Source organism: Lissotriton vulgaris, chromosome 12, assembly GCF_964263255.1.
Source record: "Lissotriton vulgaris chromosome 12, aLisVul1.2, whole genome shotgun sequence".
NCBI classification, from domain to species: Eukaryota; Metazoa; Chordata; class Amphibia; order Caudata; family Salamandridae; genus Lissotriton; species Lissotriton vulgaris.
In genome coordinates, this window is record NC_141700.1 from 743,166,655 (window position 1) to 743,310,833 (window position 144,179).

Here is a 144,179-nt window from a genome sequence, read left to right on the forward strand (position 1 = left end):
GGAATTAAACATTTATGGACCCAAAGAGCTAACTGATGCAAAACAAATAAAAGGATTAATAAAAACACTAAAGGCGGAAGGAACAGCCAGGCCGAATGGTTTCTCTAACGCTTTATTTTAACAAGCACCAAGCTAATGGGCTGAGTATGTTATGCCTCTCTTCAATCATATATATAGCAAGAACAGGATACCAAACTCTTGGAAAGGGAACATATTCCACCCAATATATGAAAACAGAAGCCACACACTGCCAGAAAATTATAGAATGATATCTCTGAGCGACGTAGACACAAAATTACACGCATTCTGCATTTTAGGTCATATCTATTCATGGTTTGAGGAGAAACACGTGATTCTAAAATTCCAAACAGTATTCAGGCCTGGTATGGGCACAGCAACCAACTTGACAGTAAAAACAAGGAGAAGAAAATCCAGGTTGTTCACATGTTTTATAGATTGAAAACTGCGTTTGATAGAGTTCCGCGAGATAGGCTCTGGGCAAAATTGAAAGTATGGGGACTACCACAAAATGTACTGGATGCCATAATAGCACTATATAGTGACACGTGGGCCCAGGTGAAACTCTGAGACGACAGCAGAGTGTCAGCCAAGACAAGCATTAGACATGGACTGAAACAAGGCTGCGTGTTGGCACCAAGTTTATTTAATTTGTATCTTGGATACATAAAGAACTACTTCACAAAGAGCAAGAGCAATCCGCCAAAACTGGCAAACAAGCCAATGTCATGCTTCAATATGCAGATGACATTGTGGTTTTGAGCCAAACTCTGATCGGCTTGCAAAGAGTCATGAATAACCTGACAAATGATATAGAATGGGAAGGGTCGGATTGGAATAGAAAGAAAACAAAAGTGGTACATCTAGTGGACTGGACGTCCAGCAACTACAAATGGTATGTTAAAGGGGAACAACTAGAATCTACAGGCTCTTATAAGTACTTGGGAATAATGTTGGGGCGACATATGTCATTAACTGACCAAAGCGCATCACTAACCTTCACACACACCATTCTATAAAAGAAACTGAGCTGCCCTTCTTACAGTCACGTGCTGAAAGTGATGGCAGCTCAGATATTACCTTCTGTGACATACAGCTTGGAGATATGGTGTGGGGAGGAAATATAAATAGTGAATGAGCTCCAGACCAAGGTGTATAAGGCTGCTTTTGGACTTCTTAGTCCAGCATCTCCAGCCCAGGTCTGTTTGGAATTTGTTCTTCAGAATCAGTAATATCAAAGTATGAACTCCTTTGTAAAATTATGGTGGAATTTTCGAGCCTCAGAAAACGGATCATTAAACAACTTATGTTGGGCAGAAATTACGGCACGGATGGAGCAAAAGCAATCTAATTCATGGGGCGCCCATCTGGAAAAACCTATGGGGAACTAAGCGTCCATGATTCATGGACCGGAAAGGCAGTCAAAGCTGCATCTATAAGGATATGGAATGCTACAGCAAAGAAACTGTCCTGTCTGGAAGACAAAAACATCCCGGCCAAGCGGCGACACGCATGGACAGTGATAAACTCCTATACTTACTTGAAGCCGCAAAGCTATTTATCAGCGCATTTCCATCTAGCAATAAAAAAGAGTTTTGTACACTACCACTTATGAGCCCGTGATTCAAAGGACTTGCTGCCAACATGGAAAGGCGCACAGCACAACACAAACTACTGTCTATGTGGTTACAGAACAGAGTCCATTAGTCACTTGATGTGTGTATGCCCCACAGTCAAGAACTTAGAAAAGACATTTCTTAACCCAATTTCTATCTAATTAAACATTCGCACCTGTAGGCAAGCCATTATCCTCTGGATAGAGGGCTCATCCAACATTTCGATCTGTCGTTGGTAAAATTCCTCACACGAATAAGCAATCTCCTCCAAAAGGCATACTCACAACAGTAAAGGGTTATACAAAGGGAAAGCTTTTATGAACTATAAAGGAAAGAGTCAATTAGAAACAAGCACTGTGTGATTTTATATTAAGGAAAAGCAGATGGAGGCAAATGTAAAATATTTTAGGGTTTTGGTAAACATTTTAACTTTGGTAAGCAGCATATTTTATAAAATGACTAAGATTTATTTTTTATGTACAGTACTTTATAGTTAAAGAAAAACCAAATAAAGGATGTATTCACTCACATAGGGGTACCACTTCATCCCTGCAAATAATTTTTTAACAACTTAGCAAGATGTGGAATCAAGAAAAGTGTAAAGGTTTTATAAAATCTGCCAGTAAACCAGTCATGGGCAGGAGCTTTATTGATTTCAAATTACTTTATTGGTATGTTTACCTCGTCCTCAATAATTGGAGAGTCAATAGACTCTCACTGCTCCTGTCAGAGCTTTGGTAGGTGGTCTTCCTTTATATATTACTGCTGTGGCCCCTATGATAAAGCATCTAAGGTGTAGAGTTTGGCATAAAAAAAATCCCATTACCTTTCAGACTATCTGGTGGCAGTGACCTAGAAACCAAAAGGACCACTTTGACATAACCTCTCTCCTGTTTATGCCTGAGATTTTTCACTAAGTATGCACCACTTCTATTCGCCTACACATAGTATGTGTTGTGTAACTGAAGGAAGGATGTATCTAGGTCTCTCAATTGTCCCCTGAGCACTGAAACAAACCGGAGAAGACGCATCGTATCTTGTTTTCCATCTAGGTATCTCATGTTTTTACCCTGTCGGGTATCCTAATATGTCGTCCCGGAGGCCCTAATGGCCAATTCTGTCAGTCCATGCCAGAGATTGTAGCCAACTTTGCAAATGCCCTGTCCAATTTTACTGTATTGGGAGACTTTAATATGCATTTTGATAATGCTCAACTCCCCTAAATATCAGACCTTGTTGAAGGATTAGCGGCCTTCCAGCTTAATCAAAAAGTTCTAGGCCCAACATACAAAAAAATCCACTTACTGGGCCCTATTTTTTCAAACATTCAAACTTTGGTTACCTCCCAACCTACTCCACTGCCATGGTCTGACCATTTCCTGCTCCCATTTACTTGGGTTATGGGGGAAATAAGTCCACCTGCGATGAAAACTAAAAAGCTCATCCGTACCTGGTCTAAACGTCCGTGGGACTCATGGGAGACAAATTTGGAAACCACACGGCCAAAACTCTACCCAAATCCCATTATCGCAAAGGATATATTTAGTGGTTGATTAGAGTCCGAGCTTAACACAATCCTTCCCAAAAAAGAGATACATATAAAAATTGGAACTAACAGAAACCCTTGGTACTCCCCCGGACTCTGGAAACTTAAACAAAAGTGCAAAATATCAGAAAGAAAGTGGAGAAAAAACGTCTCACTCGGCAATAAAGTTAAATATAGAGAAGCTATAAAACACTATAAGTCAGAAATAAAATCTGCGCAAAGCTGCTATTATCAAGACAGAATTACATCTGCTGTAAACTCCCCGCGCAACATTGTCCTTATTGCAAAATCACTCTTGACCCCGCTGGCCCCTTTACAGACTGCAGATAATCCTCAACTCCGATGTAACCGGTTAGCAGAATTTTTCTCTGCTAATATACAAACCATCGATACGTCCTTCCCTTTGGAAAGATATCTGCAGTTGGTACCTTCAACTGATTCAATAAAGGAACAGGAGCTAATGGAGGAATTTCCCCCTTTGGACCAAACCTCCTTAAAAAAGATCTTGAATCATCTAGCTCACCAATAGATCCAGCTCTGCCCACCATTCTTCGTAAGATTAGTAAGACCATCTCTCCAATCATATAAGATCTGATTAATGCCTCCCTTCTCACAGGAATTGTGCCTCCACTGTCGAAAAAGGCGATGGTCAAGTCTCTGTTAAAAAAAACGAATCTGGACCCGGAAGACTGAACAAACTACTGACCTATATCTTTACTGCCAGGTATAAGTAAAATTGCTGAGAAGCATGTGAACTCATCCCTTTCGGGTTTCCTGGAAAATAACAACCTGCTTTATCCCTCACAGACAGGTTTCATATCACAGCAGGGTACCAAGACCACTCTCCTGTCGGTAGTGGAGGAAACCAGAAAAATCCTTGATAGCGGAGGCTGTGCGGTAATTATTTAAGTAGACCTGAGCACAGCCTTCAACACAGTCAACCACTCGCTCCGAATTAGCAGACTCAAAGATGTAGGAGTGACAGGAATGGCACTTAAATGGTTGCAGTCCTTTTTAGAAAACAGAGTCTTCTCTGTCTTTGAGGATGAAACCATGTCCAAACAAGTGCCTCTCATATGTGGAGTTCGTCAGGGATCTTCATTAAGTCCCACCTTATTTGACGTTTACTTGAGCTCCCTGGCGCATATAGTCATTCCGTTTGTGGTGCAGATCCGTATGTATGCGGACGACACTCAGTTAGTCGTCTCCCTGAATAAAAATGACAACTCTGGACCGGCCCTAACCTCCTGCCTAGAAAAAGTGGCCAGATGGATGAACACCTCATATTTGAAGCTTAATGGGACAGAAACTGAGATTATGCTTCTTGGCAAGGCTGCTCCCCTCAATATAGATACCTGTCTAGGCCCTCCTGCCCCAAAAAAGCACATAAAAAGCGTAGGAGTCATGCTTGACTCTAACCTGGATTTTAAGGAACAAGCTCGGAAAGTAGCAGCCACCTGTTATGGCCTTTTGAGGATCCTCAGGAAAATCCTTCCCTTATTACCTTTCTTGGCCAGAAGGCTGGTCGTACAAGCACTGATTGTGACAAAACTTGATTATGATAACGCCCTTTACCTAGGAGCCCCACTTCTCAAAACCAAAATACTACAGACAGTTCAAAATTGTGCAGCCCGGTTGCTCCTAAATATCCTGAAACAGCTCTCAGCCATACCTGCTCTGACCTCTCTGCATTGGCTTCCAATCCAGTAGAGGATCCAGTTTAAGGCTATGTGCATTGCACATAAAGCACTTTCTGGAAAAGGATCCCCTATGATTAAGGCGATGATTCATCCCTACCAGCCCTAAAGAGCTTTAAGATCAGAAAGTAAACATCTGATGACAGTTCCAAAAATTAAACAAATGAAAAGTGGCGGTAGCCTGTATAACGTTGCCAAAACTTTGAATCACATTCCCCTCCACATCCATTCTTAATTAAACCACATGAACTTCTGTAAACAGCTAAAAACCTTCCTCCTCCCCTGATATGTCTTGAATCGGGTATTTGCGTAACTTTCAGCGCTGGGATGCCTTCGGGTAACCAGGCGCTCTACAAGTGCTACCTCATTCATTCATTCAAGAGGATGTTGCTCTTTATTCCATTTGATCTTTGTGCTGGCTTCTACATTTTTAGACCTCTGCTGTTAACCCAATACAACTCCCTCTAAGGGAAGTCTTGAGTGCATCCCACAGGTTACACTGAGTAACCTCCTCATTTAAAAAAATGTAAGTACGCTAAAGTGATTTGAGTAGACAGCTCCCCTCTCATACCTGGGTCTCTGTGGTTATGCTTGTGATGTTTCTCTATTTCAATGTTAACTGAGGCATTGTCAGATAAGTGAATTAAGCAAACACAAGGAGATGATGGATGGAGTGCTGAAACTTTTCAGACACTCACCCCCAGTCAAAGATCTGGGTTGAATCCATCATCGTTCTTTAGCTCACTTTGCTACCCTGGCTCAGACACAGCTATATGGAAATCAGTCTTGACCCTGTGCCTCATGGGAACAGTCCTGCCCAAACTGTCGGGCCATGTCTTCCCTGGACCGGAAACAAGCATCCTGGGACCGGTTTCAGGCTAACAGCCCTCATCAGCCAGGCTAGCTTAAATCCAGTGGGAAAGTGAGCAAGGGACCCACGTCTGGGCATACCCTACAAAGTAGGCCTGCAACACATGCCAGCGTTATCCCGCCCTACCCTAAGATGATATCTCTCTGTTTTTCGAAATCATCAGAAGATGCCTATATAGAAAATGACAAATGGTGGACAGGCCGTGTATAACTGGTTTTGTTGCTATTTATAACCAGTTACCTTTTGGAATAATTGCAATGCTTTGTATTTTGTATTACCTTCACTCTGATTCCTTCCTTCCCTTATTTCATCTGTTGCACACATGAGCACTACTTTTTGCACGCCCCTCCATTTGGAGCAATCCTCAAACTATTACTGAGAATGGTATTTACCAATTTTGGAATCTATTTGTGAATACAAATAAAAAACAGAAATGTTCTTCAAAAGCATTAGGTATCAATGCTGTTTTTTATGTCGGTGCACATCTGAGGACTCTGTCTGTATTGGATACCTTTTTGCTGGCTATATGCATGCAATAATTTGGATTCTAATTACGAATACTCTTATATTCTGTTGTTATATAAATAAGTCCAGGACCAACTTTTTTCGGTACCACAAGGATTTCAAGGCCACGCCTTTCAATCTTCCACTCCTAGGGTTTCCCCCAAGGCCCTGAAATTAGGGAACCCAGGTGAGGCCAGGGCATTGTGCACCATCACTGCCTGCCCCACAGTAAAGAGTGACCTCAAAGTTGTGGGCCAACAGCTGTGACCAGGGGCCCACAATCACTCTATCCAGTAATCTACATCTGCATTCCTAGAGCAGAAAGTAGGTCATTTGTTCCCAACACCATAGTTTTAATAGTTTATTGCACATTGAAAATAGGTATTTAACATTTGTGTGATTGCTTCTTCTGTCATCAAAGTTACTATTAATGCTCTCACAATAATATTCAGTGCAACAATTGACAAACAAGCAGCCATATTTCCTGTGTAATCTTCACGTCCCTATACAGCATATTGTATAATATTACTCACATTGTAAAGAGTAACTCTCCCTTTAGTCAACTCTTCCAAGGAAAAGAACACTTGATGAGAAAGTCCAGACTATTATTGGAAGATCTTAGAATTTTTTTTAATCAAATCTTTAGTAGTAAAATTGCCATCATATCTTGTTGAACCTATTACATGCACTACAGGAAGTGAAAACACATGACTGTTGAACATGATAATGATTTATCTTTATATCAATAAACAGAGATTCATAATATGCATAGACTGAGCAGCAAAAACAATCATTAGGGGAACCAAAACACCTACTGACTCAACATTGAAACTGGTTACATCACATATTTGCAAATCTAGTGACATTCATTGCAAGCAGCAAAACATGACTGTCTTTGTGATCCCACACAATCCTTAAATCAAACCTCTGAAAGATTTTCTCTCTTAAACTGGTGTTTTCAGAGTTCTGGGTAAAAACTTCCTGCATTATCTAAAGTTTGTTCTACATGAAACTGACATATGTATTTATATAATTTACATGTATATTGCATCCTTATCATGGGAATAGTGTACTACATTATATTAGTAACAAACAGAAATAACTATTTAAGAGATTAGGAGATATAGCATGTTGTTAAATTGTTACCTATTTTCTTTTTACTGCACAGCTTCTCAGACTCTCATTGTGAGTTGTCTCTTAATTCCGATGGGCCAGTAACAGCAGTTACTGGCCCCACTGGAATTGTGAGAAATGCAGTCACACCGTGGATATCTTAGCTTTCACCCTACCTCCGGGTGAAAGTAATGCCCAAAAAGAGGAGTTACTGAGGGGATTGGATCAAAAATCACTTGCTCCCCAGTAATTTCTTATTTTATAGTGACCTCTCACAGTGCAACTCGTAATGATCTGAATTTTTCCCACCCCAAGAGTTACTGGCTTCCCCAATATCAGTAATGATGGTGGGCAGTAATCAGGCCCATTTACAGGGCTACTCATAATGAGTGCCTGAGTGTGCTAACAGCTGTAATGTGTGATCAGTGTGTAAATGGTTCATCATTCAATTTCACTGAAAACAGAAAAAATAGCAATTTCACTAACCCTCTCTTCTTGAGATCTGTGCTTTCCTCTCTCACTGAGGGTAGAATCTAAGAGAGCAACAGTATTGGCTGCATTGCAACCAGGTCTGGTGGTTCAGTTGACTAATGCATCCGCTACAGGGGCCTTTTTCAACCTCATTGTTACAGGTTCAAATCCTGGCGGTTCCACTCAGCCTTTCATTAATCAGGTCAATAAAATGAGTACTATTGAGTTGGGTAACAATAAACATCTGTTATTCTGCGCCAAGATACCCTGTTAGGGGTGACCGTGCACTTTACAAATACACATGTTATTGTGTGCCTGGATCCAATATTTCTTGTTGGCAAAATAAAAGAAAGAGCATGTCACCATTGTAAAATTTCTTAAAAAGAAAGTTGCCTTAAAAATATGATCAAATAAGCAGTTACATGTATTAAGAGAAAGAAACACAAGTACATCATTCATGTAAAGTTATGATCTATGACAATATGAACCAACTTGACACTGTGGATATGGTTCTTCACCGGCCCCTTAAAAATTCTTTGGTATTCATCTCAGGCCTTAGAATTATGATATAACACTTTGGGAAAAATATGCAAAAGAGTAGTGCTGAGCTAGAAGATAATATTGCAAAGATCTCCATGGCCACCATATACTTCCCCTTGGTGCTCAGATAGGCTGGAATAAAAGAGAGCCATACACTTAGAAAAGCAAGCATACTAAATGTGATGAATTTGGCTTCATTGAAGCTGTCAGGTAGTTTTCTGGAAAGGAAGGCTACTATGAAACTGATGGAGGCCAATAACCCAAGATAGCCGAGCATGCACCAGAACGCAATAGTAGAACCCTCATTGCATTCAACAATTATCTGTCCAGGCTGAGTGTAGATATTAAATTGAGAATAAGGTGGCGAGATTACCAGCCAAACAATGCTTTGGAAAATCTGAATAAGTGTACAGATAATGACAACCACATAAGACAGCCAAGGTCCAACCCATCTCTTTCCCCTATTGTTGGGATTAATGGCCTTAAAGGCGATGACCACGATGATGGTTTTTGCAAGAACACATGAGACACAAAGAGAAAAGATGATTCCAAAAGCAGCTTGACGAACAAGGCACTTCTCATGACTGGGAAATCCCAAGAAAGCCAATGAAGAGAGAAAGCATAGGGAAAGTGCCAGGAGGAGAATGTAGCTGAGAAATCGGTTGTTGGCTTTGACAACTGGTGTGTCACGATATCTGTTGAACAGTGCCAAGACGGCAGAAGGAACAATGGAGAGGGTAATACTGAAGACTGTTAAGATGAGTCCCAAAGTGTCTTCATAGGATAAGAAATCAATGTTTTTAGGTATGCACTGATCTTGTCTTTCATTAGGCCACATGTCCCATGGACAGCTGGAGCACCCAACTGAATCTGAAACAAAACCAGCACCATGTTAAATATGATTAAAAACTATGATGCCATTGCTGCATCAAGCCATTCATAAGTAAGGACTGATATTCCACGTGCCATTTGTTGCCTCTACTTGAGGATAGCTAACAGCTTACAAGATCAACCCCAATAATAAGGCAGATGGGCAGGCCTTACTGATGTCACTCGAAAGCAGGTTATTGCAATCTGAGTCCCATACATAATGTAGTGCAAGAAATAACTTGTGGAAATCACAGGTTGGGTCTTATATGTCGGTGGACCTTATATACATAATCAATAGATGGTTTCCTGGCCACAGTTACTGTGGAACCTTTTGAGCAAGCATGTGGAAGAAGAAAGAAGTCCGCTAGAGGTACTAGAGGGGTTTATTTGATCACTGTGAATTCGGCTAGTGCCAATCCACTCACCTGTTTGGTTAGATGTTTCTCCAAACGGACATGGGACACATTGGAAGCAGCAGCTAGGCTCTCCTTCTTTAGCAGCTTTCCAAAATCCAGAGAGGCAACTGGGACTACAGACTGAGATAGGGATCTGAGTGTAAAAAAAAGGGTGATTGTTACTCACAAATGATCCCAAAAGATTTGCATACAAATCCAGTCCTTTTTAGAGAGTAGCACATGCTGTATCAAATGTATAAAGCTGAAATCTTTGGAAAATTGGGGAATTAGTTCACTCTTTCATATCTTACAAAAAATGCAATTGTAGACAAGATATAAGGAACTAGTGAGAAGGATTTTTATTTCAAAATGTACTCATGTGCAAGCCATCTCATTGATGAAAGGATGAGCCATCTGTAAGCGGGCAGGCTGATTAATTTAGAGAATTACTTTCAGATGTAGCTGCATCCCCCAAATGAACATACAGAAAAACCATGGGCACATCTACAACCACAGGCATGCTTCTTCTCTTAGACCCACCCCTTCAGGCAGAATCCCATAATAGGCATCATTCAAGGCCTTATCTACCGCAGATCTTGAGATATACTGATTTTCCTCAAATCCACATCTTAGGAAAATGATGTCTTACCCATGTTCTTCATCAAAGCCCTTTTAGTAGAAGCTCTATCACTCATATTGACCATTCCCTATGCTTTCTTCATGCAAGGCATCGTCCCAAAAGCCTAAAAACTGGCCAGTTTTTCCAATATTGATGAAACCTACACTAGACTCTGATGACCTTGCCAGATACTGGCCCATCACTCATTTACCATCATCTAAAAGATTGCTAAAAATAGATTACACAACTCCAAACTCACAACATCACCATCCAATTCTTCATGATACCAGTCAAGCATCTGATCAGACTGCAGCATGTGGACGGCTACCTTACACATCATAGATGATGCCCCTGCCTCCTTTTGCTGGACCTTTGAGCTAATTTTGAGAGTTGACCATCCCAGCTTCCTCCACACACTGTAGTCTTGATTGGAATTCACTGGAAACATTCCTCAGTGCTTCTCATCTTACCTATCCATTCCAGACCAGTTTACTTACATGGGCACCTTCAAGTCCCAGATTTCCATCAGGTTTTCATCATGCCAACCATTATTTTCAACATGCAGATAGAGCCCCTTGAAAATAGCATACATATTCATCAATATTTCAATGATAAATGGCTCTACTTTAAAGTTTCTTCCCCTTCAGCAATCCCACACCTCAAATACTGTCTGCACCCCACTGATCCCTGGATGTCGATCAACTATGTGAAGCTCACCCTCACTCAGACAAAAATTCCTCTTACATGCCAGGAACCACTTGGAGCCACTCTTGACACCATCTTTATCCTGAAGGAACAAAATGCCAAGAAAACAAACAAGGCCTGGTGCCAGTTCTTTCTACTAATGAATATGAATCTGTTCCTACAGGAAACCTACTTCACAACTGCTGTTCAAACCCTTATACCTCTCCCATCTGGATGGTGGCAACAACGTGTTCCAGTTATCCCATTCACTACATTGGCCTGATTTAAGTGTATACTACCCTTTGCAGCCAACATCATCCAGAGACAGAAGAGATACTATCATATAAACCCATTCCTGACCAGTAATCTTGGATATCTGTTTGAAAAGCTCATCACATCTAGTGGCTCTTGAAATACCTGCAGTTAGGACACCATCAGACTGGAGGCAGTGAAAAAAGGTAGCGAAAGGCAACAGGACTTTTCTTTATATACACTTACTTTTTTTTCTTGAATTCAATTCTTGCCTTTATCAGGACTGTTCCCACCATGCTCCAATTCAGAAAAAAGCTCAAGATGCACCTCTTTGGAGAACACCACATCACAATGCAGAAGCAGTCCAGCTCTGGTATCAGAGTCCAACTACCTCTCCAATCCCTTGTGGACATTATCTTTTTTCTTTCACACTGTACAGAGCTGTAATAAAAATGCAAATACAAACAAACATGCATACATACATACATACATACATACATACATAGTTTAACAGCAGCAACATCAACCAAAGGAGGCTTTAGTCAATCCGATGAAAGCAGGTGAGAGAAATTAAATACATGCTTTTGAAAAGTGGGAATAGACACCAGTGTGTCAGAATAGTTCTGATGACACCAACTCATACATGTATGGGTCAGATAGTGGGAGTAGTAAACAGGAAAGTACAGTCATGTCTTAATGCTCATTAATTTAATATGTAAAAGGTCCCAATACAAATAGAGATTGTTTGGATGTGTTAGCATAGGGTAGAGATATTACTTATGTAGAATATTGGGCCTATTAATTACCCAGACCTTAAGGTCAGCTAATACCACACCTGTAAAAATACCGGGGGGTATGTGTGAAATGTGGGTCCCTGTATTAGTAGTGGATCACAAGTTGATTCTCTTAGGGTTCCATGGACTGGAGAATTACAGATGGAAATGAGACAAACTGCACTGGCAATCCACTTCATTCCAACAGACACAAAGTTCCATAGGTACAACTGGAAGGATTGGTCACCAGTTGCAGACATAGTATTGCTGCATCCAGTAATAATGGCTGAAGTAATAATGCATGTCCTGTAATTTCTGGTAGGGTATGTAAAAGAAGAATATAGTAAATATGGCATATTTAATTTACATGTAAGTCCCTTGTACAGAGTATACCGTATACTCAGGGCCTATACATTAAATGCTACCATTGGACCTGCACCACTTATCCGAGACAACTATTTTAACATTAAAGTGACCCTTTTTAAAGTTCTTCTTTAATTATTCCATTGGCTATTTTCTCCCTTTTCTGAATTTAAGTTCCCCCCTTCCTTTTTGCACCATGGAGATGGAGCCATGCAACTTTGAAAATGTCAGCAGGGCTGACCTACTGAAACTCTGCAAAAGAAGGCACTGGAAGCAGACAAGAGGGTTACCAAGCTGGATCTCCAGGCAGCGCTCAGAGCCTAAGAGGAAGTGTAGAGGTGGCAGGCAATCTCAGAAAAGGATAAAGGGAATGACAATGAGGAGGAGAGAGCACAAACAGAAGATGAGGAGAGAGAGGATCCAGCCCATGTCATGTGTTTTCTATATAGCCCGTTGTTGTTTGCCCTATGTTAGCCTAACTATGCATGTTGTAGGCCGCTTTTGCATTGTACACATTACCAAATATCACTTTTTTTTGTGCCACATTGTTTTTTCTTGGATGTATGATGTTACAAAGCATGCTTTTACCACGCATGCCTTTACAACGCGGTTTTTACCTCGCAAACCTTTACAACGCATAGCGCTTTGGGGTGCTGGATAGTGAATAATTTAATTTACTATTCCAACTCCAGTCCCCGTGGACACTAGGGAAGGTGTTGGATAGTAATTTAAACGTATTCCCTATCCTAGAGCGCCCCCCAGCGCAATGCGTTGTAATGGTTTGCGTTGTAATGGTTGCGTCGTAATGGTAGTGCGTTGTAAAATTTTCGTTGTAAAGGTTGTTCACCTTTTTTCTTACATAGTCAGCACATGTTTTATATTTTGCTCTTTTCCTAGGATTTAGTCTGAACAGCTTAGGCAAGGTCGAACAATACTGCTCCTTGTTGGTCAGACACTAGCACCTACACATAATAAAGCAATGTTTTCTCATATAACCCGCGATGTGCTGTTCTGTTTTTTCACTAAGCAGAAAACTTGCACACAGAACAAAGGTCCTGAGATGAGATGGTGATAACGACTGAGATGTAGAATAACTATCTGTGTATGCTAAGGTATGGGGTCTGCCACTAAACCCAGAAATCTATAATCTATAATCACTTAGCTTGAGTAGGGAGGGTGTGTTTAGGCAAATCCGTCAGCTAATATGACAGAACTTTTTCTTGTATATGGTCTTTTAACCATGCTAATGACATTACTGACCTGATTATACTTTTTAATTGTGGTGCAGCTATTGCATATAGTTTAAATAAATATTGTAAGCTTCCTTCATGTCTCTTTTCTATTTATTTTGAACAAGTAAGAGTACAAGAAGGAGAGGGGCTGACCTGCTACTGCAATCCCTGAGATGGTCGGGAGTATTGTGTCTGGGTGTGCCAAATCACTTGTCTCTCTGGAATGGTTAGGAGGGTAAGTGGGGCGCTATAAGCTAGTCAGATTCGGGTCCATAGGTATTGATGGGGTAGTTACTGATTGGGTGTGGTGACTCAGTCCCTACATGCTGATTATTTATGGGTCCAAGCATAGTCCTGTTCCTGAGCAGTATCTCTGCAACATGGTGCTAACAATGCTTGTCTGGTACTTATTTGCAGGTTATACACCTTACCCTGATATGGCTAATCAAACTCTTGACCAAACACAAGATTTATATACTAGTCTGGTTGCCTTATACATACATCTGTAGTGCTGACCCCAAGTCCTGTAATTGTTCATTCAGTCATGGGCAAAAGACCTACTAATTGTGAGGAAATTCCATTTTGGGTCACCCAAACATTTGATCAACTCGAAGCTGTGTTTCCCCTTACTGTGTCACAAGATAAGCACAGGATTTTGACTTGTGCTTACCCAATGGGATGGTTACCACTACTGGAGAATTGGGACAATTTTGGTAGAGTCAAGACTATCTGCCACATCACTTCCTTGAAGTACTTTGAGAGATACCAAACGAACACGGAGCTGCTGCTGCCCTGGATTTGGGGATTTAACTAATAGGGAATTTTCTAATTGTGTCTGCAATTATTTTGTCTAATGTTAAAGGTGAAGCAATATCTCTGGTTATACGCCAGGGGCTCACATCATTTGCACCATCAGACCGAAAATACTAGTTGCCTATAATTAATGCTGATGTATATATATCCTTAGGATGCAATCATTTGGGAACCAGACCTGCCAAACCACCTCTTGGCAAACCTAGGGGGTCATTAGGATTGCGGTGAATCCGCATCCTCCGGGCCGGCGGAAGCCACCGCCGGCCCGGAGGATGCGGATTCACCGCTGCGGAGAGTGAAAAGACCCCCCTGCCAGATTAGGATGGCAGGGGGGTCGGGAAGACCGTCCGCAGCTTTTGCGCCGCGGTCCCACGGCGGAAAAGCTCTAATATGGTGGCGGTGTCTATCAGACACCACCAGCCATATTAGGATGCATGGGGAAACATGCTTAAAGCATGTGGTCTTTTGCGTATGGGGGCCCGTTGCGGGCCCCCAGGGTGTCGGGGGTGGGGGGTGCACATGGGGGGTACCTATAGTACCCCCCAGCATTTACATGCACAAAGCGGCAGGCACCGCGCGTTGCCTGCCGCTTTGTGCATGTAAATGTCAAACATGCATATTTAACCTTGCGGCGGGTGCTGCTTCAAGCAGCACCCGCCGCAAGGTTAAATATACAGGATGTGACCGCCACCCTGGCGGTCACATCCTAATTCGCACGGAGGGACCCCCGCTGCCCCTGCGGACGGTCCCTCCACCTCGGGGGTGGCGGACGGACGCTGGTCCGTCCGCCATCATAATGACCCCCTAAGTATGGACAAGGAAGCCAAGCCAGCCATTGAGTTTTTAAAGAAGTAGGCTGTACCTCCTCAATATAGGGACCTGTTTCAGAAAAAAAAGTTGCAACTGTAAGCACTAAATATGCCACAGACACAGAAAACCCTCTTCCTGAACAAGAGTTGGGTGGTGACTATCCTTGACATTGTGGTAGAAGTCTCCATAGTATGCCAGAATCTCCAGGAGTTTCTGGCAGTGCGAGAAACGGATACTTTTGTTACAGTTGAAAATGTGGATAGACATACAGCCCCTCCAGGCAGATTGCATAATTTATATATTCAAATAGAAGGTGACGTACAATGCACCATTAAAGTAATATTCTGGGAAAATGTGACTTTTTCCTATGACATCCTCTTGGAGGAGGTTGATTGGCCCCCACCATTTGTGTTCACATCTCTCCAAGGAGAGGATGTTATACTTCCTTCATTTTCTACTCTTTTCCCGTAACATGTCAAACAAGCTGATGTAGAAGAGAGAGCTCTTGCACTAACACCTGCACTCTATCGCAATCATGATGGCTGGGATAAAGATTCTCCGTATCATGTTATACCTTTAGGGTCCAGCCTGCAAGTGCAACTGCAATGTCACATAAAACAACATGCTAAGGCACCCGCTAAAGAAACACTTTCTCAATTAGACTTCCTGGGGGTATTTGGACCCTGTGTTTCTCAGATAAATAATCTTTTTCCTGTTGTAAAACCGGATCATTCATATTGCATTGTCTTTGACTACAGACATTTAAACACTCATACATGTAAATTTCCAGTACAAAACACACATAGTATGGCATTGAATAACAGTGTAGTCCATAATAAATAAAAAATAATTTGGACATTTCCAATGGTTGTTTCAGCCACAATCTAGCACCTGAAAGCTGAGATTGTGCTATTTTTAGCACACTTGGTTTTCAAATGCAATATGGACAACTCCTAATAGCCCAGGTCTATTTGCTGCACCCATTATGTCGATTCTTCAAGAAACTGACCCTGATACACTGTCCTACATAGATGATATCTACCAAACAGACTGCAAATTGAATCTTCACCTGGCCACATTAGATCCCATAATATTGGGATTTTCTGAACTTTGCTATAAGTTCAACTTCAAAAAATTTAATACAGCTTACCTGAGTGCCCTTTTCTAGGATATGAACTTACAAATGAGGAAAAGAGCATTTCCCCCCACTTTTTGGAGAAATGTACACAACGGCAACCTCCAAACATGCTGTAAAAACTTACAGTCCCTTTTAAAATTTCTTTGAGAGCATACATACCAGGTTAGGGAGAAGACATTAAACAACTTCATGATTTAATAAGCCCTGATTTTTCCACTACATGTTGGACATCGAAACACACAGATACACTCAGATCTTTGCAATCTGATTTGCTTGAAACATGTCATGTACACACGTGTCAATACCACAAACCCGATCATCCGTAGTTTGCAAGGTGCAACTAGATTTACATACTTCACTTTTAATGAAGGTTAATCAGTACCTATTGCTTATGAATCGCTTTTATATTCCAATGCAGAGATGCATTTTGCATTCACTTTAAAATTACTGACTGCAGTGCAGATGGCTATCCTTAAAGATCAGCTACTTACACAAGTGAAACACATCATTGTCATTACTCTTGTGCTGGCCTTAGAGGCTGTCACAAAGCCTAGCTTTCCAAATGCTAAAGCCCTCAATCCTAGATGGATACAGTTGTCAACATCCTGCAACAGCTGTTGATGTAAAATTCGTCTTCGACTCGTCTTAACAGACACAAGAATTTCTGCAGTACAAACATGTTTATCCCATGCCCTCTTCTGTTTTGCCTCTTGATCAGTATAAATATATTATTTACACTGATGGCTCAGCTCAACCTGCTATAGGCTCTAAGCAGCAATACTCAGTGGCATGCTATACTGTTATTGGTTAATGGTGAAAAGTAAATGACACCCTCAAATAACTCGTACAGAGGCATTGGGTGACTGCACTGCGCAGTTGGCTTAACTGAAATCTTTACTTCTTACACATGAACATGCGGATCCTGAATTCCTCACACTTATAGTGTGCGATTGGTATTACTGTGTACAGTCCTTTATTGACAATCTATATTATTGGCAGCAGAATGGATTTAAAGATTCTAAATGTAACACAATAACACATAAAATGCTTTGGATTAAGGTGGAAGATCTCGAAGACCGGTTTCCCAGGACTCAGGTAATACATACATTGAGTAATCTGCGTGTGGTAGCACACGCCATAGGAATCTTTAGCTGATGAAGCAGCCAAATCTGCAGTTGCCACAGGTACTGTTGCTGTAATTACTCATCCTAAAACAAAGATAGATGGTGATATCTTGGCTGCCTTTAATGCAATAAAAGATCGCTGCCCTTTACCTAAGGGTTGTCCTTTTAAATATTATTATCACTTGAATGAACAAAATACTGCTTTTTTGACAATTCCTGAGGGGGGTGATTGTTTGATTCCCAACCAAGAATGAAGATTTGCTTGGTGTGCTAGCCACTATTTTGCTGTTACAGCAATGTTATTGGTGGCAAGGCATAAATCAACAGGCAATGAAAATATGTCCTGTGTTGTGATACTTGTCAAGAGAATATTGCTTCCACAGTGGTTCGTCCATCACAGATACTCCTGTTGATCTCTATCCAGCCTTGTGGTCCACTGATTTCGGTCCCTGCATTAAAATTTATTTTAGTTGCAGTTGATCCTTGCTCTTGATTCTTATGGGTTTGCCCACATAATTCGGCTAATGCTTGAACTGTTATTAAAGACCTGCAAGTCTGTTTGTGCACACGCATGCCGAGCCTTCCACTCAGACCATAGCTCGCCTATTGTGTCAAAAGTGTACTGTGATTCTATGGAAAAAGAACAGTTGATGGATGGAATGTTGAAACAATGTCTAACATTCACCTCAGTTCAGAGATCTGGGCCTGAATCTATTGTTGTTTTACACACCATTCCATTCCAGTTTAGATCCAGCCATATGCAAATCAGTCTTGACCCTCCTCCTGATGGAAACAGTCCAGCCTGAACTGCCAGGCCAGGTCCTTCCTGGACCGTAAGCAAGCATATAGGGACTCAGGGTATCACCTTTCATCCTTCAGGCTAACTTGACTCCAGTGGCATGGTGAGCAAGGGACCCATGTCTGGGCATACCCTTCCCACTTAAGGTAACAAATGCTAAAGGAATAATTGATGGACGGAATGCTGAAACAATGTCAAACATTCAGTTCCAGTACAGACATCTGGGCCTAAATAAAAATGATTTGCCCACCATGTCATTCCAGTTTAGACCCAGCCGTTTGCAAATCAGTCTTGACCCTGCTCCGTATGGAAGCATTACAGCCTACACTGTCAGGTCAGGTTCTCCCTGGAAAGAAACAAGCATCTAGGGACAGGTTTCAAGGTATCACCCCACATCAGCCAAGCTATTTTGACTGCAGTGGTATGGGGAGCATGTATCCCTGGGTGTATGGGTAAATTAATATTTTCCGTATGTGCCCAATGGCAATTCTGTTGTGGAAAGAATTAACCGGGACTTAAAGCAGTCCTTAACAGCTACAGTATTAGGCACTGGGCATAGTTGAATTCATCATCTCTGTGGGGCTCAGAGGGCTCTAAATAACCTCCCTAAATGATCTATGGGTGGGAGGAACCCATGCGAAGTGCTTTTTGGTATTAAGAGGTTTGTTCCAGAACTTGACGGTCCAGAAATTATGTTGGCTGCCGCAACCGGTGATGCAGATAATCGTTGTTCTTTCTTACAGGATTACAGGATCTACAAAAGTTCTGTCATGCCAACTCCAGCAAACATATGAACTAGTCTTCTTCTTTGAGTACCAACGTGAAATCAGAACATTACAGTTGGATTCTGAAATTTGTGCACCTCAGGTGCCTTCTAAAATTAAATTTGGGCCATCATACCAAGCACCAGTACTTGTCCTTGTCGTCTACGGCACAATGACTTTGATCCTGCCACCGCTTCCTGGGTCTAAAGACAAATGCTTTGTCTCCATTAAACATGTCAAATTATACCATGTGGCTGATTCTAAATAGTAGGCTATGAGGTGTCTGTGCTACTACACAGGATATTCCTCTGCAGCTAGTGAGCACCACAAAAGCTGGTACTCCCTGGCTGTGGGAATGGGGAGAATGAGTCTGCAACAAGCAGTAATGTTCTTACTGCTGTGTCTTAAGCAGCTGACGTCATTTGTACTGATCCACCGTCAGGGGATCAACCTCTGTTGGACAGCGTAATTTAAAAGATAATCTTTTGTGTTGCAATTAAACATGCAGCAAGATGCTTGCATCTAAAAGAGTTATGTATGCTACATATAATGACATTTGTAAATTGTCACAAATGGAAGCTGCTGCATGTTTAAGACAAATTGATCAAGATCATTTGGACAAAGTGCTTGCTGTTGTTCATAATAGTATTAACACGCTGCCTTCTCACATTTATATTTTAAATAACAATGGGCTAGATGTAGGTAATTTCTATTTACCGATTCCTAAATACCGAATTTTACCGATTCGGTATTTAAGAATCGGTAAATAGAATGTAGGTAAAAAATCGGGAAATTTTACAGATTCGGTAATATTCCTTATTACTGATTCCGTATTTACCGAGTCGGTAATAAGGAATACCTTCCCATTCATTCCTATGGGCCTGGAGATGGGCCTGGAGGCCCATAGGAATGAATGGGAAGCCATTCACTATTACCGATTCGGTAAATACCGAATCGGTAATAGGGGGAGCATATTCAAGAGTGGTAGGGTGTCACATTGACACCCTGTTGCACCCCTGAATCGTGCATGTGTGCACATGTGGCGCACATAAGGGCATGTATGTCTGCCACATGGCACTTTTAAAAAAGCACAAAATTGCTTTTTTTAAGGTATTCGTTATTTACCACTAACTTGCAATTGGTGGTGAATAACGAATCCTTAAACCAAAAATGCACCCACTTGAGTGCTCCCTACATAGGATTTAAGGATTCAGTAATTTACTGTTTCCCTAAATTAAGGGATTGGTATTTTACCGATTACTTAAAATAACGAATCGGTAAATTACTGAATTCGCAAAGGGCTAAATACCGGTCGGTAACGGGAAATTTACCGATTTTCGGACGTTACCGACCGGTATTAGCCCACCTACATCTAGCCCATTGTGTCATCTGTTACTAATATTATGCAAAGTGACATGTCAACATTGTCTCATGGGCAGACTAAGCTTAGATCTATTATGCAGTTTAGCTGGGCACTTCAAACCCTTAAGAATGGGCGCATACCTTTGGGTTATCTGAGTTCCAGTAGCTTGTTTTTGACTTTCAGTTTAACACGCACTTAAGAATTGATGGCAATAAAAAATCAACCTATACAATGTTGCATTTGGAAAAGTTAAAACAACAACTATTTTCCATATCCGAAGCACCTTATGCTGTGTGGGTAATATGCATGGTAATATCTTTACCTATTTCAACATTTCACAATTCACATCCTGCATGAAACGTTTGCCAGTCTGTTGATATGAGCCCCTGGAAGGCAGCTTCATTCATGATTTATGGTCACTCTCCTTTTCCTGTTGTTGTGAACGCATGGCAAAGAGGTATTCTTTACTGGAAAAGAATGTGACTCTTCTGTCGGGCATTTACACGTGTGCAAGCACATTACTTTGCACAGCACATGTAATGCTTCAGTAGTGAATTTGGCTTGTTTTTTTTAAAGGGATACCAACTTCTGCAATATTTCCACTTATCCTTTAACATGGCAGTTATTTAATGCTTAGCGAGAAACATTGTTGTGGAATGTGTGTAGGAAGATCATGTTTTATTAGTCTTCAAACTTTTGCATGCTGTAATAACATCCTACACCCCCCCCGCAAGGACTTGTCGATAGCCTGTTGTGGCCTTCCATTCCAACTTTGAAGGCAGACTTTAATAAGCTAAGCAGATTCAAAGCACAATTGTTTCAAAAGGAAGTGGCTCTCATATCTGCCTGAGAGGATTTCAAATTACAGGCTACAAGAACATTCAGCAAGATACAGTGTGAGAGGCTGGCTCAGTATATGATGTACACCTGTGAAAGTGGACACGTTGCACTGATCCAGACAAACGTTATTGTGATTTTGGTGGTCTTAAAGAACCTTAGAAAGCTCTCTCAGTGGTAGCTGTGGACAGCAGCCTTCAGGCTTATTCCGGAAGGAGTATAGAGCAGCTTGTTTCACCAGCATATAATCTGATAGGTGTAGATTAAATAAAAAAGAACCACACAGTGACGTTACAAAAATATGTATTCATTAAAACACACTTAGATACCTCCTAGCTGGAGATATACACAATACACACAATACTTTGCAATAGAAACAGGTATGTAGCACAGGATACACAGTGGTCACCAGGAGGGGATCAGACCATATACTAAAAAAGTGGTATGTGAACCACGACTCGAGTCAAGACAGTACCCAGAGGACATAGAAATGCAGGCGCCCAAAAAACAACCCAAGGTGAGTATCTAGGAGCCCCAAGGAGGTTGTGTGCAGTGTGAGAACATGCTGCGTTCTCCGTACAAATCAGCGTGTAAGTCGCGGTTGCAATTTTAAAGAAGGACCTTTCCCAATGGATCCTGAAGAAACCCCATGGAAGACAGAGGGGTGGAGAGCCACCCCACCCATGGGTACCTTAGGAACCTGGATACCTGCCCCAGGGGAGCCAGATGAATAGCTGTGAAGTGGCATCAGAAACCGCTGTTGAACCTAATAGAGGATTTCAGGAAAGTGACACTGCTGGAGAAGGTGAAAGTGTCCAGTGGAACTCAAAGGTGGATTCAAGTTGAAAAGTACCTGAAAGCAGAAGGGAAGGAGTCTATGCCACTTTTACATGAACGGGAGGCACAGAAGATGAATACACAACGATGTTGGGTGCTGTAAAAGAGTTGACGGTGACCTTGGAACCGCAGCTGTGTGAACCAGACAACACTGTAAACTCTCCCACATGAGGAAAGCTCTTACCTTTGGAGTGTCTCAACGTGGTCTCCTCCAGTTACAACGAAACTCACAATCAGTCCCGAGTAAAAAAATTGCCTCGCAATCAACTATATGCCGGAGTTCATACCTCTCCCCTGTATCCTGGGCACATTTGCGGAATTGCAACAGACTTATAACTACATAACGTCTATGGCGGTGCACGCCCCCTTCTCCAAACTCAAGGGGATATCAACAAATATCGTACATAAACCTGTAAGTAATGGAAAATCCAAAAGGTTCATCTTATACCATGCAAATGTGCTCAACTTTATTGTTATGGGCAGTTTCCATGCTGTTTACTCAGTTCAGCAAATCCCTCTATAGGCAAAACATAACCCTACCCATGCCATATCTATTCCTGACAATAAATGAATGTATTATTAGGATGACAAAATAAAACCATATCTGCTATGGTGGTCAAGCAACATATAGAGATAGACAAACTTTGATTTTCGAGACAGCACTAAAGCCAGAATGCCAACACACTCAGTGTTTATGTCTCGTAGAGAAAATATTACAGAAGAACTGAAAAACATCAGTGGGCTGCAGCACTTATTGTGCCGCCCATTTAAATAGCATCCTAAAACATGTCCTTGGTCTGCTATTGCAGCCTGAATGCAGTTTTGAACTGCCATGTCGACTTGGCATTTAAACCCCCTTGCCAAGCCTTAAACTCCCCTTTTATGATACCTGAGTCATCCCTAAAGTAGGCCCCTGGTAACCCATTGGGCACTGTCCTGTACAATTAAATGGCTGGACACATATCTTTAAGTTTTACATGCCCTAGTACTAAAAGACACTTACATTCGATTTTCACTACTATGAGGCCTAGCCATCCCATTGGATAACATTGGGGATTCCTTATTAAATTTACTAAGCCTTAATTCCGAAATAAGAGCAGGTGGGTACACCACTTTTAGTATCTATGAAATTGTAACGCTGGACCTTATTTAACAGTAAAGCCGGATGTTTGATTGCAATTTTGAAAATGCCACTTTTAGAAAGTTGATCAAACGACACAGGGTCTTGACTCCTAACCCAGCAAGGCTAAGCCAAATATAAGTAATAAACAACACAACTGCCTGTACTGGACTGTAACATGTAGAATTTTCTGTTAACACATGTATGAATCAAGCATACCGGTCCATTTTTTATAACGTCACTAGTTTATTTGTAAATTTGTTTCACTAGTCTTCCATTTTTTTCTTTTTTTGTTTCTCAAGAACACTTTTTTTGTGCATATACAAAATGAACAGTAAAATGCAATTACAATGACATGTATTCTCTATACATATTTACAATTAAATTCAACTCATACACACTGTACTTTGACTAGTCCATTCATCAAACAATCACACACACTCATGCATACTACAAACAACAGTAAAGTGTGGCCCTTAGCCAAAAGAAACAATTCAAAATACAATTTATGTGTTTTAATACACGCTACTAAGTGCCTATATTATATGGAATTGTATAGTAGGAACCTAATTCCTTAATGTCCTAACTCAGTCCTTATAATTTTATTATTGGCAGAGGGCCAACACAGGGTCGACGCGTTTCAAACCCCCTGATTGCGGGGTTCTCCTCAGGACCGTGAAGTTCTACAAAAAACAAAACACAAGACAAATGCGCCAGATTAAGTCACCTAATATAGGCACTTAGTAGCGTGCATTAAAACACATAAATTGTATTTTGAATTGTTTCTTTTGGCTAAGGGCCACACTTTACTGTTGTTTGTAGTATGCATGAGTGTGTGTGATTGTATGATGAATGGACTAGTCAAAGTACGGTGTGTATGAGTTGAATTTAAATTTAAATAATAAATATGTATAGAGAATACATGTCATTGTAATTGCATTTTACTGTTCATTTTGTATATGCACAAAAAAGTGTTCTTGAGAAACAAAAAAAGAAAAAAATGGAAGACTAGTGAAACAAATTTACAAATAAACTAGTGACGTTATAAAAAATGGACCGGTATGCTTGATTCATACATGTGTTAACAGAAAATTCTACAAGTTACAGTCCAGTACTGGCAGTTGTGTTGTTTATTACTTTTAGAAAGTTGGCATTTTCCTGCCCGTAGTTGCATTCTGTCTTGAGTCACATGACTAGGTGTAACTGACAGGTATACTCTGTGAATTTCTCCCATATAGTCACACAATAGAGGGATTAGGTGTGTCTCAATGGGCCTTTGACCGGCAGTATGGGGGTGGAGCTTAAAACAGCCCCACTTACACCTGAATAGCCTGAGTTTACCTTCACACAAAGGGCCTAAAAACTCTGTCTGATCACTGCAGCCAACATGGAGCCAGTGCAGGGGAGTCATGAAATTCCATGCGCTTCAAACAACCTTTGCAGATGTTTCTCCCAACTTCTAGTAGAAGGACACCAGAGTATGACAATAGGACCTCTGAACTCTTCAAGTCACAACTGGACCTGCAGAGGGCTCCCAGAGGAGGGCCTCCTGATGTGACCTGCTGTGCACACTGATAGACCGCTGCTGTACCTGGAAGGACTGTGTTGCTGCCTGGAGCCTGCCATTAACCCTGTTCGGAGCCACAAGGGTATAAAAGACTACCACCATCTTGAACTTGCACCTGGACACAGTCTGAGTAAGTCCGGGCCCCCAAGAGGTGCTCCATCAGTTCTGGACCATTGGTGATGCTGCTAAAAGTGCCCAGATGGCCAATTTCCAAACTGAGGACTTGGACAATATTTGGCCAAAAAGTGCAGGAGAATGGAAACAACCTGTTCGCCTATCCCCCGAGGGGCATCGCTGGTGGGATTGACTTTGCTGCTTCTCCTGCATCATTCTTCTCCACAGCAACAAATCCTTTTCAGTAGTCCCTCTGGAGATTTTCGGCTTCCATTTCAGTGGCTAAGTTTGTAGAAATCTTCACTATGGCTTGGACCCAAGGCCATCCAATGATGAAGCTCCCTCCTCGGACACCTTCTGCAGCCTTGTCCCGCCAAACTTTACCTTCTCGGTCACCGAAGGTAAGGGCTGATTGGGCCCAATCCACTTTGTTTATCCAAACCGCGCTCCATCGCAGTTGGCCTTAACTTTTGACTTTGACCCAGTCTCATGCGACTAGATTTCTGAATTCAGTGCTTCTTGGGTTTTGTTTTCACTTTATTCCTGTTTGTGTGCTGCATACAATATTTACACATTACCTCTAAATTAAAACTGACTATGTTCAGTGTCATGCTACCCAGGGTTAAACATAGATTGATTTAGTGACATTTTGTGGTTCTCCCTGCAACAGATTGTGGCTGGTGCTTGACCCGGGCTCACACACCATTCAACAACAACCCTATTTCTCACAGTGGGAATCATATTGGTGCAATTGGCTCCTCTGTCCCATCAGCCCCAGTGCCACTCCACCTTCCATACTAATATTTCACAGGGTAAGATCAAAGGCTATAAATGATTCGGAGAAGGAAACTTTGACTGGCCCAAATACTCGCTGCCCCCAATCTCACAGAGATCATGGACCCTAACTTGAAATAAGATTGTCAGTTTTAAATAAACTCAAGCTTGTCTGAAAATGTGGATCACCTTGCTGATTTTTCAGTTTGTACACTACACACTGCAGATTTAGTGAGGTATTAAAACCATCGATGCAATAATGTATCCAAATGCAGACTTGTTATACACAAGGCTTGCTTAGGAATTTTGGAAAGTGGTATATACAGAGGTTTTTCTATGAACTACCACCCTGTGCAATTACAGGATTTACTGAGAGAAATATCCCACCAGGTATTAAAAGGTGACATATGATAGGGCCCATGATTTGTGTGTGAGTAGAGGCAGTGTTAATTTGGGCCAGTCAGGTTTAGGCACTAAAACATTTCAAGTCTTTGGTCTGCCCCAGTGAAACAATAGTGTTGAAGGTGAAGTGGCACCATTGCCTTTGGGACTGAGGAGCCCATTGCACCCATAATTCACCCAGTAAAAATTATTTTCCGGTGACATATTCCTGCTGCAAGAAGTAAGTATGATATGTGACCAGAAAATGGCCTGTTCATGGCAATCCCCTTTCTGTTCCAAAACTCTTAACTCCTTAGTAATCAGTTGGTAAGGCCTCCCTAAATTGTTAGCACTATATCCACTAGTAACAAGCCAGTTTATAACAGTCAACTCATAATGAGGCTGTCAGTGTTCTATTTAGAGAAGAGTTAATCAACCCATTTCATTTTCAACCACCGCACCAGTGTAGCAAGTGAATTTATCATTATTCATCAGAAGTGGAGTCAACCATAGTGCCTTTATTTAAAGGGGCCATCTGGTGAATGACGACACATAACATCTCAAAACCCCAGATGACATCATAAAACAACGCACGATTCTAGAATGCTAATTGAGGGTGATTGCCTTCTACTCATACAGAAAAGAGTCTCTGAATCAGATCACGGACGATACTTCACTTTAATCTCACTTTCACTATTCAATCAGCAAATTATATGCTCTAGAACCCAATCCTGCAAGTGGATCTTATCCAAATATTGGACAACCAAAGAATGCCTGCCTGTTTTAAAAGGATGATGTAGAAATTAAATTCGGGGCTTATCCTGTTATCTTCAAACCATAAAGTAATTTCCTGGACAACAGTGGGAAACAGAATTTATGTATATTATGTATAACCTGGACTAAAACACATGAACAGTTGTGAGGGGAGTGGCAAAGGCAGACATATTTACTGGCCTCTATAAGAAAGCATTAGCTATTTTTCCATATTTACAAAGCAATTGAAATGGTGAATTTGATCAGTTTATTGACAAAATTGAAGGTTTTGAGTGTGGAGATATTGGAAACCATATACCAGCCGAGCAAAGAGTCTGCACAGACCAGTGGTCATACCTGGTTGTTACCTGAGGCCCATATGATAGCACTTGTGTTGATAACAAGGTTCTGGGAGGCGCTGGAGTCGTAGACGCCCACCTTCACATGCCTCATTGAGTCATCCCGCCCCCACTGCCAGTTCACAACGTCGTACCATGCTGGGGCGTTTCCTTTGCTGTCAAAAAACACCTCAGTGCCATCAGCATTTCTAAAACGGACCCTCTGGATGTAGTGGAGAAGCTGGAGAAGAGAAGGAATGATGGAAGTGAGCACAAATCTACAAACAATCTAACAATATAAGAATGTGAAATAGAACTCCTCGATGCAAATATTGCCTCAAACAAGGTCACTGTCAGGACATGTACTCCAAAGAGTATGAACATTTTCTAGCTGAAGTCATTAGTATTTCCAACATTTTAATGTTAATGACATTGGCAAATTACTTACCATATTCTGCTCACAATACCTGAACACTCAAAACGTTGCCCAGATTAATGGACAGGGCTAGTTTCTGCTGCTTAGTTTGTTTGTACTAAAGTAGGGCAAGTTTGACGCATGCAGCACCACAGTGATTAAAATGTAATGGTTTAATGTTACTTTTGATTTTACACATCAAAAATTGAATTTGTTTGCCCTCACCTTTAACTAAGCTCTGACTCAGTGTGTTGGAAGTCTATTTTGGAGAAACATTTGGAAGCAGGGAAGCTGTGGCTGCAGATATACCATTTGCTTCAAGCCAACACATACACCAGGACAAAACCTGCTCAAGCGAAAACCTCTGACACTTTTGAAGCACAGATGGAGTAACACGTGCAATTTAGCCAATAATTCAATCCTCACAAAGGCTGGTGTTTAAGGGGTTCACCCTCATTGGATCAGCACTTTTTCACTGCATGAAATCATGTTCTTCCTGATTGGCATCATAAAAGTAAATATATTTTAAAACTGCTTTGTACTTTACACCTTCCAGACTGGTGTTCTTCCCTCTCCAATTCGCCCCGGTAAACTTACCCTGGTGACTCTCATGCACTTCTGCACAGATTATGTTCTCAATCTGGAGGGCTGCTTGAAGCTCGTCCTGCCCAAGTCGATAGAGGCTTATCAGTTCACTCCGTCCAGTCTTAGTGCAACCATGAAAACAACTTTCAAGGGTGTGTGTGGGGGGATCTTTGTTTGGTGGAGGTTACTTTCAGTTCAAGCTAGATAGATTTGAGTTCTCCAGCACTTTAGGCACAGACACTTGTGCTTCTGACTTTTTTTAAAATCATTTACTTAGATAAAACCCTTTACCCTCACCAGTAGCAAAGATAAAGAAAGGGCGTAAGTGACATGCATTAACATCTGACTGCTCTGTAATGAACTGATGCAAAGACAACATTCAAGTGTTAAAATTATGAGCCTGATTTACATGTTTGCAGAAAGGCTGCTCCATCTCAAAGGCGACAGAGTACCCTTCCCAACATCCTAATGGTTAGCCTGCCAGATTTAGAAGCAGGGGGACCTTTGGGGTAACAATGGTAGAAACCACTACGTCTCTGCCGTGGATAGACTCCTCACACACTTCACAGAAGAATGGCCATTGGAGGTTGACCTGTATATTGGCCCACCTAATTTAGATGGGTAGAGATGTAGGTTAGTTTTTATTGGCCATCACCAACAAGAAAACACTGCACTGAGGGTCAGTAAAAACTGCAAACTCCCAGCCTCGCCATAGGAGATAACTCTCATTGCAAGGAAGGCATTTTTTTTGTTTCATTTTCAAAAACAAATTCCTGCTTTGGGGCTTTGGTTATAAAAATATAAATATTGCACATTTGTCATTTGACTTTGTTACATTTGACGTAGCTGTAGGACAAAGTTACAATCCATTGACAGGAACCAAATGTCTACTGGCTCAAGGGTATTTATAAATTTGCCAGCCGGAACCTCCTCAACAGGGAAAGAGTAAAACACTCAATCATTCTTGCAGATGGTGGCCTGACTGCCAGTAAATAAATATGGCCCTATGTGTTTTTATCCTGTCTACTCAGAAGGACATTTTTAATTACTTCGTTTTTGTTTACTGCAGAATACTGGGCTCGATTATGAGCAGGAGGTATCCTTCGAAATCAGTAGTATGAGTCATGCAGTACTACCACAAGCAGCAATACAACATTGGCAGGGGCGGCTTTAGGCATGTGCAAGCTGTGCACCTGCACAGGGCCACCAAACCCCAGGAGCCACCACGCCAATATATATCCTTAATATAATATTCCTCCGAGGATGGATACATATTTGCGTGGCGGCCCCTGGCAGGGATTTGGTGGCCTCCGGCTCTGTTCCACTTCCAAAGCCCCTATCCCCTCCTCTTCACTGGCCTCTGCGCTCCACCCCGCCCGGATCCCGTCTTCCGGGGCCCCCTACCTACGCTCCCTGCCTAGGGCCACCATGAGCCTAGAGCCGCCCCTGACATTGGTATCTAGGGACACAAACTGCAGGGCACACCTGGAGGACTTTTTCTGAGGAACAGGGTGAACAATTATGGGGGAACATACCTATATCTGCAGATCCTACTGATTCATGCATTGTTTATCCCATTCCATAAGGGGCAATTACGAGATCATCTGTAATACTTCAGAAAAAGGTGGAGTGGGACTGCAGAAAAAAGTATCTAGCATCTCTCCATGTTTTTCAGTAGGGAGTGTGTTAGAATCCTCCATATATAAGTTCATATTTCCCAGATGTCCCTATTAAGAAGACAATCGTGATTTTCAGACCCATGGGCTTGATGTACAAGGATTACCACAAAAAGTGTTTTCAAAAAGTTGATGCACTATTATTTTTTGAACTGACATGTTTCAAATAGGTTGACTACCAAAATAGCAAATCATAATGATTACAGAATCACCTGCTAATCAATATTCATTATTCAGGTTGCAATTTGCAACTCCCTGCGATTGGCCCCAATGACTGATATGGTTGTCTGCAAGACTCAGTAAACCACCATTTCTTTGATCAGGTTTAAATTTAAAAAAATGACGTAGTTAATATTTCATAAAAATAAAACAGAAAGCATTTCTAAAAAATGTTTCACAGCATTACCAAGGGGCAAGGGATCCAAAGGGAACATTAACTGATCAAAGGTCTGCAATCAGAATTGCAGTTGCAATTTAATGATACATCATGGTATTATTTGCAATTTGGGAGGGACCCCCAGAGCATGCCCCTTTCAAATAGTGATTTGTAAGCCATTTCTGTAAATTTCTGTAAATGTGTTTGATAATGTAAAAATGCCTTTTAGCCGTCAAATTTATTGAATTGGAAAGTTTGCAACAATTAAAAAGTTTTGTACATGAGAAAGTACGACTCTCCAAGAAAAACGCCTTAACCGTGGCGGCAATTCCCCCGCGGTGCTGGCGTTCTATTGAGTGGGCGAGGCTGCGACAGCTGTTGGCCGTTCGCAGCACTGGGGAGGGAGTGCTCCCGTCGGCAGTTGGCCTACGGGAGCACGGAACTGGTTAAGTAATTATCTTTGTTGTTGAAGCATCAGTAGCACAAAGGAAACACCCTTACATGAGCTCCTCCAGGCAGCAACTGACTCTCAAAGCTCCAGAAAGGATTTTGGAACCTTAAGGAGCTGCAGCCCGTAGTGGAAGATGACATTCAAGAATAAACATAGCATGTAATAATAAGAACAAAACATATTTTCTCTTGAAAAACAAAACAAAAATAATTATGTACAATGAGCACTAACACAGGAACAATCTAAAAATGTATATGTGTACAATTGCAAAAACAATTAATACAGCAAACACTACTCACTGATGTTGCATACAAAATCTTCCATCCACTTGGGCATAAAGCTCACTCTTTTGCTGTTGACTTCTCCACTTACAACAGACTTGCCATTTCCACTCAGATCTTCCTGCACTTCTCTTGCCACAACAGACTTATCAACATCCAAGACTTCTTCTACCACCGTTCCCCTTCAATACTACTCATTTCAATAGGTCGCGCAACCTCTTCTGAAATGCCCAAATCATCCTGATCACTCAACCTGGAATTCCCATTACAGTCACCTTCCTCATCACCACAAACTCCACTCACGTCATCATTAACGGAAACAGGTACAAACAAAGACTCCTCATCTAACACTCTAGAGTCATTTTTTATCTAGTTCTTTTTCTACTTCTTTTATTATTAATATGGGTTTATCCCTTGCTTTGTGATATGGCCGAGATACCCGCCACCCCCTCGCAACACAATCCCCAAGGATGGGAAACCGGAAACAGTTCTGAACTTTTGGAAGACGGGAGGGAGTGACCCTCCCGGCCGTATTTATTAAAATATGAAACAAAATTAAAACATGAAAATAACAGTTTCATATTATGTACAATTTCATTTCCACATTAGCGATGTTTGGCTAACCTTAACATATGCTCTAATACAAAGGTTCTCCTAGCCGAACTAACATCCTACAAAATATTAACTTGTAATTTGAAATTGTACATCCTAACGTTTAAGGGCCAACGGCAAGGTCGTAACCGGTGTCAAGATCCCTAAACCAGAAATGACCCCCTCACTTGTGAGGGGCGACCGCACAGAGGCGTACCTCAAGTGCCACTACCAATTTCCCTTGACTTGACGGGGGCCCCATTAAACTCGACGCCACTTAAAGGTCGTTCGAGGACTCGTGTGAGGTATCTAGAAGGTAGCGTAGACCCCCCTCCCAAACCCCACACAACTTACCACATCTGCCGTCGCAGATGACCTGGCCCCGGGAAATTCTCTAGGAGGGGGCTGTAACCCCTCCTACCCAGGAAGGGGCCTTGACCGCCTTTCCTTTCCTTTCGGCGGCCCATCCTTAGAAGGAACCGCCTCCCCGTTGAGGGGCCAATGGCCACCTCCCTCGAGCGCTCCCATCCGTAATGGGTGACGCCCACTCATAGGGATCTACCAATTAGTGCTCACCGATCATGACCTTACCGCCCGACAATAAATACGACAAACTATCTAAAACTAAATTACTAAAGAATTATATATTATAAGCATGATTATTGATCAACACTAGTGCAAATACTTTATTTGAAAATATCCAATACATGACCATCTTTATTGCAGATTCAAAATATCACGACAATCGTCACAACCTGAAAGAAAATAGAGTCACCACATCAAAAACTTTATTCACAACAAGTAGCTGTCCTCAGGGGCTGGTGGGTGGGTCAAAATTGGCTCTTCGTTCCGTCTCGAGCTCACGTGCAGCGAGGAGGTGCAGCTTCAGAGCACAGGAACAAGAGGATGCTCTCTTGGCTTGTTGCTCCTTTTATCCGTCTTCAGGGCGGGCGTACACCCGCCCCTGCCTGCCCCAAAGGGCGTGGCCGGCCGCGTCAGTGTCTAGGCCAGCCCACTCCAGGGCGGGAAAAAGGCGCGCCCCGGCTACGCCGCTTCGGGCATACCAGCCGAGGCTCGCCTCCCGCCCAAGATGGCTTCCCGGGGGGATCGTGGTACTCCACCATACGTTCGGGGGGACCGAATGGTCGCCCCTTTCCATATGGCCGAGATACCCGCCACCCCCTCGCAACACAATCCCCAAGGATGGGAAACCGGAAACAGTTCTGAACTTTTGGAAGACGGGAGGGAGTGACCCTCCCGGCCGTATTTATTAAAATATGAAACAAAATTAAAACATGAAAATAACAGTTTCATATTATGTACAATTTCATTTCCACATTTGCGATGTTTGGCTAACCTTAACATATGCTCTAATACAAAGGTTCTCCTAGCCGAACTAACATCCTACAAAATATTAACTTGTAATTTGAAATTGTACATCCTAACGTTTAAGGGCCAACGGCAAGGTCGTAACCGGTGTCAAGATCCCTAAACCAGAAATGACCCCCTCACTTGTGAGGGGCGACCGCACAGAGGCGTACCTCAAGTGCCACTACCAATTTCCCTTGACTTGACGGGGGCCCCATTAAACTCGACGCCACTTAAAGGTCGTTCGAGGACTCGTGTGAGGTATCTAGAAGGTAGCGTAGACCCCCCTCCCAAACCCCACACAACTTACCACATCTGCCGTCGCAGATGACCTGGCCCCGGGAAATTCTCCAGGAGGGGGCTGTAACCCCTCCTACCCAGGAAGGGGCCTTGACCGCCTTTCCTTTCCTTTCGGCGGCCCATCCTTAGAAGGAACCGCCTCCCCGTTGAGGGGCCAATGGCCACCTCCCTCGAGCGCTCCCATCCGTAATGGGTGACGCCCACTCATAGGGATCTACCAATTAGTGCTCACCGATCATGACCTTACCGCCACAGGCCGGATAGTTGACCGGCTATCCGGACCCCCCACAACACTCCTACCTAAAGGTCATGTCTTAAGGTCTGTAGCCAAGCTATACAGTCCCCTATGAGTAACTCGTTCCCCACCCGGGACAAATGAACACCATCCCCCAGATACATACTGTCACCAGTAATACAACCATGCGAAATAGAATGCAGTGTATTGGAACGGAACAACCTACTCACTTTGTTATTAATTTTCCTTACTGAATGATTCAGAGCAGAAACAGAAATAGCCCCCCGCCATACTTTTCGTGGGATCATATGGGACCATGCAATCGTGCACCCTGGAACTCTCCTCGCCAACCAACTTACAGTGGAAAGCATCGCCTCAAGAAGAAGTCGTCTACCAGTGGTGACCAAATCATTGCCCCCAAGATGTACTATGACTATAGACGGCGGTGACCTCATCCGCCCTAGCAAACCCTCGAAAAATGATTGAAACTGGTCAATACAGAGTCCGCCCCTTCCGTAGAAGGACACCCTGTACCCGTATTCCCCAGCCACGTGAATCATGTCACCTGCTTTGAATACGTCCGCGGCACGCCTCACGTATGAGTGGCCCACGACCCACACCTCCTCTTTCACAGCCGGTGATGTCTGACCGCTGGCCCGGTGTTGGGTCGACTGCATAGTCCGCCCCGCCTCGTAGGCTTGCGCAACTGAAACCAAACAAAAACAAGAAGCGTGAGTACATCATTACAGCTTCACAACATGTGCAACCGCACATACCTTTTATAACAATTGGAGGACCAACGCCCCACACGTTTAACTTGTTCAACATCCAGACCCCTGGCTGTAGCCTCTGTAGCAGCCCCTATCCGAAAGGAATGGGTCCCAAACTCGCCCGGGTTCAAGCCCGCAGCAGTAATTGACATCGCAAGCACCCGCTGAAACTGAAACCTCGTCAGTGGGGTGGCGTCAGCGTGTCTCAACAAGGTCCCCCCCCATGATGCCACCCTTTGTGTTAAATATGTCTCTACACAACTCACCAGGCACATGGAGGACCCGGGAATCCTTTGTATGATTATGCAATCACCCATCGCACCCTGATCGGTCTTGGACCTGGAAAACGAGACAGTCATTGTCTCCCCTCTGATCTGAACGTGCTCTCGGCACAGTCCCCCCATCACATCCTGCTTGTTCCTCGCCACTAGTTCGCTCACCCGCATGGCCCCATGGAATGCCAGCGTAAAAGCGGCTCGGAATAACACTGTTTCAAACTGGGATGAACATGTTGCAGGGAGTCTGGATAATAACAGGGCCAACCTATCCAAACCTATCGGGCGCCTTTCATCTACTTTGCGACCCTCAAGGCGTTGCCACCCACGTAGCGCTTTTTGCACCACGAAAGACGCTGTCGGGTCCTGGATCCCATGAGCCCTAGCCACAAAGGAAATGGCGGCCCGATGCCTCTGGGCCGTAGCCACTGATTTGCCTGCCTGATGTAAAGACAGCAAAAAGTTTACTACAGACTCTTCCTGGCCCCAAAGCTCCCCCCTAGCAGCCCCCAAAAAGGCCCAATAGGATCGGAACGCCCCTTCATATGCCTTTTTCGTCCTGGGTGCTAAACTCTCTCCCATGAGGTTACGAAGTTCGGGGCACCGAGAGACCAGAGAGCTTCGGGAAAGGGTGCCACCACCGGGTCCGCTGTGGGCAGAAAACCCCAGAAGGCCTGCATATGAAAACGAGAAAGCGCATCAGCCGCTTTGTTCATTACCCCCGGGACATGTCTTGCCCTAAATAGTACGTTCAATTGCATACATAGTAATACGATTTCCTTGAGCAATCTCAGAATCCATTTGCATCGTGCTGCCTGGCTATTGATACACTCAACCACGGTCATGTTATCAGACCAGAATACCACAGAGTGATCCCTGAATCCCTCAGGCCAAGTTCTCAGGGCCACCAGAATGGGAAAAAGTTCTAGGAAAGCAATGTTACTTGTCAGTCCATTATCATGCCACCACGACGGCCATTTTTGTGCCGACCACTGCGTGCCGAATATGGCACCAAAACTAATGCTCCCAGCCGAATCTGTCCACAGCCCCAGCTCCTCAGAGGACACGGCTGGTTTGTTCCAGACAATGCGACCATTGAAATCCGCCAGAAATGCCAACCAAATGCGCATGTCCTGGCGAACCTCTGCCGAGAGCCTTGTGCGATGATGACCCTCCCTCAGGCCGACCATGGCTTGAGCGATCGAGCGAGAAAAGGGGCGGGCCATCGGTATAACTCTTAGGGCAAAGTTCAATTGTCCCACCAATTGCTGTAACTGATGTAGCTTAACCTTAGACTCACTTATACACATTTGCAGGGATGCCCTGAATCTTAACACCTTGTCTCCTGGTAAACGAAAACAACCTTCCTTGGAATCGAGCTCGATCCCCAGAAACTCGAGGCAAGTCGAGGGACCCATCGTCTTACCTGGCGCCAGTGGCACGCCAAACTGATTCATCAAGACACAAAATGCAGACAAAGCCTGCCCACATTCCGGATCCCCGGCTGCCCCCAGAAACAAAAAGTCATCGAGATAATGCATAACATGGTGAAACCCCGTCTTCTTTGTGAAGACCCATTGCAGGAAGCAACTGAACATTTCGAAATAGGCGCAAGATATAGAGCACCCCATCGGCATACACTTATCCATGTAATAATGACCCTGAAACATGAAACCAAGAAGACGCTGATCGTCTGGATGTACCGGGAGCAACCGGAACGCTGACTCGATATCAGATTTTGCCATCAGCGCCCCGGGCCCCAGGCAATTCAATATGGCTACGGCCTCATCGAAGGATGCGTACCGCACCGAACACACTTCCGGGTCTATCGCATCGTTTACGGAAAGACCACGTGGGGCTGATAAATTATGTATCAGCCGAAACTCACCCGGGTCCTTCTTGGGGACAACCCCTAAAGGGGAACAAACAAAGTTAGCCACTGGTGGTACATTAAATGGACCGGCGACTCGACCTCGAGCCACCTCTTTCCCGATCTTTTCTTGTACCACGGTCGTATGCTGCAGGACCGATATCTGGTTTTTACATTTTGCTATACCCTGAAAATCCCCCACTGGGATGCGGAAACCATATGAAAACCCGTTCCGCAACACCCGAGCGGAAGCGTGATCCGGGTATTCGTTGAGCCAAGGAATCATTGCCATGGTATCAATTGGAGTAGGTAAAGGCGCCCCACGGACTATGTCAGACCTGTTTGACGCCTCCTCTACCCCCGTTATCACCATTTTTGGCTCTGCACATGGACTCAGGATGGGATGATTGCCCACACCCACTACACTCGTGCCTAAATTTGCATGACCCCTGGGGCCTAGTACATTTTCCCCTGTTAAAGTTCCAACATACCCCCCTTTTACCTGTGTTTCCGATTGGCCTTGAGTGATTTTCGTTACCCGTACCTGATCGAAAGGGCGTCCCCGCATATTGGCGGGAGGATTCAACAACATCACTCCCTACTAATGGCACTTTCAACATACCAGAGTCCTCCATTTTGGACCAGGACACAGAATCATAACAATCCCAAGTTAAGTTTCTATCATGCTCTTTCGCTTTTCTGAAAATATTATCGTAACAGAACCAATGATTGCCCTCGTGTGATACAGAATACCCCATGATCCGTGACTGATAAATCGGCAATTCAGGCAGTAATTCGGGCCTCCGTTCACCCAAGATGGATGTAAAAACCCCCCATGCTTTGCCCCAATTGCCAATGTTTTCATTTACCTTGAAGGCGGCCATCTTTGCGCGCCAAACACTCGGATGCATGAGCTCCTTCTGGCTCTTAACATGCTCCATCTCATAATGATCGGTAAGCAACGAGAAGATGTTTATATACTCCTCTGCCCATATCTTCTCTTTGATAGCTAGAGGGACATGTTGACCCAACTTTTCCCTTCGAGAGGGTGCCGACTCATCCCTCGCAACCGGCAAAGGCCGCTTACCTGAACTGGAAGCTGTATCTGCGACTGCCGCAGCCGGCAATGGCGCCTTCGTCGCTTCCCTTGTTTCCCGCAGCTGCCTCATCAACACCCGTGCGTCGTCAGCCGTGGCGCCCTTGCTACCTTTACCCAACCACGCTGCTAATTGTGCTGCCAGTTCGGGCGGCATATCTTCTCCGGACACGGGGGTGACCACTACGGGAATCGGATTCCCTTCCTCCGGCACAGGAATGGGTGCCTCACGTGGGTTACAGGGAACTGGGACGTCTCCCCCCGTTGCTCCCCTTCTGGGCCTCTTGCCTTTTCCACCTGGAGCTGTTCCTGCCAAAGGCCGTTTCGGCCCCCCTTCCTCGTCTTTATCCGCCATTCGCTTTTTTAGGTCGGTCACCTCCTTCATGAGAACACGCAGCATCTGCTCGGTAGTCATTCTCTTTCCCGCCTTTTTAGGCATTCTCCAACAGAGTATCTGTAAAACAAACAAGAAAGATTACAACGCTCAAAATTGGCTCTTCGTTCCGTCTCGAGCTCACGTGCAGCGAGGAGGTGCAGCTTCAGAGCACAGGAACAAGAGGATGCTCTCTTGGCTTGTTGCTCCTTTTATCCGTCTTCAGGGCGGGCGTACACCCGCCCCTGCCTGCCCCAAAGGGCGTGGCCGGCCGCGTCAGTGTCTAGGCCAGCCCACTCCAGGGCGGGAAAAAGGCGCGCCCCGGCTACGCCGCTTCGGGCATACCAGCCGAGGCTCGCCTCCCGCCCAAGATGGCTTCCCGGGGGGATCGTGGTACTCCACCATACGTTCGGGGGGACCGAATGGTCGCCCCTTTCCAATTTTAGTGCACGCATCACTTCTCCCTACTACGCAGTGTTCAAAACCTTTCAAAAACACCAATCTTCCCCCAAACAACTTAAGCTAATTTATTAGGCATTAAATTCCCCACCGACTCTCCTTCATCTATGACCAAAACAGGATCATGACTATTAGGATTGAAAATTATGTTAAGTTCACCTTGATCTCTCCACCCTAAAACAGGCAGACCACTTTCGGATACATACAATTTTCCCACAGACTCTCTTTTTTAAATCTAAAGACCAAAGATCTAAATCCCACCATGTCTATTTTTTCTCCTGAAAATCCTTCTGGACTAATCTCAGGAGCCAGTAGCTTGGTCACTAATTTATTTTTGAACTTTGCATTTCATACATCTGCACACGCAATAGTATATGGGGAACCAGAATCCACATAAATCTGAACAGGGAAACCACCAATAATCATGTTATAAATGGTTTTCTTTTTGATTTCTCCTGTATTGCCCTTAATGTTCAACACAAACTGATTCTGAACCTTCACCCCATCTGTAGCTTCCTTCAATGAACAATGAATAATCTTCTTTACCACATTTTCCTCCTCACTTGAAGAACCTCCATCAATACATTTCACTTTTGACCCCTTTTTCTTTTTACATACTCTCGCATAATGACCAAACACCGCACAACTAGAACATTTTTGCTTGAGTGCAAGGCAAAATTTGCTACTGGCTAAATGTTATGTTATGTTAATATAACGTATTAAGAGCACGAATACCCGGAGGTGACTTGGCGCTACAATGTGATCCACTACCACATCTATAACACTTTAAACCTCTCCTAGTGAAATCATGAACTTTAGCCATTTCAGACGTTGTTTACTGTTTTTACCACCTTTAGCATTCGCAACCACCTCCTCTGTAATATCCTTATTCTGCCCTTCAAGAAATTTTGCACTACAACTAGAAAGCTCAGCCTTCCTAACTGTTGCTAGAATAACTTTTAATTCAGCATCCTGTTAATCCAAAGTCTATCTTGAATCGCAGGATCACGGGTATGCATAACTACTTGGTCCATAATAAATTACTCTTGGAGATGATCACACTTACAGTCCTCTGCAAATTTCATTGAAGCAGCTACATATACATCTACAATTTCTCCCACTTCCTGCTTTCTTTGAAAGTATTTGTACATTACAATACCTAAGCATTCTTTAGAAGCCAAATGGTTATCAAAGTCCTTCAAAACATCTAGAAATATATTTATGTCACCACCATCACTGTTTTTTGTAATTTCCTCATAGACGTTTAAACCACCCAGCCCAACAGAATGTAAAAACATTTTTTTTTTGTTCTGGTTTAATTTTTTCTTCCTCATCAATAGTTTTAACGAAGTTCAAAAAAGATAATTTCCACTCCACCCATTTCATGCACCGATCACTTCCTCCCGGCCAAACAGCTTGTGGTGGATGTATTGTAAACTTTTGTGTTGCCATGGTACAATATAAATTGCTTCTATCAGCGTCCTTTCTTCACCTAAAGGGACCAGTTCACTGAATTAAAGGTTAATAAATACTCTCAGCAAGTAAACACACCCAGAATACAAGCACTATAATGAAAAGACGACTGAAGATTGAATATGGATCAGAAAGAACTAAGACCCACTTTGTGTAAAACATGTAGTCACTCCTGACATGTGTAATAGTAAAGATGTGCACTGAAAATTGCCTGGAATCAAGTTGTAAAAGGATAACTAAAGATTTAATTTGTGCATTAAGAAAAAATAAAATAGGCTGGCACATGCAAAAGCTTACTTCCAAATGCGATTTCTTCTATGTTTCCGAAGATAAACCACCGGGTAAAATATTGTTGCACTCAAATCCAAAAAGTAGGAGCATAAAACAGCTTCCATCTATGTTTCCCAAATGAAGGATGTGAAAAGAAATAAACACTCGAGATGGACGCATGCAACGTATTACGCCTTACGATACATCAATTGTGGAACTACACAGAATCCTCTCCACTCAACCAAAACGTTGCAATACCGCTGCTCAGGGATTCTGGGACTCTGTAATGTTCACAAAGAATGCTACAGTGGCAGCGACTTTTAAAACATGCCATTGGTGATCTTTACCAACCAACCTTCCGACGTCAGGTATTTTCCATCCAGGTTTTAGCGGCGCTGAAATTCACAATTGTACAAATCAGCTTCACTTGACATGGTCATGTAGAATAGAATCTTACTTCTCGTAAAGGCTCAGGTGTTTAGTCAATTGTTTCCAACCATTTCAAGCTTGCTTCAAAATTCACTTCAATTCAATACAAGTGAGGTAACAGCGAAGGTTCTTCCTTCACAATGCTCCAACTAGGAAATCGTCGCCAAAATTGTAAAGTAGGGCTCTTGTTGAAGCATCAGTAGCAAAAAGGAAATGCACTTACAGGATCTCCTCCATGCAGCAAGTGACTCTCAAAGCTCCAGAAAGGATTCTGGAACCGTAAGGTTCACCAGCTCATGGAGGAAGATGACGTAATAAAGGCATAACACAAAAGCCTCTGATTTCTTGAATAGGAAAGTTTGCAACCATTAAAAAGCTTTGTACATGAGACCACACATTTGGCAAATGTGTGTTACTAGACTTATTTTCGTTCATACAACCCCTTTCTTGTGAATGGTGGAAGACACCATTTTAGTTTTGGAGAGTATAGTGCTTCAAAAGCTAATTAGCTACAGCTGGTTTTATTACTGTCATATTTCATGTTAGCTCATTTTGAATATGAAACCGACTGACACGTTCTAGTCCTGACTGACACATGTGCAAACAACTGTATTTCTCTCTACCTCAATTTGTAAATATGTTTAATATGAAATGATGTGTGTTATGAAAAAGGAAATAGTGCATTGTGGTGTATAGCTTTGTAGAGAACAGCTCTTTGTGATGGTCAATTGTCTGCTGATTTATAGACAAAGTCTCTGTAAACCTCTGGCATTCTATTGATATTGAAGGTTATATTACAAGTTATGTTGATGGCTACCTTCGCCAAAATTTGTCACTAATCTCACAGTCTTACTGGTAACATCTTTGTGGGGAAGACTCGGTTTAGGTCTCAGAATATCAGGTCTGTGTAGACTCCTAGCTCTTATCTTAGCTTCATTAATCTCCTTCTCAGAATAACCCCGGGCTTGAAACCTTTTAGTCATATCTACCAAGTTGTATTCAAAATCTGCGTCTTCTGAACAATTCCGACGTGCTCTTAACATTTCCCGATAGGGGATAGAGTTAATCTGACTCATTGGGTGGCAGCTTTTAGCAAACAGCAAAGAGTTACAACTGATGGCTTTACGGTACATCCTACTCAACGTCTAGAAAGACTCGTCTCTCCAAACTGTACTCAGTAGTGAATTTCATATGAACAGTAATCAAGTTCATATGAAATTCACTACTGAGTAGAGTCTGGAGAGACTAGTCTTTCTAGACGTTGAGTTATTCATTAAAGGGAACAAGCTCTGCAGTAGGATGTACCATAAAGCCACCAGTTGAATTGTTCAGAAGACGCAGATTTTGAATACAACTTGGTAGATATGACTAAAAGTTTTCAAGCCCGGGGTTATTCTGAGAAGGTGATTAATAAAGCTAAGATAAGAGCTAGCCCCCACATGCATCAAGCATTTTTGGAGTCGCAAACGGTTCGATTCCTTAAAATCGGCCGTTTGCGATTCCAAAAATGCTTTTTGGAATGCATCAAGCATTTTTAGAAATCGCAACATTTTTGAGATTTCTAAAAATGCGATTGCTTTTAAGAAATCTCAAATTTGCGATTTCTTAAAAGCAATGCATGATTACTTTTATAATTGCGAATTCGCAATTAAGGTGTCAAATTTACCGAGTGGTTGAACCACTCGGTAAATTTGCAAAAAGTGTTAAAAACGCTGCAAAAGCATTTTTTACACATTCATGTTATGGACACACATGTCCTTAGGACATGTGTGTGTGCAACATGATGCGAAAACAACATTTCATGGGTGCAGGGGGGGTCATTTGAACCCCCCTCTCCGCCCTTGAAATGCAATCAGGATTTGCGATTTTCTAAGTGCGAATTCGCAATTCCCATGCATTCCTATGGGCATTTTAGCCCATAGGAATGAATGGGAATTGCGAATTCGCACTTTGCTAATCGCATAATATTTGAGAATCGGTAAAAATTGCGATTTTTACCGATTCTCAAATATTTTGCGAAAATGTACATGCATCCCATTTTGCATTTCCTAATTTGCGATTCCCTAAAATTCGCAAATTAGGAAGTGCAAAATGAAACAATGATGTATGTGGGGGTAGGAGTCTACACAGACCTGATATTCTGAGACCTAAACCGAGTCTTCCCCACAAAGATGTTACCAGTAAGACTGTGAGATTAGTGACAAATTTTGGCGAAGGTAGCCATCAATTATTTGGGGTTCTTAACAAATACTGGCATTTATTGAAAAGTGATCTAGACATTACTCATATGCTAAATGATAAGCCTAGTATTACCTATAGAAAGGGTACAACTCTTTCCAATAAGCTGAGTCCTAGTTACTTTAAAGTCCCTGACAGAACAAATTGGCTCAGTCGTCAACGACATGGATTCTTTAGCTGTGGGAACTCTAGCTCCTGCAGATGGGCTATCAGGAAAATAAGAGAATTTGACTATAACAACATGGGCACTTTTACAATTAACTCATTTATTAATTGTGATACTATTTATGTAGTTTATGTAATTGTTTGTTCCTGTACTAAAATTTATGTTGGCAGCACTATTAGAAGATTACGTGACAGGATGACTGAACATTTTCGAGCACTCAAGAATGGTGACACTAGGTATCCGATAGCTGCTCATTACATTAGAACTCAAGATGACCCTCATAAACACCAATTTAGTTACCATGGGATAGATGTGGTAAAAGCTGACAAGAGGGGCGGAGACAGAACCCTACGACTGCGACGTAGGGAGTGTATGTGGATCATGAAATTGAGGGCTGTAGAAGATGGCCTGAATTTGGATTCTGAATTACAGTACTTTTTGGGGCATTAAACTGTATGTTCTCGCTATACAATTAATTGGGTATCGCTCTGCAATGTTCTTTTCCCTTTCTTTTTGACCCATGTTGCTTATACATTAGAAGATATTCCCCTGTGACCTGTTTCTGTTGGAACGCATACTATCACGCACTGTGAATTTGCAATATTTTTATTGAAAAAATAATGAGTTATATACCTGAAGGTGTTAAATTTGAAAGTATTTGTATTAATTAAGACGGATCGTACTTAGTACTAGTTGCTTTTTATGCTTGACTTTCCTTTTCTACTCTACTTTATCTTTATGGGTCTTACAATCTGTACTCCTATATATATATGTCTTGCTTGCACATCCTATCTTTTGAACCTCTCTTATTTTCCCTCTTAGTATGTGCCTGGGATTTTCCTTATAATGAGATGGCATCCAGTTAGGATGGAACTATATTGGATCTCTATCATTGATAGCTTTACAGTAGCTGACTGGTTTGACATACTCTATACCAGGGGTTCGATACTGTTGCCCACTGGTATTTTAGACCTTCTTCTTTTGTATATGGGTACTTCGTGAATATAGAGGTAAATGTTACTTCCTTGTATTAGTATTATTGGTAGCGTCATTGATGATGATTTGTTTAGTATAATCTACACCTATGGTTCGAGACTGCTACGTGCATATACTTTAGATTGTTTTTTGTTCCGGTTGGTTGTTTTGATATTACGGTATAATACTTGTGATAATAGAGGTGAATCTTATATTTACTTCTTTGGATTATATGTCGATATGGGCGCTTTACATTGCATTAGCTCGGAGTTTAGTAAAGCTGTATTACAAATACAGAATGAGGAGTGAGGAATGAGTCAATGAGATAGAGATAGGACCTGCGATTACGGATCGGAGGATTGCATTGGGGTGACTGTGATTTGTACATTTGGGGATATGAGTGATACTGTGAGAACTGTATACTTATGTAATGGTGGAGATTGTACGGTTTTGATTTGTATTTGAAGACACAAGCTTTACCACTACAAGATGGCGCTTTAACTATTTTCCTATAAATGGGAATACAAACATGGCGACGGTGCTGCACGCCGGTTCTATGGACACGAGGAGCCTTTTCGAGTGAGGTGAGCCAGTTTACGCGTTTTTGGGTGCACCACTGGCTCTTGCTTACTTTAAACATACATTGACATTGGGCTTTTCTGTATTTTATTTCAGCATATTTAGTGGGTTGGAATATATGATCCTTTACTTTAAGGTGAGCCTTTTGCGGGTTTCCTGACTGACTTGTGTGATCGGGGAACACCATGAACTGTATTAGTCTATCTGTGACGTATTTATCGTTTTCCCTTTTTTTAGATTTGACAGATATGAGGCTCTTCTTACAATTATGACTGTGGCTTATTTAGTGAAATGATTTTCTGATGATTGGAATATTATTGAGGTGAGATGGCTGTCCAGCCTACATTTAGTGTTAGCCTGCATTTAGTCACTTGAGTATTGCGAGTGTTTTATATGAACTTTTCTCTCATTATAGATATACATAGCGTATACATTTTCGCGTGCAGCCCGAACTACTTTATGAATTATATCTGTCTATTTTGGGCTACTACCTATAAGTGGTCAGTGTACATTTAAATTGGGCTAATGTAACTACAAAGCGTGTGACTTATGTTGAACTCGGCTAAGGATAGCCTTTGATATGTTATTGTAATCCATAGGCTTTGACACTATTACGGTAAATAACAGGTTGATTGAATATGTCATGATAGCAATTTTTAACATTGGGCACATTTCATCATGTTTATAGAAGGAAGGAGAGTGCCTGCTAAAAGTTGAAGAATTCATCTATCATTGACTTTGGAGGTGAATACTGTTTGTGATTGAACTTAATAACTTGGCAAAGAGGATGGGCACAATGGTGACCTCGCGATCTTGGTGGCGTTTTACTGTCATTTTGTTCATTTCTCTCTTTTATGAACTGGAGCACACTATGGAATCTAGTACTCTTTACCTGATACTAGTTACTTTTCCGTCTATTTTTTGGATAATGGGCTATTACTTTTTTATTTGAGATTATTAATGTCTGATATGTACAATTTTTGTGTTTGATTTGCAGCCCTGATGAAGTCTTTGGCACATGTGGATGCTTGACGAAACACGTGTTGGCTGCGTTGGCTGCGTTTGGATGTAATGAACTATCTGAAACATCACGCAAGAAAATAAAAGAAGATCTTTCTTCTGGATTTGGCAGCATCTGGATTACATTTTACAACTAGATAAGATATTGGGACATTGAATAGACCACACTTCTCTTTGATTAGAGAAATGGACCTTGATTGGTAGTGATCATTACTAGTGGTCACGTGACTGTGATTCTCCATTTTTTTTAACTAATAGGATACTGAAATTTTGGTTTTCAACCTGATGGTTATGTGGATTCTGAAATACCTAGAAACTTAGATAATTTTGGAGCTCAGGGAGGATCCCCCATTTTGTTCAATATTACTAAAAGTGTCTTGTCCAAAGTGTCTTGCCAAAATTCAGGTGGCACTAAAAACAGGTTCTCCAGAGGGAAATGATATCACTGATTTTGTAGTAGAGTTGGACATGCCAATCAGTGTATCTTGTCTCCAGGCATCTACCTCCATCGTCAATCCACAAGGACATTTTACACGGTTTACACTGTTTATGGTGGAGAATAAAAAACTTTTACAAGTTGTAGAGTTCAAACTGGCCAAGCCAAACTCCAGGAGATGACATGAACACCTACAGTTGCGGTTCACTGACAAAACAATAATGTAAAAAATATAGATGTATAAAATATCGACTTTTAAATAAATATAAACTAAAATAATATATATTAAATAAATTAAACATTAAATATAATATTAATAAAATAAAATACATTTAATATACATATTCATCAAATTAAGAAACTAACCTAATTAAAAAATAAACACACAAACATAATATTAAATACATATATATATTTACTTTGAAACAATTAATAAACTATCATTTTTAATTTATGTTAAAAGTTTAAAATAATATAAACAATAAATATATATATTAATAACATAAAATATAAAAAACAAATATATTTTATAAATTAAAACATTAAATTATTAGAAAAATATTTAAACTTACATTTCACAATACAATAAGTGCAAAAGTAGGGTAAGTGTTGGATAGCGTAGGAATTAAACTTACTAATCTAACTCCAGTGAGTGCAACAGCAGGGAAATTGATGGATACCGGAGGACTAAAAATTACTATTACCACTCCAGTAAGTGCAACAGTAAGGAAAGTGTTGGACAGCAAAGGGGTAAACATTACTATTCTCCCTCCACTGAGTGCAACAGTAGGATAAGTGTTAGATATGGAGAGGTAGAAATTACTATTCCCCCTCAAGTAAGTGCAACAGGAGGGAAAGTGCTGGATAGCGGAGGGGTAAACATTTCTATTCCAACTCCAGTGAGTACAACAGTAGGGAAAGTGTTGGATGAGGAGGGGTAAAATGTACTATTCCCACTCCATTGAGAGCAACAGTAGGGAAAGTGTTGGATAATGGAGGGGTAAAAATGTATAATCCCACGCCACTGAATGCAACAGTAGGGAAAGTGTTGCATAGCGGAAGGGTAGAAATTACTATTCTCACACCACTGAATGCAACAGTAGGATAAGTGTTGGATAGCGGGGGGATTAAACATTTTATTCCCACTCCAGTGAGTGCAACAGTAGGAAAAGTGTTGGATAGCGGAAGGGTAAAATTACTATTCCCACTCCATAGAGTGCAACGGTAGGGAAAGTGTTGGATAGAAGAGGGGTAAAAATTACTATTCCAACTCCAGTGAGTGCAACAGTAGGGAAAATGCTGGATAGCAGAGAGGTAAAAATTACTATTTATACTTGAGACAATTAAAAATGGCAAAATTCTTCAGCAAAGTTGAGCATACCAACATCCAGAAGAGGTCAGGACAATTAACAGAAACCAATCTCAATCAATGATTTACCGATCCTGAAGGTAACATATGACCTAATGCAAACATTGAGGAAGATGATATGACTGAATCACAAGTGTTAGAGGATCTCAACATTACAAGTGCCATCATCCAAAGAAGTGGCTTCAAACCCAAATGGAAATTTTGTCCCACGCTGAGCCCAAGTAACAGGATTGATGTATTTCATGACCTGGTAGTGAATGATCTTGAGTCAATGGAGAAAATGAACAACAACAACAAAGGAGAAAATCTAACAAAGATGGAAAGACAGGCACTGGAGGGTCTAATGAAAAATGAAGATCTAATAATAAAGCTTGCAGACAAGGGGGGAAATGTAGTTCTGTTAAAGAAAACTGATTACATTAGAGAAGCCATAAGACAACTAAATGATGAAAAAAACTATGTGAAATTAACAATCAACCCCATCAATGATCTCACTTTGGATATCGAATTCAAAATCAACAACTGGCACCGTGAAGGGCTACTTATAGATGAAGAAGCGTCTTTCCTTAAAAATGACAGTCCGGTAATGCCCACCATGTGTTTTCTACCGAAGGTCCATAAAACCTTAATAAATCCTCCAGGGAGACCCATCATTTCAAGCTGCATCTCATTATATTAACATCTATCACAGTATATAGATTTATTTCTGGGGCAATCGATAAGAATCTCAATTCCTATATAAAAGATACTGGGGACTTTTTGAAGATCTTAGCAAACACGGGACGGCAAGAAGGATTCCATCAATCCACAATTGACGTGGTATCATTATATACCTTGATAAGTCATGAAGTTGGACTTAAGGCCACAAGTTATTTTTTGAATCAAAGAAATGTTCAACAATTGAAACACCCGAGAATGCTATTGGAGATGATAGAATTATGTTTGAGGAACAACATCTTCCTCTTCAATCATCAGCTATACTCCCAAATCTGCGGGACCCCAAAGGGGGTTTCATTCTCTCCAAGCTATGCCAACCTTAGCATGAGTTGGTGGGAGAAAATCTTAGTTTGGAGAGATGGCAATGAAGAACATACAGCCAAAACAGCACTCTGGCTCCGCTTCATAGATGGCCGCTTCCTGATTTTAAGTGGCAATCAGGAAGAGTTCACGGAATACATGAACATTCTGAATAACAATGATGTGGTCCTACAATTTAAATCCAACATCAGTAAGAAGGAAATCCAATTCTTAGATGTATACATAGACAATAATTAAATCAAGACCAAAGTCTATAGAAAACCGACATTGACAAATAGTATACTGCATGGAACCAGTTTTCATCCCCAACAATTGAAAAGGAGCATGCCGTATGGGGAGTTCATACAGAGGAGACGGAATTGCTTCGACAATGTGGAAATGAAAAAACCTTCCAGAAAACAGAGATAGGATTCTTACAAAGAGGCTATAAACATCGGGATGTAAAACAAGGCCAGGAGCGGGCAAGATCATTGGTGCGCATCAATTCTCTTGTCAGGAAAGAAAGAAGAAAGAGGATAAGACAATAAGAGTTATACTCACATACAGCAAAGAGAATTATAAAATCGTAAATATTCTCAAAAAATAGTGGAATGTTCTAAAAAAAGATCCAGATATTGGTGAAAAAATCGGTAAAATACCTAGCACTACATATCGAAAAGCACTTCACTGAAGAACAAGCTGGTTAAAAGCCACTTGGTATCTAATTCAAAGAAAAATTGGCTCATGGAAAAACAAGAAGGGTTCATACATTGCACCAAATGTAAAGCATGTAAGATTGGTTAGAACATGAAAGAGGTAAAGGACTCACTGGGAAAAACCTTCTACATTAACGAAAGAATCACATGTAAATCTACATATGTAGTTTATGTGATTGCGTGTCATTGTAGACTCTGTTACATAGGGAGCACTATATGTCCCCTTAAGAAGAGAATTTTGGTACATCTCTGAGCCCTTCAAAATGGAGACATGAGCTATGCCATTGCGAAGCATATGAACACTCTTTCAAACAAAAATGGCAAGATATCAAGTACTTTGGCCTAGTAACTGTCCCCAAAAACGAAAGAGGAGGGAACATAACACTGAATTTATGAAGACTTGAGTCCAGAATGATAATCAGATTTAAAACAAAGACACCACATGGCATCATTGGAGATGGGGAATTGTACATTGATCTGTGAGAAATTATGCCAACTGACAGAGATGACACTTTGAGGAACATAGAAAGAAATTGTGAGCATTAAATAGCACATTGAAGCACTACAAAAATAGCCATGGATCGCTGGAAGGGTGGAAAACCTATTGTCCAAAAAGCCTCCCAATATGACAGCACTTAGCTCTTACAAGTGATAGTCACGTATTCGAAAAGGCACATGGATAAAAACATGGACAACACACATAAACAAGAACAGAAAATGGACCAACCAATACATTGCAGAAACTTTATTGAACAAATAAGTGCAAAATCAATGGCAGCTCCTAGAGCACTAAGCAGTAAGTAACTAGGGATGACCCGTAACAAAACTGTATAATGCAGGACAGTGTGAAGCAGTGTGGGGTCTGTGACACACTGCACACTGCAACAGGATGAATTTGTGACTAAAGGAGGAATTGATAATAAAGCACCATCAGAACTGAAATAAAAGAAAAAGGAAAAAAGGGAACACAAAAACTGCAACGAAACACGATGATTCCAAATAATGGTGTATCTGAAAAATCTCAATGGAACACAAATAGGGTACAATTGACAAACACAGAATAGCGATCCAGAACTATCCTCTGCCAAGATGAGTCATAAAAAGATTTGAGTATGTGATATGCAGGAAAAATTGGAACAATTGAAACTGTGGTAAAATGCACCATTGACAAAGAATTGGGTAACCGAGACGTCAGTAATTGTAATATGAAACACTACATGTCCCATAATGCCCCAAAATAGGCATGACTGGGTAAATACTATAAATAGTGAAACAGAGAATGGACTCACATTACCGTGAGCAAGACTCATGGGGGTTGAAACGCGTTGGTGGTAGTTAATGGTGAATAATTGCAAGTTTGCAATAAATACTTAAAGATCCTGATTGATTCTCTTGGAGTGAGTTGATTTCCAGTGTGGACCTCTTTACCTAATTTAAAGATTGAACCAGCACTCCGAAGGTTTTTCAGCTCGATTGTTTATTTACTCAGTGATGGCATCTACGTGTTTCACCTGCCACCCGCAGCCTTGGTCACGATACTGAACAACAGTATTTTCACATTTAAATACACACACCTTTTAAAAAAAAGTAGACAGACATAAACCCATTTCAAAGCAAGGCAGTTTCTTAGTTACTATAGGCGCTGTCTTAGAACACATAGTATTGACCGTAATGCTCTATTGCATACTCATTAAACTCCTTGAAAATCATTCTAAAGGAAAAGATTAATTTCAATTAAAAAAGTGGGTAATCCATTGAAGAAACAAAAACAAATAGGAAAAAAGAAGAAATAGAAAAGGGAATGTTCCCAATTCTATAAAGTGAATTTCTGCATCCTGTTTGGAACACATTATATTGCAAGTAAAATAAAACTTTCAGTTCAATGCATTATCACCTCATTTTAATACATTCAGTCTGGTCAATTCCAATTAATTTCAGGAGTAGAAAACGGGTATTATATTAAAAGAAAGTTCCTAATTCTATAAAGTGCATTAGTGCCTACTGTTCTCTAGCTGTCAATTTTCCACCCTATTCTCCTAAGTGAAACTCACATTTTCAGCCTCCCCTACCTAAAATTGTCAGTGCAAACTTTGTTTTTATATTTTACCATTTTTGTAAAAGAAGAAAATAATAATCTTCTACATATATTGTTTTGTATTGTTCTCATAAGTGCCAGTGCCTATTCCTTAAAATGCTCTACCTATAAAGTGCTAGTGCCTATGACTTCCTCCAAAATTCCAAACACTTAAATTCTAAACTGGCTCTCATGAATGTGCAGATTCTACAGTAAATTTAATATAGACATGTCGACAAATCCTCGTCCATGTTTAATCCATTTGGCTCTTGGTATCTAATTCCAGGATATAATAGCTTTTGAGTTACATAATTCCTTTTCTCTATTACCACCTCTCCTTATCCTAGGTGCCTCCACAATACAGCTATAGCGCATTAGTACTGGGTCACTTTGATGTTCTTCTTCGAAGTGCCTGGCAACAGGGTAGCTGCAATCCTTGTTAACTATTGCTCTCCTGTGCTACAGGATCCTTTTGTGTGCTGGTAGTGTGGTACTGCCTACATATGTTTTCTCACAGGAGCATTTTAAAATGTATACTACATAACTTGATTTACAAGATAAAAAATCCTCTTATTTTCACAGTTTTGTTAAAAACTGTTTTAACATTTGAGACATTCTCCCCATTGTGGAAGGCCTTACATTTTAAACATTTTCTAAATCTTTTGTCTGCTGTAACCATGTTTGATTTACAGTATTCTCATGGTATTCACTTTTCACAACATGATCTTTCAAAGATTTAAATTTCTTAAATGTTATTACCGGGTACTTCTTTATGTGAGGTCTTATTATAGGGTCACCTCTGATAAGGTGCCAGTGCTTTTTTAAAATAAGCCTCACTTCTTAGTGTTTAGGGTTGTAAATTATTATTAATCTATGTGTATTTACTTCTTGTCTATGTTTTTTCTTCTCAACTGTATTGGAGGGTTCAAATAATACTTTTTCTTTGCATTAACTTTTGCTTTCTTTGAGGCTGTTCCTAAAGATTTAATTGGATAGCCCCTCTGTGAAAACCGGCCCGTCAGCTCTTTTTCCATAATTTCATAATCCTCTAAGGTACTACATGTCCTTCTTGGCCTGTAAAACTTTCCAAAGGGATTGCTTTTCATGAGTGGTGTTGGGTAGGAGCTGGGCGCATGAAGTATTGTGGTTCCAGCTGTTGTTTTTCTAAAAAACGTGGTTTCCAACCAGTCTCCTCTCACTAGCACTCTTACTTCTATAGAGATGTTGCTATAGTGTCCCTCAAAATTCAAATTTAACACATTCCTATTTAGTTCATTGATAAACAGATCTATACCAGTTTCCCTACCATGCCACAGCACGAAAAAGTCATAAATAAACCTTAACCAGATTAAAATATTTTCTGTCCAATGCTCCAACTCTGGCCCTCTGAGCACCCGCTCCTCCCAACAGCCAAGATGTAAATTAGCGTACCTGGGGGCCAAGTAGGTGCCCATAGTTATTCCTTGCTCTTGTTAGAACATTTAATTGCCAAACATAAAAATATTTCTGGTAAGACACCATTTCATCATCTCGAGTAACATCATATTGTGTCTGGAAAATCTCATCGGATGTATTTAAAAAAAAAATTCTGTAGCCTTTAAACCAGCTACGCGTCTTATACTGGTATACAGGGCTGAAATGTCTGAAGTCACCAATACCATTGTATGATCCCATTTTACATCGCAGATGTGTTTGAGAAAATCTGCAGAATCTCTTATGTAAGAGGGGAGTGTTTTTACAATCGGATTTACAAAGAAACCAATATATTTGGAAACATTTTCAAACAAGCTGTTACATGATGAAATTATCGGTCTCCCTGGTGTATTAAGAATGTCTTTATGAACCTTTGGTATCATATAGAACACCAGCATAACTGGACTTTCTTGTTTGACAAATCTCAATTCATCCCAGCTAAGTAGATCATGTTATATATATATATATAATGCACTGTACCCCGCTGTGTCCTTGGATTACTTTGGAGAAGGTGATCGTGTGGCAATATTTTTTCGCGTCTGCCAGGAGCGCGATACAAGGGCCCATTCAAACAAGTATCCAGGGACTTTGCTGGCATTGTGGCGTAACTAATCAAGGTATTGATTGTTCCCAGGACCGCCTCAGGAACGGGCCAGGCAAGTGGTCACTGTCAATAGCAAAGAAAAACCAAAGGAAATGATGGACGGAGCGTTGACAATACAAGCACTCACCCCCAGTCAACTGATCTGGGTTTAATCCATCACCGTTCTTTAGACGACTCTGCCACCCCAGTTCAGACATGGCCATATGCAAATCAGTCTGTCCCTGTGCCTCATGGGAACAGTCCAGCCTGAACTGCCAAGCCATGCCTTCCCTGGACCGGAAACAAGCTACCGAGGACCGGTTTCTGGCATTTCAGCCGTCTTGAGCCCGGCTTGCTTGAATCCAGTGGCAAAGTGAGCAAGGGACTCACGTCTGAGCATACCCTGCCAACTTATGGCGAACAAAGAAAAAACAAAGGAAATTATGGACGGAGCAATGACAATACAAGCACTCACCCCCAGTCAACTGATCTGGGTTTAATCCATCACCGTTCTTTAGCCCACTCTGCCACCCCAGTTCAGACATGGCCATATGCAAATCAGTCTGACCCTGTGCCTCATGGGAACAGTCCAGCCCGAACTGCCAAGCCATGCCTTCCCTGGACCGGAAACAAGCTACCAAGGACCGGTTTCTGGCATTTTAGCCGTCTTCAGCCCGGCTTGCTTGAATCCAGTGGCAAAGTGAGCAAGGGACTCACGTCTGAGCATACCCTGCCAACTTATGGCGAACAAAGAAAAACCAAAGGAAATGATGGACGGAGCGTTGACAATACAAGCACTCACCCCAGTCAACTGATCTGGGTTTAATCCATCACCGTTCTTTAGCCCACTCTGCCACCCCAGTTCAGACATGGCCATATGCAAATCAGTCTGACCCTGTGCCTCATGGGAACAGTCCAGCCCGAACTGCCAAGCCATGCCTTCCCTGGACCGGAAACAAGCTACCGAGGACCGGTTTCTGGCATTTCAGCCGTCTTCAGCCCAGCTTGCTTGAATCCAGTGGCAAAGTGAGCAAGAGACTCACGTCTGAGCATACCCTGCCAACTTATGGCGAACAAAGAAAAACCAAAGGAAATGATGGACGGAGTGTTGACAATACAAGCACTCACCCCCAGTCAACTGATCTGGGTTTAATCCATCACCGTTCTTTAGCCCACTCTGCCACCCCAGTTCAGACATGGTCATATGCAAATCAGTCTGACCCTGTGCCTCATGGGAACAGTCCAGCCGGAACTGCCATGCCATGCCTTCCCTGGACCGGAAACGAGTTACCGAGGACCGGTTTCTGGCATTTCAGCCGTCTTCAGCCCGGCTTGCTTGAATCAAGTGGCAAAGTGAGCAAGGGACTCACATCTGAGCATACCCTGCCAACTTATGGCGAACAAAGAAAAACCAAAGGAAATGATGGACGGAGCGTTGACAATACAAGCACTCACCCCCAGTCAACTGATCTGGGTTTAATCCATCACAGTTCTTTAGCCCACTCTGCCACCCCAGTTCAGACATGGCCATATGCAAATCAGTCTGACCCTGTGCCTCATGGGAACAGTCCAGCCGGAACTGCCTAGCCATGCCTTCCCTGGACCGGGAACAAGCTACCGAGGACCAGTTTCTGGTATTTCAGCCGTCTTCAGCCCGACTTGCTTGAATCCAGTGGCAAAGTGAGCAAGGGACTCACGTCTGAGCATACCCTGCCAACTTATGGCGAACAAAGAAAAACCCAAGGAAATGATGGACGGAGCGTTGACAATACAAGCACTCACCCCCAGTCAACTGATGTGGGTTTAATCCATCACCGTTCTTTAGGGATGTATGACGTTACAACGCATGCTTTTACCACGCATGCCTTTACAACGCGGTTTTTACATCGCATACCATTACAACGCATAGTGCTTTTGGGTGTTGGATAGTGAATTATTTAATTTACTATTCCAACTCCAGTCCCCGTGGATAGTAGGGAAGGTGTTGGATAGTAAATTAAACCTATTCCCTATCCTAGAGCGCCCCCCAGCGCAATGCGTTGTAATGGTTTGCGTTGTAAAAGTTGCGTCGTAAAGGCACTGCGTTGTAAAAGTTTCGTTGTAAAGGTTGTTCACCGTTCTTTAGCCCACTCTGCCACCCCAGTTCAGACATGGCCATATGCAAATCAGTCTGACCCTGTGCCTCATGGGAACAGTCCAGCCCGAACTGCCATGCCATGCCTTCCCTGGACCGGAAACGAGCTACCGAGGACCGGTTTCTGGCATTTCAGCCGTCTTCAGCCCAGCTTGCTTGAATCCAGTGGCAAAGTGAGCAAGGGACTCACGTCTGAGCATACCCTGCCAACTTATGGCGAACAAAGAAAAACCAAAGGATATGATGGACGGAGCGTTGACAATACAAGCACTCACCCCCAGTCAACTGATCTGGGTTTAATACATCACCGTTCTTTAGCCCACTCTGCCACCCCAGTTCAGACATGGCCATATGCAAATCAGTCTGACCCTGTGCCTCATGGGAACAGTCCAGCCCGAACTGCCAAGCCATGCCTTCCCTGGACCGGAAACAAGCTACCGAGGACCGGTTTCTGGCATTTCAGCCGTCTTCAGCCCGGCTTGCTTGAATCCATTTAATTAAATAAAATGAATCAACAGAAGCTAAGGTAGCACCCGGCACAAACTGCTGTTACTCTTCTCCTAAAACCATACTTTGCACTTTCTCGTTTTTAAAATTGTATTTGTGTGTTTGATTTTGTGTTTGCGTCTCGCTTTTACTGCATTCCGCTTCAATTTTATTGCTAAATCTTTACCTTTAGGACATTTTAATAATAGAAATACTACCCTACTGCTTGCTCCAAGCCGCCTTTTTCCTCCCCGGTCCACCGCAGCAGCTAACTGCTGTTTGATTGGAGGGAGGCTCCTAGTAGACAGTCCTTCTCACTGGAATACTCACTTCCGGTGTGCCACAATACTCCGCCATATTGGAGGAGAGACGCTGTCGTTCTCTCTCCAGCACCTCAGCGTCAGCTATAAAGCAGAATGATGGTGCTGATGCCCAGCGGGCATGCGCGCCAAAGGCAAGCCCATCTGCGCCCATCCACACCCGATCGGGTCCAGGGGCCAGGACGCCTAATCGTTCATTTACCTACTCAGCGGAAGAGCTACGGGCTTTAGCTGCTGGGAACCACATGATGGACAAAAGGTTAGAAGCCACATTGAGGGCTGAAAACTTACTAGGAAATATTGGGGGTGGTAAGTCCATGCCCTCTCGTCCAGCCCCCACACATACACCGTGCTTGATAAACCGCTACCTCTTTAGGTGGCTGTTCTTAACACACACTCACTACAGAAACACTGCCTGGAAATCGTTTCGCTCCCCCAGGCAGGAGACATAGATATCCTGGCAGTTACAGAAACCTGGCTTGGGGACACCTCAGCCCCGGATATTGTAGTAGCCCTTCCTGGGGACTTTGATGTCCTATGGCATAATAGAAAAGAGAAGAGTAGAGGAGGAGGTGTAGCCATCTTCTATAATGAAAGGTTAATGGTAACTAATCTAGTGGCAGAGAGCATTGACACCACAGACATTTTAGGGGGAAACATCTCGTCCATATCCTCCTTCTTGACACTTGTGGTGGCGTACCGCCCGCGCAATCAACCCTTAGGTTTCATGAGTTATTTTCGGAGATTGTTGGTGATCTCTGCTCTCTGTACCAACAACTCCTAGTGGTAGGAGACTTTAACTACCGCTGGGATAAAGTACCGAGAGCGCAACTTGCTAGTCAATTCGAGGTAACTATGAGCTCGATGGGGCTCCACCAGCTGGTTGATTATTCTACTCTTGTCAAGGGTCACAATCTGGACCTCATTTGGTCCACGCCGCTGTGGGCCAGCCTTATAAACATCAGTCCCTGCGCCTGGTCAGACCACTCACTACTTAGTTGCAGGGTTCCCCCGGCCAGCCAACTGTTGCACCCACCTCCAGAGTGGCTAGTGGTGCAAAGTCGGAACAAAATTGAGGCAGACAATCTAATTGGCACCTTGCTCATCACTTCCCCTAAAATATTTACGAAAGGCAACCTCGACCAGGAGAGTTAGGCCCTTACTGGCAACTTAAGAGGGGCCATAGATCAAGTTGCACCTTCCCGATAGGAAAGAGTCAGAGATAAGGGCAAGGGGGCCCCCTGGTTTATTGAGGACCTGAGGGGAAGGAAGCAAATCCTCGATGGTATGGCGCAAATCATACCACCCAGTTGTCCTTGCAAGTTATAAAACTGTGCTATCCTTAAATAAAAATGCCATTATATTCAGAAAGGATGAATACTATGAGGCAAGAATTACAATCGCTACAAACAAACAGAGGGAAACGTTTAGAATTTTAAAAGAACTCAGCCAGAAGTCAGAACAGAAACCTGCAACCGAACGGGCGGACTGCAACACATTTCAGGCCTTCTTTCTTCTTAAAGTCAAGGATATTCTAGCCGAGATTAACAACACTCCAATCAACCAGTGCCCCCTGGACCGGAATCTAGCCCCCCGGACTCCTGATGAGCAACTAACCTCCTTTCCTAATCTAGACCTAGCCTCCCTTTCTAGCCTGATAAATCCTGTCAATTCAGGCTCCCCAGCAGACCCCTGTCCTCCGAGGATTTTTCGAATGGCTCTTCCCGGGCTATAGAGGGAGAGCCTTTCTCTACTTATTCATTCCCTGGAGACAAGTTCCTTGCCCTCCAGCCTGAAGGAGGCCAGGGTAATTCCTCTGCTGAAGAAACCAGGGGCAGATGGGGCCAATCTTAAAAACTATAGGTCCATTTCCCAGCTTCCTTTTCTGGCAAAAGTAGTGGAGCAACATGTCCTCAAAATACTCTCATCTTTCATGGAGGAACACCAGCTACTTCAGGTGCGGCAGGCCAGTTTCAGGGCCCACCATAGCACTGAACTGGTGATGTTGTCTGTGCTCGATGAGCTTAGAGGTATGGCCGACAACAAAAAAACGAGCCCCCTGATTCTGTTAGATCTGTCAGCGGTGTTCGATACGGCCAATAACGCACAGCTTCTGGCCCGGATTGATGACTTGTGCATTCGTGGGTTGAGTCCTTCCTGTCGGGGTGGTCGCAAAGGGTCCAACTGGGTGAGCAGGTGTCGAACAGTGGTGCCCTCTGATGTGACGTCCCCCAGGGCTCAGCACTGTCCCCACTCCTTTTCAACATGTATCTCCAGCCACTGGTGGCCACTCTGGCCTGCATGGAGTGTCAAATCTTTAACTATGCGAATGATACCCAACTTATTCTCCAGATCGAGAATTCCCCTCAAGGACACACTCTTGTGCAAAACATCCTCAGATACACAGTGAATTGGATGACAGCTAACTTGCTAAAAGTCAACCCAGATAAAAGTGGGGTCCTTGTCATCTCTTCTAAAAACAACCCCTGGAACAACCTCTTCTGGCCACAGGAGCTTGGCACCTCCCAAACGCCAGTACCTGTCGTAAAAAGTTTGGGCATCAAGAGGAGTTGGCCTAACGGCTAGGGAACTGGGTTCGAGTCTCGGCAATGACGCTGAACATCCTGTGATTCTGGGCAAATCACTTAATCTCCCTATGCCTAACAAAAAATGAATGTGTCCTCATGTAATGCAACTGGTGCTATGTGAAGCGCTCTGATACCCGATTCGGGTCAAGTTTGCGCTATATAAAACTCTGTTAAAAAAAAAAGATTGATGCCAATCTCTCTATGGCCAATCAAGTAGCTTCTGTGGTCGACACCTGCACAGGTTTATTGACACAGTTGCGGAAACTTGCTCCCCTTCTCTCACCTGCCACTTTACAGATGATCGTGTCGACCACGATCGTGTCTAGATTGGACTATGGCAATGCCTTATACATCTGCCTCCCTGAGAAACTCATCAGAAAGCTTCAGGTTACCTTGAATGACGCAGCTAGGCTGATTTTCAGGCTCCCTAGAAGGGCTCATGCTACCCCTTTGCTGTGTACGTTGCACTGGCTCCCGATCAAACATAGCAACGTTCAAGGGCCTTTGCATTGCCCACAAAGCCATTCATGGCCAGGCCCCAGCCTATATCAAAGAGCGCCTGGGTAACTATGCGCCGGGACGTACTCTTCGGTCATCCGAGTCAGGCCTCTTGGCCTACTCACGGGTCAAAACCGCATCCAAAGGTGGCAGAGCTTTCTCTGTCCTAATTCCCCAATTTTGGAATCTACTGCCTGAGAACCTTCCTAAAGAATCCACACTCCTCCCTTTTAGGAAGCAACTCATGACTCTTCTGTTTAGGGAGGCTCTGGCACAGTCTAAATTATCCGCCAAGTGGTTATCGGCAATTGCTGGTGGACTTGGTCTTCTCAAAGCGCTAAGAGACCTGCTGGTGATTACGCGCTATACATAACATAACATAACAACCAATTATTAATTCATCAATTAAAAATAAATTACTTCCCACCTTTAACACCTGTAAACAAAACACATACCTAAAATTAATAACACAATTCCCATAATTAATTACCAATGAATGAATTAAAATTAATTTACAAACCAATTATTAATTAATTCATAATAAATTACTTTATACATTTAACACTATAACATCTCAATTAAACAAATATTAATAAATAAAAAATAATCAACACATGTAATATAATTAAATTACTTCGTACCCTATTCCCCTATAAACCCATTACCCGCTACAGAACTAAAAACACAAAATTCAAATTAAAAAAATTAATAACTGCCAAAAATGTAACACATATATTAAGAATACAAACAATTCTTATACAAAAAAACATGCATCACATACATATAAAATATATACTAAAATACATAATAATTAAAAAATATATTTTAACAACTATATTTTTGCAAACAATATAAACACTTTGATATTTTTAAAATCAATATTAATTACCTTAAGTCAATATTCTTGACCACGATATTCTTGCTGTTGATATTTTTGACCCAAGATATTAATGGCTTGATATTTGTGCAACTCAATATTTTTTACTCAATATTCTGACTTTGCACCTACAGCTGCAATGGGAAGAAACCCTATTAGTGAGAAATGACATCTCAATAATTATTTTTAATCAAATGTGAATTTAACAACTAATGAAACCTAAGCCCCCCATCGTAAGATACGTGGGGCCCTCGCACTGAAGGGTATGAGGGAGACTCCGTTACGCACGGTCTGTAGCTGTGCTGAAGAGGTGGAGCTACATCTTTACTCCCTCAGAATGACAAGGTAAATATCTCCCTTGCTTTGCCTGGCTCCTTGATTCTGCCTCTCATTTCATCCCTACCCATTCTCTCTTCCCATTTTCCCTTCTCTCCCTGCTACCTTCTATCTGTGATTGTCTTTCTCCTCTCCTTTTTCTATTTCACTTGTCTTCTAATCTCCTATTGTCTCATCTGTCTCTGTATCTAACATGTTTATTCCTCCAAGCTGTATCTCCCTCAGTAATATCCTCTGTCTTCCACTGGTCATTTTTTTCCCTCTCATTTGTCTGTCACACTTTCACCTCTGCTATATTCCTCACTTACACATAGACACATAGACACTGCATAACTTCACTCTTCCACAAAATGCTTTGTCTGTGGTTCACATGAAAAGACCTATCTTTTTAGGTGCCCAGACTCAGTACTGGTAAAGCTACTACTCATAAATCCCTCTGTGAATAGCAAACAATTTTAAATTTACACAAAAGTGAAAGTTTACCGTTATGACTCAGGCCCTTAGTAACTTAAAATAAATTCCACCCACCAGTCCATTCTCTCAAGCGTTTCTGATTTTGTGGGTGAGATTTTAATTTTGTGAACTTCTAGAAATGATACACATGATCACCATAGAGTTGAAACTGACTCACGCAAACCTGGCAACCATACTGAAAAACAAACTTTGAATGACCTAGCAAGACATAAATATTTCAGAGAGTAAGTCGCTCCTGAGTGAAGAAAATCAGAAAAGCAAGGGAGCAGCACTGCAATGAAATTGGTAAGCTCACTATCCAATATGCAAAAACATCAGGTCCATTATCTTTGTATTTGTCAGCTACAATAAAACCATGTTGGCCTTTGTACCTTGCTGCTATTTAAAATGCAATGTTGGATTGTGTCCGCTTATTTCTATATAGGGATTGGCCAGTGCACACTACTCTCAAAACCCCTGTGGCTTGTCTCTATCTTCACCAAGTGACTCAGCAACACCATGACTCTCTGACAAAATGTGACATGGGATCTTGGATATTCTCTCTGTTGGGAGTACTGGTTCAAAGTCAGTTTGGAATTTGAGTTTAAGAGCTTTTCGGAAGTTTCTAATGCATACCTTTGTCAGTTCATGGCAGGCTGAGTTCACTGGGCAGTGCAATACCTGCTTGACTTGAAACATGTCTCCTTAGAAGATCTTTATTAATACAGCTAATGTCTCAGTACAACATGTATATAACAACTCCCTTAGTGTATAATACTAATGTTTTTGCAGCAAGACTCTGTGAAGAACCACCTGTGCTGCCATGGTCATACCACAAGGAAATAACTGTTTGCTAATAGAGGTGTATTACTGCATGGCATCTGGTACTACACCCTAACTAAGTGAATAACTGTGTTACTAATAGATGTGTAGTACTGCATTAAATCTGGTACTACAACCCTGACTAAATGGATAGCTGTGTTACTAACAGAGTTGTATTACTGCATGACATCTGCTACTACAACCCTTACTCAATGAATAGTTGTGTTACTAACAGAGGTGTAATACTGCGTATCATCTGGTTCTATTTATTTAGCCGTATTTAAGGAGCAGGAACAGTGATGAATAAGGGGATTTCACAACTCTCTACCTGCTGTAAGTTGATTGCTAAATCTGGAAAGACCAAAGGTGTAACAGCAGTTATTCAGGGAAAATCCAGGTCTTGAGCTTTTTTCTAAAGCTGAGGTAGTCATCTGTGCAGTGTAGGTCCAGAGGTAACTTATTCTAATGGGCTGCAGCAAGATGGCAAAAGGATCGGCCTCTGGCTCTAACTTCTTGGATCCATATGTGTTTGGCTAAGGCTAAGGTAATGTATCTCAGACTTCTTGAAGGTATGCAGAACGCCATTTTGCCACAAACAGTCACAGGGCCACAGTTATGCATAGCCCTATGTGCATGGCAAAGAAGTTTGAATTTTGCAGTGTTTTCAAGAATTCTGAGTTTGAGCGTTACCTGTCCTTATTGAATATGAGCTTTGTAGCTATACTTTGAATCGTCTGCAAGTGAGTGAACAAATGGTCTGCCATCCCCAGGTATAGGGTGTTTGCTATAGTCCAATTTACTGACTACAAGGGCTTGAACTATTGTCCTGTGGCAGTTTACAGGGTCCAATAGAAGAGGTTCTTAAGATGATTGAGCAGGCCATAACAGTTGAAGCTTTTGGCAATGATTTGCTCCTGCATGCTCAAGGACTCACCAATAAGGACACTAAGATTTTTGCAACTTTGCTTGGCAGAGGAGTGGGTTCCAGAGATACCAGCCACCATGAGGAGTCTCAGATCAGGTGGGGCCCTCCAAATAATAACATTTCTGATGTTTCCACATTTAGTTTTAGTCAGTGTCTTCTCATCCAGCTGGCAACATTAGTCAGGCAAATGGAAAGATTTTGTCGAGTCTCTTCCAATTTCTCTCCTATAGCGAGGACTAATTGAGTGTTGCCAGCATATTAATATATTCGAAAACCCCACTTTTCAAACCAGCTTGGCAAGGAGAGCGACGTACACATTAAAAAGAGTAGGGCTCATAGAAGAGCCATGCGGTACTCAGCGGATCTGACTTAGTCCTTTTATATAAGAATGACCCAAACCAACATAGGGTCGAGTAATGAAGCCCTGCCTTGTGGAGTTTATTTATCAAGTGTGAAACAGTGTCAAATGCTGCGGAAAGAACAAGAAGAGTCAGGGCAACCATGTTGCCTTGATCTACCTCTAGAACCTTGACTCAATGGTTAGCTGTGTTACTAACAAAGGTGTAATACGGCATGACATCTGGTACTACAACCCTGGCACAATGAATTACTGTTACTAACAGATGTATATTACTGCATGACCCTGGTACTACAACTCTGACTCAATGAATAGCTGTGTTACTAAAAGAGGTATATTACTGCATGACATGTACTACAACCGTACCTAAGTGAATAGCTGTGTTACTAACAGAGGTGCATTACTACATTACATCTGGTGCTACCACCCTGACTCAGTGATTAGCTGTGTTACTAACAGAGGTGTATTACTGCATGACATATGGTGCTACAACTCTGACGCAGCGAATAGTGTGTTACTAACAGAGGTGGAATACTGCCTGATATCTGGTGCTACAACCCTGACTAAGTGAGCATCTGTGCTTCTAACAGAGGTGTATTACTGCATGAGATGTATTACAATCATGTATAAGTGAATAGTTGTGTTACTAACAGAGGCGTATTACTGCATGACATCTAGTGCTACAACCCTGACTCAGTGAATAGCTGTGTCACTAACAGCAGTTCATTACTGCATGACGTCTGCTCCTATAACTCTCACTAAGTGAATAGCTGTGTTACTAACAGAGGTGAAATACTGCATGAATTCTGCTGTTGCAACCCTCGCTCAGTGAATAGCTGTGTTACATCAAAACCTGCATCAGTGCACCACCTATCGCATGAAAGTTGTACTTGTGTTTCCACAAACCTGTCCCAGGGCTACACCTGTATTTACAACAACCCTTACAATGTGATGCAAATTCAATTAAACAACTTTCCATCAATGCTATATCTTACTACAAGAATGTCATCAGTTCAGCACTTTCATTTGTAAAACTGTGGATCACATCATATAAGAAAATTCCCCCTCCTTCACATCTTCCAATCTGGGTTAAGGAAAGCTTTAGTACTGAAACTGCCATGTTCAATATCTCAGATGACATCCACAGATCCTTAGACAATGGAAATGCATGCCTACTTATCCTACTCGACTTATCTGCAGCTTTTTAAACTGTTAATCACCCATGCCTGCTTGAATCACTGAAGTTTCACTTTGGAATCAATGGCACCATTTTAAAATGGTACACATCTTACCTACAACACCAATCACAGCAAATCAAAATCAACTCATGTCTATCAAAACCCACACGTGTCATTCTTGTCATGCCACAGGACTCACAGGTAGATTCATCAAAGACCCGTTTTGCGAGTCTTTAATAGCGATTCATAAGGAATCGCTATTACAGAATCGCAAAACGGGATTCATGTAGGAATCGCAAAATAAATTGCGATTCCTACACATTCCTTATTTGCGATTAGCAAATTGCTAATCGCAAATAAGGAATAACTACCCATTCATTCCCTTGGGCCTAAAGGCCCATAGGAATGAATGGGGAGTATTCCTTATTTGCGATTTGCAATTAGCTAATCGCAAACAAGATAGCGATTTCAAGGGTGCCAGGGGTGTCCAAAGGACACCCTGTAGCACCCCTGAAATGCAAATTTAAACAGGTGTTGCGCACACACATGTCCAAAGGACATGTGTGTGTGTAACATGCAACAGAAAAAAATGCACTAAAGTGCTTTTTTACTATTTTTTCACTATTTACCACGAAGTCAGACTTCGTGGTAAATAGCGACCAAATATTGCGATCTCGCAATTTCCAATTGGTTAATGAATTGCATTTAAGGAATCTCTAATAGAGATTCCTTAAATCCAATTCCTTGCAAATATGCGATTTCGCTAATAGCGATTTTTGCATTTGGGATGATGAATTCCAAATGCAAAAATCGCACTCGCAAAGGGCCAGATTCTCAGACTCTGGCCCTTTGCGAGCGCATTTTAGCTTCATGAAACGGGCTGTCAATTCTCTCCCCTTCCCTTTTCAATCTCTTCATGGAACCCCTTATGGTCATCCTGAAGCAGGCAGGGATCAAATATCACCTTTATGCTGATGACACTCAACTCTATTACAAAATCAAATCACCCAGTGACGTTTGACATCTTAACACCACACTGAGCAAGATACAATCTTGGTTGAACTCTAACCACTTAACGCTAAACCTCAAAAAACGAAATAATTCTATTCTCCCAGAAAGCAACCACCTACCAATCCACTAATGGCTCAGCGACCTGAATGCATTAAGTTGTTGTCTTACTCTTTCCAACTCAGCAAAGTCCCCTGGCTTCTTCCTGGACAACAACTTGTCAATGAAAGATCACATCAAAAATTCAGCCAAAGGAGCGCTTTACACACCAGGACACCTCAAGAAAATTAAACCATTCATTCCCTCTGATGATTTCAAGATTTTTGTGCAATCTCTTGCCCTCTCCAAACTGGACTATGGCAATGCCATCCTCACAGGGACGCCAAAATCTCACCTCACCACCCTTAGATCAGTTCTGAACATATCAGATGTTAAACAGTTTGAACACATCACTCCTGCCCTCAAGATCCTAAACTGGCTTTCCATCGAAGGAAGATATAGTTACAAGACTGCCTGCATCACCACAAAGCCCTTCTCTCACATACCCCTAACTACTTAGACAACAAACTTACAAAATCTGGGTTTACTAGATCTTAGAGAAGCTCCAACGCACTTTTGCTCCTTCCTCCCAAACTATACATCAACCAAGACTTGCTATTTCTCTGGAAATGCACGGAGCATATGGAACTCTCTACATAGCTATCTACGATGCAACCCCTCCTTCCCTTGCTTCAAAAGAGACCTGAAACTCCTCCTCGTCAACAAATACTTTAACTCTTAGCTTAACTAACTTGGCTAAGTATCTCTTGTTACAGGACTAGATCCTCTGTCTTAGTCGGTTGTTTATTTGCTTAAGGTGTCTGTTAGTTCCTCTCGATTTTGTCTTCGTTTTTTCTTTGATGTGTACTATAATCTATTGAGTCTGTTATTACCGTCTTGATTTACCGTATTCTTCATGATCATGTAAAGTGCTCTGATACCTTCGGGTCTAGCTAGCACAATATAAAACGTATAAATAAATAATACTGCAGAGCCTGATTTCTTACAACACCTTCAATTCGAACAAGATTTATGCAAGGAAATCACCAGCACAGAAAAGTGTGGCGCAGAGTGACACATGTCTCAGCACAATGTCGGGATCACGACAAACTTAAACTATGCAGGCATAGACAAGGGCTCAAGTTCTAGGGCGCTCGCTACTTTGCATGACTTTTCCTCTCACATAAAATAAATGTGTGAACAACAAAGTCATGCGAGGATCGGATAGTCGCAAAAATCGGACATGAGGACAATTGAACACAATGGTCTGCGCTTGTGGTAATTTTCTTCATTAAATGGGTACCTTGTCAGTTTCTCAGAGATATCTTAAGTATGATATTTTTCTTTCTTTGTAAACACAATGCAAATATGTATTCGTATTCCAAGAATTAAATGTCCAAAAATGAAAAAGGTTTGTTAAATAAAAGGTCTATTCTTCAGCACAGTATTAGTCGTGTATTACTTTTTCGACACCACCCAAACAATGTCCATATATTTGTATAGCAACCAGTATGCATTGAAACCTTCTCATAGTGCTTACGGTTTCTGGCAAACATATAAAGCAGAGTTCAAGAAAATAACTTGGGGCCATATTATCTGCCCTTCTGAATTCCCATAGAAGCCCAGGTTAACACCATAACCTGGGCTTCTATGGAAATTTACAAGGACATATTATCAAGCCCATTATCGCCGCTTTAGCAGCAGTTTCCTGCCGATAAAAGCGGCAGTAATGTATCGTCCTTTCTTGATAATATGGCCCTTGGTTTTCTCCCCATCGCAAATCACGCCTTCTTTTCTCCCCTGATCTGTACGATGTTCCACACCTACCGTTTGCTTATGGAGGCATAGCACTGTCTCAGAATATCTGTATGCTGCCTTAGGGCCCAATTTAGAGTTTATTGCTTATGCAAAAGCTTTCTATTATTACAGGAAATGTTACACCCAAAAATAGGCTTCCTGGGGAAGAGTTTCTTCTATCATCAGGATAGTGTTTGCCTTGGGGGCTCCGGGTAAACTGAAAAATAGGTGATGGAGTGCCTGCAGCATCCAGGCCCATACTGTTCTCTTTTACCACTGGATGTGTGATAAGAGAGGTTTAACTGGACATAGTCTGCATGGCATAGGCTGGGGGCAAATTCGTGTTTGACTCTTTCAGAGAGACTATTGGATAACGAATGGAACAAGATGCCATTTGCAAGTTACAAAATCGATTTAATGGGAAAATCTGTATTTGCTAGGTTGTTTGGTATTGGCTATTTTAATTGCTTCTTTAGACCTATCACTAAATAAAGACTACGGTTTTAGAAAAGTAACCTTCTCATTCAATCAGTTTTCTTTACCTGTACCCTACTCATAAATATTCATAATGTTGGTAAACTAGTAAATCGATAGTACAGTCATGCCTACTTGCCAGGGCTGGAAATCCAAGATGTCAGTGCAGGACCCTTGATGGAAGGGGCCTCTGCCACTCTGACAAGACTGAAGATCACTAAGGGCCATAGCAACAGCATAAACTGTACTGTAGGCAGTGTAGGGCGCCCTTAAAGTAGTGACATCATTGTAGCTAATTCTCAGGTTCTCTAGCTTCTCAGCTCCTGTGCACAGTTTTGTAGTGTTATTCCACAAGAGGAAGTTGTTTGTTTTGTCCACCCACTTGCAGCCAAAGGCTTCCTCCCAAAACACAGTAATTAATGCATCTTCAGGAGACTTTAATGGGTGGATGGTATTAAGATGCTTTTCAAACCCTGGCATCTCTCCACTATGGATCGCAAACCCAATTGTACCAGTCAGGATGCCTTTGTACTTCTTCATGGACAGAATAGCAGATGTTGTCCAAGCCTCAGTTGCAATCCAGGTCTTTCCTGTCACATTCTGTCTCAACATCTCATCCATAAGAGGGACAACATGAGCTTCATTTGAAAATACAACAATAACGTTTGCAGAGGACTGCTTGATCACTTGGATAATGGGAAGTGCATTACGGTGAGCCACATTGGGGAGAATTTTCTCAGAAAAGGCAATGCACACGCCCGCTTCGAGTAGCTCTTGCTGTACTATTTGGATTCCTTGTTGGCCATAGTCATTGTCCACTGATAGAAGACCCACCCATGTCCATCCAAAGTGTATCACTAGCTGGGCCAGTCCACGTGATTGGAAGTCATCACTGGGAATTGTACGGAAAAAAGAAGGGAATTGGTTCCGGTCACTCAGAAGTGGGCTCGTTGAGAAATAACTGACCTGTATTGAAAGACAACAAAATCAATTTATGTAAAACCTCCTCAAGATTGATATTCATTTGTTTAATAGAAAACATCCAATTGTGTTCACCAACTGAGAGCTACATTTGTGACATGTCTTATGGAATATAAACATTGCAATTCTGTTGGCCACTGTGCCCTATATGTGCTCTTCTTGGTATACTATGGAGGACTCCTTTTTTAACCAGTGAATCAAGCAATCCTGAAAAACAGATTATCTATTAAAGATTTATTTATATACTTTCTGGCTAGATTCTGGATATTTTTCAGTTTTGGAAACACTAATATTGGCTACACAAAGCCCTGTTCCCTTCCATCCCAATTAGACTTTCTTTAATAGAGAAAGATAGTACCAGGCTGTGTGAAATTGGATTGTTGGTTGAGTGGGGTGTGAGCCATGGTCTAGCAGCAACCATAATACTTGTCAGTGTGAGGCACAAGACACCCCCAAATTAACTTTTGCTCAACCCTGTGGTAGCTTGGCACAGAACAGTCAGACTTAACTTAGAGGCAATGTGTAAAGTATGTGTGCATTAGTTCAAACAGTAATAAAGTGACAAACACCAAACACAAAGGATCCCATACCAAGTTAGAAAAATAGAGCAAGATTTTATAAATAAAACCAGACAAAAATGACAAACATCCAATCAATAGAACCAGAGTAATTCATTCTAAAAGATTTTAGTGAAAGTAGCGCCTAAAAACACAAAGTGACAACTTTGGGCATCAGGTCGCGCTGGCCCGGAACAAAATCCCAAGTTCAGACCAACTATGATGGAGCGTGTGCTGGATAAAGGGGCCAAGTTAGGCCAGTTGAACACAGTACCTTAAATCCTGGTTTGAGGAGCTTTGCAAGGATCTGTGTTGAAGATGTGTTGCGCATCCGAAGCAATGCATCAGTTACGAGATGTAGCGAGGCTGCGATGTGAGGGTCTGTGTCGTCATCAAGGATTTTGACAAGAGGGCTTAAAGTGCAAAGTCCCGTATTGAGGTTGAGGCGTGCAGTTGGGGTGATGTGACAGTGTTGAGGAGCAATGAGGCTGGGATGTGTAGTCCGTTATTGTGGTCGAAGCTGCAGTCACTGAGATAATCGATGGCCTGCTACAAGGATGTGTCCTGTAGCATTGGTTCTTAAGGCGATGGGAGCTATGGCGGCGATGCAGGTCTTTGTGATGGGTCTAATCCACATAGCAAAAGGGATGCATTGGTTCTGCTCTGGGCTGTGCCGCACAGCAGAGGAGATGCATCAGACCTTGTGACCCTTTGGGGTGATTAGTTCGCACTTTACAAATACCGGGTTTCACTGGATGGACAGCATGTTAAGCCCATTTCCTAGGGTCCAGAACTGGGTTGCACCATTTGGCAAGGTAGATTCACAGATGGCAGGTTCAAGGTGCAGATGCAAGATTGCTGGAAGCCTGTTATGTCATTGATGCTTTGAATCAAGAGGCCAGACAACTAGCCCTTGGAGTAACTCTGGGCTCGGGGTTGAAGAGATGCAGGTCCAGTTCTTTTCACCCTGGTAAGATGGCAGCAGGACAGCAGTTCCATCAGAAAAGCAGTCCAGCAGAGTGGCAGTCCATGTAGCAGAACAGTGGTGCTTCTTCCTGGCAGAGTATTCACATGTCTAGAAGTGTACTGAAGTGGTGGTGTCTGAGGTCTGGTATATATACCCATGTGTACCTTTAAAGTGGGGAGAAGATTCTAGAGGCATACCTTTGTAGCACATAGGTTCCCTGCCTTCCTGCCCCTGTCTCCAGACTAACTACAGAGGATATGCAGCTCTTTGTGTGACCACAGAACACAGCCTATTCAAGTGTAAGTGGTGCTGGGCACAGCTCCTCCATCTGATCCAAGTGATAGCCCATCCAGTCACACCTAACCTCTCCATTGTGTGTGGCTGTCTAGGAGAAATGCATAAAGCCCGACTGTCACCCACACCGTATCATGTGACCCAGAGGCAGGTTGGAGGCACAAAATGGCTTATGGCAAGAAAGTGACAATGTTCAAAAAGTGTTACAGCAGACAAATGATGGACAGAATGCTGACAATGCAAACATTCTCCCCCGGTCAAAAGATATGGGTTAAATCCATCATTTTTTTGCCCACTAAGCCACCCCAGTTTGGACCCAGCTATATGCAAATCAGTCTTGACCCTGTGCCTTTTGGACTCAGCCATACGCAAAACAGTCTTGACCCTGTGCCTCATGGGAATAGTCCAGACCGAACTGCCAGGCCAGGCCCTCCCTGGACCGGAAACAAACATCCTGGGACTGGTTTCAGGGTATGTCACCCTTCTTCAGCCAGGCTATCTTGAATCCAGTGGCACAGTGAGCAAGGGACCCACGTCTGGGCATACCCATCCTACTTAGGGCAAAAAGTGTTAAAGCAAACAAATGATTGATGGAATGCTGACAATGCAAACATTTCCCCCCAGTCAAAAGATGTGGGTTAAATCCGTTGTTCTTTTGCCCACTACTCCTCTCCAGTTTGAACCCAGCCATATGCAAATCAGTCTTGACCCTGTGCCTCATGGGAACAGTCCATACCAGGCTAGGTCTAGGGGTGGGCAGATGTCGCGGAGGGGACTATCGCGGAGAGGCATGGAGATTGAACCAATCTCCGTGCCTCTCCGTAATATTTCCATTCCGCCTCCCGTCCGCCGCCTACCCGCCGCCCGCTTCCCACCCGCCTCCTGCCCGCCTTATAAAATTAAATTTAAAGGCAAAATATAACTTTAAATCAAACTTACCTTATTGCGCCGCAATCTTCCCCATCGCGGCTTCATCTTTGGAAACTGCGCATGCGCGGTAGCCTGCGCATGCGCATGCGCATTCCTGGCAAGGAATGTGCATGCGCAGGCACCCCCGCATGCGCAGGATCCGGATGAGCTAGTACAGGAGCTGACACAAAAGCAAGTTTAAGCGCATCGAAAGCCTCCTGCGCCTGGTCATTCCAACAAAAAACTCTGGATTTCCGTAACAACTGCGTGATGGGTGCGACTAGCTGTGAAAACTGGTAAATAAACCGCCTGTAGAAATTGGCGAAGCCAATAAAACACTGTACATCACGAACGTTGCACAGAACAGGCCAGTCCTTAACAGCAGAAACCTTCCTTTCTGCCATCTCCTGGCCCTCAGGACTCAGAATTACCCCCAGGAATTCCACTGACTGGACATGGAAATCGCACTTACTTAGTTTGCAAAACAAATTGTGCGACTGTAATATGCCCAGCACTGATTTCACATGATGACAATGAAGCTCCTCAGACTCAGAATACAGCAGGATGTCGTCGATGTAAACTATCACATAATAATCCAGTATCTCACGGAGGACATCATTAAGAAAGAATTGAAATGCCGCAGGGGCATTACACAGCCCGAATGGCATCACCATGTATTCAAAGAGACCGTACCTGGTTTTAAAGGTGGTCTTCCACTCATGCAACAACGGATCGTTACGATTAACTAAAGGCACCGCCCATTGTGCTGCATTTCCAATTAAGTACGAGACCAAGAAGGCCACTTTGGCTTGGTTGGTAGGGGATTTGGGTTTACATGTAAAATGGAGCGTCACCTGTGTTAAAAACACCTGAACCTTTTCTACATCACCCTGAAAGCGTTCAGGCGATGCTAATGGTATGGAAACCGGCATCTCCACCACCACCGGTGGAGGAGGAGCTGGTGCCCCTGCATCAAACGGATTACATGGAAGACCATCAAACCGTGCTCTAAGGTCCACCGTCTCCTGTCTAGAAGCAACCATTCCAACTGGAGATTGGCCAAGACCGCTATAACCTCATCTAAGGTGGCCATAATAATCAACCCGACCGGGAGGACAAAATTCTTGAGTCAGGAATTCTGTTATGCTGGATGTCCTCTGGATCGTTTTGACGTTTTATGTTCCACCTCTAAATCTAACCAATGACTGAGTTGCTATAATAGCACAGTGCATTGGAAGGATTAAGTGGGGGAGACATGGGGGTTTGGGATCAGGAAGGAAAGGAAGGGGAAAGCAGGGAGGGAGATCTGGAAAACACAAAGAAAAGCATATATCATGAATACCTTGACATTCTTATTGCCATGATCACACTGTAACCTTTCCCTTATTACATTAAGCTCTCTAACTACCTGAAAAGTAAAAGACACTTCAGTGTAGAAACAGGTGATGGTTGATAGTAGAGATGATGGTATTAAGGGAGTTGCTGCAATAATACAAAACCAACATGTACATATAACAACCACTATAGGAAACATATACAACAAGGCATCAACTGAGATGATAACGCTACATGAACATACCCCTAACTCAATCCTTATGAGCTTCACAGGGATTGAGTGTAGACCACTACCACTCGTGAAGAACCCCTGTTAATAGAGGAAGTCAGAGCAACAAAGGTTAATACACTGTACATCCTGAACACAATCTCCATTAAGAAATAATAAAAGAACGGTAGGTGAGAAGCCCTGTAGTTAATGCACTCAAGGCAACGTATCGGAGGCTAGAAACCTCTTGTAGTCTGAAGTTAAGGAAGAGCTCCTCGCTCTAATTCCAGAATACCACAAAGTTAAAGTACCCAAAAGAACTGGAGATACCCGTGGATTACCAATCATCCACTTCTCTGTCGGCCGACAATACCGACCGGGTCAAATCCTGTTTGGGAGAGTACTGACCCATAGTAGATCAAACAAGAACACGTGTAGGCATTTGCCAACATGACCTTAAAATCAAGTGAATACAAAAGCGGCCGAATCCTGGTGCAAGCACCCTTACCGCACCCATAGAAGATCAGCAACCGATACAAGAGCACTGGACAGGAGGAATTCCTGACGCCGAGCTCGGGAAAGGCTTTCCTCTTATGCTTCCTGGTTCGGAATCTCACGATACTCGCGAAGGATCATGGGAGATGTAGTTCCGGCTCGCGTCTTGCTGGGAATTGTAGTTCCGACCCCATGCACGATTGTAACACTTAGCCAGGTCCTCCCTGGACCGGAAACAAGCATCCTGGGACCGGTTTCAGGCTAGCTTGAATCCAGTGGCACAGTGAGCAAGGGAAGCATGTCTGAGCATACCCATCCCACTTAGTGCAAAAACTGTTACAGCAAACAAATGATGGACAGAATGCTGACAATGCTAAATTCTCCCCCAGTCAAAAGATGTGGGTTAAACCTATTGTTCTTTTGCTCACTACGCCACTCCAGTATGGACCAAGCCATATACAAATCAGTCCTGACCCTGTGCCTCATGGAAATAGTCCAGACCAAACTGCCAGGCCAGGTCCTCCCTGGACCGGAAAAAAAAGCATCCTGGGACCTGTTTCAGGGTATGTCACCCTTCTTCAGCCAGGCTAGCTTGAATCCAGTGGCTCAGTGAGCAAGGGAGCCACGTCTGGGCATACCCATCCCCTTAGGGAGCAAAGTGTTTTCAGCAAACAAATGCTGGATGGAATGCTGAAAATGCAAACATTCTCCCCCAGTCAAAAGATCTGGGTTAAATCCATTGTTCTTTTGCCCACTACACCACCTCAGTTTGGACCCAGCCATATGCAATAAGTCTTGACCCTGTGCCTCATTGGAACAGTCCAGGCCGAGCTGCTAGGCCGTGTCTTCCCTTGACAGGAAACAAGCATCTTGGGACCGTTTTCAGGGTATATCACCCTTCTTCAGCCAGGCTAGCTTCAATCCAGGGCACAGTGAGCAAGGGAACCACGTCTGGGCATACCCATCCCACTTAGTGCGAAAACTGTTACAGCAAACAAATGATGGACGGAATGCTGACAATGCAAAATTCTCCCCCAGTCAAAAGATATGGGTTAAATCCATTTTTCTTTTGGCCTTTACGCCACCCCAGTTTGGATCCAGCCATATGCAAATCAGTCTTGACCCTGTGCCTCATGTAAACAGTCCAGACCGAACTGCCAGGCCAGGTATTCCCTGGGCTGGAAACAAGCATCTTGGGACCATTTATAGGGTATTTCAACCTTCTTCAGCCAGGCTAGCTTGAATCCAGTGGCACAGTGAGCAAGGGACACACGTCTGGGCATACCCATCCTACTTAGGGCGAATACTGTTACATCAAACAAGTGGCATTTTCTTAATAGGACTTTAAAAACTGTCTTCATCCTAGAACAGGGTTTCAAATTGCAATTCCAGAGACACCAAAAATGGAGGGGGTACCTTACCTGTTCCCATTTGTAAATGACACTTAGAAAATGTAATACAGTAATTCCAATGTTGTCCTATGGGAGAAGTATGCCTTGAAGTAGTGAAAAACAAATTGAAAAAAAATTAACTACCAAGATATGTAAAACTTAAAAGTACATGTCTAATGTGTTAAATTCACTGCACCCTGCCCTTGGGGCTGTCCAGGACCTACATTTGGATTGACTTGATTGTAGTCAACAGGAAGGCTTGACACAAGTGAACGGTTTATTCTGCCTGGTCAAATGGCAGTTTAAAACTGCATACCCACAGGCTGCAGTGGCAGGTGGCCTGAGACATGTTTAAAGGGCTACTTAAGTGGGTGGCACTATCAGTAATGCAGTTTCAATAGTATCATTTAATTTACTGGTCATGGGCACAGTTAGTGCCACTTTACTAGGGACTTACAAGTAAATTAAATATGCCAATTGGGTATAATACAAGCTAACATGTTTTAAGGAGAGAACACAATCAATTTAGCACTAATTAGCAGTGGTAAATTGTGCAGAGTCCAAAGACCAGCAAACATTATGTCAGCAGAAACAGGAGGTCTGAAGACAAATTGTTAGTTGGAAAACAAAGCCAAGGCTGTCAGGTCTAACACAGGCTTTCTTGGTTTTCTTGGTGATGTGCTTGTTGAGTGTGATGTCATTGTCCAGTGTGAATCCAAGAAGCTTGGCGATGGAGAAAATTGTCATTCAATTATGTCCAAGTTCATGTTGTTTAGCCACATTTTGACAAGTTGTTGCTTGATGTTCTTGGCAACTAGCATGAATTCTATTATGGTGGGGTAAGCTCTAGATGGATGTTGAACATCCAGGTCTGGTGGAGTTGCAAGCAGAGTGTGAGGCAGGGGAATTCTAAAGCAGTAGGGACTTTCAAGAAGAGTCGTGTGTCAGAGACATATTGGTGACTTTGTGCCATTTTCAAAATACCAAAACCAGGTCAGAGGTTATGCAAACACTCCAATCAATTGATCACTCATACTAAGACCAGCTTGGAAAACTATGGGCCATATGTAGGAAGGCCATTACCAGTCGGTAAGATCCGAAATCGGCCGTTACCGGCTGGTAATAGGTTTTTCCTATGTAGGAGGCACATTTACCGATTCAGTAAATAACTAATCGGTATTTATCGATTGGGTATTTACCGACTCATCATTTACCGATTCGGTATTTAGCGAATCGGTAAATGAAATGTAGGAAGCACTCCAAAGAGTGCTTCTGGGCTTTAAGGATTCATTATTTACCACCAAATATTAGTTGGTCGTAAATAACGAATTCCTATGTAAATGCAAATCTGTGCATTTACACCTGTGCCGTGTGACAAACATGCATGCCCTTAGGCCATGTATGTGTGCCACATGTGCACACAAGCACTAATCAGGGGTGCAACAGGGTGTCAAAGTGACACCCTGCCACCTTTGACTTTTCCCCAATTTTACCGAATCAGTAATTACCGATTCGGTAATTGACATTCATTCCTATGGGCCTCCAGGCCCATCGGAATGAATGGCAAATACCGAATCGGTAAATACCGATTCGTTAAATACCAAATCTTACCGATTCAGTATTTTTTACCGAATTATTATCTACATAGCAATTACCGATTCAAAAATACCGAATCGGTAAAATTCTGTATTTTCAAATTGGTAAATTAGAATTACCTACATATGGCCCTAAATATTATGGACCTACACTCTTTGGTATTTACATAGGCCTCTGACATGTGTGCTCCACTTATGCCACAGGTTAACTTATTTGTGGTCAGCTGTCCAGTACCAGTGGAACAGCTTATCTTAGATGCTAATATAGCTTCAGAAATTCACCTGTCTATTTGAAAGGCATAAAAGATCCAAAAATGCCTAGAGTCTTGGAAATCAACAAGAAAAGAAGGATGCAAGTCTTTATGACACTGGTAATTGAAGATCATTCATGTCCTCGCAAGTAAGAAAATATACATTTTCTTTGAATAAATAAACAGACATTTTGTGCATTCCTGTACAGATCACAGTGAAATAACCTTTTATAAGACTTCTACTAGCAGATGGCATCATTTTTATTCAGATCCTTACCTGGGGATATCTTTGTAGGCCCAAAATTCTGGCCATTAGGATGCTGTGTGTAGAACTAAAGTCCCCTATGATGCCTGATAACTGGGCCGTTCTCTGGCACTGGTAGTTAGGAACAGGCATTTTGTCCTGTGTCATAAGCCATAAGGTTCCCTCCAGAGCTCTTTGCAGTGCTGAGCATGAGTCGTATATCCAGAAGCCTAGAGTTATGTTTGGTAGCAAGTGGGGGTTCCTGTTAATCTCCTCAACTGCAAATAGCATGGCTTGGAGGAATTGGTAGTTCTGAAACACAAATCTGGAAGATATGAATTTAGTCTCACATTTTGCAAAAGATCTGATTTGATGACTCAAGTTCTGTGTTAAATAGTTGACAAATCAAGTCAAGTTAATAGTCTTTAATCTGCCATAATAATGACCATACAAATATAGGTTTTGAAAATAAATTTTATATATAAGAGAAAGATAGAAATTTAAATATTCATCCAGCATCAATTAAAACATCATTTCAAATAAACATCATGAAAGGTGATTTATAGCAGCAAGAGGTTGTATCATAACATGATAAATATTCAGACACAAAATAGAGCCAATCGAATCACATAGGGAGGTTTGAAATCTTTAAGATGTGATTTAACAATCTTAGGGAAAACTGAAATAGGGAGTTATTATGTAGCATACCCTTTCCTCAATTGAATTGCAGCCGAGATGTAATTAAGAACAGGAAAACAAAATATTGGTGTCTGTAAACATTTTTGAAAAGTCAGCCGCTCATGGTGGGATATAAAGTGTACGTGCTTTAAAATTTGCCTTAAAAAATTAGCTCTCGGACAACTATATAAGGGACTGAAAGGCATAAAATGCCCCATTGATTGGGGCAAGATAATATTACATGGGCAGCCTGGGAACATTCAAACCAAGAGCGAGGGATGAGGAAAGCAGCTTAAAAATGGACTGAATGTAGCCTAAACCTTGTGAGGTAGAACCTATGTTGTGGATTTTCCACCCATGGTAAATACTGCCTCATCCCAGGGGTTGTAGAAATTGGTAAATATTTAAGAACTGAGGTCATATGATTTGACCTTCCGATTCTGGAACCCTTCCTTAACTAAGGCCTTAGTTTGGGGCCTCATGCTATATGGACAATCCAAAAGATTTTTGAGGCCCATTGTTAACAAGTCATTATTGCTTAATATCTCATTTGAAAAATTCCTTTTACTTAGTGTCTAATGTAATAATAGAGCCAGACAGAAATTGTTATATTACCAAATACACAGTATAATAGGTGAGCTAAAACATTTATATTAAGGGAGAAAAGTCAATCTGCCTATAAAGGCTTGTACTATATTTTCCTAATACAGATATGTTCTGATGATAGAACACATGTGAATTAAGAATACTTCTTACAACCTAACAGATTGTCCAGACTCTACCATCTATTTGCATCACAGTGATGGCTCACCTTCACTTCTCTCAACAATGTAAGCTGCAGAAAACAGTATCCCCGTCATGTCACTGCAACAGCATCAAGGCCTTCTGTCTCACTGATCCAACATTACAGGTCTGGCAGGGAAGAGCAGGCCACAGCCTGTCCATGTCCATGCCCAGCAGTCCTGCCATGCAAGTAACGGGTCAAATTTCCTCCAAATACATAGCTTCCTAGACATGCACTGGAATACGGATATGCCGACATACTGATGGCTCAGTGAGATGAACACTCACAGGTGCTAAATACGGTGTTTTCAGAGTTGAAGGATTGTATCCTGACAAAGCTGACTTGGCCCTCTATAGACATTAAAAGAAGTTCTATATTATAGGAAATGGTAACACATCTATGACATTATTTCAGACCTTCCTCTGCTTTCAAAATTATTGAAAAATGCATGACACCCAAGTTCCTTGAAAATAAACACTAGTCGCAAGTTAATTCAACTTCCGTTCTGAATGCAGTATTGACATTGCCATGCTTCAAATCAGTGGCAATGCCATGTGCATCCTCAACAAAGGATATTCCAGATTTCTGATTCTCCTTTAATTATTCTCAGCTTCTGAAACAGTTTACCATGGCGTTCTCCCCAAAGCTCTAAAGGACCATCTGGACAAAGGGGTTAAAAGTAATGAATGTGTTCAACTCTTTATTATATAATCCCTGTTAGACTTGGCAACATTGCAGTGGGTCTCCCTTTCATTTTGTTTGCTTTTGCCTCCTGTGTTTTTGCTGGTCTACATGCTTTGGGCACTTTGCCACTGCTGTTCAGTGCCAAAGTTTAAGCGCTCCCTTTGTAAATTGTTATGGATTAGTGATTTCATGATTGGCTGTTTGATTTACTTGTCAGACCCCAGTACAGTGCATGATGTAAATGTATGTATAGGCATTTATATAGCGCACTACTTACCCGTAGGGTCCCAAGGCGCTTCGACCGCTGCGAAACCCTTCCTGGCTTCCCTGAGAGATGGTCCCTTAATGGGTATCTCCAGGGTGAGACCAGGCATCCCCGGCGGTCTGGTGGGGCCGTTAGTGAAGATGAGGCAAGCTAATGCCCAGAGTTGCCGAGTGTGATCGCTGATCAGAGTGGGCACCGAGGCGAGAGAATTATCAAGTCCGCTGACCCTGGTCCAGAAACCTGCCGCGCCGGGAATCGAACCCTGGTCCCGGGCCGTCCTCTGCTCTCGGGTCTGCCGCCTCTAACCAGTGAGCCACACTACTTCACTGATGTGTGCCCAGAGCCTGTAAATCAAATGCTGCTGGTGGGCTTGCAGCGCTGATTGTGCCACCCACAGAAGCGGCCGGTAAAATGTGGTTCAGGCCTGCCATTGCAGAGCTTGTGTGCAGTCTGGGACTGCCATGTCGACTTGGCAAGTGCACACACTTGCCAGTCCCCAAACCTTCCCTTTTCTGCAAGTTAGTCACCCCTAAGGTAGGCCCAAGGTACCCCTGTGGGGAGGGTGGGTTGTATGTGAAAGGTAGGACATGCCATGATGTGTGTGGCATGTCCTGATAGTGAAATACCGCCAATTTCATTTTTCACTATTGCAAGGCTATCTGTTCCCATAGGCCAGAATGGGGAATTTATTTATAACAACATATAAACATAACTGACCCTGGGAACAACATAGGAAAATGCAGTTTAGTATGCCTGAACTCAGAGTCTTAAAGTGAATCTTTTAGTGAGGGCAATTTTTACATTCTATGTTTGAAAATACCACTTTTAGAAAGTAGGTAGTTTCTTGCCTAACGATCCAGTGTGCCTCTGCTAGGTTTGTGAATTGCATGTCTGGCGTTTGGATGACAGGGGCTGGAGAAGGGCTGTGGCTCCATAAGTCTGATGAGTCAGGGCTGAGCTGAAATTGTCTGTGTTGCATTTAGAGTAGGGGGAGGAGACTTCCTTTCACCTGCCTGGGCCTGATCTGCGTTTAACAACGATGTTTCCACCTCCTGCCAGGAAACTGCACTAGTGAGGACCGAACTGGTTTTGGCTTGGTGCAGACACTCTCTGCCTTCAGAGAACAAAGGATTTGTGTGCATAAACAGAGGCGCCCAGACCCTAGACTTTTAGATCACTTCTGGGAAATCAAGCGGAAAGTTCTTTGCCAAGGAGAAGAGCCAGAGAAGCTGAGGAGGAATACTGCCCCTGTGCTGTTTGCTGTCTAGGGTTGGCCTGCAGAGGCTGCTTGTTGTAAAGAGAAAAAGGACTTTGTTGTTTGCTGTGTCACCTGCTTGAAGAAATGATCTCCAAGGGCTTGAAACAGAGCTTGCCTCCTGTTCTGAAGTCTCAGGAACACAAAGACTCCGCCCCTTCTGTCTCTCTGCATTTGGAACTGCTGCTTCAGCTCCTACAGAAGGAAATTGGAACACACACAGCGGCGAGCGACACCGCACCCTCCACCAAAGCCGTGAGCGATGCACCAACTTGTCGGGTATGCCCGACGCCTGCTGCCATGCTGCATCGATTCCGAAACCAACTTCATCATCGCAGGGCCGATCCTCGGTGAGGGTGAACCCATAGACAATGCGCCATTGTAAGGGACAGTGATTTTGGCCCCATCATGACTTCATCTCCCCGACGCAGTAAGAAACCATTGTCTTCCCTCCCCTGCACTGCAGTAAGGAACAGAGGCTGCACCTTCCCTGGGGTCATAAGGAGGGGACGCCGCACAGGGCCTACAAAACCGCCCCTCCCCGATGCAGTGAACTGTCTTTGCTTTCTCCATTCCAAGGTACTGTTCTGTGTGGGTCTGACGCCGTGCACCTCGAGGTCGGCGTCTTACTTTGAGATTTGCACCGGTAACGACATCGTTATAACTCCAACCGGAGTTATTTGTTGCTACAAGCTTTATTATAGTGAATAAACTATTTTAGAGGATATCTTGATACCTGTACTGTGGATTTCTGTCCTTTGATCTTGTTTTGGTTTAGATAACTATAATTTATTTTTCTAAACTGGTGTGGTGTCCATTTGTAGTGTTTTCACTGTATTACACACTGCCTCTGAGATAAGCCTGTCTGCTCATGCCAAGCTACCAAGAGGGTGAGCAGGGGTTAATTTAGGAGTGTATTCCCCTTACCCTGACTAGAAGCAAGGGCTTCTATTTGGACAAAGGTACCTACCTCTGCCAACCCCCATTTCTAACAATTCCCTTTATCCTTTGCAGCACATGAGAAATCTGGAAATTATATTTTACTCAAATCTCACATTGATTCAACAATGTAAGGTTGTAAAATGTCAACATGTATTTCACAAAAAAATTCTCATGTGCACAAGGATGATCATCAAATATAGCTGACTCGATCTATGGTGAAGGTACATCTGGACTATCATATTATGATCTATATAGCATTCAAAAAAAATAATCACTAATGATAAAACTCATCACCAATGATACACAGATTACAGAACCCGGCAGACAAAATGTATTTGTATTTGTGTAGACATTATCGTGCTAGGCCAGTTCTGAATGCTATGTATTGGTTATCTGTGGAAGCCAGATGCAAAGGTAAACTCTGCATCGTGTACAGAGCATAAAGCGGTCAAGACCAAAGCTACTTTTGAAGTATGGTACTGCATGAAATTCAAACTGGGAACTTCATATCAGCTGCAAGCTATCAAAATCAAACAGCAAACATTCAAAAGAATCATACATTAATGAAAATCTTTTGGGGCTCAAGATCCAAAAATATGGTACTCTGTTACTTCACAGATTCTCTTAGTGTAAAAATATCTTCAATTCAGAAATGTTCTAAAGATCAACGTCTTTTAGAAAATACTTTTATCAGACATCTACTTCTTCATGAGAAGGGACTGATGAATGCTGGATCCAGGACCAGTTTCCCATACTGCCTGGAGATTAGCTCCCATCTCACATTCTATCTATTTATTTGATTTACTTTTTCATTTTCAACATTATGAATTTATCAGCGAGATGTTTAATGCTATTCAGAAAGGCTAAATAAAAAAATAAGTGATTCATCCATTTTTGTCTATAATCTTCTAATTTCCTCATCTCTCCTTTATCTCATCTGCTCCAATGCTCCAATGCCTATGGCATCTCTTCGATAACTCTGACTACTCAAAAATAGACTTTTGAGTTACAGAAAAGTACTTTTTATTCCTCACCCTCCCCAGAACAGCTTATCCCCTATTATCTCCCTCTATCTTTCTGTCTTGGTAGCTGTTCGTTTTTTTTCTCTGCCCATGTTTGGGTCAGGTACCTGATTTGTACAACAAATTTTTTTATATTTCTTTTCATCTCTAAACACGATGAGTATACGTGTTTTATCCTGAAAATTTTGTGTACCTCTTATTTCTCTATACTGGTGTCTTATGCCAGATATGTCATGTACAGAAATACCAAGAAACTCAAAATGAAGAAGAAAAAAATAATTATCTCCTAGTTTGTGCAGCCTGTTTTGGCTTGTTCGATGGTGAGGGCAAGCCAATTTTTATCTCTGCAAAATTGCCATACCCACCACGTAATTTTGTTTTATTCCTTAAGCTATCTCTGACTATGCAAAGCATGATCTCTACCCCATATATACACTAACTATTGCAAAGTGTCATTCTAAGCCTTTAGGTAAAGACCTACTGATAGTATGGTAAAGTGCTGGTTACTCAAAGTTTGCCTCCAATTAGTCACCTCCTGGGGATTCTGCTAGCATTAGCTAAACCATATGGATATTTTTAGCATTAGTCTGCAAATGTGTGTGAACGAAAAAGAATGGGCTTTAAGTATCCCATTGTAGCTTGACTGTATGAAGCCTGGCATGGCAAAAGACAAGTTGAAACCCTACTTGTAGATTGAGTGCAGGATTTTTCAACATGGGACGTGGAGATTCACTTTATTTTTACCCAGTTCAAAGCAAGAAATCTGTTTATATGTAATTCTATAGTTACTACACACATAGTAACAACAAATCAGGTGAAGTCAATGCTATAAGTACCACACCAACATGGCATGTTTTTGACATGGGGTATGTCCTCCATCCTCCATCAGGTTTAGAACTGACATTCTATACTCCATCCTAAGTGAATTATTTGTAAGATAGATTTGATATGTTCTTGTTCCCACCATCTCATGGCCAAATTCACAAAGGATGGTGGAAATGTACATTCCATTGTGATTCCGTACAGTTTTACAAAGAAATTACCATTAAACATGAAGCTATGAATTAATGTAAAATCAATTAAATGTAAACACGTCTTACTACGCTCTCATAAACCATGTTCAAGAAGATGTTAATACAGGTAAACCATCTTGGTGATTATTTGAAGCTTTTAAAGATGCATCTAAAAATACCAACACAGCTCAGTTTCCCAAGAAAAATCCTGCAAAGGAATCAGTACACCTTTATTATCTTTCATGTGAAATGTTAATTTCATATAGATTCCTAACAAAAACCTGTTACTATGAACTAAACATTTCTCCATTGCGTTTTCAATACAGAAACTATTGGTCTCTCTTTATGTGGTCTAGCAGGTACATTTTAGGAAGTGAAGCTACTCTTTGATATCTTTACGGTTAGCAAACTTTTGTCGAATCAATATTAATTTTAAATCCAAAGATATAAATAAACTCCAAGAGGGGATTAGCATGGAGCCTATAATATGTTGTACTGATGTTCAGCTGACAATAATTCTCCTCAACACCATCATCATCTATATCTAATAATACTGTGATCCCACTTATTTCTGCAAATTTAATACCAATTGTATGCAATTGCTTAAATTGTGCAACACATTGTATTCAGCATGTGATACATTGAAATTATCAATTCTTTTCATATTTCTCCTATCTTAACGTGTGTGCAGTCTCATATTTTTGGACTTAGATTTATTAGCACTCTATGGTGTGTTTATAGTGTACATTAGGTTTTATTACTATGTATTCTCCATTTAAAGTTACATGTAGACAGCCTCTAGGTATTATTTTTAATGTCAAAGAGCCTTGATGCACAGTGATAAGTAACACTGACAAGTAATACATAGCCAGCCTAATGCAAAGCCCAAAAGACCCAAACCTTCATTCCACCTGTGCATTCCAACCTCAAAAGTGAAGTGCATCAATAAGACATTGGAATGAAAACACATGGTGTTTATTGATTCTAAACAAATAGGCTGACACCACTCCACCTATCAAATGGCAGGCCACTAATGTATGTCCACTCTATCCATTTCCAATGGTGTGCTATGTTAGAAAATTCTTCACAAAAGAATGTATGTGTTTCAACCAATCAGTCTCTTCTTATGCCCAATGAATGAAACAAAGATACTTTCCTTTAACTCAGCATAGAAAATCCCAAAATTAATAAATCATATATCAATGGGCGAAAAAACAAGTTTACTAGACTACGACCTACCCCAATGGAAAATGCTAGGCATTTTGTTTACATGTAGGGAAAGGTATGTATAGATTCACTAAAAATAAAATGTCATAGCACCTTCTATGGTTGAAATAACATGATTAACGCATTAGGTCCTATCAAAAAAAGGATCCCAGAGTCCAATGGTCTAGGTAAACCAATAGGGATTGGTTTGAGTTTTCTGACTACTATTCGCAGATTTCTGGACATAATACAAGGTTTATTTTCTTCGGCCATTCAATGGGGAGGAAAGGCTATAGAAATATGTAATGTATCAAAAGTGAAATACTATGATTTCCTTCAGTGCTGATTTCTTGGTGTCCCTGGGTGTAGGAAAGAGCAACAATGGGTGGGAGTGCAAGTTGCCCACGCAATCCTCCTAAATTGCAGAGACTGGGCACTGCTCGTAAACATACCTGGAAAAACAAAAACACGGAGAACATGTTGTGGGATCAAAGACTCCCAAATTCCCTCTAGAAAAAAATCCAGTGAAAGGCAGCATTGTTTGAGCGGGAGTATGGGGCTCATCCTTTTAATCATTCAAGTTCATTAGTCACTATAGGTCAGGACAATGGTCTCCAGAACTTCAGAGAGTGCCTCTTCCAGTGTTTAAACATTGATTACCTTATAGTTAAATAGCAGGACACAGATGCACACCAACAGTACAATCTAAGTAGGACTTATAGATAAAGAGGCCAGAATAAATTTAGTGATAGCTGACATTAGGGCCCCTTTTCTTTCAGTCCACCTCAACCAGGGAATGTAGTGATTACACAACAAACATGCCCAAATATTAATTTTAGAATTAAGCAATAAATATAAAACTTTAATTAGAATATCGAAAGGTGTCGACATAACTTGTATGCTCTCTGGATGACTCTAAACTATGCCCGCTTTTAAACATTGGACACCATAATTGTCTAATTCCGATTACAACACAATCCTCACTATTTATACCCATCACTTTCCTTTCACATATGTTTCTTTAATCCACAGCCCAAATGTGACTCTCACTATCATCTGTTTTTTCAGCACACAGACTTATCACTCAGTACACATTGAATGTATCAATGAATTCTGCACCATCAGTTCCTCCATCCATTCCATACACTCCTGAAACTAAGTACCCCAAGCCATTATTAACATTCCATGAACCCAACTACCTACTTTCACCACAAACCTGACTCCCTGTTCTACATGCAATTTCTGACCACAACCCTGTCTCGAGTATTGGCTGACATCCTACCATTTGCCACCACAATGCGGACTCCCTTTGACTTGTGTTGTTTACCACATTGCAATTTAGGGTACATTCCTGTCTAATGTTACTTGTTTGCCATTGACTAACAGCTTATGGACCCATATCAAGTATGCCACTCAAGGAATAATCCTTAAACATGCCTATCAAGTTATAAAACATTCTGAAACAATATTAAACTGTGTAGGTCATATATGTCTACTACTATTTAAGAGACATTAGTATACTTGTTTTTCATTAACTTATTTCTTGCATCAATAATGTTATCCGTTGACCTCAGCATCATAGCTATTATTTCCAGAATCTTGACTATACTCACCTAGAGCCATTTAACATGCAGTCCTCACTATCAGTCCTATTATCATCTATAGCACACTCTTGATCCCAAAAACCACACTATTCATGGCACAAGGATGGTCATTATTACCTTGTTCTTTACATTGCATTCATGACCGTAAGTACCACTATCATTTATCGCCTATCATGAGATAACTTTATCTAGATTTCCATTTAGATTTCTGTCCCTCATTCCATTTGTATGCATTACTGCTTTCCTCCTATTGGGGTCCTCTACAATTACCACTACAAGGATTTTCTTCCATGCCCCTGCTTACAACTAAAATCCGGACCCTAATCCCCCTCCACTTATCACCACTACAGATCTGACACCCAGTTCTCGCACCATGAATTATTACTTAGCTCACAAAACAATTTGTTGGGAACAATCTTGTCTAGAAGCAGAGATATGTCTTAGGGATAAAAACATGCTGGACCCCAGGAAACCGACCTTGCAAGAGAGTAACTCCCTCATATCCTCTTTTAAAGTGACCCAATACCAAGAGAAGTTCCCTCTCATATACACTGGCTACAATGAAGGTAAGGTGTAAACTTAAAACTTTTATGTTGCACTAAACTCATATTTGGGGCATTGTGACTAGTCACAACATATCCAAGTCAGGTTTTATCCTGGTGAATGCCCACGAACTGTACGCACCCTTGCAAGAGCAGAAACATGCTGGCATTATAGATTCAAAGTGTTCCGTATAAAACTCTTGGGTTTTTGCTATTCATGTGAAAGGGGTGTATTAATACAACAACATTGTACTATCCCTCTCTTTATGATGTCTTGATTTAGGGAAAGATTCGTTAATAATCTGATGTACCTATATAAACTAGTGCAATGTGAATTTAGGGGGACACAAGACCTCACAAAAACCTCCAGGAGAAGCCCATCTAGAACAAAATGCCTTGTCAATAGAAAATGAAACCAGTGATTAAGCATGCCACTGTAAGTGTGTAAGAGTTTCCATCATTTAGTTTGATCAGATTACAACAGACCAGTTAGCAACTTCCATAAGCCTAAAATAGTCAAGCGTCAGGCAGTAGCTTTCAAGGCTCTTGAGTAATCAATAAGTTAGATTTTAATGGTTGTGAGTAAGATAGTGTTGGACCCGGCCCATTAGGCAGGTTCACCCCTAGACTTTTTGCTTTTTCCTAGCCTGTTTCTGGAACCTGGTGTTGGTGATTTTAGGCCTCTGCACACTTTTTCACTGTGGTACAGTGTAAAGTGCTTGAGCTCTCTGTGAATGAATGGTGAGTGACCTGCCCTCCCATAGGAATGAATGGGGAATATGTATGCCCATGGTAGTTCCTGATGCGTGGGGAGTGCAGGGGCGAGTTTGGTATGTATCAACTCGTGAGAGTGAATGCTGCAAAATGATGTATGCGACATGGCGGTGTCTAGTCTAGAAGTCCTACTTTTGGAAGTTGGCATATTTGTGTAAGTTGGTGCTAGCGTGTGATTGGCTGGTGAGCCTGGCCCAGAGTGCATGGGCCTGCTTGTGGATTGACTGTCTGGTTTGAGGATGACAGGGGCTGGAGAGCCCAGGAGGTTGTCTGAGTCAGCCCATGGATGAAAGGCAGCATCTGCTGCCAGGGAAGTGGGAGGAGATTAGCCCCTGATAGTGAAGGGCTGTTCCTGTGTGACTACAAAGCTGGTTCCACCTCCCGCTGGGCGACTGGCACCTCTGTCCCTGATACTGAAGGGGACTTCCCTCTAAACCAGTCTAGCTGGTTCTCACACTGCCTGCTTCAAAGGACTTCAAAGGACTTCAAAGGATTTTCTGTGTATAAAAAGGGGCTGTGTCCCCTTCCAAAATGTTCTTGTTTCTGACTTGAATCTGCCAGGGGCATGCTGCTGCTGGGGCTCAGGGGAATCCCTGGGTCCTGCCCAGCTCCTGGACCTCTGATGGACATTCCTGGACTCCTGGGGGACCCCTCTGCCTTGCTGGGCTATGGGGGGGACTTTGCTTGCCCCCTTGGAATCTCTGGGACCTTGTTGCAGCATGGAGGAGCTGCATGTGCCTGCAGGAAGCGCTGTGCTTCCCCCTGAGCGCCTGGGAGCGCTCTTGCTGTTTTCTAGCGCTTTGGAGCGCTTCATTTTCGTCTGTAGCGCTGTGGATCGTGTTTAGCGCTAGGAGCGCCTTATTGCTGGGAGCCGGTGCCCACCCGGCGTGGATTTGTCCCGCTAGATCGTTGTTTACATTGCGAGTGCCCACCTCGCTTATCTGTACTTTTAGTTCGGCTGCCCACGCCGATATCTTTAATGCCTGCCCGCCTGCCTGCCTGAATCGGGCCGCCGCGCTGCCCGCGGCGACCCGGAAGTACCTGGCCGGCCGGCCAATCCCAGCGCGGCTGGCCGGAAGTCCCGCCCCCGCAGCCCGGGTGCCGAGGAATGGCGACCGCGAGCCCGGGGAAGGAAGGGAGAGAAGAGGACGTATTGCGGCGGGTCGGCCGGGCTCCCGTGAGCTGAGGGAGCCCGGCGGCATCTGAGGAGGAGGCCCGAGGGAGGAGAGGAGCGGCGGGGGCGCGAGGCACATTGTCGGTGCCTGCCCCCACCGCCAGCAGAGAAGAGCCGCCGTCCGGAGGAGCCGCCCCTGAGGCCCGGTGAGTCTGGGCTGGGGCCGGGCGGAGTGGGGCAGAGCAGGGGAGGGGCGCCGGGACACGTTGTCGGTGTCCGCCCCTCCCCCGCAGTAGCGCAAGCTCGCGCTCGATGCAGAGAAGCCACGAAGGCTTCAAGGGCGGCCCCAGATGGCAGTGGGCCGCCCCAACGTTGCAGAGTGCCAGCAGGAAGCCACGAAGGCTTCAAGGGCGGCCCCAGATGGCAGTGGGCCGCCCCAACGTGCACGGGGGCATTTTGAGAAGTTAGAGTCCCCCGTAAGGGGACTCCACCGCGAACGGCGCAGAGTCAGGGCGGCCCCAGTTGGCAGCGGGTCGCCCCAACGTTTTAGAGCCACGGAGGCTCAGAGGGGGCATGTTGCTTTAGAGCCAGTGTGGCTCCAACGTTTGACCAGTGTTGGCCAGAGCCTGTGTGGCTCCAACGTGCACAGTGTTTGTTTTAGAGCCTGTGTGGCTCAGGTGGCGCAGATTTGTTCTAGGGGCTACTGAGAGCCCTGCCACAGCTTTTTGATTCCAGCTGTCCAGCACTTTGTGGGCAGCTGCCACGTTTAGGCTTTTTGTACTTTGGACTGGCGCTGCATTGCAGCGCGCCCTGACATTTGGACCCAGGGCATCTTAGCCCCAACATGGCCAGTTGGCCTAGGGACTGCCACAGGTAGTGGCTTAGGTAGTGTTGGCGCAATGTGATTTCTATGCTTTTTAATAGTTATTGCTACAGTGTGTTTTTGCGCTATTGACTTATGTTATGGCACCTCTGAATGTTTATGCATTATGTGTCTTCTTTTCCTGCGCGGCACCTCTGAATGTTTATGCATTACGTGTCTTCTCTTCTTGCGCTGCACCCCTGAATGTATTTTATTGCATCATGTGCTTTATTCTAAACACCGCTGAATGTATTTTATGGCATCATGTGTTTCTCCTAATTACTCCTCTGAATGTAGGTTATTGCATCATGGGTAATGTGTCCTTTTCCTAGACCCCTAAATGCTGAGTGATACTTAGGTGGTTGTCTTTTCTACTCCTCTGAATGTAAGTTTATTGCATCATGAGTAATGTATTCTTTCTTAGACCCCTAATGCTGTGTGATACTTAGGTGGTTCTTCTTTCTTAGTACAGGTGGTCCTAGTAAGGTCCTGGTTCCTGTTACCAGTGGTTACTGGTGGTTATCTTTGATTAATATTTTATGTTACATTTATTCTTTATCTAGAAGTTCTAAATCTGATTTTGACAGGCGCCCATGTGGCCCTGTCTTGTGTACATAATCCCTATGAATATTGCCCATGCCAGTTGGCACCATGTATATGTGTGATTTTATCTGGTGTGTTTTTACAATACAAAAGTTATTTTTATAATAACCTTGTGTGGAGTCTCTTCTGTGGTGTGCCTAGTATGTTGTTGCTGTTGTGCGCTGGCGCAAATGCTTTACACATTGCCTCCGAGTTTAGCCTTACTGCTTGAGCCAAGCTACCAAGGGGGTGAGCAGAGGTTATCTTGGCGTGTGACTTCCTTGCCCTGACTAGAATGGTGGTTTCTGCCTGGCTATGGCGTCAGCCTTAGCCTACCAGAAATAGCCAGTTCTAACAGATAGCTATAGTTAAATTTTGTACTTCTCATTTCTCCAAATTTAAGTGCACTGCTAATCATTATATTCCTGCTCCTTAGCTTTTTTGCAACAAAAATAGGGTTTTGTAGTTTCACCACATTTATTACCACTTACATCCTTGATCCTCTTTATCCCTGTTTGAACCTATATCTTCCTTCGTTTACCACATAATTAGGACCCTCTGCACCCTATATTTACTAGCACTATCTAGACCAGGGGTCCCCAAACCGGTCCTGGAGGGCCGGATCCATGCCAGATTTTTTGGATATCCCCATTGAGATACATGTAGTTATTTAAAAAATCTGGCATGGATCCGGCCCTCCAGGACCGGTTTGGAGACCCCTGATCTAGACCCATAGTTATCATATACTTATACCCCCGAAAAAATCCTTCTCATACGCATTGAAATTTACCTCAACAAACTCTAACCACAACCTAGAATCTCAGGAACTAAGGAGAACCAAGTCCATTCCTAACCTCAATATTATCTGAAACACGCCTGTTTCCTCCATAATCACTTGGCCACTAATATAATCCTAGTCTGCCAATGTATTACAAAACTCTGTGAGCCGTGCCACGAAGCAGCATCCCCAGAATTGACAGTTCAATCATCAAAAACAGCTCTTCCAAGTTTGTACCAAAAAAACTTCCCATTCCGCATCTTAATACAATAAGACATAACAATCAATAAACTTTCAGAAGGATGAAATGTCGAGGCAGATTCCTAGGAACCTCCCGGCTCTAGACTTTGCAAGGCCCGGAACCTAAAAATGAAGGCTGAATTAAACTACAAGTTTCGAAAAAAAATGTATCCTTTTAATCTCGTCTGCAAATGGACCTCATACCGAAAATGGATAGTAAGTGAAGTGCTCTGGACAGGAGCCCATGTCACTGTTTGGCTTACACCACCCCCAGAGAACCATCCAAAAGCAACTTTCGGCTTCCATACTTTCAGAGCTCTGAAGTAACAAACATGAGGCATGTAGCACTCAGCAAAACTCTCAAATAAATCAATTAAAACATACATAAATGAATACATAAATGAATACTAATGATTACCACTTTTAATATTATGGACCAGAGATCTGGTTATGGTCCTGAGAATCCGACCTTGTAAACTCTACGGAGAAAAACCAAGCAACTATATTAGCCGTCGTTTTAGGAAGCTGCGTCACATCAACTCACCCTTTATTGATCTCCACTGACTTACATTAGAACAAAGCATACCATGTAAGCGTTCATGGATTTGTTACAGGTTTAGAATACTTACAAAAAGAAACTTTAAACTAGTTGAGTAGAGAAACTCAAGTAAATCGACAGCTGAAAGTTAGAGTGCTGTGGCCCAGGCTCATGGTTGGCTAACATGAACATCTTTGAGGGACAACCAACCCTATTCTTCAATGCTTAAAGAAAGCTTTGATGATGCACCTACTCAAAGAGAGGTTTGACAACCGCCCAATCACCAGGGCCGGCCTCTGGCATGGGGAAGGCTGGGCCCAAGCCTGAGGTACTGATGCTCAAAGTGGCGCATGGCGATCCTGCAACAATCTCCCTCCAGCCTGACTCTATGGAGACATGTGCTAACCATTGCTGAAGTCTGTTTTTCTCTCTCTTGTCCAGCTCACCTTCACTGAGCCCTTCCATTTTCCCAGAACAATCACATTTTGAGATGAGTTGGACGAGGGGTGTTTGCCCAAGGCGCTATCTGTGCAAAGGTCAACTAGGCCTGTCACTCGTGGCAGGCCACTGAGGCAGTGGCTCGCACAACTCTTCTCCAAACCAGAGGTGACCACATTCTGCACAGAGGCATGCACTAAGCAGTATGATGATGACCCTCACCATCAAAATCACAACCTTTGGCGGTCAATAGCAATCTTTGTACAGATATATTGCTACTTCCATACAGGCAAAACACACCTAGTGTAACCTCCATTTAAGAAGCAGTGAGTTCCCCAGGCAAAGAAGAACACAACTTATTGCAAAAGTAACTAAATTTGGAAAGCAAAATATTAACATTGCTGGCGTTAGAGCCGTTGTCATTGCACAGATCAAAACAGGTCATTTTAATAACATGTATAACAAACTTGGATGACTAAAAGTTTGAATGATGTCATAGGAAATGGGGTGGTTGGCAACTTTTGATCCATATCATAAAGAACTTACCTTTGGCAGATGAGCTGAGCTGGCTGTGCTGTGAAGGGGGTGTCAGGGTAAATCCTGTCATCGTGGACAGGCAGGACTCCGCCAATCAGAACATCCCCTGGAAGGACAACACCCGTGACTTCCTGTCTTTCAAGATGGCAGCCTTTGCTGTTGTTCTGTCGGGAAGAAACAGAGACCAGACTGGACATTACAACATAGAATACCCCCTTCTGGGAGAGGAGCATGGTTATGCCCGTTTTCTATCACAAGTCTGACCAGTGCTCGCTTGAGTCGCCTAACAATTTCGTTTGGACATTTTGACGAAATCCGTTGAATTGTCTTAGTTGCTTTTTAATTTCAATGCAACTCGAATCCCAGAGTTTGGTTTTATTCAACACTACGTCAAAACAGATAATAAATTAACACTAGGACAATATAGACTATATAACAGTGCCCTTTACTGACGGGCTAAAGGGAGTCAGGTGGCCCGCCCTGACAGATCAGATGCCCGCGCGCGGTTCATCCCTTCTGACGCACATTGTGAATGTCTCCGGCTTTATAGCCACGGCTCCTCGCCACAGCCTGCCCTGCGTCTCGGGAGAGCTGTTCACGCCTGATTGTGGCGTTTGCAATTATGGACCACAGGGCAATTTCCTGAGCCACGTCTTTTTTAAAGTTTTTCTTCTGGGATTAAAACTTCACAAATAACTGCAGTACGACCCTAGGGCTTAGAGACAGCACGAGGTCATCTTTGAGAAAAAAATGAGCGATCTCTGATCATTCATATTTCCTTTCACAATAATTTTATTTTCGATTCCAACTGAAAACAATATTTTCTCAATGATAATTATGTGCACTCGTCCAGCCACACCATATCGACAGCGTATAACCATTTTTTGAATATCAAATCAAAGAGCTGAATGGTAAATGCAGCATCTTTCAATTCGACAATAGTAACTCATATTAGTAAATGGAAACAAAGGATTTGAAAATACGCAGCCCCAAATGCAAATCAAGACATTATTGTTAATATTAATATTAGCATTAAAGCAGGTCTTTATTCACAGAGATCCTGTCGCATCTGTGATGTACACGGTGCATGTCTGGCTTGCGGAGCGGTGTAATTTAGCGTCTCGAGCCTTTATATGAACCCAATATATTCAACGTGCGTTTAACTGTATTAATCTGCATGCATTTTTATTTCCCAAAAGCAGTACGTGGCTATATATATGGGGCAGATTTATGACGGACTTGCGCCACGTTTACGCCGTGTTGCGTGACGCAACGGCGCGGAAACGTGGCTCATCCCTGCGACCTATTTACAACGTGACGCACCTAGGCAGATGCGTCACGTTGTAAAGCCCTGCGCCACATGAAACCTGCGTCAGGTTTCATGTGGGCGTTCTGTCGCAGGGTGGGCGTTTCCTCGTAGGAAAGCCCCGTAAAACTGACGCAGTGAAATCTACAAGATTTCACTGAGTCAGGTTTTACGAGGCTTCTGCGTCAAATCCTTATGCCTGCTTGAAGCAGGCGTAAGGAGTGACGCACCACGTTATGTATGGGTGGCCTCTGTACATTGCAGGAGTTGCGTCGCACTTGCGACGCTACTCCAGCAATGCGCCGCCCGTACACCACAAGATGCGTCACGCATCTGCCCTTCCTTGCACCATGGTGCGCCGCATTGTAAATGCGGCGCATCTGTGGTGCCGCAAGGAGGGAATTGTGTGACGAATCAGTTCTGACGCATCCCTGCTGATTTGCAGAGATGCGCCAGAACTCATAAATCTGCCCCATTCTCTTTAAAGAGAGCCACCCGTAAATTTACATGAATTATAATAATATATTCCCTATGAAAGAAAATGCATGCCTTCTTCGAATTGCATTTGATATAATCATTTATGTTAACTGTATTCATTTAGAGCCTGCTGTGAACCTAATATTGGCCAGACTTGTAACGAGGCTGGACCAGGCTGGCCGGACTGATGTTACATCCTAGGTCGTCCAGATGTTTGCTTCCTTGTTGGTAGTTGGGAACTCGGAAGTCTACCTGCTCTCCAAGAGCCTTTTGATTGGTTCGTTTCATGGGAAGTGATGAGGAAAACCCTCCTGGAAGCCTCTTTCATGTTTTAATGATGTGCTTTTTAGAATAGCACACCAGACCCTACCCTGACTCTGCCTGTGATAAGAAACTCTTCTCGACTCTGCCTATTTAAGTTGCCCAGAGGGTTAATCTTTATTCTTGAATAGTCACTTGTTCCACTGAACCTTAAATCTTGTGCATCTGATGGTGAAACCTTCTTCATAGAATTTCCCCTTCTCAATTCAATACTTTATTTAGAATAGTGCAGTTCCTTTATGGACCCTGCTTGGGTGATATTTTAATTGTTGAATGTGATACTATTTTGCATTTTCTTTCTCATAATATATATATATACATACTGCACAACTATTTAAATATGTACACTCGTATGATATGTTTTCTCCAGTTTTTGCTTATTAGTTTTACTGCAATATAAATTGTATTGTTAGTAAACATTCTTAAGGGTTGGAAAATATCCTCTCTGTTGTTCTTGTGAAGCCATATTAGTTTCCCTATATTTGCAATTTACCTCTGATGTTAACTCCTTTATTACACTTCATGTCAACAATTAAAGGTCCGTCCATATGACCAGTGGGGAAACCTATTTGATGTCTTCACTAAGAGATTGAGATTTAAGAAACTCCACTCTATTGCTTGCAATCACTGATAATGTTTTTATAACAGAATTTGTGTTAAAGTTCAAGGACTGTCTGCAGTCTCAAAACAAAAAAACCTATTGGTGAAGGGTGCTTTGTTCCTGCTGTCCATTTCAGGTATTCAGAATCCCAACTGAGATCACAGAGTCGAGCACTTTGATTGGCTGTCCACACTGGAATGTTTGTTATCCTGATCCTGAGAGGCAAGGATCCTCCCCCAGGTCTGCAGGCCGCACTTTGCAACCTCGGAGATGAAGTTGAGGACTATGTGAGAGGACCCAATACTAGATACACAAGTTTCGTAGTCTGTGGTTCTGCAACATCAACCACAGACAATAGGTGCTATTTTGGATGTGATACACAAATACTGGCCTGTCTCCCACAACACTCTTACTTTAATTTAAATGTAGCGTGGATCGTGTTAACAACATTTTTAATTATCACCAGCCAAGTATACTTTGGCTTTTCCATCCATCTGAGTGTAAAGAATTTTCAATCCGGTACTCACACTGCAACTGCTATTTTGGATGTGCCAAGTCCACAGTCTAGAAGTCACGGATACAGATAATGGGAGCCATCTGGAAAGCACAGAGCCTGCCATCTAGTTTTCGAGGCTTCAGATCATTTGGATTGCGCTGAGCCTGTGGCTGTGAACAATAGTCTGTAAACTTCAAAAAAACGTGGTGACTAGTTAAAATTTAAAAAGCTCACTTTTGTCCTCACTTACATGTGCCTTGAACTTGCATTAGGTTTTTATGAGTTCATTGACACTAAGCTCAACTTTGTGTGTAGTACATCAACTCCACTGCCTTTCTTGTGAGACCACAGACCCAGTATATCAAATCTAACAACAAGGGCAAGAATGCATGCACAATCCAGGACTTTCTGCGTAGAACACCAATATTTTTCATTTTAAAAATCATTCTGATATTCTCAGTTAGACTGATGTAGCTCAGATTTCATCTGGAGTCAGGCATTGCTTTATTATTGTGCTTCAGACAGACTGCATTTAAAATGAAGCAGATTTGGGTGCAAGTGAAAAAACATGGCACATGAAATATAAAATGAGGCCTAGTCAAATGCTTTTAAAAGGGGCACTTTTGATGCATTCAAAGTGAAAGATATTAAATGAGGCCTGGTCATAAATGCTTTCAGTCTTAAATGCTTGTGCTGCATTAACATGTGTTTTTGCAGTGTATAGAAAACTCGTGATTTCAGTGGCCTGTTTAGCTTTGAAGATAATCATGTACTGTGTTCATTCTTCCCAGCTCATTTCCCTTGTAATCTTGGTTCTGTCTTAAGAGACTTTGGCTTTGTGGCATATTTAGACCATGTATATTCAGTTCATAACACATCTTCTTATACTGTGTATTAGAACATTGGAATGTTGGGAGGTCCATTGCAGACAATGGAGTGCTCCCTGCTTCTACGGGCCGGTAAAGGCCCGCAGAGCAGCATTCCAATGTTATACAAAGGCTTCTCGAAGCTCGAGGGGATTTATATCCCACGAGCTTTGAGAAGCCTTTGTTAGAACATTCTGCCCTCTAGTGGCAGAATGTTCTAATAGACTTATAGCCCTTCGTATCAGGGCTATACCGGCAATTAGAACATTGGAATGTTGGGAGCTCCATTGCAGACAATGGAGTGCTCCCTGCTTCTACGGGCCGGTAAAGGCCCGCAGAGCAACATTCCAATGCTCTACAAAGGCTTCTCGAAGCTCGAGGGGATTTATATCCCCTCGAGCTTCAAGAACCCTTTGTTTAATTTGTTAGAACATTCTGCCCTCTAGTGGCAGAATGTTCTAATAGCCTTATAGCCCTTCGTAGCAGGGCTATACCGGCAAATAAAGTCCTGCTGTCTCGGTAAAGTCCCTCACCTTCGGCTCGGGTCTTTAACGATTCAGCGGGCCATTAATAGCCGGTATAGCCCGCTATGGCGGGCTATAAGGCTATATTAATTAACCATGCACAAACACTACACGTGAGGCAAAACGCTTTTTGCAGAAAAGCTATCTAAAACAGTAGAGCATGTTGCTATGAGTATGTATTAACTGTGTACGCTTTGAAAATGTACACTAGTGCATATTTATGCTATGTTGTACATTGAATATTTTATCTGCATGTTGTGCACAAATAATAGAAAAGCTGCTTTAAATTAGTAGCTTTTGCTAGGTAATCATTTATACAGGGTACTAGTGTGGGGGAGGTAAAACATAATGGGTATATTTACACAAAAATTAATACTCTTTTTATGTTTGTTTTTATTTATGGGTCCACTATTAAATGGCTGCCTAAGAATCCAGCGGCTGAGTACTTTGACGCCTGCGCAGGACTGCCACGTGCCTCAAGTAAAGACACAAAGGAGTCAAGGCCATAGTGAACTTTACGTTCTTGTTATTGTGCCAATGTACCAGAATTTGTAGAAAGTATCCTTCCTGCATGCGATGTGAAAGGAAGGAAGAAATTGACTGATACATTTTTCTGCCTTGTTGCATATTTGTATAATCATTGCTGGTGAAACATTAGACTGTATTAAGCATTAAAACGTCCTTTGTTAAAACTGCTATGGGTTGGATTTACCAATGAGAACCGGATGGTGAGACACTCATGCATCTATGCTAACCAACATTATTACTATAGTCAGCCAAGAATTAGAGTATAAATATTGACCTCTTAGGGGCTGCGTCAGCTTCTATTTAAGCCTTGGGCCTTAGTCTGAGAGGAAGGAGAGGGGAAGAGGCAGATGAGATTAGACATCACATGGGTTAGATATGAAAAACGTCGCAGGTGCTGCCTGGGAGGAGATTGCGTCCGAGGAGAGACAGAGGGAGGTGGGGGTTCTTGCTCATATTTTTTTCAGAGAAGTCCTTGCACGTCATATTTTTGGCAAGGCAGATCACATTCCTCTGTTGTCTGTGAAGGAGGGACCTTTTCAGGAGCAGCCACTCTCTGTGAAGCACAGAGACACTGACGATCAGACCAGGGCAGAGAGTGGAGCTGGATAGAACAGGTTTAGATTTAGATGCTAAAACCTTTACGTTCATGCTTTGAATAATTAATTACTTTTGAAAAGATGTATTTCTCTTATTCATTTATTTTTCTTTATGGGAGATTTTTGCCAATTATTAACTATTGTTCAGCCTTGCATAATTCATTCTTAAATAATATTTCCTGAACTCTTAAAGAACTCTGATTGACATTTGATGCCTCATTCCCTTCCTTTATGGAATGTTTTGTGTGCAACTTATATTATGTTCTGTATAATTCAATTTTTCCTGTTTTCGAAATTCTGTAACCTGATTGATATTTGACTAATGAATAAAGGGTCGGAAAAACTTAACTTTTGACTAGAAAATAAAACCCTTTCAAATACTCACCAACTCTCTTTATTGACTTAAATATTATTTGTATTTTTGATTTTTGATGTTTATGTAAAGTATCCTGAAGGTAATACATGATGTCAAAAGCCTAACACCTTTTCAGCGGTAAAACAGAGGTAGATGAGGTTTTGCATTGAGAAATTACCATAAAATTACCGCTGGATCAAGACCAGATGAACAAGTGCATTTTCTTGGTAAAAGAGGGGCACATCCACAATGGCATAGGAAGCAAAATACCTAATCATGTGATACTGCTGTACACAGCTCTAGTTGTTCTCCTCTATGGTGTAATATGGAGAAGGGGAGCTTCCTGGACCATCCTGTGCCGCTGCAGAGGAGGAAAGAAGATGGATAGTGTTTTGGAGACTGTAGAGCTGGGGATGTGGTCCAGTGTGTGGGAGCTTTTTATCCATCCTGCCAGAGAGAAGAAACACAATGCATGCCAGGTCACATGCAACTTCTTTGACCAGAGGATTGGCAAGGGGACCCAAGGCTTCTACTCCTTTGGCATCTCAACCATATTTAGGCTTTTAAAATCAAAGCATGAAATATTCAAGGTGGCACAGGAAGAGACTGTGTGCTGAGAGTGAAAGGATACTGATGTGTCTTGCACAGGTGTTGTACCAAAAACAGAAAGAACAAATCCACACTTGAAAGAGTTCATGCTGTACTGTATGGCGTACTATGCCATCTTATCATGTGGTGAACAGATGTGGAAGGGAAGATAGAGGAACATTTTTGAAGATCCATCAATATAATAAAAAAAGTTGAAAATGATTGTTTGTCATAACAAATGAAAGTCAAAATACCAAAAAACAAAAAAATATAGTCTCCTTCAAAAACATTAGTATTTTTTCTAACAAAAATCAAAGATCTTATCTTAGGCTCAGATTTGAACCCTCACTTTGGGTTAGACACTGAATGAAGAAAAACAGTCTAAAGCTGAACACTGACAAGATTGTTATTGTGATCTTCGGGATTAGCACACCACTGTGAGGCTTCACCTGGTGGCCAAAAGAGCTAGGACCAACACTCACCCCCATCACCCATGCCACAAACCTCAATATTATCATTGATAGCGAACTTGACAAGACAACCCAAGTCAATGTTGTCACCATCTCATCCTTCCATACCCTGAAAATGCTGAAGAAGATTTTGAAATGGCCCCCAATCAGCAGCCGGAAAACCATCACACATGCTTTAGTTACAAGCAAGCAGTAAGGGAACATCTTCTATTCTGGGATCAGCAAAAAACTCACCAGAAGACTACAGCCCATCAGAAGTCAGCAGGCAGGATCACTCTCAGCCATCCATGTCACACTCACATCAAACCACACCTGAAGAACTCCACTGGATCCAATTCACAAATGGGCACTATTCAAAGGGTTGTATGACTGAGGCATGCATGGGTAAACTATATGTGTACGTAGCATGCAACCTGAACCACGACTCACTCCTAACCACGCATTCCGTTATCACCCATTTTCATATCAAAGGCATGAATGTTAAGGGGTATGTGTGGTTAAGGTTCGCCACGACTCTGACCCCAGCCCCCCTTCCCTAAGCCCTAAAATTTGAATCCCCTACCTCGGCCCCCCAACCTGAGACCTAAACCTGCCCTTGAAACAACCCCTTCCCTAAACGTACCCCGGCCCACTTCCCACGAGCCCTAAAAACCTCCCCCTTTCCAAAACTACTCAAATTCCTTCCACTGCCCTAGGGCCTCAAACCCTACCCCAATTAAAAAAATGACCCCCAACCCTGAGCCCTAAAACAGCCCCACTCCTAAAAACTCCCTTGAAACCCAGGCCTTAAAATGTCCCCGACCCTTGACCTGGGCCCTAAAAACCTGTCCCCTTTTCATAGTGCCATTGGATGAATTTGAACAAAACATTCCATTACACATTTTCATTTACTTTGGGTTATTTTTGGCAAGGTTTCTACAGATCCATCAACCAGGGATGTGGATTGGGGGAGCAGAAAAAACTGGAGGTCCCAAAAGTAGTATTTCACATTTTAACAGCCACTGGATATTTTGCTCAACACACAGAAAAAAACAGACAAACAAAATTACAGTGGACTTTTCGTTTATGAAAATGTTTACTGAAGGAAATGCCTGTGCCTGGTTTGGTGTATATCTTAAGTGGTTTTTGAGAAATTACGATGTAAAATGTTTTCCAGTCTGGGCATTAACAGGCAACATTTTAGAGAAATCTGGGCCATTAATCAGCAAATCCTTTACTTATTCACAAAAACACAGAGAATTTCACATCTAAAAAAAAAAAAATAGAAGCAAACCATTGGATTAGGAGCCGCTTCACTCATCATTCATTGCAAATTTGCGGATCCAGGTGTTGCTCTGTGAATCTGTGGTGCTTTCATCTGATAGGTGACACTGATATGTTTCTGTTGTGGCTTCTATTGCTCAACATGGTTCACAGAGCACTGTACTGAGAAAAGTAAAAACAAAAAGAGCACAAAAGTGCAAGAAAAGCCTACCCTGGCCAACGGGCCCATGTGGCAAAGTCACAAAGGGGCATCAGCCACATTTAAATTAATATTGAAACAATTATTTTGCTTTGCAGGTTTTGCCATTCTGTGCCAGATTCCCAAACCCTAGATCCTCCCAGGGTCCTGCAGACATTCCTAGAGTCTATTGATTCCTAAATCCTGAATGTAATTGTTTATTAAAAAAAAGAGTTTGGTGTACTGCAAATGTGTTTGGCCAACGCCCACTGCTCATGACCTTCACCATGTGCAGTGGTTTTGGCTGCCCATAATGGATTGTGGTAGGCTGATTGGCAAACACTGTGCACATCTGAAGATTGCGGTATACTGTGTGAATGGCTGCCTGGGGTGGGTTGGGTGTGCAGCGTTGGATGCCCCAAAGTGTTTGCAGTAGGGAACTGTTGGATGTAGTATATGATCAAAGATCCCTAAAAACTAACTGTAGAAACTAAAGGTAAGGTTAACTTTGAGTACATAACCGTAACACATGTTTTTAAAAAAAAACGTAGAAATTCACTTAAAAAAACACAGTTATAGTAAGGTATTGAAACTCAGAATCCACTTAAATTCACTGCCAAGCAAACCATAAGAAGGAGACCAAATGAAATACTTGACGTCACAGTATATATACAAGTAAAAAACACCATAAAGCAAAATGTGATTAAATAACCCATATTCAAACCAATAAATAATACTGCATTTGTAGTCCTCTCTTTTAAAGTAGTATGGGCAATGTGATACATAATAAATAAATCTGTAAGTTTATAAACAACATTTGCAAATTGCAATAAGGTTTGCGTGATAAGCAGTGCATTTTTTGTAGAAGTTATGACTTTCTTGGCATTTATGAGAGTGATGGGTTGTGGGCATATATTCTAATGTGTATGTTTGTTTGGGGGGGTGGGTATGTGTGAGGGTGCAGGGTTTTACACAAACACCCTATTTACCCATAGGAGCCTTTGTTACGGCCGGTTCTCGGGCATAACATGAGCTCCCATAGGAAAACAATAGGAATTCGACCAAACAGTGTTCGGTCGCATCGTAATCCAGTGGTGGGAACCGGCGACCACAATTAGGTCTGTCCCGAGTCCGAAATGGTGTCTGAATGAAGTTTAAACTCTTTGCCAAATTTGGCTTTATTCTGTTCAGCCATTTTTCTGTATCGCTTCTCAAACTTAACTATAGGAATTAATATGGAAAAACTATGTTTTGCAACTGCCATTGTGTAATATGTATATAACATCTGTGATTGAAAGTTGAGATTTATTCTTTAGTATATGACATTTGGAAGTATGTGTCTCACCTGAAACACTGTGTGACTAGAATTGTAGTTTTCAAAGGATTTTTTGTTAGGGTTAGCACACAAATCTAATTGCAAGTGCCAGCTTAAGGAATACTTAATCACAACATTTGTAACTTAGTCATGAATGCTAGGATCAGCATCATAAACCTTGACTGTAAGAAGACAAAATGGCAGAGAGCTAAGGAATATCCTCATTGGATACATAAATTGCCTTTTTAAAGATCTTCCAGATATCATTCCAGTGGAGTGAGACTTTCCAAGATGGCAGCCACCATAAATAGAAATGAAGGGCAGTGGTCTAGACCTTGCATCAAGCGTAAGCACAGCAAGTTATCATTGCGCATGCTTAAAGATAGTGCTGTTCACTTTAAGAGTTCTTCTGAGAAAAGTAGTTTTTATTGGTGCTCTCACACCTAGAGTTAAATTTTTGACAAATCCCTCTTTTCTGAATTTTCTCTGCCTCTTTATTATTGGTGTGGGGAATTTCTAATTTTTTCCGTGAAGTAAATCATTTCATATTCAGTCAGTAATTTTAGAATTAAGAAAAACTTCACAAATTTGTGAAGAAAGTAGAGGTGGAAAAAACTGTGAACCTAATTTGAAAGAATGTAAATGCCTGACTTCTGCCAGTTGAGTACATTCTGTATCCTATTAACGCTAGTAACTGAATGCTTTAGAGTATTTGAACGTTAGAACATCAACTCAAAAAATTAAGAGATAAGTATAAAAAGTTTGTTGAGCACTGTATAACAATTAACAATACTTGGTACCAGGAAGGATAACAGTACACAGTGACAATAATCCGAACATTGATTTCTCATTGCTGGTTAAGAGAGAAGCTGGTCTTCAGAAGAGCAATGAACACTGGAAATGATGATTGGCATGTGCATGGGAATTAAAAAAAGCAATATTCTGAACATTTAGGTTTAGAAGCATTCAATGTATATGTTGGGGGCGTGGCTTCGCTGAGCTGCAGTATGGCCGACTTGTAGTGGGGCTCTGCAGGTCAGGCCACAATATCCTAAAATACTGCACTTTGCAATTAGGATCTGCTACCACAAACAAAGGGAAACTACTAACGACATCCCCAGCTACAATCGTGTGGATCTACAGACATGTGGGTGAAGCCAAAACTGAAATATCGTACCCGATGCGTTGGGACCCAACCTGAAATGCAACATGGCTGCCGCGGCATTGTAACATGGGTGGGAATTATCCACGCTCACCTGGTTTTCTCCCCACTCTGGCAGAGCTGCGGTGACCCAGCTGTGGCCAGACCATCTATACCTGTGGATTCCTGCTCTTGGCTGAGGATGGACTTGCATGATTGTGGGTCCCAGATCATCTGCGACTCCGATGGGCACCTGCAAAAGGAGCAACTGCGGCTGGTGTGTTGACCCTTGTGATTGCTGTGGAGGAGCAATGGTGCTACCTGGTGCGGTGAGTGTGGGCTGGGGGTGCACGTAGTCGTGTGTGCTTCCGCTGCCTGGGCCTAGTCTCCTGGGGGAAAATTGCCGATTGGGGCTGGGCTTGGGCTGGTGGGAGACACGTCCAGGCTCGTACTCCACAGTGCCTCGCCCGAGGAGCTGCGCTGGGTGGGTACTGTGGACTGTGGCCTCCCCTTGCGTGTAGCGGGATTGTGGGATTACCTCCATGCCCCTCCTCATGCTGAGTATCAGTGAGGCAAGGCTGAGGGCGCAGGGGCTGCCCTCTCCTGCGGCTGCTGAAGGAGCGGCTTGTGTGTTGGACTCCCCTGGTTTTCACTGTAATGGGCATACATTGAATGCAAAGCCCTGAGCTTCATTACACCTCTCACTACAAAGCGCCAACCTTGCGGTGAAGGTGCTGATATCCTGCCATGTGAAAAGACGGCATCTGCGCCATATTGCTCCCAGCTAGACCTACTATACACCGAGATAGTGGCATCGCCTACAACCTTATGCCTCTCGATACTCCAGTGTGATACCTGACACAATGGGGAAAACAGATCCCCAACAGTCCAATGACAACACAACTTGAGGAGTGGAGGCACCTGATGATGGCCGAGACGGAGGAGCGCGCAATTGCATGCCGAGAGCTGGCAGCTGAACCTGAGGCCCCAGGTGCATACTAGATTGGCCCGGGCTGCCGCGCTTAATGGGGGCAATTGAAGCATGGCCCCTGAGCAGTGTCGTTAATGCGGGAGTTGGTCGCCAGACTTTGGATCCACCTAGAGGCCCAAGATGGCAACTAGATGCCATTTTTAGCGCTGATTGCAGCGTAACAGGCAGAAGACACACGGAGAAGCCGGGCACATCCCATGAGCGACTTTTACGGGCGAGTGCACCCGCTGCAGGGGGGGACTGGGGTGTAGGTAGCTGACTCGCAGAGGATGTTCACACACCCAGCCCTGCAGTATCTGGATCCTCCCTCCATCCCACCCACAATCTCACCCCACCGGACAGCAGCAAGAAGAAAAGCCCCTTAAACCACATGGGCCTACATGGGCTGGCCCACTGAGTGTACACCAGCGGGGCAGAGGGTGGTTTAATCCCTCTGAAAGCTGGCTTTTTACAGCAGAAAAGGCTGCAGTAACACCCAATCCCACCTGACCCCAAGATTGCACCTGGGCAGAATTAATCATGCCCAACAGGTTGACGAGGCCTTTCCTCGAGAGGGCAAACTCCAGCCCAAGGTCAGCAGGAGAGCTGAGTAGAGGTGGGCAATGCCCATGCTGCACAGAGGTTATGAGTGCCACAGCACCTGGAGTGGACACCGACCAGACCTCGCACATATCCCCCGCCTTTCACTCCCATCCGACTTACCCTCCAACTCAGGAAGGAGATCTAGTGGTGGAGCTCAGATGAAGACATAAGAGTCCAGGCAACAACTTAAGCAATCTCTTTTTAAAAGATGACTCTAACTTTTAGTGCTTCCCAGTAATTCACCAGATGCTGTCAAAGATGCCCCCTGGGTGGATACCTAAACTGTTTGTACCTACCGCGGACCCCGAGCTACCTTGACCGATGCCCAGTGGAGCTGTCCTATGCAGCTAAAGAGGAGTCTGGCTCTGGTTCATCCCCTTGGCCGTCACCTACCCAGCCTGTCATCTGACATTGTTTTCCTCATCTCCTTGTCTGTGTTTCCTTCCCTTCCCCTCCTCACTCTGTGATTCTTTTATTTTACTGATGTAACTATGTAACCTGTCACACGCTGATCCTTATGTAAAGCGCTCAGATACCTCTGGGTCTGGCAAGGGCTAAATTAAACTTTGCAAATAAAATAAATAAAGTAGGAGCCAGACCCATACGACAGATGCAGGCTCAGAACCAGACACCAATCATGGCGCCAAAGACCTAGGGGAATATCAAGAGGAAGACCTGCGTACCATATTGCTAGATGTATGCTCAAGCATTAAAACAATCAACAATTAATTTGATGTCCTCACTTCTAACTTAGACAGGGTAAAAAAGGTAGTGGACACTCATGAAGCCCGCCTACACACTCCAGAGACCAGACTTTCAGACGCTCTAGAGTCCCAAGCTGAATCTAGAACACGTTGCTAAGCAAGGAAAAGGTATTGGAGGTGATCAAAGTGAAAAATTAGGACTTGGAAGAGCGCTCACGGCGCAATAACCTAACAATTATTGGGCTGCCGGAGCCCACCGCCATCCCAAAAATGGAGCCATATATAGAGAACTTGCTGAGTGAACTCTTTGAGCTGGCTCTCTTGTCAGTGATGATTCTTGAACCTGCCCCGCTCATTAGGTCCCATGCCGCCAGTGGGGGCTGCACCTCATCCCATAATCGCGCGTCTTCTGAATTAGAGAGACAGAGATGCGATTCTAAGGGCGCCCAGAGATAAAGGTACTGTGACGCACCAAGGGAACTTTCTTTCCTTCTTCCCTGACTAGACTCCATTGATGCAGGCCACCCGCAGAGAGTTTGCATCAGTAAAGCCTAACCTGCAAAAAGTCTACATTCCTTACACTAAGTTGTACAAGGTCAAGTTAGAGATAACATACAAAGGGCAGCCGCACTTTTTTACTGATGCCAATGCGACTCTTAAGTACACCAATCATATATGCTCCAGAAAGTCACTGCCTTGCCCATCCCGGCAAACTCAATTAGAGCAAAATTTGAGCAATAATGACTGATGCATTTAGCCTTGTTCTCTTTTTGGATATTGGACTACTGACTTCTGTATGTGATTTTACAAATATGACCACACTGTTTACCAAGACTACTAAGCTAAAAGTTTCTTATTCCCTTTGACTTTGCAACGGCGCAGGTTTTACATTTGCCGGATTCTATAACACTGCTATGGCCTGGCCACCCTGCCACCAGGCAGGTTTATGCCAGTGTCCCAAGCACCCACCGGGAGATCTCCCATGTGTGTTTGATTTTTTGTTAAAAGTGGTTGTCAAAGGGAGGGGTGAGGTACAATGTCACAACCTAAATGGGAGGTTGGTGTGGGTGGGGGGAGGGATAGGGTGTTTGCAGCATTTTCAGACATACAGTTGTTAGCTATACAGTATACGCGTACAGCAGATCACAGTTTGGATTATTTACCCACCCCTTTAATTCACATCCCACTGGCACTCAGGTTTTATAATAGCAAACTATCTGCATTGCTTTTAGCTCCAATATGTTCTTGATCTATACAAGTACATACCATGTAACCCGTTAGTTGTGACATGACAGAGGCTAGTTTCATTACCTGGAACATTAGAGGGCTTAATGACTTTAAAAAATCCAGATTGATGCATACCTATTTAATTAGACCTCCGATAGACGTGTGTTTCCTGCAAGAAAAACACTTGAAATATGGCACTGATCCCAGATTGAACAACAGGTATTGAGGGGAGATACACTCAGCCCCATATTCGAACAACGCAAGGGGGGTTTAGGTGTTGATCAGACATGGCTTGGGCTGGACTACTACAAACACACAGATTGACACAGATGGGAGTTACGTCATTCTAAATGACTTGTTAATGCCCACACAGGTTACTTTAGTAGCTACATATGGGCCAAATATGGATGACCCACAATTTTTGAAACTGTATTTGCAAAGGTGCTAGCGGCTGGGGGTGACAAAGTCATATGGGGAGGGGACTTTAATGTCATATTAAAAAATGAATTGGACAGAGATGGGCCGCTCGATGCCCACACAAAAAGGCAGCCCAGCAATTAAATGCCATCATTTGTATTCACGTTATGCAACCCACTGAGTTATCCTTGCAGTTAGTTAGCTCGTGTGACTGCATTTTGTATTTCACAATCCATATTAGTCTGTGACTGAACTAGATTTTATTATATGTACTGCCTGCTTCAGCAGAAAGCTGCTGGGGCGCATTTTCTCCTAAGTTTGGGCCTCGCTGTACTGGTGGATATATTTTATATTCTTCTGCATACCTTTCCCATGAGACAAGCCTGCTCCCACTGGTTCAGCTGCAGGCACAAACAGAATGACCTTGCCAGGGAGAGATAGTGTGTACCCGGCCTCAGACTCTTAGCTCATCCTTGTGTGCCCCTCTTTATCTCCTGCTGCCTTCTGTGGAAAGTTACTGGGTGGGTGTGGCTTGTGCTTCTGCTGAAATGTATAATTTCTATTCCTATGCAAGGGATGGGCTGTCCCTCTCCGGTCATCTTAGGGTGCAGGTTATGACGGACTCCTCTACAGAGTATTGGTAATAAATGCCTATTTGTATTCTCTACTATCTGACTGACTCTTCATTTTGGGGGAGTCATAGCAGGTAGCATAGCAGGTGGTTTTGTGTACAACCCGCGGGGCCCTAGAGGGCCCGTCCTTCAGAGGAGGTGGAAAGTGAGACCCAATTTTTGGGTAAACACGTGAAAGCTTGCAGTTTTGGTGAGGAAGACAGCCCAGGTAGAACCCTTGCCAATACACTTCAACAATACACACCCCCAACCTTCATAACTGAGTTACTTGATAACAAGTTAACCCCTATCAGAGGACAGCAGACCACACATAAACATCACACAAGCTTTAATGCGTCATTATACTCAGTCGCACAAATCACTCCCCACCCTGAGCTAGGCACATACTTAGACTCCATCGAATTGCTTTGGCTCAGTGAGGCTCACAGGTCTTACTTAGATGAACCTTTTTTCGTGGAGGACATAACACAGGTTATAAACAGCCTGCCTGGCGAGAAAACACCTGGGCTACAAGGGTTGACAACCTCTTTTTATAAAACATACGTAGATGAGCTAGTATCTGCCTATTGGACGTATACCAAGAATCGTTGGAGTGTGGGTCGCTTCCACCAACTATGCGGGAGGCAGTGATCATTTTCCTTCTCAAACCTGAAATCAATCCATTCTATGTGACTCACATAGACATCTCTCTTTAATCAATGTGGATTTAAAGATCCTCGCCAAACTAATTGCCAATAGGCTATCACCGCTCCTACCACTTGCAGCCAGACCAGACCTATCAGGATTGATTCCAGGTAGATCCATAGCCCATAATCTGCGCACCTTTTTGCCACTGCTCACTAGATCGACCCCCAGTTGCCGGCCATTGCATAATTTTTTGATGCCACTAAGGCATTCGATTCCCTTGAGTGCATTTGATTACTTTTTCATTCACCATATTGCCTAGGCTGAGATTTAGCCCCAACTTCATCAAACTGATTAGCCTGCTCTATACTAAACCCACAGCTCGCCTTAGAGGTAACAGGCTTTTATCTGAACCATTCTCCATAACACAAGGCACAAGGCAAGGCTGCCCACTGTCACCACTGCGATTCGCAGTGGCGATAGAACCACTGGCTGCCAGAATACGACAACACCATTCCTCTTGTGGGCTGGTATTCACAGACAGAAGCCTCATAATTTCAATGTACGCTGACGACATCACACTATATATTCGTAAACCAGATGTAAATCGAAATGCAGTGCTACGTGAAATCCTTCAATTTGGCGGTATGTCAGGCTTCAAGATCAATTTACCTAAATCATAGATTCTGCCACTAACTTATGCTCCAGTAGGAACTGAATTAGAATTCCTGCTTACATGGGCTGATGGCGCTGTAAAATACCCAGGCATGTGGCTCAGCAGAGACATGCAGGAGATCTGGCGCATGAACTTTGGTAAACTGCTGGACTGGCTGGAGCACAACTCTAAATTCTGGCCAGCTCTGCCAGTGTCCTTGGCTGGCAGAATCGCCAGAACAAAACTGATAGTCCTCCCCAAATTTCTCTATCTATTTGCTAACATACCCATCCCTCTTCGTTCCTTTCTAATAACAATAGTGGGGGCTGGTAAACAGCTGCGAGTATGCTGGGAAATGTTGACACGCCTGCTTTCGCAGGGGGGGTTGGATGACTCTGACCTAGAACTCTATGTTTTGTGTGTGCAAGCCCAGTTTCTCCATTTTTGAATACACCCCACCCCATTTCAGCCACACATAGCTATCGAGAAAGATGTGGCAGAACCCACTCCTTTGCATATCGCTATATAAAAGTCATATTATAGAACGACCGGCGAAGTAAATACGGTCGAGACGCTTCGATGGGCCTGGGAGGGTCTAAGGAAATGTTAGAGTACCTTGTTTTTATACACAACCTCTACCTCTCTTGCATGCCACCCACTATTCTCTATCCTTTATGATAAGGGCGCCATCACGCACACACGCAATATGGGCCTTTCCACACTGGGCGACCTGTACCCACAAGATACTTTCTTGGAGTTGCTACAGAACCGAGATGGTAATCCCCCACCCATTCTGGACCTATTACTATACTATCAGATCAGTGCAGCTTGTAAAACTTTGCACTCCTCGTTCTCATCATCTCCTTCCACTATGATGCTGCTAAAACACGTAATGGTCATCCCATCTCCCCGTTAACTGATTACTAGATTATGCCCCAGTCGATGCCCCGAGGACTTTGCTTCAATGGAGGGAAGATCAGCACAATCTGCCCACAGATGAACAATGGTCATTCTGCTGCTCCCAAATAAATCACCTATCCCATTACAATTTAAGACTCATACATTTTAAATTCATACACAGGGTATATTGCAATCTCTCACAATTACACAAACTAGAAGTAGGTCAGGATGCAAGGTGTTGGAAATGCAATCAGGATAATGTAACCTTACTGCACATTGCCAATTCCAATTCAAAGGAGCTTTATTCGACAGTAAGTCATAAAAGCACGAACAACACATCAATCACAAAACACAATAAATAATACATAACAATACACAATATAAAAAGATATTAAATTCGATTGATTACTGTCGATTTAGAAACAGGTTAAAATTCATATATGATCTAGTAAAATTAGTTCATAAAATAGGGGCAGCATGGTGGCAACATACATTATGCTAACTAGCAGCGAGAGGCAAAAAAGTGCGAGTGTGTATTATTCAGGCCCACCTTAGGAATTGGCTACAGCAACAGCTATACAGGGAGAACAGTCTGACCCTAGAATCCTTAGTGCTTCTATGTATCTTCGCGTGCCCAGATTTAAGCAAATCGGTCTAAGCCACTTGCGTCGTGGGGCAGCATAAAGGGGACACACAAAAAATAAGTGAGCTATAGTTTCTGCCATTTCTAAACAGTTATGACATTTGTCATCAAATGATGGCGCCCATTTATAGGTAAAACCTTTGACCATTAGGGTTCCAACCCTAAATTGAAAATATAACTTACGGTCTAGAGGCCTCTCAATTATATCCCAATATGCTTCACAAAATAGGCGTGATTTATGGTCTAGGAAACGGCCAGTTAAGTTGGAGTTCGTGGTGGCTCTATGGGATGCTGTCTGAACCATTTCCCAGTATTTTTCTTTCATTTGTTTTTTAGATGGGAAGATCGTGGTATCCGGTTCATCCCATAGGAGACTTAGATCTAACTTTATTAGGAGGGACCTAATCTCTTTAAGCCATTGAATTTTGTGAAAACGATCGATCAAGATCACGTCCTTCAGGCCCTGGACATTAATGGGTTAATTCAGGGGTCGTCCAGAATAGCCTCCAATACAATAATGGCCGTAACCTCACTATATCTACAACATTTTTCCTGTCAAATTGTTCAAACCCCATCGCTCTGATCCATAGAGGGTGGCACTTATCACTATCATATTGTATATCTCCAAAGCAGGTGTAATTGGCTTTGTGAGGGAATTACTGCACACTGCTTGGGACTGCCCATACATAGCTAGATTTTGGGAGGGGGTGTATGGTACCATACAAGGAGGTCACTGGATAGCATTGGAATGCACACTGCTGGTGGCCCTGCAGGGCTATGTTGAAGGGGTTCTGCCCAAGAAACACCGGCTTATAGCTATGATGCTACTTTTAGCAAAACATAGATTAGCCATACAGTGAGGTGTGACTAGAATTCTTAGTATAGACATCTGGGTGCAGGATATCGCTTATTGTCAGGAGCAACTAGCTGCAATTTGGGATCTTATGCCCGTGGCATCTCAGCCAAAGGATAATTGGGAACCTTTCACGACCTGGCTTACAGAAATAGATGAGACAATTGCAGATGCCGTAATATAATCCACGGATACTTACTTACGGGGAACAGCGTTTACAATGCACTACCTTTACCAAGCAACTTTTACAACGCAAGTCGTTACAACGACTTGCGCAGGGGGGCGCTGTAGGATAGGGAATGGTTTAATTTACTATCCAAAACCTTCCCTACTATCCACGGGGACTGGAGTTGGAATAGTAAATTAAAATATTCACTATCCAGTGCCCCCAACGCAAGTCGTTGTAACGACTTGCATTGTAAAAGTTGCGTGGTAAAGGCATACGTTGTAAAAGCATGCGTAGTAACGATATACATCCCATAATTACCAACATTGTCCCAATTATTGGTCTAGCTGAGATCAGCCGGAGTACTCTGGTCTCCAGCATGTATGCTGGTACCCCCGACACAACCTGTATTTTATTTGATATGTCATCAACATTATTTCTGCATGCACTCACATATATGCCCACCCATACCTCGTGAATCTATGGTCAACTCTGTTCACACTGTCTTGTATGTTTAGTTTTTTTTATTCCATAATGAGCATATCATTAGAGGGCCTATGGTTAAGTAGATATAACAGAATAATGTCTACCATCGTGCAGTTGTAACTTTGGTAGGAAACTATATGCTTTGATATTACTTCCCTGTAATGTATATTTGTATACCCACATATCTGAAAGCTGAGTTATTGAATGTTCATACTAAGTGTTATTCTGGGGTGTAGATACTGAACAATACTGTTGGACTTGGTTGTGTTTTCAGAGTCGCTCCCAAACCTTTTGCCTTCACCCCTCCTGTTTTGTTGAACATGCTTTTGTTGGATCTAGGATTACTTTACTGCTGCTAAACAGTGCTAATGTACTTATCCCCTCTCCCTAGAATGTGGTAACATTGTTTTACACCCAACCATCCTTTTTAATTTAATTGTAATTCCCTAAAAGAACATTATACCATCTCATTAGAGCTGGTAAATTACAAGCATCTAATGGGTAAGCAGGACTTACTATACCACCCAGTTAAGTAGCCCCTAAACATGTATCAGGCCAGCCAATGCTGCCTGTAGACATTTTTAAACTTTCAATTTAATGTGACAAAATAAACCTTAGGCCAAGCCAAAAACACCATTTTACATACATAAAATCACCCCTACGGTAGTCCATAAGAAGCTAATAGGGCAGAGTGGATTGTATGTAAACAGTGAGACATGTACTTTTAGATTTTACACATCCTGGTAGGGAAAAATCTTATAACTTCATTAATCACTAATGTGAGGCCTACATCTTCCATTGGAGAACATTAGGTTGCTTTATTACATTTAATAAATGACAACATTTGCTTGAGAGCAGGTAGAAATGTTGTGTTTGGGAATGTAAGAAATTGTAATTTAAAATCCTCTTTAATGGCAAAGTCGGAATTTAAGTCATAAATCTGAAAATGCCCCTTTTAGAAAGTTGGAATTATCTTGTTATAACCATTTGGAGTCTGCAGCCCATTCCTAGGACTCTTGACTAGGTGGAGTTGTCAGTTGGCCTTTGTGTATTCCTCCCAGACAGCTACACAACAGAGGGAGTGGGTGTTGTCAGGATGGGACATCCTGCCAGGTCGGGAGTGGCAGAGATGTCATCTGTCACCCTTGCCCTTCTAAGGCAGTACCTCAGGTGGCCCACAAAGAACTTCACACTAGCCAAATGTGCCCCCAGACTTCTTGGACATCCGCTACGTTCCTCCTGGAAGAAAGGGAAGAAGTTTTGGGATCTTTGTGACCATGAACAGGCCCATTTGTGCAAAGATCTTGCCACACACAGTGACCACCAAATGATTCTCCACCAACGGTTATCTGCGAAGTTTGACAGGATCTTAGCCACACCGCAATGACCATCTGCGATGCCCAGCCTGCACTTCTTCCTACAGTGACATCACCTATGACACACTACCCACCCCACACGGCCACCTCCACTGCAAACTAGACTCTTCAGGCTGGATTTTGAGTGGGTAACTTTGTCAGCAGGACCAACCTGGTTCCTGCATCTGGCCTATGCTCCATCACGGTTGGCTTGTACATTCCAACACTAGCAGATAACTGCAAGTGACGCTTTGTGCTTATGGACACTGCACATACCTTACATTTTTGAAATTCCATATCTCTGGTTCTACTGATTAGATTGTTGTCATTTTAGTATCAATAATGTTTAACATTTTACTCTATTTTTTCTACATTGGTGTGAGAATTTTCACTTTATTCCTGTCTGTGCTGCACACATATTTTACACATTGCTTCTAAGTTATGCCTGGTTTCTTTTGTGCCAAACTACCACAGAGTTAAGTACAGGTTAATTTAGTTACTTTTTATTGTACATCCTGGCAAGAATTGTGGCTGTTGCTAGACAGAGCCCCCCCCAACCAACACACCACTTTCTCATAAATACCTTGTAGCCCTCCTATTTAGAACATCCAGCTAACAGGAGTGGATGGGTGAATTCCAGAAAGACAGCATTCCAGACTTCCGAGGCAACTTGCTTTTACTTTCCTAACCCCTTACCACCCATGATCCTATTGAGTTCAACTATTCCATTGTGTTTATGCATGGGAGGGCATTGGGAATTCAGCTTCTGCGTCTGTGAAATCATCTGACACTAGTTTAATTCCCACTCAGAAAGCATAACCAATGCAGTTTCTTTTGATACCCTTTTAACATCACATTAAATATAAACTTACGAATATTAGACAAAGAGAGCAGATAGAGAAACTTGCTTTTCAAAAAGGTGCCATGAAAAAGTCACGTTTTCTAGCACCTGTCCTTGGGTTACTATAAAAGTTACTAAAGACCTTATTTAGATATTGTCAGATGGGATATTCATATAAAAGTTGACCGATATTTTGTCTGCCATAATACAAATGCCATAGGATATAATGCATATGATGCATTTGTAATACATGAGTATTTACCCAGACAAATCTACATACACCCTATATCATTCTGCACCATTGATGCATGTGGTTAGGTTTGGGCAAAATTCCAATTACATAGGCATAATTTATGCAATGTCAAACATTTCATGGTGCAAATTTTATGCAAAATTCTGCAACATTAATCCTTCTTGCCACAAGTCAAAACTGAGAAAAAAAATCCTGTTTCAGGAGTACCGAAAAAAACGTTAAACAGACAGAATGCAAGAGCCTCCTATTTGCAGCACTTGTGCTTATTGTGTTATTTTTTGTGCAAAGCGTTCTTGCATCAATTTTGTATCTAATGACACACTTTACTGAAACAAATTGCATATTTGCATTTCCTTCAATTACCTAAAAGTAAAGTAAATAAATGTCACACACTCCTAGCTTAGATATTGTAAATGAAGCACAAGCTACGAGAGTGTCTATGGCAATCACCACATTGTAAACATTTAGCATCCTGCACATCAATAGAAAGACAGGTGCTAAATCAATAAATACATGTTCACATGCTATTAACAAAGACATGTAATGAACCCTAAAAACATTCACTAAATTCAGTGTTCCTTATAGCACTACATTTGCAATCAATTTATATATGTTATGAAGAACGCACGAGAAAGAGTATGTTCATGTGCTATGCAATTTGAATGCATTTTTCTATTTGTAGGGTTTGTGATTAGATTGCTCAAACTGTTTTTGTTTCTGAACCTGCTTCAGTTTGCTTGCACACACAAACTTCACTCATCTCTATAAATGGTAAGTTGGGTTTTCCCATGTAATGTCGTAATGTCACCACCTGTTTCAGCAGGGGCCATGATTATACGTTAGTCTGAGTTTTTTTCAAAATTTAATGTTACATTTCAGAGGTCAAATCTGCAAAAATGTAACAGGCAAGAAATGCCGCTGTAGCCTGTGTGATTAGTGCTACTACAACAAAATCTACATTTTATTCCCATTTGGCCTGTATTACACCTAGTGCCTTGGGGTTGAACATGCATGTGCCCTGTTTTCTGTGCCTCTATAGAAGTGTTGTATAATGGACCTGGGGGCAGTGCATTTTCAGTAATAGGGAGCCCTTTCCATGTTTGCAGCCAGTGCACCAATTAGCTTATGTGAAGGTTCATTGCAGGTCTGACTACCATACTCTTTTACAAAACCCTTACTTTAAATTAAACTGCTTAGCTTCAGAAAGGAAAAGTGTTTATTGCCACCAGCTAGTACCTTGAAAGAATACACGAAGCATCATCTGAGCTGTGCAGATAGTGGAGGTCTGACATTGTATTCCTGCTTTCTTTTAAACAGAAGGCTAGGATATGACTTTTAAGAATGGATATTGAAACAAAGTATATTCCCTCTCTTCTTTTGTTAAATACATGACAAATGTAACTCTTTGGTTTTACATTGTTTAGGAAAGGGGAATGTTTTGCCTAGCCATTCTTAAGGACATCTGCTAACGAAACTGCACCGAATATTGTAACTTACCTGCACTACTATCACAGTAGTGCACTTTTTTCTGTGTCAGAATATTTGTCTTGCTCTTGTGCTTGTATTCATATGTAAACAAAACAGGTGATGGACCGAATGTGGATCAATGTCACACATTCACCCCAGTCCAAAGATCTGGGCCCAAATCCATCGTTTTTTTGCACTCCACACCACCCTGGGTTAGACAATGGCGATATGCAAATCAGCTCTGACCCTGTGCCCCTTGGGAACAGTCCAGTCCGAACTACAAAAGCCATGTCCTTCCCAGAACGGAATCAAGCATCCGAGGACCGGACCGGTTTCGAGGTAACACCTCTCATCAGCCCGGCTAGCTTGACTCCAGTGGTGTGGAGTGCCTGGGACCCACGTCTGAGCATCCCCAGCGCACTTATGGCGGAAATTGCAAACAAAACAGGTGATGGACCGAATGTGGATCAATGTCACACATTCACCCCAGTCCAAAGATCTGGGCCCAAATCCATCGTTTTTTTGCACTCCACACCACCCTGGGTTAGACAATGGCGATATGCAAATCAGCTCTGACCCTGTGCCCCATGGGAACAGTCCAGTCCGAACTACAAAAGCCATGTCCTTCCCAGAACGGAATCAAGCATCCGAGGACCGGACCGGTTTCGAGGTAATACCTCTCATCAGCCCGGCTAGCTTGACTCCAGTGGTGTGGAGTGCCTGGGACCCACGTCTGAGCATCCCCAGCGCACTTATGGCGGAAATTGCAAACAAAATAGGTGATGGACCGAATGTGGATCAATGTCACACATTCACCCCAGTCCAAAGATCTGGGCCCAAATCCATCGTTTTTTTGCACTCCACACTACCCTGGGTTAGACAATGGCGATATGCAAATCAGCTCTGACCCTGTGCCCCATGGGAACAGTCCAGTCCGAACTACAAAAGCCATGTCCTTCCCAGAACGGAATCAAGCATCCGAGGACCGGACCGGTTTCGAGGTAACACCTCTCATCAGCCCGGCTAGCTTGACTCCAGTGGTGTGGAGTGCCTGGGACCCACGTCTGAGCATCCCCAGCGCACTTATGGCGGAAATTGCAAACAAAACAGGTGATGGACCGAATGTGGATCAATGTCACACATTCACCCCAGTCCAAAGATCTGGGCACAAATCCATCGTTTTTTTGCACTCCACACCACCCTGGGTTAGACAATGGCGATATGCAAATCAGCTCTGACCCTGTGCCCCATGGGAACAGTCCAGTCCGAACTACAAAAGCCATGTCCTTCCCAGAACGGAATCAAGCATCCGAGGACCGGACCGGTTTCGAGGTAACACCTCTCATCAGCCTGAGGTTCCGTGACAATTGTAAGTGGTGTTTTCGACTCGCACAAATATGGTCGAGTCTGGTATCTATGAACCGCAAATGACGAGTTTAGTAAGTGTGCGCAGTTTCGCTGTGCTAACTTAAACCGTTTGTTTGTTATGTGGGTTTTTCATCTGTACCCACGGGTTCCATCTTAGATACGGCATCCATTTTGTCTCTTGCCCTCAAGTAGCCAGCGAACGGACGCTGTCCGCTTCGCGACCCTGGGACTCCCAAGATATTTGCGGAAGACACATGTCCTTTGTAAGTGTCTTTATGACGAGGGGGATGATACTGTAAGGCAGATGGCCCCGCTCGAGACTCATCTCGCCGTGCCGGTTTATTGTCTCAGCCGTGCATCTCATTAGGCACGTCCCTTTGATGCCTGTATCTCGTGTTTCCCGATACCTCCCCTTTTACACCCTTTCCGATCTCCCCACTGTCTCCGTCTTCCTCTGCACCTGTCCTTGCTCCTATTTCGATCTGTTTTACTGCCGATTGGAATGCACTAATGTTGGGAAGATGGGTTTTTACAGTTGGGAACCGCCAAATGTTTCCGCACTTGTGTTCCGGACCTCATGTGTATCAAAGTGACCAAAGCGACCCCTCTGGGGGATAATGGCGGGAACCGGGTTGTAAACCTTTGTGTACCATGTTGTCCTATGGGTAAAAACTGTATAAAAGGAGCGATCCACAGAACCAATTTGAAGCAGTCTCCCCAAGTTGCACGAGTTGTACTTGTCGTGATATCTGTGTTCCCTGCAGCAAATAAACCTTGAATCTTTGACGCCGAAGGAAGTGTCCCGTGTCTCTGTCATTCGTACGCCGGAGCAGGTTACCCACGAAGGTTTCAGGTGTTGTGCCCTGGCACCGCTGGGTCTTAAAGAACTCAGTCCTTCAGTTGGCGCCCAACGTGGGGCTGCATCAGTGGTACCGGTCCAAGCCCGACGATCGTGAGGAACTTCGTGTGAAATCTCTGAGGGAAGGTGCACTCCGCTTCATCGATCCTGTTGTCGAAACAAGTGGCCCGAAGACTTTTCCCGCGAAGATTCCCGCCTCCTGACGGCTGCGACGGACTGCTGCCCTGACTGTAGACCTGTTTTGGCGCCTGGCGTAGACCTTGGTAGAGCGAGACGATTGACGGGCCTTCCTGGAGACGCCATCGATCTTTGAGTTAAGTATTTGTGGGTCGCTCCCAGAGTTCTTGGTTGTGGTTACTTAGTGGTTGCATGGTTCCATTGCATTTGTAGTTCTTGGTACTTTGTTGTGTTGTTTGACGACTGCAGCCGCCAAAAACCGAGGGTTTTGTTCTTTGCTGGGACTTGGTAAATCCCGTAACCCTTGAAGTTTGTGAAACTCGGCTAGTGTGCAAGATGCCTGGTCGCAGTACTTTGTTTAGTTGTTTCAGACCTTGTGGTACGGATTCCCGACTGGAGGACTCGTGTCCGATACCTCCGGTTGGAACTCCCACTTATGAACTGTACAGCAAACATGGGCTAGGCCCGATTACTTTTAATGATTACTGGATTAAATACACGAAGAAGGACGGTGACCTTCGCTGGCCACCACATGGTAGCTTCGAGGCCCCGATCTTAGATAATCTAGAGGTTAAATTGTTTGCGAAAAAGTCAAGGCCGGCCATGTTTGATGCCTTTCGGTTGTGGCGTAAAGAAGCCCGACAGAAAGAAATCAGACAGACTAAGCGAAATCAGAGAGATAGTGCTGGTACCATTGTAAAGAAAGCAGAGCAGTTCCAGCATGATAAGGAGGTTAGGGAAAAGGAAGTGTTTGACAGATTACAGCGTATGACTATAGATAAGTGCTATCCTGTTTTGCCTACAGAGTCGGAAAAGAAGGAAGAGGCAGTTGAGGATCCTTTAATGTCCTATCTTATGAAATCGCCACCTCCGTACGTACAGGGTACCACAGCCCCTGTGATTCCCCCTGTACCTGTTCCTGCACCTATTCTTCCTTTGCCTGTTCCTCAACCTGCACCCGTTCTTCCGACTGTTCCTGCTCCTTCGTCTGTTGCTATCCCTACTGCTCCTCCGCTTCCACATACTCCTGCTCACGCTACTGCTCCTGCTCTATTAACCCCTGCTGTTGTTTCTGTTTCTACTCCTTCACTTGTTAGTCCTGTGTCCTATACTTCTCCCTCTACTCGTAGTCGTAATTCTCCTCTTGCGGCTAGCTTCTTTCATTCGCTCGGACCTGTTCTTGGGTCCGCTGGTTCCGATGGTCCTCAGAGACGTAGTCAGCTTCCTGGTAATAGGGAACGTGCTTCGCTATATAATATGGCGATGGGTTGGATGACGCACCCCCTTAGAAATCCACCTCGTATTGTACTCGACACGTTTTGTCAGTTCAATATACCAACCCAGAGATTTGTGTTCGAAGAAATGTGTAAGGTCCTTCGTGATCAGATATCGGCCGACGCACCTGACGAGGTGCTGACCGCGTTGTCTGATTTACAGCTTCAGTTTTCGACTGGACTGATAGTGGATACCAACGTTCGACGAGCCGTTGAACGGTTGCTATCTTTTCGTCCCACTCCTATACCTCAAGCCTTGTTTGTTGAGGATGTCGAAAGACAGCCAGATGAGTCTGGTCAATTTCCTATGCGTGAAGTTCCGCCAGTTTGGATGCCAGGTAATCCTGCAGCTAACCCCCCGATCCTGCCGTTTTTCCAGAGAGTATGGATACATCTCCCATGGAAACGCTCAGAAGTGTTACAGGTGAAGCAATCTTTGCCTGACCCACGCAAAAATCCTACAGGGTATTACAAAGAATTATCGCAGCTCGTGGATGCTACGGTAATGAATCTTGCCGATATCGATATGTTGTTCGGCAATGTCGTACCGCAACCGGTATGGGCTAAGATTCGTCATGAAAACCATCCGAATGAATTAGGTGGTGCTTGGGCTGCCATTGTAGCGGCAGACGCCGGACAAGCGGCTGCTACTAAACCCGACCAGTTGATTGTTGATCTTCCTCAAAGAATTATAACATTAATGAAAACTCTTATGCCAGCTATGAGGGTAAATTGGGATAAATTGTCAGCTTGTAAGCAAAAGAAGGACGAGAGTGTTTCCGACTTCTTTACGAGGTTCGAGGAGGCATTCATCGACCATAGTGGTCAGGATATGAGCACTGAGGGTGGTCAAAGGTTGTTCGTGGATAAATTTGTTTCGAACTTATTGCCCGATTTGAGCAATAAATTGAAGAATTCGGAAAGTGCATGGGCCGTTTCTACCTCAGCTCAGATATTGGCTACGGCACAATATTATGAGAACAGAGAGAAAGAAGAGAATGACCGTGCTGATAAAAAGACGAAAGAACTAAAAACTAAAGTGTTGCTTCAGCAAGCGTATCCTCCACGTTCGAATCAGAATAATTCGCAACAAAATAGATCACAGCCGCAATCGAACAGATCCCAAACTCGTAATGATTCCTCTTCCCAAAGATCCTCGTTAGGGTACAATCAATGTGCTTATTGTAGACAAGAGGGTCACATTAAATTCAATTGTCCTGTTCTAAACGAACGTAATAGTGGTAACTCATCGAGAGGAGGTCGTGGTGGTTCGCAGCAGGCACCACGTGGTAGAGGTCGTGGAGCTCAGAATGATCGCTCAGATAATTCATCAAATTCCGATAATTGTTTTGATCAACGTGGATCGTCGCAAGGACGATCTGCGCAGTACAATGTAGACGATTATTACGTCGATCAGGGAACTGACGACAGTAATTACTAGGACAGCCATAGACAAGGAGAGGGAGTGGTATCAGTTCCGGTTGATCAGAGAGGGCCTTACGTCGCAGTTGCTACATCGGGCGTCGTTGAGCCTTTTCTGTTGGACACTGGTGCAGCGAAAAGTTCCATTAAGCATTCGAAACTCCCTGGCGCACCTTTGTCTGGCTTAACAAATGTTTCCGTTGGATTCTCTGGCGCCCCCGTTAGCAATCCAGTTTCGCGCCCTTTGCCCCTTAAAATTGGGCCTCGTGAGCTCGAAGCTCCGTTGATTTTAACCACGGGTTGTGGTGAAAATCTTTTGGGTCTGGATTTGCTCAAACGTTTGTATGCGACTTTGTATTGTTCTCCTGCGGGTGTAAAGCTTACGTTGGGAGAGAGGGTTGTCTCTCCCATGTACTTGTCTCTCGACAAGCTTCCACCGGAATTGAGTTCTCTTCCTGTGTCTTTGTGGGCGACAGGTCCCAACGATGTGGGCCTACTTGACATCTCCCCTTATGTTGTTCAGTTGAAATCTAATGTGCGGTTGCCACGTATTCCCCAATATCGTATCTCCCTTGATGGTGAACGAGCACTGTTAGCGATCATTTATGATCTGATCGAGAAAGACGTCATTGAAGAGACTCGGGGTAACGTGTGCAACAGCCCTGTACTGCCCATTCTTAAACGTACTGATCCTTCAAAACCGCCTGTTTATCGCTTTGTTATCGATTTACGGGAGGTGAATAAAATTGTGGTTCCTCAATTTCCTGTTGTGCCTGACATCACGGCGCTACTGACTCTGATTCCAGCTTCTGCATCGTGGTTTTCAGTGATTGACTTGAAAAATGCGTTTTTCAGCATCCCGATTGCAGAAGAGAGCAGAGACCTTTTCGGTTTCTCTCTTGGTGGACGCAGCTTCCGGTTCAAACGCGCTCCTCAGGGCTACTGTGAAAGTCCATCAATTTACAGTCAAGCCTTGAAGGGTCAACTGGATGCGTTTAGGTTGCCGGCTGGTGCGGCCTTGATCCAATATGTCGATGACCTATTGGTAGCTGCTGATACTCAGGACATTTGCAAAATCGCTACGGTGTCGTTGCTGCAACATCTCTGTGAGTTGAATCATAAGGTGTCCCCTTCTAAACTCCAATATTGTTGTCAAGAAGTAACCTATCTAGGTCACTTATTGTCAAAGGAGGGAAGGAGGTTGACCCCAGAGAGAATTGCAGCAATTGCGCAAATGGCTGTGCCAACAACCCAAAGAGATGTGCGTGCCTTTTTAGGTATCACGTCGTACTGCAGGCAATGGATTCCTAATTTTTCATTGCTAGCGAAACCATTAGTGGCTCTTACGTGCAAGGATGTTTCAACTCCTTTACCATGGACGGAAGAATGTCAGAAAAGTTTTTCTGAATTACGTGATTCATTGTGTTCGGCTCCTGTGTTAGGTACTCCTGACTATAGCAAGCCGTTTACATTATATGTTCACGAGAGAGAAGGTTGTGCTTTGAGTGTCTTAACGCAACCTTTTGGTGGTAAGCAACGTCCATGTGCATATTTTTCCTCGACCTTGGACCCGGTAGCTAGAGCATTGCCGAGTTGTTTGAGAGCAACAGCGGCAGCCGCGGTCTCCATCCGACAATCAGCAGGATTGGTCATGGATAATATGCTTACGGTGATGGTTCCGCATGCAGTCGATACTCTTTTGAATCGGACGAAAACTCAGCACTTGACGAGTGCAAGGTTGTCTGGGTACGAGTTGACGCTGTTGGCAAGCCACATTCAAATAAAACGTTGTAATGTTCTGAACCCGGCAACTTTGTTACCAATTAGCACAGAGTCAGATGTAGTAGCAGAACATGATTGCTACTTGAGGACAGAAGAAGAAACAAAAGGTCGAGTGGACCTTAAAAACACCCCATTGGAAGACCCGGATGGTACATTATATGTGGATGGGTCATGCTTTAAGTTGCCGAATGGCGATGTGACTACTGCTTATGCTGTTGTAACGTTGAATACTGTTGTTGAGACTGCAAGATTAAATCAGAATTCTGCCCAAGCTGCAGAGTTGATCGCTCTCACTAGAGCGTGTGTGTTAGCGAAAGGGAAACGTGTGAATGTGTTTACCGACAGCCAATATGCATTTGGCGTCGCGCATAGTTTTGGACGATTGTGGAGAGAGAGAGGTTTCTTGACGTCGCATGGTACGAAAATTCAGCATGGCCAGCTTGTGAATGATCTTTTGGATGCACTGACGTTGCCTAAGCAAGTTGCAATTGTTAAATGTAGTGCGCATCGTAAGGTGGCGGATGATGTTGGTCGTGGTAATGCGTTTGCGGATGAGACTGCTAAGGAGACTGCCCGGAACCTTAGCACTCGAATGTATGTGACGAGTTCGGTTAGGTGGCCTACAGAATCGAGCATGTGTGAGGACACTATCGAGAGTGTGAAAGCAATTCAGAATGAGGCCACCGACACTGAAAAGACGAAGTGGAAAGAAAGTACGGGAAAGTTGGATACGAATGGTTGTTGGATTGATTTGTCTGATCAGAAAAGATGGATGTTACCGGATGCGTATGTGCTGGCCGTTGTGACAATGGCGCATGGGTTAGCACATATTAGCGCGAAAGGTATTTGTAAGTTGCTGTCTCCTGTATGGAAGAATGATGGTATCACGAAATGTGCTGAACGCCTGGTGAGAATTGTATGGTGTGTATGATGTACAATCCTGGCAAAGGAACCCCAACTCCTCCTGGCAGTTTTGCTCCCCCTTCATGTCCCTTTGAGGTGATCCAGTTGGACTTCATCCATATGGAGCGATGCAATAACCTGAAATACGTTTTAGTTGTGGTTTGCGCATTCTCCCGATGGATCGAGGCTTATCCTCTCAAAGACAATACTGCTTTGTCTACTGCGAAAATCCTACTGAAGGAATACTTTCCTCGGTATGGAATGCCTAGAGTCGTGTGGTCAGATAACGGAAGTGAGTTTGTGGGTAGTGTGATGAAGAGTGTGTGTAAGGGCCTTGGAATTAATCAGAAATTCCACAGCGCCAATCATCCCCAGTCAGCTGGTTTGGTTGAAGGGTATAACGGCACCCTTAAACTAAAGCTAGCGAAGATCCAGGCTACGACTGGTCTTTCGTGGCCTGACGCTTTACCTTTAGCATTACTGTCAACTAGGGCAACTGTACACTCCCGCGTAGGGCTTAGTCCCTATGAAATAGTGTTCGGTCGTCCTGCGAATGTGTGGGGGGTTCCTAGGCCAGGTATTTTCTGTGATCTTGAGTATCCAATGTTGATCGATTATCTTCATGACTTGACTGCTAAACTGAGGTTAATTCACCAACAGGTTCACGAAGCATTGCCGACGCAGACGGAGGGTCCAGGCCACCAGCTCCAGCCCGGAGATTGGGTGGTGACGCGGAACTTTTCGCGCAAGAACAACTTGGACCCGAGGTTCACCGGACCCTACCAGGTCCTCCTTGTCACGAGAACTGCAGTTCGTCTTGAGGGGCGGAAGAATTGGGTGCACGCCACCCACACAAAGAAAGTCCCCATCCCGTTGCCAGCAGACTCGTGGGTGAGGAAAGGCATTGCATCAACTGAAACCGAAGGATTGCCGGCGTTTGTACCTTTTAGCGACGCACAACCTGTTGGAGAATCCTCAGTGCAGCAGAGAGACACTGTTGAACAATTGTCAGCAAAAGACTCAAGACCAAAACATTCAGCTGATCAACAGGACGCTGCCCCTTCAACGGATCCTTTGTTCAACGAACAGACACGTCCTGGGAAAACCCGATACTTTTTGCGATCTAGCACTAAAGACTAATAAAAGATCCTGCTTTGCTGTATTGACAACTGCATTATCCCGTTTTCCGTGATCAGTTTGAACATTCGTATCACTGTAATTATTGTGTACATATTCATTGAGCTTTGTTCCTTACACTTTTTGCTTCCACAGCTGAGAGATATTGTTTTTGCATACATATATATTGTGCATTGAAGGCCGTAGGGCCGCGCGCGTACTTCCTTCTGGATAGTAGGTCTTGACGCTAGGTTAAAGGCCGTCGGTTCCTGGGAACTCCTAGGGATTGACTATTGCTACACAGAACGAAGTGCGTCAAGAAACGTTGCGGACGGTCGTAGGGAATGGCATTCTCGAAGCTGAAGGATTTGGAAGGAGCTCAGGCTCATAGATTCAAGCTGCAGCAACTCAGTCGTACCAAATGTTTTATATTCCAACTATTCGTATTGTTTTTGACTGCTTCTGCATTATTGGCGGGTGGGGTGTATTACACGATGTCTTACTTCTTACCTTCTGCTACACCTACTCCTACCCCTGACCCTAAACTTACCTCCACTGCTTCTCCCCATTCCTTTCATATCTTACCCGAACACGAACAGGCTAGACGTGCAGAATTCCGCAATAATTCCTTTATTCAGCTCCTCCATCAGCATCAGTTAGTGGTTAACACTACTAATTGTTGGGTGTGTGGGTTGATGCCACATACTACGGATAAGGGAATTCCATATCTGGTGTTACCGTATAGTTCCCAAGGGTCTGCTCGAGCATTTCAGACAATGTTTCGAAGCGCACTGGGTTTCCACCCCATTCGAGAACCACGTTCTCCCTACTCTGGTCCTACCTCGTATCAAAAACCTTTGTCGATAGCAATAGAGGATTTAGATAGCGATATCTATGATCCCTCGCTTATTCCCGAAGAAGAGGTACAAGCCTATAGGGTCCTAAGTAGAGGCGAATATAGTGTGTTCACCAGTGAAAAGCAGCTTAAAAGCTCGCCTCCGATATGGGTCGTACCCCACATTGGTAATTTTTGTCTCATGGGTCGTGGCCGAAGATCGCAAGCCCGACTTGGAGCGAGTGCTTGCACTGAAAATTACATTCTGCCGATGTTCTCGTCCCCTGTGTTCCTGGCCGCCAAGGGTACATACTTTATCTGCCATGATCGTGCATATGCATGGTTGCCCGCTGACTTCATGGGCTCATGCTTCATTGCAAATCTGTTGCCTCCGACGTTCACTGTAGATGCCGATTATCATAAGACTAGAGTGGTGCGAGGCGTAATTAGCGAAGAGGACACTGCCGGTCAAGAGGCAGGAGACTTTTTCAAGGGTTTCCTCCCGTTTTGGGGACCTATGGTTAATAGTAGGAACCTGAGACAGTTGACTCGAGTGGTAGAATCGACAGCTAATATTACTGCCAGTGCCCTTGGTAATATCACCACTGAACTTCAGGCGGATAGGCTTATGACGTTACAAAACCGTATGGTTTTAGATGTCATCTTAGCAGATCGAGGTGGGGTATGTAAGGTGATCCATTTGAGCTGCTGCATTTTCATTCCAGATAATGCTCCGACTGTCTATCAAGCCATCTCGAAGTTGCATAAGATCTCCGAATCCATACACGTGGATGTAGGGGATTGGACGCTACTTGGATGGTTTTGGGGCCTGATGTCGACTTGGGGTTGGAAGATTCTGATGATCATCGGAGTTGTTGTGGTTTTCCTGTTCACGTGTTGCCTTTGTGTGCAGTGCGGTCCTGCCTTATGTGGCCTCTGTGCTACAACGTGTATGAGACAGCCACCTGTTACCAAGGGGACTCGGTTGGACAGAGCTATGCTACAGCAACATCTCGATGGTCTGATGAATATCGAATATGATTCCGACTAGTGCTTGCCTACATGAGGGCAAAAGGAGCGTCTGAGGTTCCGTGACAATTGTAAGTGGTGTTTTCGACTCGCACGAATATGGTCGAGTCTGGTATCTATGAACCGCAAATGACGAGTTTAGTAAGTGTGCGCAGTTTCGCTGTGCTAACTTAACCGTTTGTTTGTTATGTGGGTTTTTCATCTGTACCCACGGGTTCCATCTTAGATACGGCATCCATTTTGTCTCTTGCCCTCAAGTAGCCAGCGAACGGACGCTGTCCGCTTCGCGACCCTGGGACTCCCAAGATATTTGCGGAAGACACATGTCCTTTGTAAGTGTCTTTATGACGAGGGGGATGATACTGTAAGGCAGATGGCCCCGCTCGAGACTCATCTCGCCGTGCCGGTTTATTGTCTCAGCCGTGCATCTCATTAGGCACGTCCCTTTGATGCCTGTATCTCGTGTTTCCCGATACCTCCCCTTTTACACCCTTTCCGATCTCCCCACTGTCTCCGTCTTCCTCTGCACCTGTCCTTGCTCCTATTTCGATCTGTTTTACTGCCGATTGGAATGCACTAATGTTGGGAAGATGGGTTTTTACAGTTGGGAACCGCCAAATGTTTCCGCACTTGTGTTCCGGACCTCATGTGTATCAAAGTGACCAAAGCGACCCCTCTGGGGGATAATGGTGGGAACCGGGTTGTAAACCTTTGTGTACCATGTTGTCCTATGGGTAAAAACTGTATAAAAGGAGCGATCCACAGAACCAATTTGAAGCAGTCTCCCCAAGTTGCACGAGTTGTACTTGTCGTGATATCTGTGTTCCCTGCAGCAAATAAACCTTGAATCTTTGACGCCGAAGGAAGTGTCCCGTGTCTCTGTCATTCATACGCCGGAGAAGGTTACCCACGAAGGTTTCAGGTGTTGTGCCCTGGCACCGCTGGGTCTTAAAGAACCCAGTCCTTCAAGCCCGGCTAGCTTGACTCCAGTGGTGTGGAGTGCCTGGGACCCACGTCTGAGCATCCCCAGCGCACTTATGGCGGAAATTGCAAACAAAACAGGTGATGGACCGAATGTGGATCAATGTCACACATTCACCCCAGTCCAAAGATCTGGGCCCAAATCCATCGTTTTTTTGCACTCCACACCACCCTGGGTTAGACAATGGCGATATGCAAATCAGCTCTGACCCTGTGCCCCATGGGAACAGTCCAGTCCGAACTACAAAAGCCATGTCCTTCCCAGAACGGAATCAAGCATCCGAGGACCGGACCGGTTTCGAGGTAACACCTCTCATCAGCCCGGCTAGCTTGACTCCAGTGGTGTGGAGTGCCTGGGACCCACGTCTGAGCATCCCCAGCGCACTTATGGCGGAAATTGCAAACAAAACAGGTGATGGACCGAATGTGGATCAATGTCACACATTCACCCCAGTCCAAAGATCTGGGCCCAAATCCATCGTTTTTTTGCACTCCACACCACCCTGGGTTAGACAATGGCGATATGCAAATCAGCTCTGACCCTGTGCCCCATGGGAACAGTCCAGTCCGAACTACAAAAGCCATGTCCTTCCCAGAACGGAATCAAGCATCCGAGGACCGGACCGGTTTCGAGGTAACATCTCTCATCAGCCCGGCTAGCTTGACTCCAGTGGTGTGGAGTGCCTGGGACCCACGTCTGAGCATCCCCAGCGCACTTATGGCGGAAATTGCAAACAAAACAGGTGATGGACCGAATGTGGATCAATGTCACACAAGCACCCCAGTCCAAAGATCCGGGCCCAAATCCATCGTTTTTTTTCACTCCACACCACCCTGGGTTAGACAATGGCGATATGCAAATCAGCTCTGACCCTGTGCCCCATGGGAACAGTCCAGTCCGAACTACAAAAGCCATGTCCTTCCCAGAACGGAATCAAGCATCCGAGGACCGGACCGGTTTCGAGGTAACACCTCTCATCAGCCCGGCTAGCTTGACTCCAGTGGTGTGGAGTGCCTGGGACCCACGTCTGAGCATCCCCAGCGCACTTATGGCGGAAATTGCAAACGAAACAGGTGATGGACCGAATGTGGATCACTGTCACACATTCACCCCAGTCCAAAGATCTGGGCCCAAATTCATCGTTTTTTTGCACTCCACACCACCCTGGGTTAGACAATGGCGATATGCAAATCAGCTCTGACCCTGTGCCCCATGGGAACAGTCCAGTCCGAACTACAAAAGCCATGTCCTTCCCAGAACGGAATCAAGCATCCGAGGACCGGACCGGTTTCGAGGTAACACCTCTCATCAGCCCGGCTAGCTTGACTCCAGTGGTGTGGAGTGCCTGGGACCCACGTCTGAGCATCCCCAGTGCACTTATGGCGGGAATTGCAAACAAAACAGGTGATGGACCGAATGTGGATCAATGTCACACATTCACCCCAGTCCAAAGATCTGGGCCCAAATCCATCGTTTTTTTGCACTCCACACCACCCTGGGTTAGACAATGGCGATATGCAAATCAGCTCTGACCCTGTGCCCCATGGGAAGAGTCCAGTCCGAACTACAAAAGCCATGTCCTTCCCAGAACGGAATCAAGCATCGACCTTGTCCGGGAGCAATCAGGCTTCCCCGACCCCCGCCCGCCCCGACATTGTACAGCATTTCGGGCCTCCGGCGCCCCGTCCCCCGCCTGCCCCGACCCCCGCCTGCCCCGACATTGTCCCCCGGAGCCTTAAAAAGGCGACATATGATAGTCACAGCAGTGCACTATAATGTAAAACCGTCTCACTGTATTGCAGCTATTACTCCAGCCTTCGCCTGGAAACGACCATTTCCATGTGTTTAGAGTAGGGATAAACCGAACCAGATTTTCTGGCTTTCCTTCGGGCTGCTTGCTTTCCCCGTCCCTGCCTGCCCCGTCCCCCGCCTGCCCCGACCCCCACCTGCACCGACATTGTCCCCAGGAGCCTTAAAAAGGTGACATATGATAGTCAGAGCAGTGCGCTTCGGGCTGCTTGCTTTCCCCATCCACATGAAAAGTACCACGAAAAGAGGGCACATTTAAACACGGGTCCGAGGTTGACGGATCACTTTCGCCTGTGGGGTCTCTTTGAGCGGAGTTTACCCTTGACGGAGCTCGACGTGCCGAGATTCCAGCATGGTAACATAATGCCAGTGTGTCAACATAAACCCTTAAAGCTGAAACGCTGAAATGCTGGCGCTCTGCAGTTCAACTTCCTGAGCTGTGTTTGAGGTAAAACTAATGAGCGTGATCGTGGTAGTTTGGAGCCTTACATCACCCCATCCCCCAACCTGCCCGGACCCCCGCTGCCTTACCTCAGCCACCACTCCTCGCCGCTCGTCACCGCTCCTCCCCCGTGCCATGTCCGCCGCTCCTGGATGCCCCTCCTACCCGTGCTCCTGACGTCAGCACGCAGGTCGCGGCCGGCGCTACTTCGAGGGGACTACATTTTTTATAATGTATATTTTTTAAATACAAGGTATTTTTTAACCTTATATAGCCTATGTCCATCTGCACACCCTGAGGATTCCAATGATGTATCGGGTGTGTGGATTTGCGCTGTGGTTCCCGAGTTTACCCGCCTCAAAGCCGCAAAGTTCTTCCTATATAATAGTAGTATTGATGCATTGTGGTGATGTTTAGGACCGAGAAAGTCTTTTTGATGTTCGTTATTTATTGTTACACTATTTAGTAACAGGTGTTCTTTTGGAAATATGCTGCATGAATTATAAGCGCGTTGCCCACACGGGCAGTATTTGATAATCGATAGGTTGAATATCGATTCTTTATACAAGCGCTTCTTCCCCACTGGGGCAATAATTAAACAATAGAATTTGTATAACTTTATTGACACCAGTATCATGGAAACAAAGTGTATATACATCAACTTTCTTAAATCGATTTACAATTTAATTGATTTCTGTTTATACCCCATGAATCATTTTGGTTCATTTAGCATGCAGAACAAAATTGTTGAGGCACACTCCGACTACTTAGCGCAATATAAGCGCGTAAGGTAGTCTGTTGTTTTTGTTTATGGTTTGAACTGTGATCACATGTTGTTGTTTATTTAAACCAATCAAATGCTCACATCGTGACTCGTGACCAAGGGTGTTTCCCGAAACGCGTCGAGTTATTACTTTGTTGCCTTGAAGCCCGTCAAATAAACTTTTTTGATGCAAATTTGGAGTTCGTGCTTTTCATACTTACCTTGTGACACAAGGATTTGGAGTGTGGATTTGAGTTATATATATATATATATATATATATATATATATATATATATATATATATATATATATATATATATATATATATATATATTCCAAACTCAACCTCAACACGAAGTATGGAGAGAAGACGACATCAAGTGTGGTGAAACTTCTTTATTTTCCTTTATCGCCGCTTTTCAACGCGTTTCGCCTGACCCAAGGATTTGGAGTGTGGATTTGAGTTATATATATATTAAATTAACCTGAGCTTCGCTCACTGGTAGCTTGGCCCAAAAGTAGTCAGGCTTAACTTAGAGGCATTTGGTAAAGTATTTATGCAGAACTTCAATAGTAATGAAGTGAAAATGCCCACTCTATTTAAACAAAAATGGAGTAAAATGTAATAAATTATTTGAGACCCAGAGGACAAAAATCCAATCGGAAGTATTCGATCTATGTATTTTTTAAGATTTCAAGTATGAAAAGTACCTAAAAGCATTATACACCACTTGCGTTATTTGGTCATGCGAGACTGGGTGAAAGTTCAAGTCAACCACAATGGAGCACAGGCCAGATACAGGGACCAGTTTAGACCATCTGAAGAGTTTCCATTCAAAAGTCCAATGCAAAGAGTTCCATTGGCTGTGGAGGGGGCTGCGAAGAGCAGGGAAAGTGTCATGCATGTTGAGGAAGAGTTGGCCCAGCACTGTGTCGTTGAATTTGCGTGAAGATCCTGATGAGCGTTGCTGGAGCTCTGTGTTGGTGGTCACTACGAGGTGTCGATGCTGTAACACAAACTGCAGATCTCGCATTGTCAGGAATCACTTGCTGTAATTGTGGTGCAAAGAGTCAGGTTTATCGGGGCTTCGTGTTGGCGGGTTGCACAGGAGGCACAATATTGGTGTGAATGGGCCTGGTTGCAGTCGCAAAGTGCCCAAAAGCAGTTCTCTTTTTCTTTGGGGAGGAGCCCATCTGACGCCACACGTCGGGTCCAGGACCTGAGGAGCCCCTATTGGAGCTTATGAACTCACTCCAGCAGAGGCTAGAAGGACTCAGGCTGGTCAAGTTGCAGGCCAAGCATCAGGTCTGCTGGGCAATTGCAGGGAGCCTCTGCAGTTTGTTATGTCCCTTTAGCTCAGAAAAGAAGGTAAACCAACTGACCCTTAGAGACACATTGGTCTGGGATGCAGGGTGCAGGTCCAGTCTGCCTTTTGAACAAGCAGGGCAGCAGAGTTGCAGTCCTTCCGGCAGAAGAGCAGCACACCAGTCTTCTTCTGTAATATCCTTGGGTCCAGGAGTGTACTGAAGAGCTGGATATGAGGGTCCGTTATTTATACCCGGCGCCTACTTTGAAGTAGGGGATGTTTCTAGAGAATTCCCTTTGAATTTCTTGAAGTTTCCTACCTCCCCTTCCCTGCCTCCAAGCTGGATGCATGAACAATGCAGAGGTGACAAGTGATTTGTGTGAAAGCAGACCAAATCCTATTCAGTTGCAAGTGGGGTATAAGGAGTAAATTTGATGTTGTCGATAGACTGCCCACTTTTGTCACTTGTTATATAAATCACACAATAGAATAAGGAACCTCATGAGACTGAGAGGACATCTAGAGATAATCTCCCAAGTGAGGGGGTTTTTATGTGTCTGTTGTTTTGAAACCAATAACATGCTGTTGAGCGAGCAAAGATGCTGTGCGGAGATCTCTTTGCGAAGCCTTTTTGAATATTCGATTATTTTTGAAAATTACGATATAGGTGTGGGCTTTAAGGTGGAAGGGTATAAACTATGAGTGTTTAGATTATTCCCCTTTTCCCCATGTTTGTTTTCTCTTCTTGAGCGGGGCATCTTAATTCTGAGCTAGGACCAGATGAGGTGATGTCCAGTCCACGGTCAAGACGGGTGAGATATTAATGATTGCACTATTCACTGAGATGATGACTACCACGCTACTTGCGGTTTTTCAGCATAAGATTGCTTATCACTTTACAGAGTCCCTGTGTAAGAGTGAACTAACTAAGAATGTGTTTAAAATGTTTTTACAGATGCCATCTGCACCCCTTGAAGAGGGGGATATGTTGAAGTAGTTTGTATTGATTCCAACCTTTTGTTATGTTATTTACATTTATGTTCTCTTTTTTCACTTGATTTTGAGAGAGATTTATGCAGTAGCAATTCTTAAGAACAGAGGTCCTGACGAAAGCCTAGGGCACTCTTACCATATTGGCTGAAACATGTTGGCCTTGATAATCTAGCAGTTATTTGTTAGTACTGCTCTTTGCACTGTTCTGTTTTTAGATTAGAGGGTGAGGTGATAACTTTAATACATTCTGTATTTTCTCCTCATGACTCTATTTTAACATCACTCACTTTTATTTTGGTTTTCACTGCTTTTCGATTCCCACTTGGTCAGAGACTTAAACAATGCATAGTCTGTCCCACTTTTCTCTGGGGTTCCTATTCTGATTCTATTGAGCGAATCCCTTTTCTGGAAGTCTGTCTCTATGATGAAGAGACATATCATCCATTTGTGTGGATAAGACTGATCACACTGATAATTGATGGGAATCCAAGCTTTGCTCAATGATTTCTGGTTCCTTTAACGTTCCTTTTTTCTTTACTTTTCTATTTCTGTTTGTAGCAACCTAAAGCACCCGGTGGCTTTATATCTAGAAGACCCCCAGTTCAGTAGGTTAGTGTCATTGTGTAAATTGGGGATTGGAACTGTGGCTGGTCGGTAAAATATCCCTTTGACCCTAATTTTCCCTGTTGTGTTTTTGATGTTTGTGTGATTGTCAGAAACTAATCTCTTCTTGTTCATTGGAGAAAGTTTCTAGTGACCTCTGAGTTAGCTGGCACACACACAATTAAGTTTAATGTACTCGATAGAGACATACTGACCTCAGTCCTATGTCAAAATTATAATGTATATTATTCTAATGCACAGAGCCTGTCAGGGATATAGGAACTACACTACAGAAGAAGGTCTCACTTTGGGGATGGGAAATAAAATGGTTAGGGGTGAGATGAAGAGAGAGAGTACTTGTCCTGAGGCGTTAGTTAGAAATGTATTGTTCATGAGAGTAGGGAGGTTTGTACCCCCTACATTGGTCAGAGAGAAACTCAGACAAATAGGTCATCCGGGTAATTTAGGACAAAGCCTCACCATCAAAAGAATTAAAGGGAAATTACAGTGGCCCAAAATGGAATCCCAAATCAAGGTGTGGGATGAAAGGTGTGAAGTATGCAAAACTCAGACAAAATGCTGAAAGTTGGCATAGGAGTAACAGAGCAAAATCAAATAAGTACTGATGCAGAAACAGTATGAAAAAAGATTTCATAGGTCCTTTTCTTTGTCATCCTTAACAAGACAGGTATGCAACAGTTCTAGTTGAGGGGAAGTCCCGATGGTTAGAAGTTGTTTTTATGAGGAACATCAGTACTAAAGTGACTATAGTTGTATTGGGAGACATTTAAAATTACAGATAATGCTACACAATTAACTTATTTTGAAATGGAGACATTTTTGTCTGATTTTTGAGTGAAGCAAATTTGTATTTCTCTTTACAAACCTCAGAATAACGGTCTGGTTGAAAGATTGAAAATGGTCAGTTAAGGGGACTATGGAATTGTCGCACAAAGTAGGTTTGGATATGCAGAGAGCTGTCAAGGATATCTTATGCGCAGATCAAACCACTTTTAATGCAAGTACTGGGAAAACACCTTTTGATTTGATGCGTGGCAGATAGAAAGGAAATAAATGTGTTCCTTCTGAAGTAGGTGATTGGGTGAAAGTGAAACCTTGTAAACATAGTGGTGGGCTGTCTAAATTTCACGGACTGTATGAAGTTAGAAAAGCTGTAGGGAGTTGGAATAAATTAGGGAATGGTCAGACGGAGAATCTTAGAAGAGGTGCTTTATTCCAAAAGAAAGGGAAAGGTATCATTAAGCCACCTGAAATCTGTAGAGGATGTACAGGAAGGTGATTGATGAAAGACAGCGATCTTAACCAATCTCAAGGGTGTATTTGTGGTGATGAGGCGTGTGTTGATGCAGCTGATGCAGGCCAGAGCACTGCTTCTCACTCTGCTTGTGTCAGTAGACAACCAGTATGGTGGGGAGATTATGTAGTAGTAGTAGCTTTAGCTTTATTCGATTTAAGTATAAAATCATAAAAGCACATTGCAAAATATATACACAATTACAAATCAGATTATTTCAGTTCATTTCAAATCATGTCAGGTAGCAAATCAATGGAATGTCCAGAGAGGGTCTGTATATTAAAAGCCCATCACCCCGGAGGTGTATTGGCCCAACCAAAAGTTAATCTTGGCGATGATCTTGTATGAGGGTGTAGTGCTTCTCTAGGATAAAAATCGAATAAACCCCAGGTGTGTATAGGTCCGTCTCCTATCTGTGGTTTCCAAGATTGGAGGTAAGGAACAACATTGTTATTAAGAAACTTTATTAGCACCAGATCACCGGATCTCTCTTTTCGGAGCGGGCCTAACCATCCCACCCTTCTAACACATTTTATTCTACCATCAATGTATGGGGGTAGGGGTTTATTTTTTGTTAGCCAAAATAGTGTCTTATTTCTCAGCTCCTGTTCGCTTTCAGATTTACCCTTTGGGAGTTCCGGCACCCCAGACAGGACACCCACGAACGGAGCAGCCTCCGGTGGTAGATGGATGTGATTAGTTTTCCTTTGCATGTTCCGTATCGTGGGGAGTGGCCCTTTAGGTGGCATTGTAGCGTTATTCAGCCCCGTTGTAAAGGAACAGCTGGGTATTGTTTTTATTTTGATGGGGGCTTTCCCGCTAGTTTGAGTTGGCGTACCTGGGGTTGTCCGTTGGAGTTGGGATACTCTATTTTTTGAAGTTGTTGAAGGGTTAACAGTATTACGTGGAGATAGATTGGGGTCTGCCACGTTATTTTGGGGGAGTGAGTTTATCTTGATCTTTTCCTCAATTGCCGTGATCCTGACCCCGAGGTCCTGCAATTTTTCCATTAGCGGGTGTATTGCGGCATTGATCATAGTCTGTATCTGGGTCAAGAGTGTTGGTGTGATTGAGGGAGCAGACAATATCTCCTTAGCATGAGTGCCTGTATGTTTGTCCGCGGCTTGATTCCTTTCACCAGAGAGGTCCTGGAGAAACATACTTGGGTTCATGTTACTTGATTCTGGTGGGCCAAGAGGAGTATCCAAACAGTTTCCATAGGGTGAGGATAAAGAACTGAGGTGGGGGGTTGAAATGGCTGTAGGACAAAAGGAGGCGTTAGTGTGCTCTGATGTCGACTTAACGGCTGCATATTTGGTGTGGCATAAGCTGTTAAGTTCCTCTAAGAAGGATAAGTTTGGAGAGGCGACAATAGACTGAGGGGGTATAATGTCATTATTGGGACGGTCGGTAAACAATTGATCTTGTGCTATTCTTACTGGTTGTTGGACAGTGGACGGTGCAGTATTTATTAGATATTGTATCATTGACCCCTTGGCCCGGTCACTAGACCCAGTATACAGTTTCTTGGCCCCCTTACAGGACATGTTATCAGTAGCAGCAGGCACCTGAAGGGATTTGAAGGACTTAGCACAGGAAGTCTTACCTATTATAAATGCACGGCCAGGGGGGGTGGCCCGTCCCGGCCTCCTCTGGCCTATGATGGCCTTAGATGGTCCCGCCTTGTCCCGGCCTTAGCCCGGCCGCTCCCGCGCGCGACTCGCGGTGCGAGAGGTTCTCCTGCTTTTCTCCCGCGCCTCCGGGCGCTCCGCTGACGTCACCCGACCGCCGGGGCACCTGGGGGATGTAGACCCTTGCCCTCGCGGCGGTCGGGTTGCTGGCAAATTTTCGTGCTTTCCGGCCGTTCCCCTCACGGCACCAGGGTCTCACAGCAGGTCCTCCCCAGAGCGTTCCGCCTCCCTGGGCGTCCGGCCTCCCGGTGGCAACTTTCCCCGCAGCGCTCACCTGCAGCGCTCGGCTCTCCTGCATTTCTCCCGCGCCTCCGGGCGCTCCGCTGACGTCACCCGACCGCCGGGGCACCTGGGGGATGTAGTCCCTTGCCCTCGCGGCGGTCGGGTTGCTTGAAAATTTTCGTGCTTTCCGGCCGTTCCCCTCACGGCACCAGGGTCTCACAGCAGGTCCTCCCCAGAGCGTTCCGCCTCCCTGGGCGTCCGGCCTCCCGGTGGCAACTTTCCCCGCAGCGCTCACCTGCAGCGCTCGGCTCTCCTGCTTTTCTCCCGCGCCTCCGGGCGCTCCGCTGACGTCACCCGACCGCCGGGGCACCTGGGGGATGTAGTCCCTTGCCCTCGCGGCGGTCGGGTTGCTGGCAAATTTTCGTGCTTTCCGGCCGTTCCCCTCACGGCACCAGGGTCTCACAGCAGGTCCTCCCCAGAGCGTTCCGCCTCCCTGGGCGTCCGGCCTCCCGGTGGCAACTTTCCCCGCAGCGCTGTGAGTACAAAATTGTTTCAATTGTTTTCTATTTCAACAGGTGTGTATTAGGAGTTATATGCAAAGTATGTAATTAAGTTTTTGCTGTTTTTTATGTTATAGATATAAAAAATGTATATAGGTATAATTTTGTAATTACCTATGAAATTCGTTTGCATTACATTCATTTTCTCTCAATATTTTTTTTAAGCTTTTTTTTTCTTTGCGAGGTGAAAGGGATGGGATGGGAGTATTATCTTCTAAATCTAATATGTCGGTTTGGCCATGGTACTATGTTTGTATTCCTTATTTTTCTCAGATTTTTGTTAAGTGAAAGGGGGGGTGTTGTAATATAGCCTTGAGACATAGGTTTCCAAAGTATTTTACTTTAAAAGGAATGCTGTGCATGTCACCAATTACGCAGGAGAGTTCTATTGATGAGATCACCAGCTTCGAGGAATTAGAATGCTGCGAGAAGGATGAGAGTTGCCTAGCGTGATGGGCACAGGTGTCTTCTTCTGGCAATAAAGGTAATTATATAGATAAATAAATATTGTCTTCAGTTTACACCAGTCATCCTACTTGGATCCTTTGTGAGTCTTGTGCCAGCCTGTAGAAAGCTCCTTGAATATAATGACCTCGACGTCCTATTCATGTGAGAGACATGGACACGCCCTGGATCAGACCTGGAGCCAGGATTAGCCTGCCCACTGGGATATAAAATGTTTCACAAGTCACGTCCCAAAGAAAGGTGAGGCGGGGTTGTGGTCATATTTAAAGAGACCTGAGACTTCATTCCCATGGATGTTGACAAGGGCAAAGGTATAGAAATGTTAGGTTTTGCATTGAAGGACCACAGGGGGCATATGCTGACAAGCATAGTGTGCTATAGACCTCCTGGGGTAATTAGTCATGACCAGTTGCAGGTGCTTATTGACATCTTCACTGGTATGGCGCTCACCCACTCCAGGCTAAAATTCTTGGGGGATTTTAACATGTGGTGCAACAGAAGTATGGACTCAAATTATAACAATATTATCTACTCCTGCAAAAACCTGAACTTAACGCAATGGGTCACAGATCCCACTCACAAGGGAGGACACACACTGCACTTAATTTTTGCAGAAGAACAAATTGATGGAGGGGTAGACACTAAGCATGGGCGAATTTTGCGAATTCGGGATCCGCGAATTTGCGGATTTGCGAATTCGCGATCCGCAAAATTCGCAAATTTGTGCGAATTTGCGGATTTTTGGATTTTTTGCGTGTTCGCGGGGTTTTTTGCGTGTTCGCGGGGTTTTTTGCGTGTTCGCAGGGCTTTTTGCGTCTTCGCGAGCCGCTTGCATAGCGAAGTTACCCATGCAGTTGTTTATGGGAGAGGGAGAGAGAGATAGATAGATAGATATATAGATAGATAGAGAGAGAAAGAGAGGGAAAGAGAGAGGGAGAGAGAGAACGAGAGAAAGAAAGAGAGGCCGGATCTCTGAAGGGCCAGATTCCTGAGTTGCCCCTACAGAACATACAGCTTTTTATTTTTAGCAAAATGCATATGAAAATTGTGCTGTAAAAGTCTCTTTTAGTTTAACCCCTCCTGACAACTCAAAATGAGTGTATTTGCCATCCTCTCCCTTCTTCCTGTTTTTTATATCTGTAAGTGCTTCCTGATGAGGTTTAATTCCTTGGACAGGTGCCTTGTTGCCTACTTTTAACTATTCTCTGACCCTGCTTCAAGGGTCAGGGCAGGGTCAGAGAATAGTTGCAAGTAGGCAACGAGGTGCCAGGAAGCAATTAGCAGCAGGTGTCCAATTTGAAGTTAATTTGTTTGTAACCCTTTTGTAAAAGGTTACAAAGAAATTAGGTTCAACTTTTGCACCTGCTGCTGTAACCCTTGCTTGGCTGAAAATTCGTTCCCGCTGATTCGCGGATTTTACCGCGATTTCGCGAGATTCGCGTATCGCGAAATCGTGGAAAATCTGCAAATTCGCCCGCGAAACGGATTTTATGCCCACCCTTAGTAGACACTCTGCTGGTGGAGGGGTCTGACCACCAACTGTTAAAATTTCGAATACACAATCCGATTAAGAAAGACCTCAACATCTCTGGGTCAAGTAATTGTCTAGTTAGAGGCTGGAAGGGACTTCTGCGAAAAGCAAAGTTTTCCCCAGTGTTTTCTATGAAGGGGATCTTTGATGAAGACAGACAAGTGGAAGAGAATTATGCGTTTTTTTGAAAATATATAAATACTAAGTTGGATCTGGTTGCTCCCCATAAGAACCACAAGAAAATTGGTAGACCATCCGCACCATGGTATAATTAAGAACTTAGAACTTTAAAAATGAGCTGTAAACTAGCAGATAGAAAGTGGAGAAAGAAATACGCTGATGAGGACAAAGCCGCCTGGAAGGAGGCAGTAGCTCACTATAAGAAGGAAATTGGCACTACAAAGGCAGAGTATTATGCAGATGTAATTCGAAAAGCCCCAAATAGTGCCAGAAGTATCTTCAAAATAGTGGGGGATATTGCCAACCAAGAGTGTGCAAAAAGTAAAATACAAACTACACAGGATCTTTGCAACAACTTCGCAATTTTTTTTGAAGAAAAGATTAACCTAATCTCTGAGGGTTTTAGGACAAGCAGTCTATGCTCAGAGGGGGAGTAGAGATAAAAGCACTGAAAGTACCTCAAGGTAAGGAGGAGCGAGAAAATAGGGGGGAAACTCCCATCTCTTAAATCACTTTGAGCTCCTGCCTGAGGAGGGCTTTAACAAAATGGCACTAGGTGTATCATCAGGCTCGCCGCTGGATTCGCTCCCACATAGAATTTGGAAAGAGTTGAGCCCAGAGTTATTTCCAACTATTAGATACATTTGCAATCAACTATTGATCAACGGGTCGGTACCAGATTGCTGGAAACAAGTGGTGGTGACCCCTCTGTTGAAAAAAGCAAGTATAGACCCAGCATGCCCTAAGAATCATAGACCCATCTCTCTGCTGCCTTACCCAATTAAGATCGTGGAATGGATGGTCAGTAAGGCGCTCTCCCAGTTCCTTGAAACCAAAGAGAAACTGGAAGATGTGCAATTTCGTTTCCGTTCAGGACATGGAACAGAGACAGCTCTGGTAACTGTGTTGGCCGATCTCTGATTGCCGATGGACAGGGGGGAGTCAGCAATACTAATTTTGCTGGACCCGTCCACTGCTTTCGACACGGTTAACCATGAGATTCTTCTGACCAGGCTCAAGGACATAGGGGTGATGAGTACAGCATGGAAATGGTTCCAATCATACCTCTCCAACCGACGACAGGCAGTGGCCCTCTAACCCTATGTAACAGGGTTCACTAATAATCCGCACGGTGTTCCCCAGGGGACTGCTATTAGCCCGATATTATTTCATGTCTACTTGAGGCCCTTGCTGGCTAACATAAAAGCACATAATGTCAGCCTGATTAACTATGCGGATAACACGCAGCTCATCTTGTCCCTAGAGGGGGACCATTGTACCTCTTTGGAAGACTTCCATGCTTGTATGAAGGCTGGTTGAGAGAGAATTCTCTACAATTCAATGCAGACAAGACAGAAGTCCTGTGATGTGCAACAGGTAAAATTCCATCTCCATTACCACTGGACTTCTGACCCTTACCTTCTTCCACTCCTCCAACACCCTCAAAGATAGTGCGCAATCTAGGAGTTGTGTTTGACAGCAAAATATGGCTGGAAACTCAGGTCAACAAAACAGCTGGCTGCTGTTTTGCTCTCATTAGGGTGCTTCAGAAGATCCTTCCGATGCTACTCTCTCAGGCCAGATCATTAGTAGTCAGAATTGTCATTTGAGTAGACTGGACTATTGTAATGAGTTACTGCTGGAGTCTTCAAAGTATTTGATTGAGAGCTTGCAGAGGGTCCAGTCAATGGCAGCCAAGCTAGCCCTATCAAGTTGAAGATACTCACCTGCCATGCAGGCTCTGACAGAACTTCATTGGCTCCAGTATCAGAGAGGATAAAGTTCAAATCCCTCTGTGTAGTGTTTAGAACACTGCACGGCGCTGGAGCTAGGCCCTTGCAGAACAAATTTGTGTGGTATGCCCGCACCTGGAGACTCTGCTCCTCATCAGCTTATTTGGTCCAGGTGCCCATAATTAAAAAGACAAAATCAGGTGGGAGAGCTTTTAGCATTGCGGCTGCGAAGCTCTGGAACAGTCTCCCTACCTACCCCAGACAGTCTGAAGAGCTGATGCCGTTCAGGAAAAGAGACAAAACCTGGCTCTTTCCCCAGGTCTGACTTATCATCTTACTTAGCCTACCTTGAGCAACATCTGGTTGTCTATCTATGGTTGTACGTGAGCACACGTCTCACAGGGCCAGGATACCCTTTGGGTGACAGTTTGCGCTAGACAAGTGCTTTATATAATACAATACAATACAATAGTAGGGCGGGCCAAGGTGAATGATCCTTTTCCTTTTTAGTTGCTAGATCTTTATACTCTCTTCCACATTCAATTCAGGCCACTACAAATCATCTTGCTTTTTGGAAGCATTTAAAAACATGGCAGCTATTTACTCCGAAATCTTTATTTGCACTACATCAATTTCATCCAGTGCCAGGGCACCTGAATCTGTAACTATGTGCTTAATAAAATTGCAAAATAAATATGCCATCAGAGATCTTGAGATGAGCAACAAAGCCTAAGCCAAGAATCTTGACCTGGAGAAGGCTTTGCAGACTAAGAGGAGGGTTAACAAGTGCGGATTACCTCAGAGGAGAGTGAGTAATCAAAGCAAGAGTCTCTTGAAGGCAGGGGAAGACCGACCAGAGGAAGCGTTTTCACCTACACCATTTAGGGCTGGAAGCAGCACAGCAGTCCACAACTTTATACATTTGAATCTGCAGCTTGATTTTGGGACTATGAGGATATGAAAACTAAAAGGGAGCAGAAGTTCATGCTGGCTACTACTCAAAAACAGTTGCAGCCCTTGCCTTGGATGAGAGGAAGGAGGGTAAATTATCCTTCCAGGAACAAAAAAGGCCCTATTGTCTCTTGAGAAAATCCAATGGGAGATTAACCAGGAAGCCAGGAGGGCCTTAGAGCATGATATTGGTGTTGCTAGCAAAAGAGTGGTGCCCTGATACTTCTTTGAGAGGGAGGATAGACGTAGATAGCACGGAGGGAGAGGCTATCACGAGCACAGGAGCTACGGATATCAATGAGACATTGAGCATTAATAACTGAACCCTCCCAGCGGCCAGACCCTGGCAGTGAATTAGGTAATTATGACGCCATGTTGACTTTGGTGGTGGGGGCAGGAATAGCAGACGAACTGCCTACTGAAAATGTGGACTTGGCAGACTTGGTGGTTTCAATCACTGAAGGGGCAGAGGATTGCTCGAATGGTGACTATGAGGAGCTTGTAGAGGATGATTTATGTAGCTCTCCTGCAGGGACTACCAACCCCTTAGGGTGCAAAAGGGGAAGGACTTAAAAATAAAAACAAACTTAAGAAAGGGAACATTAATGCATCCAACCTTTCTATCTCTACTTCTAATTTACGTGGGAAGCCCATTAGACATGAAAGCCCTCTCCGAGCAAAAGAGGGTGGGGGTCAAAAACATGGCCCTGCACCTTACATGCGCTAGTCCAACCAAAGGTGCAAAATCTAAAAGATTTGGCTAACTCTCCCCTAACTATAAATAATACCACATCCCTGCTTCCTGCCCAAGCTGGCTTAAAATCAGCTGTTATAGACCAGATCAAACCCCGGTCTGAGTGTGAGTCCGACAGCGCTATAACAGCTACTGTATTAATCCCCTCCTCAACAGTCAGTTCACCCTCTACTCCAGCCACAGCTTTACTGAGAGATACAATGTACACTCAAGATGTACCGGATGAAACAAGAATAGAGAACTCGACGCCCGCTACCTCCCCTCTCAACTTGATTCTTAAAACTCTAAACGACCATCTACAGGAAACATTGCAGCACTTTCTGCAGTTGAGAGAGGATAATAATAAACGGCAGAATTCCTTACTGGAAATGTCGTGTAAATTGGGAGGGGTTGCTCAAGAGATCGAAGAACTGCAGCAAAGAGTAGTGGATGTAGAAGAAAGTTCTGTTCAGACAGAGACTGTAACTAACCAACATGATATACAGATAACTAACCTTCAAAATAATATGGAAGACATAGAAAATTGCCAAAGGAGGTAAAACCTTGGACTTTTTGGAATTCCAGAAGAGCCAGAAGGGTGAGACCCAAGGACATATGTGGTTAAACTATTTCAGAAGGCGTTCTTAGATCTCTCAGATTGGGACTGGGACTCACAACTTCAAAGAGTTCATAGATTACCTCTAATTCAAAGAAACAAAGAGAGGAAATTCGCACGTCCCCTTTTGATTTATTTCGGAAATTTTCTACTAAGACAGGCAGTTTCACTTAAAGCTAGACCCAATACTCCTGTCACAATAGAAAATGTAACCTTTTTTGTCCATTCTGACTAAAGTAAAGTTACAATGCAAAAACGATGGAAGCTACGCCAGGAGATAGAT

At 43.3% G+C, this 144,179-nt stretch overlaps 1 protein-coding gene across 1 annotated transcript; it reads right to left on the reverse strand.

Moving 5' to 3' along the window:
* Positions 1–8,350: 8,350 nt before the first annotated feature.
* LOC147678531 (extracellular calcium-sensing receptor-like) lies at positions 8,351–92,646 on the reverse strand. The gene is made up of 6 exons (XM_086945676.1): positions 92,423–92,646; positions 76,589–76,880; positions 67,464–68,294; positions 27,116–27,337; positions 9,672–9,795; positions 8,351–9,246 (listed from the first exon to the last, which is right to left on the reverse strand). The coding sequence occupies exons 1-6, from the start codon at positions 92,644–92,646 to the stop codon at positions 8,351–8,353; spliced, it is 2,589 nt and encodes an 862-aa protein (XP_086801802.1).
* Between the last annotated feature and the right edge of the window lie 51,533 nt (positions 92,647–144,179).

Bases quoted from the DNA above. Each gene is read 5' to 3' on its own strand.
- LOC147678531 (XM_086945676.1), bottom strand. From the start codon at position 92,646: ATGCTCCTCTCCCAGAAGGGGGTATTCTATGTTGTAATGTCCAGTCTG. The intron at 68,295-76,588 runs GTAAGGATCTGA...CTTTCAATACAG, and splicing joins GCCTACAAAGATATCCCCAG to GTCAGTTATTTCTCAACGAG. The intron at 9,247-9,671 runs GTGAGTGGATTG...GTTTTGTTTCAG, and splicing joins AGAAACATCTAACCAAACAG to ATTCAGTTGGGTGCTCCAGC.